This window comes from Lynx canadensis, chromosome B1 (genome assembly GCF_007474595.2).
Source record: "Lynx canadensis isolate LIC74 chromosome B1, mLynCan4.pri.v2, whole genome shotgun sequence".
NCBI classification, from domain to species: domain Eukaryota; kingdom Metazoa; phylum Chordata; class Mammalia; order Carnivora; family Felidae; genus Lynx; species Lynx canadensis.
Genome location: NC_044306.2, coordinates 72,082,213 through 72,226,391, shown reverse-complemented (window position 1 = coordinate 72,226,391; position 144,179 = coordinate 72,082,213). Strand labels below are relative to the sequence as shown.

At 38.3% G+C, this 144,179-nt stretch overlaps 1 protein-coding gene and 1 pseudogene across 8 annotated transcripts; one reads left to right on the top strand and one right to left on the bottom strand.

Annotated features, from left to right (window-relative positions):
• Positions 1 to 62,405: 62,405 nt before the first annotated feature.
• Positions 62,406 to 62,764, bottom strand: LOC115511519 (annotated as a pseudogene).
• A 12,696-nt stretch (positions 62,765 to 75,460) lies between these two features.
• On the top strand, positions 75,461 to 138,875 carry GUCY1A1 (guanylate cyclase 1 soluble subunit alpha 1). Of its 8 annotated transcripts, XM_030312865.1 has the most exons (11): positions 76,865 to 76,952; positions 79,500 to 79,664; positions 104,909 to 105,059; positions 106,258 to 106,626; positions 110,224 to 110,285; positions 113,473 to 113,531; positions 114,837 to 115,546; positions 117,181 to 117,666; positions 121,864 to 122,007; positions 126,253 to 126,407; positions 136,976 to 137,878. In XM_030312865.1, the coding sequence occupies exons 4-11, from the start codon at positions 106,372 to 106,374 to the stop codon at positions 137,175 to 137,177; spliced, it is 2,073 nt and encodes a 690-aa protein (XP_030168725.1). In that variant the 5' UTR covers positions 76,865 to 76,952; positions 79,500 to 79,664; positions 104,909 to 105,059; positions 106,258 to 106,371; the 3' UTR covers positions 137,178 to 137,878. The 8 variants fall into 8 exon arrangements, 7 of the variants coding, with proteins under 7 accessions (XP_030168723.1, XP_030168729.1, XP_030168724.1 ...); XM_030312863.2 differs by lacking the exons at positions 76,865 to 76,952; positions 79,500 to 79,664; positions 104,909 to 105,059 and adding exons at positions 75,461 to 75,643; positions 76,020 to 76,093; XM_030312864.1 differs by lacking the exons at positions 76,865 to 76,952; positions 79,500 to 79,664 and adding an exon at positions 76,027 to 76,093.
• Positions 138,876 to 144,179: the final 5,304 nt, after the last annotated feature.

Here is a 144,179-nt window from a genome sequence, read left to right as displayed (position 1 = left end):
TATATCATTGTGACTTTGGCGTGTATTTTCTAATAACTCTGTGAAGCTTATTACTTTTTTCCCTTTTATACTTTGTGCATTTTGTGTGTTTTTAAGGAAACCATGGCTAAATGTGAGTCCCAAAGTTTTTTCCTCATATTTTATTCTAGGAGTTTTATAGCATTAATTCCATGTTGTCTTGATTACCGTGTGCTTATACATTTTGGAATCACATGGTATACGTCTAAGAACTTTGTTCTTTATTTAAAAATTGTGTCAGGGGCCCCTGGGTGGCTCAGTCGGTTAAGCATCCGACTTCGGCTCAGGTCATCATGTCAATGGTTCTTGAGTTCGAACCCCACGTCGAGCTCTGTGCTGTCAGCTCAGAGCCTGGAGCCTGCTTCAGATTCTGTGTCTCCCTCTCTCTCTGCCCACTCCTGCTTGGGCTCTGTCTCTCTCTGTCTCTCAAAAGTGAATAAATGTTAAAAAAAAAAAAGTTTTTTTTAAAGTTTTGTCAGATATTCTAGATGCTTTCCACATTCACATAAATTCTAGAATCAGTTCATCAATTTCTACAAAATAACCTGCTGGTTATTTTACTTTGAAAGAGAGTTTGGGCTCTTAAAAAATTACTTCTATGTGGCACGGTTATATGCATAACCTTCACCCTGGTGCTTTTGTTAAATTATTTCTTCTAAACACTGTTCCCATTTTCTTTTCACATCAAAGATTAAATTGTTTTTATCTGGAGCTAAAAATTTCCAAATGAGTTGGAAGATATATAAATATAGAATTGACAATATATTATTAATGTCATCTTATCAAACACACCTTTCAGTCTGAACTTTCTGCAGCTGATTTTTTGATGCATAAATTTACTGCTAAAGTGAATGTACAGATCTCTGACAAAATTTCCAAGGTCGATTTTAAAGGATAAATTGAAAAGCAAATTTGCAAAAATAAATCCTCAGTAACGTTTCAGGGAAAGCAATGTGATTTTTTTCAACATAATTTTTAACAATTTTTATATTAAATGTAACGCATCATAATTGTTAAAAGCTTAAAATAGAAATTAAAAAGGAGAGGAAAACTAATATTACCCATAATTTCAGAATCAAAACACTGCTACTAACATTTTGGTGTATTTCCTTCCAGGTTTTATTTTTTCTAGTCATATAGGTCTATATTTATGTGTTTATTTTTATTAGAAAATAATGTAATTAAATCGCCCATATTTTGTAAACTTGCTTCTTTTTCTTTACTGTCAGCTCATAGGCTTATAATAGATTCAGTTTTCCCTTTTTGTGCTTTAATAAACACATTATGGTTGCACAAACATGTCTTCTGTTTAAAAGCCAGATGTTTATCACCGGGGAATATTACTAAACCTGACACTAAAAGGAGCAAGTCAAAAATTTAATAAATAGAAAAGTAATTGTTATTTATAAGGAAAAAAAGAGACATGTTCAACATTCAAAAGTGTCATCTGTATTCCAGATAAAGCATTCAAGATGAGCATTTACCTTTTGTTAATCAACTATTTGTTGAACCAATCCTCCCCTCTTGGGTGGATAATTTTCCTGAAGATTTACTTCAGGAACTTCCCTGTTTGGCGTTTTCAAAAGGGACTGGCAGAAAAATGCTGGGCTTGCCACACCCCTAAGAGATGTTACTCAAGTGATCACAGCCCACTGGTTCATTATTGTCACAGTGGATACTAAGTGGTAGATGTTAACAATGGCAGAGAGGGAATCAAGTGGCAGCAAGAGCCTGTCAGAACCCTTGACCGTGCCGAGCACCTGAGTGGCTCAGTCAGTTGAGCCTCCGACATTGACTCAAGCCGTGATCTTAAGGTTCCTGAGTTCAAGCCCCTCATCGGGCTTGCTGCTGTCAGTGTGGAGCCCACTTTGGATCCTCTGTCCCCTTCTCTCTCTCTGCCCCTACCCTGCTCACTCTGTGTCTCTCAAAAATAAATACAACATTGAAAAAAAAAATTTTTAATGAAAAAGAAAAGAACCTACAAGTATGCAAAGCTTATAAAAACTTTCCAAGAAAAACTCTCATTACTCGATAATGTGTAAAGGGACAGTATTGACACCATGCTCTCCAGCATAGATGGGGAATGAGATATTCTAACAGACATACGCACCTTGGCTTCTGTGTTTCTCAATCACACTGACCTGGGGGTCTTGTTAGAAATCTAGACCACTCTGTCCCAGAACCACTGAATCAAAATTTCCAGGAAAGATTCTACCTTTAACAAATCCCCACCCCCACCCCCTGCCATCCAGGCAATTCTAAAAATATGGCAAGTCTGAGGAAAAAATAAAAAAACACTTTATATGAATATGCTCTTTCTCAAAGTATTAGACCTCAGCGAATAATGTGGTCCTAGAAGTATGTTGAGTACATTAATTTCTGCTGAGTCCGAAAAGACATTTCACCATTTTGCTGGATCCTAAGAGTAGCATTAAGAACACATATTATAGAAAAGTGTTGGGAGAGTGAATTTTATGTTATGTGCTTTGGTTTTGTTATTTGCCACAATAAAAGAAAACAATATACGTTATAATGGAATTGTGTAGGCTCTAAGTAATAAGAATGCCCTGTTTAACGGATGATTTTTAGAAAGGTTTCGTGTATGGTTGATATTCAGGCCATTTCAGGGTGTTCTATAACATTCACACTTGGCCTAATGTTGATTAGCAAAGCACAGTTGTTATCAAACTCTGAGTGATCGTGTATATATTTATTTGCAGCAATGATGTGAATCATGGATTTTGTGTTACCATTTCAGTGATTCAAGCCACTTCTTATAAAATAATTCATCACTTCCCTGCTAACATGAGCCAAAACTCCTGCAGGGAAAAACCAGTTTCTTTATCAAATAAGCAACCTCCTGAATAGAGTACCATAATCAGGTTTAGCAAGGGAGGAGGACAGTGAAGCTAAAAGCAAATCGGATTTATTCAGCAGTAGAAGAGAGGGGTACAGAAGTGCCTGCTGTGATGGGTTATCTGAGCGATATAAATGCCTCACAACAGTGGACACAGAAAATAAGAACTTGGGCTAGAAAGTTCTCTCTTCTGAGAAATGTGTCTTCTTCTAGATTCCCAACTGGTGTCCAGGGAATAGCGTGCACTAGCAACCATAAATCTTAACCAACTCGTTGCTATTTTGTCTGGTAACTAACAATTCAGGCAAGCCCAGGAATTACTGATTGCAATTCACTACTCTTCCTATTTGTTTTTTTTTTTCTTTTTCTTTTTGATAACCCTGTCCAGACTCCATAAGATTGTTTTCCAATCCCCTTAAGAATTATGTAAGGCAATTTGTGACATGGTAATTGATAAGGGATTAGCTAAGTGTTTTTTTAAAAGTTGCTTCTGCTTATCTCATAAAGGGTATTTTTACTTCATAACACTAAAAGCGAAGATCATAGCCAATGCAGCTGGGTTTTCTTCCAGTAAGGAAATAGCCCTGTGGATACTGGTGTTTTTGGCCAACAGGGCAGAGTACAGTCTGTGTAATGCGAAATCAGTTGTGCAATTTGGGGATGTATGTCTTGAGCATCTGTATCTCTGGCTTTCCTTTCGTTAATCAGTAAACTTGACTAAAAGCAACCTGCTTTTTTCCTGGAGATAAGGTACACGCTTTAAACATTGCAAAAGAATAAGGAAGACAAATTCATTATGTGTCATTTCTTTCTGGCTGCCGTGCAGGTGATAAGATTCCCGTTTTCATGAATTATAAGCCATCAGTCCTGCTCTTAGTTCGGGGAGCCTTAAGCAGTCAGAGCCTCTTCTCTATGACCCCCTACCTTAGCTCTATTCTGAATGAGTTATTTTCATGATCTGTTTACTTTATTAATTCTTTAAGCATAAGAGCACCAATGACCTCAGTAGCTACTGGCACACAGTATTGGTACATAGTGTATAGAATGGTGCGTTCTTTCCAATTACTTTGGGGCTACGTATTAAATTGTGTTAAAGTTTTCAAGGAATTCTTACTTCATCAGGTGTAAGTCTTAGACTCTAACGCATTGTTGTGATGGGAAGCTTTTGTCAGGAAAGTACAGTGCAGCCATCTAGTCCGTTATTTCCACAAGATTATTTTGCAACAATATGCATCATCAATCACTACAAGAAGTGGCTTACTACACCCAGATGAAACTAAGCGCATTAGTGAACCGTATCGGTGCCTCGGAGGCCTTCTGCAAGTGGGACTGACTGCCCGGGTGAGAATGTGAGCAGGAAGGGATGGGGACTGTCTCCTACAGGATGAATTGTGCAAACAGTAGTTAGTGTGAATCCCCTTTAGTAGAGGCCTGCCAGACACGATCCCATTTGTTAAGGAAAAGTAATTCTGAGGGATGGATATTATCATTCCCCTCTTATTGATAAAGTTACTGAAGCTGTGATGTCAAAGGTCTTACAGCAGTTCCGATAACTGCTGTGTGAGAGAGCAGGGATTGGAAAGTGAGTCTACTGCCAAGCATTTACTGGTTTTCTTAGATCACACTTACAAAATACCGTTTTCTTATTACGTCACAGTTATTAATCTCCAAAACTGTTCCTCAGTCTGTCTATGAAACAGTGTCACTGCCATCTTGTTCATTAATTTTTTTTAATTATGAAAGTGACTTATTCTATCATCAACTACAAAACTACAAGTGAAAGCTGGGTTTGAAATCTCAGGTAGCAAATGCCTGTCATTTTTAAAATAGAAATTAGGGGCGCCTGGGTGGCGTAGTCGGTTAAGCGTCCGACTTCAGCCAGGTCACGATCTCGCGGTCCGTGAGTTCGAGCCCCGCATTGGGCTCTGGGCTGATGGCTCAGAGCCTGGAGCCTGTTTCCGATTCTGTGTCTCCCTCTCTCTCTGCCCCTCCCCCGTTCATGCTCTGTCTCTCTCTGTCCCCAAGGTAAATGAACGTTGAAAAAAAAATTTAAAAAAAAAAAAAAAAAAAAAAAAAAAAAGAAAATAGAAATTAAAGATGGCGGTGTAGGAGGATGCTGGGCTCACCGCGGGTCCTGCTGATCACTTAGATTCCACCTACACCTGCCTAAATAACCCAGAAAACCGCCAGAGGATTAGCAGAACGGAGTCTCCGGAGCCAAGCGCAGACGAGAGGCCCACGGAAGAGGGTAGGAAGGGCGGAGAGGTGGTGCGAGCTGCATGGACTGGCGGGAGGGAGCTGGGGCGGAGGGGAGGCCCTCCGGCCAAACAGAGCCCCTGAGTCTGGCTTGCAAAAGCGGAGGGGCCGGATGGAGTGTGTTCTGACAGCCAGTGGGACTTAACATCTGGAAGGTTATAAGCTAACAGCTCTGCTCGGAGAACGGGAGGGCTGGAGGACAACAGGAGGGAGAGTTGTTGAGCCCCAGACGACAGAGCTCAGCTTGGCGGGGAACAGAGGCGCTCGCCAGCGCCATCTCCCTCGCCCATCCCCCAGCCAAAATCCCAAAGGGAACCAGTTCCTGCCAGGGAACTTGCTTGCACCGCGCAAACACCCAACGCTGTGCTTCTGCGGAGCCACCCCTCTGGCAGCCGGTCTGACTCCCTCCTGCTGCCACAGGGCCCCTCCCAAAGCGGATCTCCAAAGGAAAAGCGAGCGGAGCCTGCCCCTCCCGCCCCTGTGCACCTTGCCTACCCACCCCAGCTAATACGCCAGATCCCCAGCACCACAAGCCTGGCAGTGTGCAAGTAGCCCAGACGGGCCATGCCACCCCATAGTGAATCCGGACCCTAGGAGAGGGGAAGAGAAGGCACACACCAGTCTGACTGTGGCCCCAGCGGTGGGCTGGGGGCAGACATCAGGTTGGACTGCAGCCCCGCCCACCAACGCAAGTTATTCAAGACAGCACAGGGGAAGTGACCTGCAGTCCCGCACCACTCCAGGGACTATCCAAAATGACCAAACGGAAGAATTCCCCTCAGAAAAACGTCCAGCAAATAACAACAGCTAACGAACTGATCAAAAATGATTTAAACAATATAACAGAAAGTGAATTTAGAATAATAGTCATAAAATTAATCGCTGGGCTTGAAAACAGTATAAAGGACAGCAGAGAATCTCTTGCTACAGAGATCAAGGGATTAAGGAACAGCCAGAAGGAGCTAAAAAATGCTATCAACGAATTGCAAAATAAAATGGAGACAACTACAGCTTGGATTGAAGAGGCAGAGGAGAGAATAGGTGAACTAGAAGATAAAATTATGGAAAAAGAAGAAGCTGAGAAAAAGAGAGATAAAAAAATCCATGAGTATGAGGGGAAAATTAGAGAACTAAGTGATACACTAAAAAGAAATAATCTACACATAATTGGTATTCCAGAGGAGGAAGAGAGAGGGAAAGGTGCTGAAGGTATAGTTGAAGAAATAATAGCTGAGAACTTCCCGGATCTGGGGAAGGAAAAAGGCATTGAAATCCAAGAGGCACAGAGAACTCCCTTCAAACGTAACTTGAATCGATCTTCTGCATGACATATCATAGTGAAACTGGCAAAATACAAGGATAAAGTGAAAATTCTGAAATCAGCTAGAGATAAACGTGCTCTAACATATAAAGGGAGACCGTGACCGGTCTCTCTACTGAAACTTGGCAGGCCAGAAAGGAATGGCAGGAGATCTTCAATGTGATGAACAAAAAAAAATATGCAGCCGAGAATCCTTTATCCAGCAAGTCTGTCATTTAGAATAGAAGGAGAGATAAAGGTCTTCCCAAACAAACAAAAACTGAAGGAATTCATCACTACTAAACCAGCCCTACAAGAGATCCTAAGGGGGATCCTGTGAGACAAAGTTCCAGAGACATCGCTACAAGCATGAAACCTACAGACATCTAAACCCATATCTTTCTTTAATAACACTGAATGTAAATGGACTAAATGCACCAAACAAAAGACATAGGGTATCAGAATGGATAAAAAAACAAGACCCATCTATTTGCTGTCTACAAGAAACTCATTTTAGACCTAAGGACACCTTCAGATTGAGAGTGAGGGGATGGAGAACTATTTATCATGCCACTGGAAGTCAAAAGAAAGCTGGAGTAGCCATACTTAGATAAACTAGACTTTAAATTAAAGGCTGTAACAAGAGATGAAGAAGGGCATTATATAATAATCACAGGGTCTATCCATCAGGAAGAGCTAACAATTATAAATGTCTATGCACCGAATACAGAAGCCCCCAAATATATAAACCAATTACTCACAAACATAAGCAACCTTATTGATAAGAATGTGGTAACTGTGGGGGAGTTTAACACTCCACTTACAGAAAGGGATAGATCATCTAGACACAGGGTCAATAAAGAAACAAGGGTCCTGAATGATACATTGGATCAGATGGACTTGACAGATATATTTAGAACTCTGCATCCAGCAACAGAATATACTTTCTTCTCGAGTGCACATGGAACATTCTCCAAGATAGATCACATACTGGGTCACAAAACAGCCCTTCATAAGTATACAAGAATTGAAATCATACCATGCATACTTGCAGACCACAATGCTATGAAGCTGGAAATCAACCACAGGAAAAAGTCTGGAAAACCTTGAAAAGCATGGAGGTTAAAGAACACCCTACTAAAGAATGAATGGGTAAACCAGGCAATTAGAGAAGAAATTAAAAAATATATGGAAACAAACGAAAATGAAAATACAACAATCGCTTTGGGATGCAGCGAAGGCAGTCCTGAGAGGAAAATACATTGCAATCCAGGCCTATCTCAAGAAACAAGAAAAAGCCCAAATACAAAATCTAACAGCACACCTGAAGGAAATAGAAGCAGAACAGCAAAGGCAGCCTAAACCCAGCAGAAGAAGAGAAATAATAAAGATCAGAGCAGAAATAAACAATATAGAATCTAAAAAAACTGTAGAGCAGATCAATGAAACCAAGAGTTGGTTTTTTGAAAAAATTAACAAAATTGACAAACCTCTAGCCAGGCTTCTCAAAAAGAAAAGGGAGATGACCCAAATAGATAAAATCATGAATGAAAATGGAATTATTACAACCAATCCCTCAGAGATACAAGCAATTTTCAGGGAATACTATGAAAAATTATATGCCAACAAACTGGACAACCTGGAAGAAATGGACAAATTCCTGAACACCCATACTCTTCCAAAACTCAATCAGGAGGAAATAGAAAGCTTGAGCAGACCCATAACCAGCAAAGAATTTGAATCAGTCATCTGATTCATCTCCCAACAAATAAGAGTCCAGGACCAGATGGCTTCCCAGGGGAGTTCTACCAGATGTTTAAATCAGAGATAATACCTATCCTTCTCAAGCTATTCCAAAAAATAGAAAGGGAAGGAAAACTTCCAGACTCATTCTATGAAGCCAGCATTACTTTGATTCCTAAACCAGACAGAGACCCAGTAAAAAAAAAAAGAGAACTACAGGCCAATATCCCTGATGAATATGGATGCAAAAATTCTCAATAAGATACTAGCAAATCGAATTCAACAGCATATAAAAAGAATTATTCATCATGATCAAGTGGGATTCATTCCTGGGGTGCAGGGCTGGTTCAACATTCACAAATCAATCAATGTGATACATCACATTAATAAAAGAAAAAAATAAGAACCATATGATCCTGTCAATCGATGCAGAAAAGGCCTTGGACAAAATTCAGCACCCTTTCTTAATAAAAACCCTTGAGAAAGTCGGGATAGAAGGAACATACTTAAAGATCATAAAAGCCATTTATGAAAAGCCCACAGCTAACATCATCCTCAATGGGGAAAACTGAGAGCTTTTTCCCTGAGATCAGGGACACGTCAGGGATGTCCACTCTCACCGCTGTTGTTTAACATAGTGTTGGAAGTTCTAGCATCAGCAATCAGACAACAAAAGGAAATCAAAGGCATCCAAATTGTCAAAGATGAAGTTAAGCTTTCACTTTTTGCAGATGACATGATATTATACATGGAAAATCCGATAGACTCCACCAGAAGTCTGCTAGAACTGATACATGAATTCAGCAAAGTCGCAGGATACAAAATTAATGTACAGAAATCAGTTGCATTCTTATACATTAATAATGAAGCAACAGAAAGACAAATAAAGAAACTGATCCCATTCACAATTGCACCAAGAAGCATAAAATACCTAGGAATAAATCTAACCAAAGATGTAAAAGATCTGTATGCTGAAAACTATAGAAAACTTATGAAGGAAATTGAAAAAGATATAAAGAAATGGAAAAACATTTCGTGCTCATGGATTGGAAGAATAAATATTGTCAAAATTTCAATACTACCCAAAGCAATCTACACATTCAATGCAATCCCAATCAAAATTGCACCAACATTCTTCTCGAAACTAGAACAAGCAATCCTAAAATTCATATGGAACCACAAAAGGCCCCGAATAGCCAAAGTAATTTTGAAGAAGACCAAAGCAGGAGGCATCACAATCCCAGACTTTAGCCTCTACTACAAAGCTGTAATCATCGAGACAGCATGGTGTTGGCACAAAAACAGACACATAGACCAATGGAATAGAACAGAAACCCCAGAACTAGACCCACAAACGTATGGCCAACTAATCTTTGACAAAGCAGGAAAGAACATCCAATGGAAAAAATATAGTCTCTTTAACAAATGGTGTTGGGAGAACTGGACAGCAACATGCAGAAGATTGAAACTAGACCACTTTCTCACACCGTTCACAAAAATAAACTCAAAATGGATAAAGGACCTGAATGTGAGACAGGAAACCATCAAAACCCTAGAGGAGAAAGCAGGAAAAGACCTCTCTGACCTCAGCCGTAGCAATTTCTTACTTGACACATTCCCAAAGGCAAGGGAATTAAAAGCAAAAATGAACTACTGGGACCTTATGAAGATAAAAAGCTTCTGCACATCAAAGGAAACAACCAAGAAAACTAAAAGGCAACCAACGGAATGGCAAAAGATATTTGCAAATGACATATCGGACAAAGGGCTAGTATCCAAAATCTATAAAGAGCTCACCAAACTCCACACCCGAAAAACAAATAACCCAGTGAAGAAATGGGCAGAAAACATGAATAGACACTTCTCTAAAGAAGACATCCGGATGGCCAACAGGCACATGAAAAGATGTTCAACATCGCTCCTCATCAGGGAAATACAAATCAAAACCACACTCAGATACCACCTCACGCCAGTCAGAGTGGCTAAAATGAACAAATCAGGAGACTATAGATGCTGGAGAGGATGTGGAGAAACGGGAACCCTCTTGTACCGTTGGTGGGAACCAATGCAAATTGGTGCAGCCACTCTGGAAAGCACTATGGAGGTTCCTCAAAAAATTAAAAATAGACCTACCCTATGACCCAGCAATAGCACTGCTAGGAATTTACCCAAGGGATACAGGAGTACTGATGCATAGGGGTACTTGTACCCCAATGTTTATAGCAGCACTCTCAACAATAGCCAAATTATGGAAAGAGCCTAAATGTCCATCAACTGATGAATGGATAAAGAAATTGTGGTATATATACACAATGGAGTACTACGTGGCAATGAGAAAGAATGAAATATGGCCCTTTGTAGCAACATGGATGGAACTGGAGAGTGTGATGCTAAGTGAAATAAGCCATACTGAGAAAGACAGATACCATATGGTTTCACTCTTATGTGGATCCTGAGAAACTTAACAGAAACCCATGGGGGAGGGGAAGGAAAAAAAAAAAGAGGTTAGAGTGGAAGAGAGCCAAAACATAAGAGACTCTTAAAAACTGAGAACAAACTGAGGGTTGGTGGAGTGTGGGAGGGAGGGGAGGGTGGGTGATGGGTATTGAGGAGGGAACCTTTTGGGATGAGCACTGGGTGTTGTATGGAAACCAATTTGAAAATAAACTTCATATATTGGAAAAATAAATAAATAAATAAATAAATAAATAAATAAAATAGAAATTAAACTGTGTCGTTACCTAATGGACGTACGTATTCAATGGCAAGGTAGAATTACATTATATTTTGAACTTTTTAATTTATCTTGAAGTTTGTGATTTCTTTTTTTTTAAGTTTACTTATATATTTTGAGAGAGAGAGAGAGAGAGTAGGAGAGGGGCCAGGAAGAAGGAGAGAGAGAGAGAGTCCTAAGCATGCTCCACACTGTCAGCACAGAGCCCGACACAGGGCTTGAACTCAGCAACCATGAGATCATGACCTGAGCCCAAATTAAGAGTCGGATGCTCAGCCGACTGAGCCACTCAGGTGCCCCTGTAATTTATTTCTTTTGGGAAGTTCTGGGCAGTAAGAAGCATCCAGGTTAAGAAAAAAAAAATCCCGTTTTTTTTAAAGAGTGGCTGAAATATAACTAATTTTTAAGAAATGAATTCCACTTATCTAAAAGTCACTAGGGTGAACTTTGGTTGTGAGTCTTTTGAAAAATCAGCATAGTAGTGTATTGATATTAGCATACCAGGCATCATTTTGGAGGTATTACTGGTGAACTTTCCTCCAGTTTAAAGGAACAACCTCAACCCCTGCCTCAACTCGCACCTTCTTGAACTGCTGGAGAAGACAATCCCAACTACATGTGGCCTAGCCCAACATAGCACAGAACCCTCTGGACCCTCATCTCATGCCATGCCCTCCACTGCTACCATGTATCAGCCAGAGCTTTCTGTTCTTCAATCTGTTAACTTCTTTCTTACCTTAGAGCCTTTTCATAGAGTGTTTTCTCTGCCTCCAGTGTTTCTCCCCAGATTTTCCACCAGAAGATTTCCCAGATATAGCAAAGAGTCATAATAGTGTCATCAGTGGGTTAAACATCCAACTTCAGCTTAGGTCATTATCTCATGGTTTGTGGTTCGAGCCCGGTGTCAGGCTCTGTGCTGATAGCTCGGAGCCTGAAGCCTGCTTTGGATTCTGTGTCCCTTCTCTCTCTGCCCCTCTCCTGCTTAGAGTCAAAGAAACTAAATTTTGCCACCTAAAGGGAGAAGAAGAACCCAGGGAGATCTTGGTCGACAGGCCTGTCCTGGGAGAGTGGTAAAGAGACAGACTTTGATGTAAACTCTGCTTCTCTTATGGTGGTTTGGCCCTGAGAACATCCAAAGTGCATGGGGACTACTTGCCCTTGCTAACTATCATCCAACTCAAGGGCAGCAAGGGGAAAGGGAGAACCTAAAACCCTTAGAAGTATTAAAGGTTATAGATCATGCAAATGAACCGAGAGCCGAGAGAGTATGAGAATTAAAAAACAAAAAAACAAAAAACAAACAAACAAAAACAGCTGCTCCAAATTGAAAGCTCACAGACATTCAAGAGTTACAGAAATCTCCCAATGACTGGCTGATGGAGGAAGAAAAGAATTAGGACCAAGATGGGTGAGAATGTTCTGTCTTTGTCAATAATCAAACAAATGTTATTTTTAATCAGTAGAGTTATGAGATCATGAAGAACATATATATTCAGAAGCATATTATGTTTATAGGCATATGTTATGTATAATAATCACATCTATAACTTCAACCTTTTGTGAAAATAAAAATGAAACTCAGAAAAAGGGGAGACTGGGTGGCTCCATCATTTGAGCATCTGACTCTTAATTTCGAATCTGGTCTTGATCTTGTGGTTCATGGGTTTGAGCCCCACCTAGGGCTCTGTGCTGACAGGGCAGTGTCCAGTTCTGCTTCAGATTCTCTTTCTCCTTCTCTCTCTTACCTCCCCCCCTCACCCTGGCTTTCTCTCTCTCTCTCTCTCTCTCTCTCAAAATAAATAAATAAACTTAAAAAAATAAAACTCAGAAAGAAGGTACATGGTATAAAAACTCATGCTGCATCTTCATTCAATACTTATCTGGCTAATTAAGCTAAATTAGGCCAGATTTCATTTTTCCTTTTCTTCTGTTCTTGCACTTTCTTCATTCGGATGATAGTTAGCCTCAGGGTGAACAGACAGGTGATTTATGGAGCTTTGGGTGATTAAAAGGAAGTTGCTAAGGCAGAGGTACAGCAGAAGTGTCCAGACCCCAGGTCCAAGAAGGGCAGAAGGATGCAGACTACACATGAGAACGAATGCAAAAGCACTCTGCGGTCTCTCTCCCCAGTGTGTGGGGCAGAGGACCAGGAAAGGTCATGAACTTACCATTCTCAAGGGTTTACTACATGTCTGTGGTAATGTTAGGTGTCTTACAAATTTCTCTCTCATTTATTCCCACAATAACTCTAAGAAGTGGGAAACAAGCTCAGAGGGTTTACGTTATATATTTGAAATCCCATAGTTTGAAAGTGATACAACTGCTATGCAAATCTAATTGTGCCTGGCTCTAGCACTTGTCTCTATTCAGTTCTGTCCCTCAAGGACAGAACAATGAATGGATGTTAGATTTTCACATGCCAATTGTAACATGGTCTTGATAAGCAGTTATTGGAGGAAGGAAAGAAGGAGGGAGGGAGGGAGGGAAGGAAGGAAGGAAGGAAGGGAGGGAGGGAGGAAGGAAGGAAGGAAGGAAGGAAGGAAGGAAGGAAGGAGGAAAGGAGGGAGGGAAGGAGGGAAGGAAGAAGGGAAAGAGGGGGAGAGGGAGACACAAAGATATGCAGTAAAGAGAATTCAGAAGAGACTAAAAAACCGATTAGGCCATCCACAACCAAAGGCAGAGCCACACAGAGGTCCAGTTGGGTTATATCTCCTCTGGGCTCTAGCTGGAGAGCATTTAATTGTTGCCTCTGTCATTCATTTCATTAGAAGTTGCAATTTCATAATTTTCTAATTATCTTATTTCTTTCCCATTTATTAGTTGGAATCCTTAAAAGAAAAACACTTTCTATTGTCAACTAACATGACTTGGTTACTCGGAAAAGCTTTTTGAAAGGGAAAAGCAGGAAAAGCTTAGAATTAGCGTGAATTCAAGGTGATGGGACTCAGAAAACTTTGTGCTTTCCAGATTTTTTGACCAAGCAGACCAGAATGACTACCATCAAGTGAACCAGGCACAACCCTGGCACACACCAGCCCTAGTCACTCATGTCTCTGACTTTAAAGCTTTTGTGTTCTTGTAACACAGGCCACGGAAACATGGGTATTTTTCTAAATATGTAAGAAGTTGTAAGGCATTTTCAGATATGCTAAATTATTTTATGTAATTTATGGAGAGTATTTGGCAAAGGCTTATGGAAGAGATAAGAGATAAGAAGAGATACTCTCTTACAGAAGAGATTAAATGTGGTTACCCTCTGATAATAAGCAGCTTCACATTCTAAAGTATATTTATACAAAGGAGTCTCACACTTTGATGACCACTTCGCAGGACAGACACATCTACCTGGCCAAGTATTTTCTCCTTCGTACTCTATTCATGAAAGGCATAAATCAGAGCTAGTAACTAGATATGATTTCTCCTACACTCAATGTTATGAGAGTCTCCTATGTTCCAGGGATAGTAATTGGAATATGGAGGTAATTGACGAGACCCACTAAAAAGTCATTTCTGATCTGTCAGGTAACATGTGTGCTCACGTGACTTGTCAGATTGTTGTTTTTTTAAAAAAAATTTAAATGTTTATTTATTTTTGAGATGGAGACAGACAGACAGAGTGTGAGTGAGGGAAGGGGCAGAAAGAGAGGGAGACACAGAATCTGAAGGAGGCTCCAGGCTCTGATCTGTCAGCAGAGAGCCCATTGTGGGGCTCAAACCCATGAACTGTGAGATCATGACTCGAGCCAAAGTCAGACCCTTAACCCACTGAGCCACTCATGCGCCCCATCAGATTTTTCTTCTTAATCAACATCTCCATTTGTGGCAAAAGCAAATCAGTATCAGCACCTTACCAATGGAGACACGATTTTGAATCGTTTACTCGGAGTTGCTTGATTACAGCAGAATCAACGAGTTCTTTGAAATATCTGCTCTAGAAACTAATTTCCTTGTAGAGATTTTTCCAGTTGAGTTGCTGTTGTCTGTGTGGTTGATAGTTTTTCTACTGAACACAGCTACAATATTTTTCATACCATGTGAATTCTAAGACAAGAGGTTATCAGTCTCAGTATATAAAGATTTAGTGTTGAGTGTAACTAAATTATTGTGGTAATTATTGTATAATATATACACATATCAAATCATTGCCTTATACATCTAATACTTACACAGTGTTTTATGTCAGTTGTATCTTAATAAAACTTGAAAAAAGAAATTAACAAGAAAAGATTCCATTAAATAATGTACTCTTACAGTTATACAAACATACCCACTGTCATTTTTTGTTTCATATTTTTTCTTGAAACTCTGATAATGGAAAAATGCCAATAAATGAATTCTAAGTATATGTGCATTGAAATAATTGTCATGTATTTAAGCTTTATTTAAAAAAAATATGCTTTCAACAGTGACCAAACGAACTTCATTTACAAACTTGTCTGATAATTTGTGACCTGAACCACTATTTTCACATGTCAAAACAAGCTATACCCTGAGAAATGCTGGTGTATTCTATTATGTTTTATAAGTATTAAAACAAAGGTTTTTATGGATGTGAAATATTTTGAGATCATTTATTCAAATTACACTTATAAGATGAGATGGGTTCAGCCATTAGTAGTAATAATAATAGCTAATAAATATAGCCCTTACTCTGGGTCAGGTGTTGTAACACACCCTTTACATATACTAACTTATTTACCTATCATCGTAACCTTCTGAAGTCAGAAAACTGAGATGCAGAAAGGTTAAGGGACTTTCCCAAATCACACAACCAGGTAGTTCAGCTCCAAAGTCGAGGTGGTCAAAAACTACATCATGTGGTTGAACACATTTGAAATCATATTGCAGGTAAATGAGAAATCATAGAAATATATTGATGATCCCTTGTTAAAGGAGCAAAGCAGTTTACAAACCAGTATTATATCAATTATATTAAATTCAAACACATATATTGTTAAATGTCATATATATGCTTCTATATATTTCTATATATTTATGTAAATACATATATTCACTTGTATACATACACCCTCATGCATACTCCTATATAGATATAAAAAGGAGAAAAACAGTTGGGGGATTATGTTATATACAAAAATTTACCAGAAGTTAACTTCTGCTGATGTGATTACCAGTGATCATTTTCTGCCATATAATAGTCTGTATTTTCCAAATCCTTTATCAGAAACATGTTGTTAATTTTGTAATTTTTTAAAATGCTATTAAAAAAAAACCTTTCACAAAGGAACCACAAACACTGTTGTTTTATAGTTTAGATGTTTGATTATGTGTTATTAAAATAATATACACATAATAGCCACCAAACTTATTAATTTCTTCTCCAAACCTATTATAACTTGCTAATTTAAACACGGTGTTTAAACACAGTGTAGAAAGTCAAGTGTAGAGTTCTTTCCTCACTGCTACTCCCTTCTAACGCCCATCAAATGGCTTGGCCTCCTCATTTCTTCTATTCATCTGAGACTTCTGTTATTCCTGTTTCATGGCCCTTTCTCCAATAGTGAGCAAGCCTTCACACCCCTATCATGTCAAAGAAAATTCTCAGTTTCTAGAATTTTCTATCTAACATGCTGACCCTTAACCATTCATGGATATTTAAATCTAAATTAATTCACATTAAATAAAATTAAAAATTCAGTTTTTTGGTCACATTAGCCACATTGCAAACACTCCATAGTCTCATGTCACTGGTAGCTGCCATATTTGACAGTGTTGCTCCAGTGATATGGTGTATTGAGACTATTTTTCTTCCTCTCATTTATGCTGGTGAGTTGCAGAATGCGAATTTCAAATCCTGGAATATGCTTGCCTTTGCTTGGAGCTAAAGATTTCTATTTATTTTGATTTCTACTTTTCTTTAGTCTTGCATGAGCGTCAGGAGATAAAGCTCTTCCACCGCAAACAACATCTTCTCGCCAATAGTCCATACAGGAAGATGACAGTTTCATTCCCCTGCAAGCAAAACTTTCTGGCATTTATTATGCTGAAACACTGTAAATCCTTCTCAGCTTCGAATTACAGTACAGAGCACCAGTGACTTAAACCTTGGAGGAAGTATGCCCAATTAAATTGAAGAGGCATCCCCAAGTTTCTGACTTGGACAGCTGGAAAGAAGGTACCCTTGAATTTGAAGTGCCTTAGCATATTACAGTTAAGAAATCCAAAGATCCACGGTGAAGATAGTGGAGGCACCATTTTAGGACTAATCAGCTTGTAGGTAGTATGGCGGTGGTTCTAATGGATGTGATCATCTGCAATAAGGGGGAGAATTCATGTTTTCGTAGAAAAGAAATGAGATGGTGTATGTAGTTCGTAATTATATGCCTAATACATGGTTGAAAAGTAGTTTAAAAAAGTGAATTCCTGAATCAGTAATGAAATGTGTTCAACCACCAGAGACAGACAGAAATACAAAAGTCTGTACAAATTAGAGACTTATTTTCTCATGTAATAAGAAGACCAGAGGTAGGCATTCTAAAGTTGGTTCAGCAGCTCTATGACGTCCTCAGGGACTAAAGTTTGTCATCCTTATCACTCAACTCTCATCTTCAAGATCACAAGACAGTTGTGAAATTTGTGACCATTACACACATTGTAGGAGACAGAGCTTAATGTGACCCACGTGATCTCTGTGTTCTGGGATCCACACCCTTGTACAATTCTCTCCCTTCAAGAGTGGACATGACCTGTGACTAGCTTCTAACCAATAGAATATGCAAAGGTGAGGGGTTGTCACTCCCACGATACGTTATATTATATGATACTTCATCTGGCTGGCAGACTAACTCTAAGGTTTTCTCTCTCACCTGCACTGAAGAAGCAAATTGTCATAAAGTAAGCAGCCATGTTGGAGAAACCCATGTGGAAAGAAACTGTGGGCAGCTCCTAGGAGCTTAAGGTAATCTCCAGAAAGAAACCGAAGCCCTCAGTCCTGCAGTTCAAAGAAATGAATTCTGCAAACAATCTGAGGGAGCATGAAAGAAAATCATCCTCTTGTGAGCCTCTAGTAAGACAGTGTCCCTAGCCAATACCTGGATTGAAACCTGATGGGACCCTGAAGTTGAGAGTTCAGCCTGCATTTCTGGTCCACAAAAACTGTGAAATAACAAATGTGTATTGTTTTAAGACACTAAGCTTTCTTCCTTCCTTCCTTTCTTTCTTTCTTTCTTTCTTTCTTTCTTTCTTTCTTTCTTTCTTTCTTTCTTTCTCTTTCTCTCTTTCTTTCCTCCCTCCCTCCCTCTCTTCCTTCCTTCCTTCCTTCCTTCCTTCCTTCCTTCCTTCCTTCTTTCTCTCTTTCAACTATCTCTGTCTCTATCTATCTATAGCTGCAAGAAAAGCTGATAAGTGAAATCTTATTGAGACACAATGCTTCAATAAATAAATCCTGGATTCTGTTCTCAGAGAAAAAGAGGGGAAATATATATTGGGGGGAGCTAAGAATGCGATGGCTTCACAGAGTGTTCCTGTATTAGATCTCAATTTATCTTCTTCCTTTTAAACTAGATCCCTTTCTCCAAAATCTCCACATAGCCAGAGATGGGAAATGGTAGTATCCCATCTCTATGGAAATATTTTCCTCATGACTTGGCCCCAGGTATCAGGAAAAGTAAGACTTCTTTATTTTCTAATAGGGCCCATCCTCTCATTCTGACAATGACATTTTAACTAGACTGCTTAGCAGCACAGGGTCTCTCTTATTCATAACCACCTATTAATATGTACCCAGAACACCAATTCGTAACCACCTATTAATATGTACTGGGAACACCAGTGAGTAGGTGATTAATTAAAATTTTCTGATTAGTGCTTCTGGCAGGAAAGAATATAAATCTGGTATCTTACTGAGGATATAAGGATCCTTAAGTCAAGTTCTGTTCCCCACCCCTCCCATTTTCTATCTCTGTGTCCATCAGCAGCCATTTTGAAACAATGAAGTTAATACAGTGGAATTCATTCTCAGAGGTGACCTTTCTGGTAAGAGATGGCTTAGAACATAGCTTCTGCCTCCTCACTAATAAAAAAATAAATAAACAATTTGTAATATTATAATATTGAATTCTAAGCTTTAATTTTAATATGAATTTCAGATGTGGAATCTTATTAATCCTATTAATAACTGAAAGAATGTACAGACATATATTTTTGGTCATCAAAAGACTAAAGGTGGAAAGCATTAACATTATCAGTTGGAAAGGAATGGTACATTTCATCTTACTTTTCTGTGCCTGTATGGGGACAAAAGAATACTCAGAGTAGATTGTATGTCGATGGGGGTGATTGGAAGGCAAATCAAAACTTGTCAGGAAAATTATGTGAAAGGAAATGGTAATTGGAAGATTTATAAGGGTGGATGCATATATAGTTTGAAAGACGCAAACAAGATCCATTCCAATCTGACTTGCTCCTGACCCCTAGATAGCTATACTTAAGTCAGCTAATCTTCACTATCTCCCTGAAACTTAAACATTGGCACAGACTAATTTTAACAGCTACTATAATATTGCCAGCTATTATTTTTCTTTCTTTTTAAATGTATATATTGTTTAATTTTTCAACTAATTATTTACTTAAGATGGATTACTTTTAAAAAGGGCTATATGATAACTGTAATTTATTGTTACTGTTTTCTGTTTTTCCTGATAAGACCTAATTAGTATGAGAAAGATTTTGTTTCTGCTTATCAGTAAATCAGATTGGAAGAAAATGCCTTTTTTTTTTTTTTTTTTTTTTTTTTTTTTTTTTTTTTTTTTTTTGCCAGTGCCAAAGTTCGTGATCATAGATACAGGAAAACTGTTATACTCTGATGCCAGAGTTTGAAAATATTATGTCTATATTTTGGCTAAGACTTATGAAGACCAAGACAGGAATGAAGACAACTTGCTGATGATGGTTTTGGATCTAATTCAAATGTTTTCCTAGATTTGGAAAGACCTTTTAAGAACATTACAAAGTCTATACCATAGAAATACAAAAACTATGTATATTAATAATTGCATCTTTAATTGCTTGCTTTTAAATCCAGTTAAGATGATTATGTGTATTATCCCAAGCCATGGTAAAAATGAGCTTCCTTTGTTGCTATTTGTTTACAGTTGCCTACTTTTCTACCTTTTTTTTTTCTTTGTATAGGACAACCTTATGCGTGTGAAGGGCAAATAAGAGGGGTCATATTTCAGTTCATGCTTCTCCTTTGCAATAGGGAATTTTCTTTCCCCACTGAGCAGGGTTTCTGGAAGTTGAGCTAGTCTGTTTGTAGTGCTGTTTCATTTGGAAATATAGCCATGAAGTAGGTAACCAGACTCAGGACAGAGAACACCAAGAGAAGCCTGTCCAATCACAGACACCCAGAGGGTTAATAAGAATCCAACTTTTCCTCTCCCTATCTTGGGTCAAAGTCACCAAGAGTGGCACCATCCTCAATGGAAAAGGAGTACAATTTCAATTTCTGTGGTCACTTCAGCAGCAAATGTCTTCAGACATGTAACTACTATCTCTTCGACTTCTCTCTCCCCTTTAGTTTCTTCTTTTGTTTTCCCTCTTCTGACTAAACCTTCCCTTTCTTCTGTTCTCTCTTCTCTTCTTCTCACCATACATCTTAACTTTAACTTTCTTCTTCTACTCCTTCTATTCTCCATCTTATCTTTTTCACTTCCAACTTCCTTTTTCCTTTCCTTCTCTTCTTACTTCAACCACTGCTGTAAAACATATGCCATTCAAAAGACTTGCCTGAAATTCCAAACCCACTGTATGTAGAAAGGATGATACCTTCTCTAATTCCATGCATTCAGTGGTGGTTACTAAACATTAAAGGCGTATCAGAAAAGGTAAAGGGCTCGTGGTAAATTGGATTAGTTCTTAATCCAATAAGGTAATTAGATTTTTCTCCATGAAATGCTATGGGAGCTTACAAGCAAACCTGGAAAACATTGGCCATATTGTTTTTTCTGACTGACTTGCATCTTTCCAACAATAGAGAAATCCTAGAGACTTGCCTAGTCAAAGGACGAAGTGACAATATTTGTTAACTTTAAATTATGCACTGTCATTAATATGTTGGCTTAACAATGTGGGCATATTTCCCATAACAATGCACCAGATAAACTATGGTGGTTCTATCTTGATCTGTCATTGGCCACATGAGCACTCATAAATGGGCTCTAAAATAAAATGAATAAACAAACAAAAAGCTGAGTTAGTTCTATAAATACAGAGAACAAACTGATGGTTGCTGGAGAGGAGGCAGTGGGGATTGGGTAAAAATGGGTGAAGGAGAGTGGGAGATACAGGCTTCCAATTACGGAATGAATAAGTCACAGGAATAAAAGGCCCAGCCTAAGAAATACAGTCGATGATATTGTAATAGCTACATAATGGGACAGATGATAACTTTACTAGTAGTAAACATAGCATAATATTGACAAACTTGTCAAATCACTGAGTTTTACACCTGAAACTAATGTAACATTGCATGTCAACTATACTCAAGTAACAAAATAAGTACATATATATGTATATATTTTTTTTTCCAAAAAAAAAAAAAAAAGGAAGATTGGTGTGTAAGGTCACAAATGAGACTCAGAACCGACAAGCTCAAAATTGCTAACTGAATATTTTCCTTTATCTGCTTCTGTGTATTCAAGAAGGGCAAGAAAATAGCTTCACTCTAGTCTAAAATTTTCCATCTAAGAATTTTCTATTTCAGCATTGCCTCCTTGAACCTATACTGTGTTGATCTAAAAATTTCTTTATTAAGCTTAATGTTTATTAACTTTATCTAATGACAAGAATTTTAATGAAGGATAGACATTACTCACATAGCAAAGAGTAGTTGACCTTTCTTTCTAAAGAAACTATATTTTTCATAAGAAGGAAGTAAAAATTAAACCATATAAGCTATTTTTTTATCAAAGTTCATTTTGTCTTCTGAGGTTTAAATTCCTATACTGATTGAAGATTATTTTCTATCATTGCATTATTTCAATGACGCTAACATCTATTTTAAAAGACCAGATCTTTTGCACATTTTCCAGAATAGCAACATGGAAAGCCTAAATAAATTTGTTGAAAGAAGATTTTTTTAGTAAGACAATGTGTATGGTCTGTTCATTCTCATTAAATTGTTGTCTGATCATAACTCCACATTCACTGACATTTCTGTTTACCATCAGAGGATAAATAACAGCAATCCTTACTTAGCAAGGAAAGAAAAAGTACTCAGTCCTTTCCAGAAACATCTTGAACTTCCTAAAGTAGGGTGAATGGACTATGGGGAAAAATTATTAGCTCTTGGTCAAAGGAACAATTAATTCAAAACAGATTTAAATCAGGGCAGCCATAAGACATTGGGTCGGAAAGAGGAAAAGGAAAAGAAAAAATTGCTATGAGTTTCAAGATAGTTTAAGGGATTTCTTTCAAGTCTAAAAACCACAACCAAAGGAACATAAAGCTTAACCAAAAATAACAGCACTATGATTCTTGGAAAAGAATCAAGTTGTTTTTTTCAATATAATAATCAGTACATATGAGGGATCTACTATACCAACAATCCCATAATATTTATATTGATGTTGCAATTGAGCAGTGTATATATTGGACCAAAGTCATGCTAAAATAAAGCAACACAGCAGCATATGGCTGACCACAGAAGACCAATTTTGCAATGTAACCTTCCATTAATAACAACATAGATACATATCATCAAACTGATACCAGATTTAAGATGGAGAAATTCTTCCCAAAGTTTGGTTTCAATAATTTACATGATTAAATGATTTCATTTTAAGTCAATTTCCTAATACATAAGAATGTCAAATTGTTGTAGCTTCATGTTTAAAGAAGTACTAGAAAATTCTATAGGAATTGCTGGTATATTCCATTAAGAATCTTCTGTAAAGATTGAATGAAACCATGATATTATGGATGCATAAAAAAGGTATTAAGAGTTAATTACATAATGAGCATATTATATTTCATATAAAATGTATGTCTATAAAACCATACAAATGTGTAGGCAGAATGTATTATATTATCTTTCTATCTAATTGCAAATATCTACATCATTTGTAAGAAGAATCAACTGATTTCTTGGGTCTTGATTATAATCTATATCAGAATTTCCAAATTAATGGAACAAGATAGAAAAAAGTACTTAAAGCCATAAGTTATATTTAGGTGTTTGTCAAGAAGCCAGATTCCCTGGGTTTTGAATATCTGACCCTTTGGCATGTTCCCACATAATCAACCCTTTAACCCAGACTTGGAGTAAAGGGAATAACAGTTATGTTTTTCCTTCTCTGTTTAACTTGGCTTAACTTACTGTAGAAAATCCTCTTTCCCACAGCCTAATTTCAAACAAATTGCAATTTTAACAATACCCTTACCGCAGCTAATTCAGTCATTCTGCCAGTTAAACTGATGAAAGGCCAACTTTAAATATCATTTCCTTTTTAGGTGAGAAAGTAATTAGGAGTTCCAAACAACGATTGACTTGTATTTTTATTAGTCAATTTTTCCCCCTCCCACCGCTGTTGAGTAAAAACTTCCTAGTCATGGGAAGATCCTAACAACAACAACAACAACAAAAACATGTGGGAGATAATATCAAGTGATCTTGGAAAATACACCTTTTTTTCCTTCATAAGTAACCAAAAAGTAATAAAAGACTAGACAATGGACCACAGGCAAACCTTTGAAATTGTAATTTTTCCAGGGTAAATTTGAAAGGGCCAAATGTCTTGTTGGATTTTTGTAGGTCTTAAAGAGAAAACATAGGAATTTAAGGAATCATTATATTTCCTAAATCAGAAGAGAATGGAGTGAAAAACTTATCTGCAAAGCTTCTGTTAGAAATTAGAGAATAGCTAGGGTTTGAAGAAGCAAGACAGTCTTATCCTGCATAAGAGACTTGAACTCGACACTACCCATGGATCAATTATTTCAGCCTTGCTCCAGGTTTGCTTTCTTCCTTTGATAGAATAGCAGCAACCAGAAAATATGTCAAAAGTCTCCCTTGATGGGGCAAGGGGACTTTGGTATTGCAGGCCTGCTAGACAATATATGGGGTGAGCAGCTGGTTGGTCTCTGTGTCAGCATTTTCCAAGTAGGAGGTCAGTGAAACACTGAAGTTCCCAGAAATATACAGTTGGGTCTACAGTGGTGGCGTTGTTGGGTCGTTGCAGGTAACAGTGTTACATGATGACATATGATTTAGAAATGCTATTAATTTATTAATGGTTGGAAAATTTCCTGTGCTAAACAAATGCTTTAACTTTATTTAATCCACTGTTTACCAAATTTGCTTTGGCAAATAACTTTCCTTTCTGTCCCTCACCATACATGCACATCAACACAGACCAAATCTTTAACAACCAACAGAACATAAGCATCCTGCAAAAAATATATTTTCACAGGGGTGCCTGGTTGGCTCAGTCAATTGAGCATCTGACTGATTTTAGTTTAGGTCATGATCCCAGGATCATGGGATCAAGCCCCACATCACGCTCCTCCCTGAACGTGGAGTCTGCTTAAGATTCTCCCTCACTCTCTTTCTCTCTCTCTCTCTCTCTCTCCTTCTGCCCCTCTTCCCTGCTCACTCTCTTTCTCTCTAAAATAAAATTTTTAAAAATATATTAAAAATATTTTCATAAATGATCTTTAATGGTTTTCATCATCGTCAATTGTCTGAACTATGGATTCAGTGTATTGGTGAAGAAGGAGGAAAATACTAAGGATTTTGGAACTCTCAAGATATATTCAGTGATCTAATACTATTAATGAAGGAGGGAAAAGCTCTAAATCTTAATTGCCATTTTTAGGATCCTAAAATTAATCATGGAGAAACTTAACATTCAGTTATTTAGAGTAGGCCAACTGACAGAAAAGTGGAATCTTTTCCATTTTTCTCTGTATCCAAAGCAGGTATCTGACATTCCTTCATTATTTTTTAATTGTTTTTTAAATTTAAATTCCAGTATAGTTAAAATACAGTGTTATATTAGTTTCAGGTGAACAATATAGTGATTCAACTCTTCCATATGTTACTCCACGTTCATGGTGATAAGTGCATTCTTAATTCCCTTCACCTATTTCATGAATCTCCTACCCACCTCCCCTCTGGTAACCATTTGTTTGTTCTCTAGAGTCTGTTTCTTGGTTTGTCTCTCCCTTTTTTTTTCTTGGCTTGTTTGTTTTGTTTCTTAAATTCCACACATGAGGGGCGCCTGGGTGGCTCAGTCGGTTAAGCCTCCGACTTCAGCTCAGGTCATGATCTCGCGGTCCGTGAGTTCGAGCCCCGCGTCGGGCTCTGTGCTGACCGCTCAGAGCCTGGAGCCTGTTTCGGATTCTGTGTCTCCCTCTCTCTCTGCCCCTCCCCCATTCATGCTCTGTCTCTCTCTGTCTCAAAAATAAATAAACGTTAAAAAAAATAAAAATAAAAAAAAATAAAAATAAATTCCACACATGAGTGAAATCATATGGTATTTGTCTTTCTCTAACATTTCTTTTAGCATTATACTCTGTAGCTCCATCCATGTTGTTGCAAATGGCAAGATTCCATTCTTTTTGATGGCTGAGTAATATTCCATTGCATATATACCACATCTTCTTTATCCATTCATCTATGGATGGACACTGGAGCTGCTTCCATAATTTGGCTATTGTAGATAATGCTGCTATAAACATAAGATTGTGTGCATTCTTTCAAATTAGTGTTCTCTTGTTCTTTAGGTAATTACTCAGTAGTGAGATTACTGAGTACTTCTATTTTTAATATTTTGAGGAACCTCAAAAATTTTTGAGTAACCTCCCTACTTCCACAGTGGCTGCACCAGTTTACAGCCCCACCAACAATGCATGAGGGTTCTTTTTTTCTCCACATCCTCGCCAGCACTTGTTGTTTCTTGGGTTTTTGTTTTTGTTTTTATTTTGGCCATTCTGACAGATGTGCTATCTCACTGTGTTTTTGATTCGAATTTCTATGATGATGAGTGATGTTGAGCAACTTTTCATGTGTCTGTTGACCATCTGTATGTCTTCTTTGGGGAACTGTTTGTTCGTGTTTTCTACCCATTTTTTAAATGAATTATTTGGTTTTGGGGTGTTGAGTTGTATAAGTTCTTTATATATTTTGGATACTAACCCTTTATCAGATATGTCACTTGAAAATATTTTCTCTCATTCAGTAGGTTGTCTTTTAGTTTTGTTCCTTTGCTGTGCACAGTATCTGAAATTCTTATTTGGTGTTGGGTTGTTGTAGGGACTAATATTTAAATATTTTTTTTCTTTATTTGTTTATTTAGCTAATTGACTTTAAGATCTCCTCTAGGGCATGAGATATTTTTTGTAACTATAGTCCCTCTTCTTTCCCATAGAAAACTAATTTTCCTAATTTAGATAAGATCATAAAAGCAAAGCCTGACCCTTATTTCAATCATGAATGTTCTTAAATACAATTGATGTGTCAATTCTATATATAAATATGAAAACCAGGTCTTAGAAAAAAATGTATTTAATAAACCTTGACTCTTCCTATAGGATGGGATAAATGTTTGGTGAATGCAGAATTGGAAGGATATTGAGGATATTGAAGGTATTATGATGTCAGAAAGAATGTAATATGTGAAATCTTTTAAATACTCTGTCTTGCTATTTTGTTGCTCAATCCTATAGGTTCCAAAAGAATTATAAAAGGACATAATTGTAAGCCATAGTTTGTGTTATTTAATTTTCTGTGTTATCCCTATATTCTAAAGATCCATATTGTGGCTGGAAATGAGCAATCTCAATACTAGTCACTAAAAAAAATCCTTTTTTTTTTGTTGCTGTTGAGGAAGAGCAGGAGAACCATACTTAAATTTCTTTCTACACTTAACATCATGACTTGGATACATAGTCATTTAATGATGTTGTTAACATTGTATTCATGTCAAAGTCAGGAGAGTCCTGACTGTCATTACTGAAAGATAGTAGGAAGGTACACAGCATAAAATTAAGATGTTTATAAGAAAATAGGGTGCATATAACATGTATTCATTTAGCAGACAGGAGTCATGTGTATTAGTCACTAATTTGTTTCTTCATTAATGGTATGACTGTGGTACCAAGTTAATTAATATTTCAGAAAACTGTAACATTTTATTTCTAGACCAGAGATGATATCTTTCTCATCTTATGACATATGGCTTTGTCGAAATTTCATCATGACGAACCACATTTTGAAAAAATGCAAGTTGCTATATTTCTTTGAGATAGTATCAAATCATAGCTCTTCAACAAGCTCTTCAACAGCACTTTTTTCTTTTCCTCCTCTTGACTCAATTTGATCAAATAATAGCACAATTTCAAGAATATTCAATTCTCAGAAAAGTAAATGCTTTAAAAAAAAAAAAAAGAATTTGTTCAGTCTTAAAAGTCTTCCAACTTGTTCCTGTATGTGTAGTGTCTTGGGTCATGAAATAATAATTGCCATATACAAAAGAAAAATTCACTATTATAAAAATTAGACTATTCCTAAGTGATCAAAATAAAAGACTATAAGACTTTTCAACAAGGTTTTTTAGCTTCACATATTTTTAAATTTTGCATGACTATATATATTATCGATATATTAAATGTAATATATACTTTATCACTACAGATATGGATATGGATAAACTATAGATAGAGATGTAACTATATGTAGATATAGATTTATCAGTTAAAGCTAATTTCATGCCAAAAGCCTCCCACTGAAAGGTGAGCTTTCCAAGCCATATGCATGGATTTTTAAATGCTTGCTTATTTATTTATTTATTTTTAATTTATTATTATTTTTTTATTTTTTTAGAGAACACATGCGAGCAGGGGGAAAGGCAGAGAGAGAGGAGAGAGAGAATCCCAAGTAGGCTCCCTGCTGTCAGTGCAGAGCCCCATGCAGATCTCCATCCCACGAACTCAGGAGATCATGACCTGAGCAGAAACCAACAGTTGGTTGCTTAACGGACTGAGCTATCCAGGTGCCCCCAGATGCAGGAATTTTTAACATTAGCCTGTTTGGTATGCTTCAACTTTCACAGTTTTGTAGAGATACAGAGATTACTACTTGTTCCCTCCTTGGCTTTTTGGGTACTGAGTGGCTATTATAGAAACCAGTTACGTATAAGTCATTTAATCAAGGTATTTCCCATAAGTATCATTCATCCACCCGTTCATTCACTAATCCACCAGTGTTTATTGCATACTTACCATGTGCTGAGCTCAGTGCCAGGTGCTAAGAGCAGAATGGTGAATAGGCATACTAGTGGCTCCATGGAGTCTATGTATATATCCAACACGTTGATGTTTTCTGTCAAGAAATTAACCAAAAGAATCAATGGTTCTTTTTAGTGTTTGCTTTTTTTTTTTTTTAATGTTTATTTTTACTATTTTTGAGAGAGAAAGAGAGACAGAGCATGAGCCGGGGAGGGGCAGAGAGCAAGAGGGAGACACAAAATCTGAAACAGGCTCCAGGCTCTGAGCTGTCAGCACCCAGCCCGATGTGGGGCTTGAACTCACCAACCATGAGCCAAAGTCAGACACTGAACCGACTGAGCCACCCAGGTGCCCCTAGTGTTTGCTTTTTTTTAAGATTCTACAATTTAATAACATTAAAAAATTATTCTTTGGACTTTAAAATTTCTTTACTTCAAATTAACTCAAAATATATTTGAAACATAAAAGAAACAAAATTTTTTATGAAATTACTAAATGCAATGTTTTATAAATTTGTTGACAACTGTGAAATTTGCTAATCATCCCCACACACACAATATGGCTCATCTATCTGCAGTAACAGTGGAGGGAAAAAAAAATAAAGCTATTCTATATTTAGTCATACTTCCTCTAAAGCTCTGTATGACCAAAACATGATTTCTCATGGAAAAATAAATGTGACTGACTAATGTATGTTAAGAGAACTAATTCGTACATCAACAGTGAATTTTCATACACTAGATGGGTATATTTCCCCAATCCCATGTAAAAGGTTTTAGGTGTCAAAAATGTTTCATAATTTAGGATATATGGAACAATTGGGGCAAAATGCCTTCTTAGCCAATAATCATGAACCTACTTTCATTGGTGCTTGAGTTTATGTCAATAATAGTGATGATCAAGTAGGTTAATGGTAGCAATTTATTGACTGTTTTTTCTTAGTGTAATATAATTTATCTCAATTGTGATATTGGTGTAAATAAAGATTATAATAGTGAGATCCCATCACATTAGCATTTAATATGCAGAAATAATTCCATTCACTTCCATGGCTATAATGCCATGTCACCTCACCCTCACCAACACATCTAGTTACATGTTTGGTTGATCTACCCTAAGTGTGCTATGTTTGATTTTGTCACATTTATCCTCATGACATTTGTACCGCCCCTGCCATACATCCATATCCTATCCACAAATAAATTTGAAGATTCATAATAATTCCAAATTGCCTGAACTTTTCTGTACTTATGGCCTCTTTTAAATCACCAGTTCCTCATTCCCTGCATAATGATTCCCTACATGGCAACATCTAACCTTCCACAGGCTATTAAACTTGACCCCTTTAAGATCACCGATGACTTCTTCAACATTAAATATAGCTCCTTCTTAGTCCTTGCCATTCCCAGTCCTACTTGCAGAAATCAATACTTCTCTAGGCTCCCAGAAATAATATGATGACACCCAGTGTGTCAGAAATGGTGCTTTGCAACAAGAAACAGAAACTGGTGCTGGCCATCTGAAATAAGAAAGAATTTTGAGCAGAATCAGAGACTTCATGATCAATGGGAAGCTGAGGACCTGCTCAGGAAATCTGGCAAGAACAAAGAGGCCACAGGATTTGCTGGCTGCCCAGTTCCCATGGCTAAAGCAGTCTGTTTTTCTCACACACCAAGAACCTTGCTTATTTCAGTCTCCAAGCTTCTTTGTGTAGGAGTCTAAGTTCACTTCTTCAAGGAAGAGTCAATAGTCCTAGAGAAAGCATCTGAGGGACAAGTCAAACACATCATCATGCTTCCTCCTACCTGTAGTCTTAACTGTTTCCACAGAATCTTTCCACTCTTGGTTTCTAGGAAACTATATCACTATTATTTAGAGAACAAGAACACCTCTGGCTGCATTTTCTCTGCTTCCTTTGCCAGAAGTACTCATTGTAGGCATAGCCTCCCCTCTCTTGCCTGTCTCTAAATTTCCTCTTCAGAGGCACACTCAACATTTAAAGAACACCTCTCCTGGTCAACATCTTTCATCAGCCTTGACTTCTCTTGACTTCTCTTCTACTCCCCACTTCTCCTCCCTCTCCTTCTCCTCCTCCTCCCCCTCTGCCTTCTTCGTCTTCTCCTTCTCCTTCTTCTTTCTTCTTCTTCTCCTTCTTCTTCTTCATCCCTACTGCCTGCTGGATATTTCCAGCAGGGTAAATCATTGTCACTTCAAATTCAATACATTTAAACCTAAACTTGTAATCTTCCTTTTCTTTTCTCCTAAAAAAAACCTTAATAGCACGTTATCCCAACCATATACATCGTGTCAGCCTTCTACCTTAAGTTATTCCTAATACTTAGAAAACCACTGCTCTAATTTCCTATGTTCTCTTCCAACTCGTTCATCTGAGATATCAGTTTATTTAGTTTACTATTGATTGGTCACCCCATGTGCAGAATGCCTGGGTTTTGCAACAGGTCCTCTGAAGGGCTTCTTTTGAAATGTCAACAGTAAGCCAAATGAGGTTCAGAAACTACTTGAGAAATAGGCACTGTTTTTAAGATTTGTTTAAATTCTAGTCAGTTAACATACAGTGTAATATTAGTTTCAGGTGTACAATGTAGTTATTCAACACTTCCATAACACCTGGTGGTCATCACAAGTGCCCTCTTTAATCCTCATCATCTATTTCACCCATCCCCCCATCCACCTCCCCTCTGGTAACCATCAGTTTGTTCACTATACTTAAGAGTCTATTTCTTGGTTTGTCTCTCTTTCTCTCTTTTTTCCCCTTTGCTCATTTGTTTTGTTTCTTAAATTCTACATATGAGTGAAATCTTATGATATTTGTCTTTCTCTGACTGACTTATTTTGCTTAACATTATACACTCTAGCTCCCTTCATGTTGCAAATAGCAAGATTTCATTCTTTTTATGGCTGAGTAATAATCCATTGTATATATATTTTCCTTATCCAGTCACCAGTTTACGCACATTTGGGCTCTTTCCATAATTTGGCTATTGTAAATAATGCTGCTATAAATGTAGGGGGCTATATGTATCCTTTTGAATTAGTATTTTTGTATTTTTGGGGTAAATACTGGGTAGTAAATTTGCTGGATCATAAGGTAATTCTATCTTTAGAACTCCTCCATACTGTTTTCCACAGTAGCTGCACCAATTTACAGTCCCATAAACAATGCAAGAGGGTTCCTTATTCTCTACATCCTCACCAACGCTTGTTATTTCTTGTGTTGTTGATTTTAGCTATTTGGACAGTTGTGAGGTGGTATCTCTTCTTCCTTTTTTTTTTTTTTTTTTCCTGATGATCAGTGATATTGGGCATCTTTTCATGTGTCTGTTGGCCATCTGTATGTCTTCTTTGTAGAAATGTCTGTTCATGTCTCCTGCTCATTTTTAACTGGATTACTCATTTTTTGTGTGTTGAGTTGTCTAAGTTCTTTGTAGATTTTGGATACTAATCCTTTATTAGATATGTCATTTGCAAATATCTTCTCCCATTCCATAGGCTGCCTTTTAGCTTTGTTGATGGTTTCCTTTGCTGTGCAGAAGCTTTTTATTTTGATACAGTTCCAATAGTTCATTTTTCCTTTTGTTTCTTTTGCCTCAGGAGACATATCTAGAAGGAAGTTGCTATGACTTATGTTAAGAAGGTTACTGCCTATGTTCTTCTCTAGGACTTTTATGGTTTCATTTCTCACATTTAGGTCTGTAATCCATTTTGAATTTATTTTTGTGGTTGGAGTAAGAAAATTGTTAAAAAAGGAAAGAAGAAGAAGGGAAGAAGAAAAAAGAAAGAAAAAAGAAAGAAAGAAAGAAAGAAAGAAAGAAAGAAAGAAAGAAAAAAGGGAGGGGGAAAGGAAAAAGAAAAAAGATGCTGTAAATAGGGGCTCCTGGGTGGCTCAGTTGGTTAAGCTTCTGACCTCGGCTCAGGTCATGATCTTGTGGTTTGTGAGTTCGAGCCCCATATCAGGCTCTGTGCTGACAGCTCAGAGCCTGGAGTCTGCTTCAGATTCTGTGTCTCCATCTCTCTCTGCCCCTAACCCACTCGCATTCTGTCTCTGTCTCTCTTAAAAATAAAATAAACATTAAAAAAATTAAAAAAGAAAAGACGCTGTAAATAAAAAAGTACTCAATAAAGCTTTAGGAGATCCAGGTTCTACTTCTGTACTTCCCACTAATTAGTGCTAGTAAACCATTAAACATCCCCTGGCTTTCAATGTCTTCATCTATGAGATGAGGCATAGGGTGTGTGGCATAAGGTCTCTTCTAGTTCTAACACTTTATGACTTTTCTTCAGATGTTCCTGTATTCCAGATGGTGTCATTAAAGCTAAATTATCAGAGGCCCCTAGATTTAAGGAGAGTTCTCAACAAGCACCCCCCTTCCCAGGTGGTGCTCAACATTACTGAAGGGGAGTAAAAGAGCCTGTGATTCTCTAATTTCCCCTTCCTAAGTAATCAGGATCTGAAATTCTGAGCAAGAGTTGGGGTACAGTATTTGGGAGTCTGGGTAAATTATAGGATAGGCATCTCTCACCCATGGGCTACAATATGTAGCACAAAATAATAATTTAAGATATCATCTTAGGAAGAATCTGAATCCAAAGCCAATTATACTACCCAAGAAAATCAACAATCTAAAAGAATTAGGCAGAAGGGAGAAAAATACAAATGAGGTGGAGAAATGTTCTAGGAAATTTCTCTTAGAAGAATTTTGTCACAGAATCATCATGATCTAAGCTAAAATCTTTTACCTGGCTGGTGTGTGTGTGTGTGTGTGTGTGTGTGTGTGTGTGTGATGGTAAAAACTAAAAAGCAATGGGCTAAAATGTAAATGAAATGTTAGAAAATGAAGGTGAAAATACATAAATTATTCTTTAAATGCTTTCAAGACATCTAATAGTGAAGGGGAAAAAGTACGTATTAGCAAGAGGTAGGTTGGGAAAAATATTTGTTAAAAACCTATTTCATGGGGGCATACGGGTTGCTCAGTTATTTAAGCATCTGACTGACTCTTGGTTTCAGCTCAGGTCATGATCTCACTGTTTGTGGGATCAAGCCCTGCATCAGGCTCTGCACTGTTAGCGCTGGGGATTCTCTCTCTCCCTCTCTCTTTCTCTCTCTCTCCCTCTCTGCCCCTCTCCTGTTCATTCTTTCTCTCTCTCTCAAAGTAAATAAATAAATAAACAAAAGAAAAAAAAAGAAAAGAAAAACCTATTGCATGTATGACACTATTCTAGAGAGTCAGCAACATATATCATAAACACGGACCTAAAACTATACTGTGATGTTAATGTAAAACTAAAATTATCATATTTCTAGATCAAAATTAGACTGCCAAACATTGTTTATAAAAATATACATCATAAAGAAGAAAGCAGATTAAGGAAGATGGTGATTTACCAAATCTTCATGTAAAACTTCTATAGGTCTGCCTGAAATAGGCTGGCCTTGCTGTCTCACATTTGTGACCCAAAGATAAATTGTCCTTTGTGGCTGCTGAAATCATTAGGGGGCATGACTACCACTATGAAATTGAACACATTCAGGGGACTCATCTGACAAAAATGTAATCTAGGCTGCAGTTTATGACTAAAACTTTTCACAGAGTTCTGTAGTTTGAAAATGTGTGATTAACACAAAGTGGGACTGGTGCGCGTTATAGGTCAGTGGTAACGCTTTTCCTTTTAGAATCCCATCTGTCACCACAGCAGAGAAAATCTCGATGTAGCGTTGTCGCTCACACAATCTCCCCCAACACTTACGGATGTGAGAACTGCTTCGACTACTTTTCCTTCATTTATTTGTTTGTCATTCATTCATACAACATGGCCATGGTACTCAAGGTACTAAGAGACGAAAAAGAAAGAATGCCATGTCCTCCCATAGTTGACCACCTAGTAGGGGATACAAACAACCAAATAATCACAATGCAATACAATAAGCACTATTATTACAGAGTGCTGTAGAAACACAAGAGTTGGTACCAGCCAAGAATTGAGAAATGGATTTTGAAAAGAATAAAATTTCAGCTGAAACAAGAGATAGGAGTTAGATGGGCAAAGAAGGAGAAGACTCTTCCGGGCAGATGTATTAGTAAAAGTAGGTAGGCAAAGTTATGCTGAGATAACAAGATCTCCAAGTATCATGGTTTACAACTACGGAGGCTGATTTTGCTTCCATTCTGTGTGTCCATCAGAGATAGGTTGCAGCTTTTCTCCACATCTTCTTTTTTCCAGGATGCAAGTTGATGAATCATCCTTCAGTTGAGACATTGGCTGTGTGTGGCAGAAGACATATATCCTGTTTAAGCACACAATGGCTCTTTTTTTTTTTTTTTTCAACGTTTATTTTTGGGACAGAGAGACAGAGCATGAACGGGGGAGGGGCAGAGAGAGAGGGAGACACAGAATCGGAAACAGGCTCCAGGCTCTGAGCCATCAGCCCAGAGCCTGACGCGGGGCTCGAACTCCCGGACCGCGAGATCGTGACCTGGCTGAAGTCGGACGCTTAACCGACTGCGCCACCCAGGCGCCCCCACAATGGCTCTTAAAGCTGTCATCCAGAAGTGACAAGTGCCCCTTCTGTTTACATTTCACTGGACAAAGCAAATCATGTGGCCAAATCCACAGGACAAGGATGTATAATCATCCAATGGGCAGGGAGGGGAGCCACATTGAGAACTGGATGTAATAGCAGAACAATGAAATCATCTATCAGCGCTATAAACAAAAGGACAGACCCAACACAGAATTTGGTATAGCCTAAGACTTAAAATGATTTCAATTTGTTAGAGCTTAGATGATGAAGCAGAAAAGTGACCAGGCATAAAGCTGGATTAGTGAGCATGAGCTGGATTAGGTAAGCTCTACAGGGCAATTAAGAAGTGAGAACCTTATCATAAATGCTTTGGGTAGCCTTTGATGACTGACTGGAACATGGGAACTAGATTGGAGACAGGCCAGATCGAAGTAAGAGGGACCAGTTTGAAAGTGTGGGTCTTAAGCCGGTTGAAAAATCATGAGACCCAAATAAAACCAGAAGGAATAGAAAAAGCCACCAAGATTTATGGAATGTTTGGAAAACTGACTCAGCAGTGGTTGGAGAACGCTTGGATATGAGAGGTTAACAGGAAAGGAAGTAAAGAAGCAGCTCAAGGTTTTTTTTTTTTTTTTTTTTTTAAATTTTTTTTTTTTTTTTCCAACGTTTATTTATTTTTGGGACAGAGAGAGACAGAGCATGAACGGGGGAGGGGCAGAGAGAGAGGGAGACACAGAATCGGAAACAGGCTCCAGGCTCTGAGCCATCAGCCCAGAGCCTGACGCGGGGCTCGAACTCACGGACCGCGAGATCGTGACCTGGCTGAAGTCGGACGCTTAACCGACTGCGCCACCCAGGCGCCCCCCAAGGTTTTTGTTTGTTTGTTTGTTTTTTGATTTGGTAGAGTGATATTAATCCCAATGCAGAAAACACAGAGAGGGATCAGGTTTTGGAACAAGATGGGAAATCTGTTTGGGACATTTTGAGTGCGGCTCCCTGGAAGGCATTCCGCTGAAAGTATCCAGTAGACAGGCACTCATTTAGATCTAAAGTTATGGAAGAAGGAAAATCCAAGCCAGAGAGATATAAATACGGGAGTCATCAGGATACAGTTTGTGTAAACTAAGCTATAGAGTGACTGATGTCATCCAGGGTGATGGTATGAAAGGAGAGAGTATTAAAATTTAATGCAGCACAACATATTTTTCTTGTGCAGAGATTTTCTCCGGCCTTTATTGAAAGTGTACTCCCCATACTTTTATTAGTCTGCTGGTAGAGGAAGGGCCATCGTTCTCTGAGAAGGGCCCTAGGTGCTTCCTCAGGATCGGCCCAGCACTCATCTTAGTGTGGTCAGACCAATTCACTAGTGAGTCGTGAGGTTTGCGTCTCAGTTCCTAGTTTTGCTCATAGCAACCATGGGTTCTTGGAAAAACCTTTAATCAGCCCTGTCTTAATTCTCTCATTGGTGACACGTGGGTGCTAACACCCCCCATTCCACACTGAGTGAGGTTGTCAGAATGGACAAAGCTGAATAATATAGACGAAAGCTCTTTGGAAACTGAAAAGTATCTTTTCAATACAAACTGGTATTATGATGTTCACTCGAGGAGGGGAAATTCCTAAATCTATTTCGAGGTCTCATAAAATACGCAGAAAATAGAAAGTTCTTTGCCAAATCTCATAAAAGAAAAATTGACAACATTTCTGACATGACTCATTCTTCCTTTGAAAACCAAGTATCAGATAAGGGTCAGCTCCTTTTAAATAGAAACTGAAGGAAAACAAACGTTTTAGGAAGTCTTTTCCGTGTGAGACTGCTGTTTTTCACGTTGCTCGTTTTGGACGTGTCTATTACTTCTATAAGTGTTGCCCTCTGACCCTAACCCTAACCTTAATCTTTGTCTTTTCCCCCCTCAGGCAGATACGCTTGAATGGTGGATAAAATAGTTCCATTTTCCAATTACGTTACCAAATCTTTAGCAATCTTTCCTGTGGAGCTCTGTATGAACCAAAAACTTTGAACACCATCGAACTTATAAAAAAATTAATTCCAGAAGACTTGTTTAGAGGCCAGAACCAGGAGTTGAGTTTTGCACCCCCAACGGACCAGTGAATGTGTTTCCTATAACTTACATTTTCCAACAGTAATTACAACCTCCTTTTCAACAATTTTCATTTATTTAGATTAGAGCCAACCTTCACTATCATTGTTTATATGTTTTGTTATTGTCAACTCGGATGTAAAAACTCTTTAGTACCCACTATCCAAGCAGTTTATAAGAAAGTTTGGACTCTTGGTCGTATGTCAAGTGTTATTTTTTAAAGTGTTACTTTAAGTATTCTGTCAAGAGTAGGATTTATGCTTTCAGTTTACTGTAATCTCTTTGTTTTATTTTCACAAACCCAAATTGCCCCAAACCTGAAAGCAATCTGAAAGTTATTGTATACCACGGAAAGTATTAAGTGTGATTTAGAGAGAAAAAGGAATAAAACCTTCACTATACATGCAATTAAATTTGAGTTTTGAGGAATAAAATGCTAACTATATATTAAGGGATATATAATTAGAAATTTTGGTCTTTATGGTTCATTTCTAATGTAATTTAGCTCTAGAAATAATATATATTAAGTATATGGGTGATGACCCACCACCCCCACCCCCAAAGTCACTAACTTGTCATCATATATCTTCTCAAAGTGTCCTCAGAATCTCTCTCAACACAACACAACAGGCAGCCACTACCAATCACTTAGAATTGGCAAAGAAGAGAAACTGATTTGCCACTCTGAGACCAACAGTCTAGATAGTGATAAATACTGAAACATAAATGTATTTCATCCTATTGTATAGTAGATACATCTTGTATGTAGATACAATCTTTGAGTGTAAAAACAAATCTTTCTTGTAACTTAAATTATGCTATAAGCGTGAAACTTCTATACAACTACTCTTTACAGGTATTAACACGACTTATGGAGTATTGAATTATTACTTTTGGCCAGTATCCTGTCTGTCACCCTTCACTACCATCCAAAAAGAATGAAGTGTTTGCTAATTGTTAATCATTAAATGCTCATCTAACAATTATCACTGCGCTCACTTCAAGTAAACTGTTATTTTAGAAATGGAAGAACATGTTGTCTTAAAATCTTATGCAATTTATCACTTCCATGACTACAGCTTATTTTTTCATATTTCAGCTTATCTTTTCATTACTGTTTGTAAAGCAATAACAAAATGGACATTTATTATACACTAATGTGGAAAGTTATCATTATTCTTCTGGAATACATCCTTTTGCTTCTTATTGAGAGGCATTTTCCTCTTTCTTACATTATTTTAGGCTCTTTCAAGCGAAACTCCAGTAATTGCATTGTAAAGTCACATCAGGTAGCTTTTAAGATCATGCGGACGTGTGTTGACAAAATAGCTATTCCAAACTATGTACATTGCCTTGAAAAAAGTGTTTTAATGACTGGGAAATGAGATTTGTTAAAGAAAATGAGTTGACTGAAGATAAGCAGCTGTTTCTGTTTTAAATATTCCACCTGTTGAACCACATTTTATATCTGTCCCTTTTTCAAGTCAAATTTTCAACAGATTCATATTTTAGTATTTATCTAACAATACATGTCTGATATTTATAGTTTATGATATGTATATCATAAAATATACGTATAGTTTATATACATATGTATATGTATGTATATGTATACATAAACTACATATATAGTTTATAATATATATATATCAAGCTGTGTGATGAGAGTTATACTGGACCTCTTGGCTGGGGGTGCTTGGAAACTTTATTATAGTGCACAGTTCTTGGTTGACAGCATGAAACAGATTTCCAACTGTCATGGAAAAATGCAATGATATCTCATTGTCCATAGCATCATAATGTGAGATCTTACCTAAATGTGAGGCAGGAAACCATCAAAATCCTAGAGCAAAACACAGGCAGCAACTTCTTTGATCTTGGCCAGAGCAACGTCTTACTAGACACGTATCGGAAGGCAAGGGAAACAAAAGCAAACCTGAACTATGAAGACTTCATCAAGATAAAATCTTCTGCATAACAAAGGAAACAATCAACAAAACTAAAGGGCAGCCTACAGAAAGGGAGAAGATATTTGCAAATGACATAGCTGATAAAAGGTTAGTATCCAAAATCTGTTAAGAACTTGTCAAACTCAACACCCAGAAAACAAATAACACAGTTAAGAAACGGGCAGAAGAGGGGTGCCTGGGTGGTTCAGTCGGTTGAGCATCTGACTTTGGCTCAGGTCATGGTCTTGCAGTCCTGGAGTTCGAGGCCTGTGTCGGGCTCTGGGCTGACAGCTTGGAGCCCGGAGCCTGCTTCAGATTCTGAGTCTCCCTCTCTCTCTGCCCCTCCCCTGCTCATGCTCTGTCTCTCTCTGTCTCAAAAATAAAAATAAACATTAAAAAAAAATTAGAAAAAAGAAATGGGCAGAAGACATGAATAGACATTTTTCTAAAGAAGACAGCCAGATGGCCAACAGACACATGAAGAGATGTTCAACATCGCTCATCATCAGGGAAATACAAATCAAAACCATGATGAGATACCACCTCACACCTGTCGAAATGGCTAAAATTAACAACATAAAAAATAACAGGTGTTGGTGAGGATGTGGAGAAAAAAAGAACACTCTCACACTGTTGATGGGAATGCAAACTGGTGCAGCCACTCTGGGAAACAGTATGGAGGATCCTTAAGAAACTAAAAACAGAACTACCCTATGATCCAGCAATTGTACTTTTAGGCATTTACCCAAAAGATGCAAAAATATAGATTTGAAGGGGTACATGCACCACAATGTTTATAGCAGCATTATCAACAATAGCAATGTTTATAGCAACATTAGCAAACTATGGAGAGAGCCTAAATGTCCATCAACTGACAAATGGATAAAGAAGATGTGGTATATATATGCAATGGAGTATACTCAGCCATCAAAAAGAATGAAATCTTATGATTTGCAATGATGTGAATGGAGCTAGAATATATTATGCTAAGTGAAACAACTCAATCAGAGAAAGACCAATACCATATGATTTCACTCATATTTGGAATTTAAGAAACAAAACAGATAAACATATAGGAAGGGGGCAGAAATAGAAAAGAGAGGGAAACAAATGACAAAAGACTCTTAGTGATAGAGAACAAACTATGGGTTGATGGAGGGAGGTGGGTGGGAGATTGGTTAGATGGGTGATGGGCGCTAAGGAGGGCACTTATTGTGATGAGCACTGGGTGTGATATGTAAGCAATAAATCACTGAATTCTACTCCTAAAGCCAAAATTGCACTGTATGTTAACTAACTAAAATTTAAATTAAAAAAAAAAAAATTAACTAGCATGAGATCTTAGAAATGTAGTTCCTTAAAAACAAATCTTAATATACTGGCTTTGTAACAATACTTAATATATTTCTTTTTAGACAGTCCACATTTAAAACTCACTTTGAATCAACTTAATAAGTCTTTGCTATGAAAACCTTTTATGGCTACTTATCAAAGGATCTTTAGGTAAAAAATAATTGTAATTATCATAAATTGTTATTTGTTTATTTTTTATTATGAATATTGTATGATTGTGGGAGTATAATCATTAAAACACATTCAGATCATGGGGCACTTGGGTGGCTCAGTCGGTTGAGTGATTCTTGGTTTCAGCTCAGGTCATGATCCAAGTTCAAGGCCCATGCTGCGCTCTCTGCTGACATCATGGAGACCGCGTGGAATTCTCTCCCCTTCTCATTGCCCCTCCCCTCCTCTCTTCTCAAAAATAAAATAAAATAAATATATGTAAGTGATTTATACAAATCACTACTTAAACATCTTAAATAAATGGACTGATTCACTCAATATTAAGTGATTTTTCATTAGCAGTATTTCTTTTTTTTTTTTTAATTTTTTTTTCAACGTTTATTTATTTTTGGGACAGAGAGAGACAGAGAATGAACGGGGGGAGGGGCAGAGAGAGAGGGAGACACAGAATCTGAAACAGGCTCCAGGCTCTGAGCCATCAGCCCAGAGCCTGACGCGGGGCTCGAACTCCCGGACTGCGAGATCGTGACCTGGCTGAAGTCGGACGCTCAACCGACTGTGCCACCCAGGCGCCCCATCATTAGCAGTATTTCTTAAAAATACACATGCCTCGTCTCACATATAGCCAACACTTCAGCCACCTAACATACACCTTTTCTTCCGCCAGATTTAGAGACACACAGATAATAAGACGCAGTCCCTGTTTTTAAGGAGTTTATAATTTGGTGGAGCTTGAAGTCAAATAATCAGTCTGTTAAAAGAAACAAAAACAAACAAACAAAACAAAAAAAACAAAAAAACAAAAAAAAACAAAAAAAAAAACCTTGAGCAAGATTTATTCACCTTGTCTGTTTACTTACCTTGTCTGTTGACAAAATCAATTGAACAAATCACCGAAAAGAAATTTTTTTTAAACAAATCATCGGCTGTAGTTTGTCTTTAATAAATTATAGGAAACTAATCTGGTGAATGCACTTGGAACTGTCTGGAATGCATTACTAGTACATCAGTGATCTTTAACTTGGTAATGACATATCACATAATACCCTGGGAAGGTCCACAGAGACTCCACGTGCAGCTACGATTTTTTTAAAAATTTTTTTTTTTTTTTAATGTTTATTTATTTTTGAGACAGAGAGAGACAGAGCATGAACGGGGGAGGGGCAGAGAGAGAGGGAGACACAGAATCGGAAGCAGGCTCCAGGCTCTGAGCCATCAGCCCAGAGCCCAACGCGGGGCTCGAACTCACGGACCGCGAGATCGTGACCTGGCTGAAGTCGGACGCTTAACCGACTGCGCCACCCAGGCGCCCCAACGTGCAGCTACGATTTACATGAGTACAGGTGACTGGTACTCCCGGAGCTGTGCAGTATGCAATGTGTACAATCTTCACCTGTCCTGAGAGCCTGCAAGTGGCTTGGTATTAATGTTTTGATTAACAGGTTTGATGATTAATATGATTCTCACTTTTATGTCACGATTGGCCCTACGTTTGCTAAGAGAAAATTTACTCTGTTCCATTCAGAGTGACTGTGTTAAACGAGACAGAAGTTCTAAATTACGGTGTGTTAAGATTGAATTGTGAACTGCGTTCAAAACCTGACCGATTTTTAGCAAAATCCTCAAGTACGTGCAAGCTTTGCTTGAAAATAAAAGTAGATTCAAGGTTATCCCTACAATAGTGTCACTCTCGTTTGCATCTCAAAGTGCTTTCTGGAGTAGCTGGTGAGGAATGAGCATAAGTGAGCACCTCTAGGACTGTCTAATCAGTGCCCCCTTCTGCCTGTACCACAGTCCCTACTAGAGGTGGACCCATGGGAATGTGGGGCACAATGTGTTGGGAAGACAAAAAAAGAGGAGTCCTGCTCTGAAAATGAGTTAGATTCACAAATACAGTCTAGTCAAGATGAAGTTCTGACCTTTAAGAATAGGAAAGTGAAAACAACAAACAAACAACCTTGAGACCAGAGTCACCGGCAGCAGATTTGCATTGGCAGCTGTTTCTGGCCTGACTCAATGCCCCCTTTGGCCACCTTTCCATGATTATTGCAAATGAAGACTTTCTTCTGACCAGGCCACTCGTCTTAGGTAAAGCCTGAAGGGAATGAATTCAGCGTCAAAGTTCTAACTCTCTAGTAACTACATAAGCTTTATTTTACTCATCTATTCAACAATATATATTAATTTCTAATGTATAGAAATTCTTTCTCAAACAGCTCATAGTCAAGTAATGCAGACTGTTGTAAACAAAATAGTGCAATATAACATCCTAAATCCTAAATCCATGTACGTGCAAAACAAAAAAGAAGTAGGCTCGATCTTTCTTTAGGGTTTGGGCCTAGAGTGGGAGACTTCGCACGTGACAGGAAGTTAGAGGAGCAAGGGGAGTAGGACCCATAAGAATGTCAGTGCCATGCTCGGCTTCTCTAACCTCTGGAATAGAAGAAGAAATCTCCATGGAAGAGTGTACAAGGGGCTGAGGTCAGGGCTTCTTCACAACAGAGCCAAATTCCCCTGCATCCTGCAGGTGATAATGTTTTCTGAGAAGAAATACAAATTTATAAGAGAATAGAGTACAACATGGGTCCAAAGTGGACATGGAGATCAGAGAATGTGATCTCTGACTCCCCCCTGGACCACTGCGCTTTGAAACACAGATCAAAGTCAGAAGTTGCTCTTATACATTGCAAGGCCACCATGTCTTTCTCTCTGCCATTTCTTTTTTTTTTTTTTTAATTTTTTTTCAACGTTTATTTATTTTTCAGACAGAGAGAGACAGAGCATGAATGGGGAGGGGCAGAGAGAGAGGGAGACACAGAATCTGAAACAGGCTCCAGGCTCTGAGCCATCACCCCCAGAGCCCGACGCAGGGCTCGAACTCACGGACCGCGAGATCGTGACCTGGCTGAAGTCGGACGCTTAACCGACTGCGCCACCCAGGTGCCCCTCTCTCTGCCATTTCAATACCAGCTACATTCATCTCCCTTTCAGTTCTTCCACCATGCTTTGTTTCCTATCCTCAGGGCTCTTGCATATACTGTTCCTTCTGCCAAAAAAACACCCTTCCTTCCTCAACACTCCATGAAATTCCCAAGCACAGATCACATCTCAGCTTCAACTTCACTTCCTCTGGGAGGTCCCTGACCACCTATCCACCTCCCATCTGAGAAAATCAGATTGCCCCTTTGTAAGTTCTCATTCTTCCCTGTTCTTTGTTTTTTTCATAGCACTTAGGCTGTTTTTAATTATGTATTTGGCTATTGTTTCCCACCTCACTAAATATGGACAAAATATTAAACTGTTTGGCTCCCCACTGTATTTTGTTAATGTGTATTTAGTCTAGACTTTAGTTAATAAATAAAATATATGCTTAAATATATTTGAAAAAGCTATCTTTGATATACTCCTTTGTTATGACTCCTTCAGTGGTACCCTTCATTTCTGAATCTCAACATAGACTATTCAAATCAGATGTTTTATTTATTTTCCATTGCACCTTCTAGTATATAATCTCTAATTTTCGAAAAGGAAAATTAGCTTTGCTTTTTCAAAAGTAAGGCTTAAGGGAAAAATCTTTACTGTCCACTTTTTCATTTTTGCTGTTCTTTTGATACATCTAACTTGGCAGTTATAAAAATTTTCTTCTGAGAAAGAAAAGACCTCTGAGCCACAGGCCCTTCTAAAGTGAAGCATAGGAAATTTCTGTTATAAACAGAGGAAGTTGGATGTTTCCTTTTCCGTAACTTCTAAGAAAGTTATTATTGCTAACATCTATTCCCACCTAGGAATAAAAATAACTTAATAACAAATCCAAGAAATCCCTTGCACAGAAATTTACTTGCTCCTTCTAAAGAAATAGATATTAAACAACATTTTTATCAGCTTGATGGGAATATTTGCTGTTTGTACCTAATATAGGTAAGTATATTTAGTTATTGGCAAGTCTACACCATTTTCTGTGAATGCAGGATGATTTTATATTTATCAAATATTTGAATATGGTAATGACAACTATATAATGAGTCATTGTAGATGAAACAGAATACATTATAGTCAAACACTTGCACAGGGCTCTGTAACTGTAGGTTCTCAAGTTTCCCCATACCATGTATAGTCCAATTCAAACACTTTTGAGATGGCAAGAGAATAATAACAGTAAAATTATATAAATATAACTTTCAAAATGTTTAACTTTTTCTGATAAGACACTTTTAGTATATTGTGGATTTTTTAAAAAATACATCTGTTTTCAAAAGTATTTTCTTCTTAAAAGTAACATATCTGGGGGCACCTGGGTGGCTCAGTTGGTTAAGCATCTGACTCTTGATTTCAGCTCAGGTCACGATTTCATGATCGTGAGATCGATTGAGCCCCACGTTGAGCTCTGCACTGAGCATGGAGCCTGCTTGAGATTCTCTCTCTCTCTCTCTCCTTTTGCCTCTCTCTCCCACTGGTGCTCTCTCTCTCTAAAATAAAAAAGTAACATATCTATATAAATAAATCAAAGTGATATTTTTAATCTTTTTTTTTTTAAACGTTTATTTATTTTTGAGACAGAGAGAGACAGAGCATGAACAGGGGAGGGGCAGAGAGAGAAGGAGACACAGAATCTGAAACAGGCTCCAGGCTCTGAGCTGTCAGCACAGAGCCCGACGGGGGCTCGAACTCACGGACCGTGAGATCATGACCTGAGCCGAAGTCGGACGCTTAACTGACCAAGCCACCCAGGCGCCCCTTTTTAATCTTTTTTATACTGACTACTTTGAATGTAAGCTGAACTTTTAGCTTCAGCTCTGACGTGTAAAGAGCTAAGAAGCTGTCACTCCCTGTTTTCACAAAAAGAAAAATTCCAATAAACAGAATATCAGCTATTGTTTTAAACCCACCAGAGAACTGAGGTGGCACAGCAAATCACAATCCCCAAATCTAAAGAGATAGGAAAATTGGGGGATGACATAAACTGGTAGAAACATTCACATGATCATTTTGATTAATCACCAGATGTTGAGAATGGTCTGGGATGAGAGTGAGAAACTCCTGAAGGCCACAGTCTAATAACGGTCCCCATACATGTGGATTTTACCTCCAGGCATCTCTTCATGTTCTCATAGTGAGGATCTGGGAAAACTAGTAGAGGGAAAGACAGAAATAATTGTGAAATATGCCCACTGCCTCCTCCATGACAAAACCTATTCTCTAGGGAAAAAAGTTTTGCCAGACCCTTATCTTTTCTGGAGGAAGGCATTCCTCCCACTCCAACCTCCCAGTATTATCTAAGGGAGGGACAAATGCAACCACTGGAAAAACACTATCAATGTCACATCCTAGAGTCACAGGCCCACTGACAGACTGAGATTCAATCGTAACGTTATAGAACACTTTCTCATCTTCCACATCTCACCACCACACCGACAGAGCTCTCGCATAGCAGTAGTGGATCACAGCTGACATCGCCACAATATACAAACTCGGGGAAGCCCAGAGTCAAGAGGAGACATGAAAACAAAAAAAAACTAAAGGAATTTGAAGCCTCAGGCACTAGAGCTAAAGCAAACATCAAGCACCCCAATGTCTTTCATAACATAAATTTTCACACTAAAGTCCTATTTTCTTCAATTTCTATTACACAGTGTAATATGTACAGCTCTCTCCAAAAATTACAAGTCATGCCAAAAAATGAAAGAAAACAACAATGATAAAAACAAGCAAACAAAAACCCCCACAGTCTAAAGAAACAAAGCAAGTTGGGGCACCTGGGTGGCTCAGTCAGTTAAGCATCTGACTTCGGCTCATGTCATGGCCTTGTTGTTTGTGGGTTCAAGCCCCCTGTCGGACTCTGTGTTGACAGCTCAGAGCCTGGAGCCTGCTTCGGATTCTGTGTCTCCCTCTCTCCCTCCCGCTCATGCTCTCTCTCTCTCTCTCAAAAATATATAAACATTAAAAAAAATACATAGCAAGCATCAGAAGCAGAGTCAGGTGTGACACCAATGTTGGAATCATTAGACCAACTAATTTTGAAACAAAATTAGTATATTGAGGGTGCTAATGAAAAAAGTGGACAACTTGCAAGAACAGATGGGTAATATAAGCAGAGAGATGAGAACTCTTAAGAATGAAAAGAAAATGATAGAAATAAAAAATAGGATAATAGAAATGAAGAATGACTTGGACTGATTTATTAGTAAATAGGACTCAGCCAAGGAAAAAAATCAAGAAACTTGAAGACAGTTTAATGGAATCTTTACAAACTGAAATTCAAAAACCAAAAAAAAAATAAATAAATAAAAAATAAAATAAAGAACAAACAGAATATAACGTTCAATGACAATGGGAAAATTTCAAAAGGTATAACATAATTGGATTACTAGAAGAAGATAGAACAAAAGAAACATTTGAAATAATAATGGCTGAGAACTTTCCAAAATGAAGGGCAGCAAACCACAGATGCAGAAATTTTAGGGAACACCAAGCAGGATAAACACCAAAACAAGCAAACAAACAAACAAACAAAAAATTAAAAAAAAAAAAAAAACCACCCAGGCATACAATATTCAAGCTGCAAAACTACAAAGGCAAAAAGAAAATCTTCAAAAAAAATTGGAGAGTGGTTGGGAGGGAGGAAATACTAACTGTAGAAGAATGAAGAGAAGAATCATACTGGACTTCTCATCAGGAACACGCAAGAAGAAAGTAGAGTCAGATATTTAAAGTATTAAGTGAGGGGCACCTGACTGACTCTCAGAGGAGCACGTGACTCTTGATCACCACTGAGATTGTGAGTTTGAGTCTCACGTTGGGGGTTAAAGATTACTTAAATAAACTTAAAAAAAAAATAAAGTATTAAGTGAAAAAAAATCCACCCACCAACTATTACATATCCAGCAAAATTAACCTTTATAAATGAAAGAGAAATAAAGACTTTCTCAGGACAAACAAAAACTGAGGAGATTCATTGCCAACAACCAAGTAAGAAATGTATAAAGTTCTTCAAAGAGAAAGACCATGATATAGGTTAGAAGCTTGGATCCACAAAAATAACATGTTGGAGAAACAATAAAAGTATTTTTTCTTTTTCCTATTTAAGTTTATGTTAAAAAAATGATGTTCCTTTAAAGTAACAATAGTAAGGGGCGCCTGGGTGGCGCAGTCGGTTAAGCGTCCGACTTCAGCCAGGTCACGATCCTCGCGGTCCGTGAGTTCGAGCCCGCATCAGGCTCTGGGCTGATGGCTCAGAGCCTGGAGCCTGTTTCTGATTCTGTGTCTCCCTCTCTCTCTGCCCCTCCCCCGTTCATGCTCTGTCTCTCTCTGTCCCAAAAATAAAAAATAAAAACGTTTGAAAAAAAAAATTAAAAAAAAAAAAATAATAAAAGTAACAATAGTAAAAAGTGTGTTAAGGTGATTATAGCATATGCATGAGTGACATGAATGACATCAATGTCATAGGGATGGGAATAGGAATAGAGAATATTCTAAGTTACCTACACTACATAAGAAGCAGTCTAGCATAGTTTGAAGGATAACTTGTATAGTTAAATATATATATATAGTATTTATATATATGTGTGTGTATTATGTATTTATATTTATATGTGTATATACATATACATATATACATATATGTACACATATGTAATATATGTATATGTCTATGTATACATATGTCTATGTATACATATACATATGTATACGTATACATATACGTATATGTATACATATATATACATATATACATACGTATATATATTTAACTAATACAAGGTTATCCTTCAACTAATCTTAGACTGCTTCATATGTAGTGTAGGTAACTTAGAATATTCTCTATTCCTGTTCCATCCCTATGACACTATGTCATTCATGTCCACTTATCCATATGCTATAATATATATATATAATATATATATTATATTTAGTTGTTCATAATATTATGAACAACTTTATGCCTATATATATATATATATATATATAGGGGGTGCTTGGGTGGCTCAGTTGGTTGAGCACCCAACTTTGGCTCATGTCATGATTTCATAGAGTGTGAGTTCAGGCCCCACATCGTGCTCTGTGCTGCTAGCTCAGAGCCTGGTGCCTGCTTCAGATTCTGTGTCTCCCTCTCTCTCAGCTCTTCTCCCACTCATGCTCTGTCAATCTCTCTTTCAAAATAAGTGATATTCTATTATATATATATTAAAGAATTTAGGGAAAACCCTAATTTTTTTTAAAACAAATATAACTGATATGCTAAGAAACAAGATAAAACAGAATCATGAAAATGCTCTTTAAAAACCAGGAACGGAAAAGCGAGGGAAGGAAAAAGAAACAATGAACAAATGTAATGAATAGAAAAAAGTTGCAGGTGTGGTGGATATTAGCTTACCAATAAATACCTTAAACTGTATACATACACTAATTAAAAATAGATAATTGTATGAGTGGATAGTCCTATAAGGAACCCACTTTAAATATAAATGGAGAGGCTAAAAAGGAAAGCAGTAGAAAAAAACATACAATACTACACTAATCTAAAGCAAACTATAGTAGCTGTGTGACTCTCAGACCAAGTGGACTTCAGCATAAAGAAAATATCAGTATACAGAGTGGCTTTGACAATAATAAGGTCAATTCTCCAAATAAGCATTACAGTCCTAACGGTGAATGTGCAAAACCAACAGAACATGAAATAGGCAAAGCTGAACTGAAAGGATAGGTAAACAATAAATCCACTACTATTGTTGAAGACGTCAACATCTCTCATTTAATAATTAATAGATTAAGCACACAGAAAAATTACTAAGGATATAAAAATGACCTGAATAGCTCCACTATTAATTTGATCTCATTGATATTGTGTTAGAATAATCCACCCAACAAATAACAGATTACACATTCTTTTAAGCCCATATGGACCCATTTGCCAAGATAAACCACATTCTTGGCCACAGAACTCACATTAACAATTTTAAAAGAATACAATACATTACCAATTTAAAAGAATACAAATCATAGGACATATTTTCTCAGATCACATAAAATTAAACTAGAAATCATTAGCAGACAGAGAGCTGGAAATTCCCCAAATATTTGGAAATTAAAACATGTATTTCCGAAGACGATGGGTCAAGAAGTCTCAAGTGAAATTTAAAATATTTGAGCTAAATAAAAGTGAAAAGCAGTGAAAGATACTGAGAGGGAATTTAGAGTACTCAGTCAGTATTAAAAAAGAAGAGATGTAAAAATAAAATCTAAGCTTCTGCCTTAGAAACACTAGTGAACGAAGGTCATTTAAGCCTAGATAGCTGAAGAAAAGAAACAGCAAAAATTAGTGCAGATGGCACATGCACTTGAAAGTAGGAAACAAAAACTTGAAAGTCACCCAAATGTTGATCATTTACAAAGATAAATAAAAATTGATAAATCTCTTAGGTAAATGACAAAAAAAATAGAGAATACACAAATTACTATACCAGAAATGAGGAAGGGTTATCATTACTGATCGTATGGACATTAAAGAATGAAAAAGGAATATTATAACAGCTTATGCCCATCAAATCTGATAACCTTGGATGAAAATGGACCAATTTCTTGAAAGACAGAAATTACCAAAACTCACACAAGGAAAGATGAATAGTCATATACCTACTAAAAAAACTGAGTAAAAAAATTAATAACTCTTCCAGAAAACGAAATCGCCAGACACAGATGGTTTCACTGGTGAATTTTACCAAAACTAAGGCATAAATGATAACAATGTTCCAACAATCTTTTCAGAAATATAAGCAGAACGAAATATCTCCTACAACTCCTTCTATGAAGTGAGTATTACCCTAATATTAAAGCCAGAGAGACATTACAAGAAAGAAAACTACAGACCAGTGTATAGTATAGAAAGAGAGCATGCTCGATGGGATTCTGGAAAAAAAAAAAGTACACTATCTCGTAAAAACTAAGGGAATATTATTAGTTAATAATAATTTATCTTTATTGGTTTATTAGTTATACCAAATGTACCATATTAATGTAAGATGTTAATAATAAGGGGAACTGAATGTAAGGTATATGGGAACTCTGTAATTACTTCTGAAGTTTTCTATAAATATAAAACTGTACCTTTTAAATAAAGTGCCTTTAAGAAATTGTGCTCTACAAAAGACACTATGAAAAGAATGAAAAGTTGCATCATAAACTAGAAGAAAATCTTTGCAAACCATGTATCTGATAAAAAATTATGCCCAACTATACAAGAACTCTTAAGACTCAACAGTACAAAAGTAAATAAGCTAAGTTTAATTTTTTTTTAACGTTTATTTATTTTTGAGACAGAGAGAGACAGAGCATGAACAGGGGAGGGTCAGAGAGAGGGAGACACAGAATCTGAAACAGGCTCCAGGCTCTGAGCTGTCAGCACACAGCCCGATGCGGGGCTCGAACTCACGGACCGCGAGATTATAACCTGAGCCGAAGTCAGCCACTTAACCGACTGAGCCACCCAGGTGCCCCGCAAATAAGCCAATTTTAAAACGGGTAAAATATCTGAATAGGCAAAGAAGATATGCAGATAGCAAATAATCACAAGAGCAAAAATGCTCCCATTATTTGCCATGAGGGCACTGCAAGTTAACACAAAATGATACTCTAACACACATTATAGTGCCTAAAACCCCAAAATCTGACAATACCAGTTGCTGGTGAGAATGAAGAGCAACATGACCTTTTATTAGCTGCTGGTTGGAATTCACAATGGTACGGCCACTTTTTTTTTTTTAAGTTTATTTATTTTGAGAGAGAGAGAGAGAAAGGAGAGCACAAGCAGCGATGGGGCAGAGAGTGGGAGAGAGAATCCCCAGCAGGCTCTGTACTGTCCGTGCAGAGCCTGAGGTGAGATCAGGACCTGAGCCAGAATCAAGAATCAGACGCTTAACCAACTGAACCAACCTGACGCCCCCAAATTTTAGTTCTTCCTGCTTTAAAATTTGTATTCCATTCTCAAAATAGCTGTTGGAAATTGACATGACACATTTTCAGATGTCAAACAAAAGAGTGGTAGTGATGGACCTCTTTAAATGGCTGTCTAATGATTTAAATGGTCTATCAAAGGCACAGCAAAGAGGCGGTGAAAATACCTGGCATGGTACGATAATACATGTCATAATACATGTGTCCAAAGCCAAGAGTGAACCCTAGCAAAACTGTGAACTTTCCAGATGATGGGTAATGTTGGTTGATCAATTATAACAAATGTATCACTGGGCGGGGGGGGGGGGGGATGTTGATAATGGGGAGGCTATGCATATATAGGCACAAAGGGTATGTGGAAAATCTTGGTAGCTTCCTTTCAACTTTGCTGTGAGCCTAAAATTGTCCTAAAAAAGATAAATCTTTAAAAAATTTATATTTAAATTTTAAATTAAAAAAAAAACATTTTTTAATCTCATGGGGAAAATTATATTTTAGTAGTACAGATTTCTTGTACTTGATTACACAATAGCATGTCGGTGAGGAAATATGTACTGCGATTTAGCCAGACAACAAAATGTTAACATTCTCTTTTTGAGAACTGGTCCCCATGGAAGCTGTTTTCTAAAAAATCCCTTATTTGGAGTTCTAAAATTCACAAAATCATCTTTACCAGCATTATTTGATTTTATTCTTGAAGCAATCCCTTTGAAGTACATGTATCATGTTCTCCACTTTATATATGGAGAAACAGAGGCTCAAATGGTGACTAGTTCAAGTGCGGAATTAAGATGTCTGCAGTTTATTGTCCTCTACACCGCATTTACTGAGCTCCAATGGTGTACCCATGTTATGCCCCAGCTCTCGGAATAAACAAGGCATGCTATTGGACCCTTTCACGATCTATGGTCTCTCCATCCTGTAATTAAGGATGTTCTTTACATTGGGCTGAGGCAAAGCTCAGAGACAGCCCATTGGGCAGGTAGAAATAATTCCAGCTTCTTTGGTGATAATCAGGTCAGGCTGCCAGAGCATGCTTGCTCCTTCACTCACCGCCCAGGGAACTGGTGTTTGCAGTGCTGACATCGTGACCTTCTCGCGTCCACGTGGTCATCCTATTCTTGTGCCTTAGTCCTATGCCTGGGTCACATAAGCGCATGACTATCACAGGACAGCCTTTCTCCACCAGTATTCCATGAAAGACTTAAGCCCTAGTCTCCAATGAATGTTATATAACTAGTATCAGTCTAGATGTATATGAGAAAAGATAATTCATTAAATAATATTTATTTATTTTTGAGAGAGAGAGAGAGAGAGAGAGAGAGAGAGAGAATGAGTGGGGAGGGGCAGAGATAGAGGGAGACAAAGAATCCTAAGCAGGCTCCGGACTCTGAGCTGTCAGCACAGAGCCCAATGCAGGGCTGGAACTTAGGAACTGTTAGATCATGACCTGAGCTGAGTGGGACACTTAACCAACTGAGCCACTCAGGCGCCCCAGAAGATTACAAATGTTTAAAAAACTGGACACAGTTTCGAAATGGCAAGGTTCATATGAATGAAATAAATACGTTCAGAGAGTTTTACAAATCTGTTTTATTTCCTTTTTAGTTATCATATGTCATTCATCTTTTTTTATATGAGTTCCAAAAACATAGTGCAGACTATGTTTTATTCCAAGAATATTGAAACTCCCATAGGCTTTGAACTTGTTCCATTTTTTATATCCTCTGATGGCATATGCAGAAATACACTGCAGCAGTTCACACAGCATGGATTCTGAACAACTATTTCTTGCCTTGGTTTTATTTCAAAAATTTTTCTAATTAATTATATGTTTACAATGGCAACACTATTATACCTGATAATTGTGCTTCAGTTTCCCTATGAGGATCGTTGCTAAGGCTAGAAGAAATAGTTCTTTCATAAATGCGTAAGTTGTTTAAAAAACATCTATGGCTTGGGACACCTGGGTCTGTTAAGCGTCCAACTCTTGGTTTCAGCTCAGGTCATGAGCTCACGGTTTGAGAGTTCAAGCCCTGCATTGGGCTCCACGCTGGCGGTACAGAGCCTGCTTGGGATTCTCTCTCATTCCCTCTCTGTCCCTCCTCAGCTCGCACTCTCCCTCTCTCTCTGTCTCTCTCTGTCTCTCTCTCAAAATGAATAAACTTAAAAAAAACAAACAAACATGGCTTAAAGACAATAGTAATCTTTGACGCAGCAGTTAAATTTTGGGGAATTTATCCTTAGTAATTACCTATTAATGTTTAGAAATATTTAGAGTAATTAATAGCAAGGAGAATGTAATGTCATTTTAAGAAAGAAAATATGATTTGATTTCTGACTTGAAGTTTAATGGTAGGCATATGAATGAATAAAATAATAAGAATATATCTGCCAAAATATTACAAAATGGTGAATGTTACATGAAATTTTAATTTTAATTGTTAAGTTTCTCTATAGTGATCATTTCTTTCTTCCGCTAAATTTGTGTTGCATTATTATCAAATAATAAATAAATGAATGCTATATGAAATTCAAGGTTATATTGAAATGATGACGTAGCTAATCTCCATTATCACAGTTACAGAATCTCAGAGATGGAATGGGGTAAAGTAACATGTCACCTTCCCTAAGTATCTTCCCAGCACAACCCAGCAGCCCTGACAGAGGGTGAATCAGCATCTCTCGGTAATACTTCCAGGGAAAAACTGTATGGCTCTGCGCTCTTGGGCTATGATTTTGGATTATAATTCACTATATGAGAGATTTTTCACTTCACTAGGAACCACTTTGTCTAGAGAGGTTCTTGGAAACTAATTATTCCAATATAAATAATTAGTATTTAAGTTAGAACGTTTTTGTATGTAACAAAAGATATTAAAACAAGCAAAAGCAATTCAAGTCACCTGCTTTTTGGCTTCTCTAACAAATTTAATATTTACTGGCATATAAAAGTTGCTGTGTATTTAAAAGAGGTAATGTAACTACTTAAAAGTTGAACAAGAGAAGTTTCAAAAATTCACTTTAACAGAAGTGACCAATTTACCACAACTCTGATTATAAAATCAACTGTTTGATCATGACTGCTATTTAAAGTGCAGAGAAAAATGCTAGCAGCCTAAAAGAAGGCAATATAAAAGAGATAAATCATTAGTCTGGCTCTCTGGTAATACACTGAGAGAATATGCTTTTAAACAAGAACTATTAAGAAAACTATTAGAAACTATTGTAACCAGGAAAAAAGTTAAAAGGATACTTCAAAGATAATTGCAGAAATATACTTTAAGAAATAAGTGACTAAAAACCATTCTGGCAAAGCTATAGTAAAGTTTAACATTTTATTGGAGAAGATGTTAATTAGACACACAAACATATATATATTACATATATATGTACAAATATGATATAGATATGGAGTTTATATATGAATATACAAAGTTATATATTTACTATATTGAATTATATAATTCATTTAATATGTTTTATATAGAGTGTATGTAGAGAGAAGAGAGATAAACAGAGGTGGAAAGAAAGACAGAGAAAGATAGAGACACACACAGAGAGAGTGAGCTGTGAGTCCAAAAAGGGATTTATAACAAGTGGTTTGGAAATGAAATATCAATCAGTCTATGGTGAATACAGTATCACTAGTTGATTTCTTTATACTATTTAAAAACTAGCAAATGTGGCAAAATATTTATTATATATAAATATATATAATAACAAATAATAAATATATAGATCTATCCTGATGCATGAAGAAACATATCAATATAAGTGGAAGCCTAAGAATAAACCAAACTTTGTTGTAGACAAATTCTTGAATATGTATTTTTAATAAGAAATGTATTTTAGGGGCACCTAGATGGCTTAGTTGGTTAAGCGTCTGACCAGCTCAGATCATGATCTCACAGCTCATGGGTTTGAGCCCTGTTGGGCTCTGTGCTGACAGCTCAGAGCCTGGATCATGCTTCGGATTCTGTGTCTCTGTCTTTCTCTGCCCCTCCCCCACTTTCTCTCTCTCTCTCTCTCTCTCTCTCACTCTCTCTCTCTTTCTCTCAAAAATAAACATGTAAAAATTTTTTAAAGAAATATATTTTAATAATTAATATGTTCATTTTAAGCAAAAATTGGTCTTTCACTCATTTTTAATTTTGTAACCCTTGTTGGAGGCTGATTGATTTCTTTAAAATTATGATACTCTGTGAGACTATCTTTTAAAATGACATTGATCTTTCCAGTGGAAAAATAAACTAGATTCATTGAAAAGGAAAAGATAAAGAATAGATTTTATTTCCATTGTTTGGATACAGCACAAAATGAAGTGATAATTTTATAAGACCATCAATATTGCAAATGGCATAATGTAATCATTATCGCAGTATCACAGTTACAGACTCTTAGAGATGGAGGGGGTACAGTTGGAGATCACCTTTCTTAAGTTCCTAATTTCTTGTGTTTATGACAAGATAGTCCTGAAATCCTTCACCGAAACTTCATGCAAACTAGAGTTTACATGAAAACTGTCCAGTTGTTAATAACTCGGTTGTAATGGGTTGAATTGTGGCCCCTGAAAGATAGGTCCATCTGCAACCTCAGAATGTGACCTTAATCGGAATAAGGGTCTTTGCAGATGTGATTAAGATACGGATCTCAAGATGAGATCTTCCTGGAGTAGGATGGGCCCTTAATCCAATGACAAGTGTCTTTATCAGAGACAGAAAAGGAGAAGACATGGAGACACAGAGGGGGAAGTCCTGAAGATAGAGACAGAGATGGAAGTCATGTAGCAACAAGCCAAGGAAGGCCAAGCATTGCTCCTTCTCAGCAAGGAGAAGCTCTGAGAGAGGCATGGAAGGAGTGCTCCCTCAGAGGCTCCCACCTTGGAGCCAACACCTTGACTTCTGACTCTTGGCCTCCCGACCTGTGGGAGAAGATATGTCTATTGTTATAAGCTACCAAGTTGTGATAACGTGTTATGGCGGCCCTAAGAAATGAATTCATGTGGTGATTCTCAGAATATGAATGAAGGGAAAGATGGTCTACAGATTCAGGGTTCTATAGCTCCGTCTTAGGTTACAGGAGTATGAGTATAGCTGAACAATAATAAAAGCATCAAGAACGTTTAGTTTGTTCTCTTTTTTTCAATATCTAAAACAAGAGTATGTTCTTAAGGAGATTTGGAATTATCTTAAGGCTAATGCTCATTAAATTTATTTATTTTTAAATTAAAAAATAATTAATTCCAGAGGCGCTTGGGTGGCTCAGTTAGTTAAGCATCCGACTTCGGCTTGGATCATGATTTTGTTGTTTATGAGTTTGAGCCCGGCATCAGCCTCTGTGCTGACAGCTCAGAGCCTGGAGCCTGCTTCAGATTCTGTGTCTCCCTCTCTCTCTGTTCCTCCCTGCTCATGCTCTGTCTCTCTCTGAAAAATAAACAAACATAATAATAATAATAAAATAAATAATAAAAATTAAATAATTCCAGTATAGTTAATATACAGTGTTATATTTGTTTCAGGTGTACAGTATAATGATTTGACATTGATTAAATTTAGTTGAGTAAGATGAATGTTGGGAATCTGAGTGAATTGGTTGTGTTTTCTGGACAGGCTAAGCTTGTGGATAATTCTGATATCTTCCTTCTTGTGTTGTGATGAATAAACTTTGCCTCTCCATATGGTGAAATTCATATCGTATCACCTAAAAAAAGAGCTAAAACATTCTGATAATTGTTTTATCACCACAACAATATGCTCTTGTGCCAAGCACTCACCCAAACATCCACAATAAAAATAGCCATTTATCCAAATACATTTATGTTTTCACTATGAATTTCTGACAATAAGAGCAGAAAGGGGGGGGGGTGCTGAAATCAAGAAGAAAACACTGGAAAAGCTGAGCTATTGTCTTTCCCAAAAATAACAAAAACCACTTTCTTTTCTTACAGAAGTTAAGACGTAAGTAGAAGACGAACTTTAGTGTTTTGTGTAACTATTCAATTTACCAGGAAATTTAAATAATTCTTGAGAAATCCAGCTTACAAGACGTTACATTCCCTGAGAAAGTTTCATTCCACGTAGTTATGGAATAAAATCAAGGCTCAATTAAGCAAGTTCTGAAAATAAAGTTTATGCTGAAAGAAAATAAAATTCAGACTAAATTAAGAGTCCAATGTTAATGTTTTACTAATTACAGGTAATAGTTCCTGCAGTTTTGCAATGTTACAGAAAGTTTAAAACACACTTCTTGAATTATTTAATGTCCATAGTAATCACTGTTACCTGAAGTGAGCTTTTCTCTCTGCAATAGAAGCATTAGAGAAAGTGTACAAAGTGTTATCCTGCACTGTTCAAAGAAAATCTGGTGGAAGAAGCATTACCTACACCTAAAAAAAATCGAATTGTACAGCAAATTTTACTCCATCAACCTTAAGTGTGCCCCAAACCATGCTTCCAAACTGTCACAGGAACTTGAAATCCCGTACTCTATTATAATATTCATCTAAGAGAGTCGCATTTATTTTTTTATGAAACTCCCTATTAGCAAGGAGAATTACGAAATATTTCCCATTTTTAAAGGACACCGCAATGTCTTTCTAGGTTGGTTGAGTTAATTAAAAGGAGATCGACGGGTTAATAATCAGTATATATTTTTTTTTTAATTTTTTTTTTCAACGTTTATTTATTTTTGGGACAGAGAGACAGAGCATGAACGGGCGAGGGGCAGAGAGAGAGGGAGACACAGAATCAGAAACAGGCTCCAGGCTCCGAGCCATCAGCCCAGAGCCCGACGCGGGGCTCGAACTCACAGACCGCGAGATCGTGACCTGGCTGAAGTCGGACGCTTAACCGACTGCGCCACCCAGGCGCCCCAATAATCACTATATTAATTGTCATAGAGACAGTGAGTAAAATTTCCTCCTGATGACAAACATGGTTTTATAACTAAGCGAGCAAGTAAAGTTTTCTACAAAAAGTTTAATGTTCTCAAAATTGTATCTCAGTTGTGTATATTGAAACATATCCTTCATATAATAAGACCATTCTTTGCTTCTTTTAGGGAATACAATGAAAATGAAACAGCTTTTGGACATAAGATACACAAGAGGTAGAAATTATACTTGTTATATGAACACAGGTGCACACATATTTTCTAGCTTAAAAAAGAAAAAAAAAAGCATTGTTTACCCAACCCTTTGCTTCATGTGTTAAAGGACTAGCATCGCTAACTGTTTAACTTCTGTTAAAGGTGTTTGTTTTTGAAGCTTTATCTTTTCTTCTCAACCTAATTTTAACAAAGGTTAAATTACAGGTATTTAAACTTACAATGTTTATTTTCTACTGAATAGAAGATTTCTTCTTTAAATTTCTGCATGCCTATTTCCAACACATATAAAAGAAATGAAAAAGAATATACTTTTTCTGATTTTTATCCCAACCCTTTAATTGGCCTCACAAGACTCATGTGATAAAAAGCTGTAACCCAGGAGGGGCTAGGAGATGATTCAGCCTACTCTCACCCACCTCCAAAGGAAAGTGAAAAACACTGGGTGCTGGAAAGCTTATACTTTGCTAATAGTCTCGTTGCCAAATTGGTGTGCGTGCCCTAGGTCGAGTTACTCACCATGAAATAGTTATACATAAATGCTCACAAGAATAATTTAAAATTTTTGAGAAGTAACTGAGAAGCTCAGTGTAAAACACAGATAATTTACTGGAAATTAATGCGTATCTGAGAAGGGTTAATAGCCAGCAGCTGCCCAAATTACAGTAGTCTTTTTATTGAAGCAACAGAAGATAAAAATTACAATCAAATAAAATAAGTAAAATACTAACATTAATAATATGTTAACAATTAATCTACTGCACTGTGATTTACCAAGACCAGAAGGAAGTCCAGATATCAGATTATATCATGTTTCATTTGCATAACCACAAAGCCGTATCTGTTCTTCACTCTCTTTTTTATTGTTTTTCTGGTATCTTTAAAAATAACCTATATGGATACCTTTCCTTCCTTAATATTACACAAAAATCCAATCTCCTCTCAATTTCTCTCTCTCTTTTCCTGACCCACAACTGTGACTTCAAACATAGAAAATCCTGTTCTCCAGAGACCATTGTTTTCTGTTCCTCCATCTACCATTTCCTCAGATCCCTTTACCACAAAGCCCCATATCTCTGTGAGCCACATTTATGTAGTACATGTAGCTGCTGCTAACTTGCTTACCGCATCTGACAGGAGAAACCATAGGCAAGAATAATATGGCCAACCGGTCCATCATGACTTGGACATTGTAGGGTTAGGGGAAGACGTTCTGTAAGATGGGAGATGAAAGAACCCTTCCTGATAAGACTGGAGAGATGGCAAACTAAGAAAGGATTCCAAATTTGCAACATCTGACAGTCTAGAAGAGAATATGGGTGGTGGGTACAGAGGATTTGTGTTCAGTAAAATGTATTACCTTACAATCCTACCACACTGTAGGGGGTAGGAGGCGAGGCGCCTAAGAGTGTTGATGGGGAAAGAGATAGAGACAATTTGCCCCGGGGGAAATTCTTGTTTTATGTCCATTATCCCAACATAATAATTGCTCTTATCTTTTCCATTCTATAAATGGCTCAGTTTAGATAAGTCATCCTTCCAACCTTCAGACCCATCACCAGTTCTGACTTTTAAATAATTTAATATAACCAGGTCTTTTATTTGCTCATTATAACTGCCTTGTTTTGCTCATTTTCCATACCAAAATGCCAGATAAAAGTTGATTACTAAATATGTTAATTATTTTGCATTATAAATTTTTCTATATTTCAGCTGATGGTCTTAAAGTCCTTAAAATAGTTCTATTACATGTACCAAATTAACTTTGTACAAAGAAAGAAAATTAAGCCATGGCAATTTTGCTACTCTTACTGTTTTTTTCTATCTAGCCACAATTGTTCTTTAACATATCAAATTTCTAGGTACTTTAATTTACCCATTTTAATACCCAAAAGAAAAAGTTATTATTTGTAGAAGAAAAGCATATAGGTAATAGGATAAAAATGCTCTTGCTGCTCCATTATAGTTAAAATAATTAATTTACTTGATAACTCGTCAAAAGTGCCTGGAAACTTGCTATTTACTTTCCATGGTCTCTAGGCTAAAATAATTGTTCTGTAAAAGCAATAGTCTGAGTTGGTTCTTATATTTTTGATCTCTAACTTAGATTACAAATTTACAGGAAAAACAGAAAGTATTTGGGAATTCTTAATAGCATTTGTTGAATTACATAAAGCCATAATTAAAATGTATGAATGTAGTTGTTAATTTTCTTGAAGGTTTCACTCGCCTTCTTGGTTCGCCTTGTTATGATCATCTAACGTAATTATGTAATAGGCCCTTTAAGCAGGTTAGATTTCTTTATTCTTTTTTTTTTATTACTGGTATTGTTCGGTAGGTTATTATCACAATAAGAATGTTGTCTTATTTCATTTTTTTAAGTTTATTTATTTATTTTTGAGAGAGACAGAGACAGAGACGGAGCAAGTCCAGGAGGGATAGAGAGAGAAAATCCCGCATAGGCTCTGCACTGTCAGTGCTGAGCCTGAGGCAGGGCTCAAACTCACAAAACATGAGATCCTGACCTGAGCCTCAGTCAGAGGCCACACAGGTGCCCTGAATTTTGTCTTTTTTTAAAAAAAAGTACATCACGATTCTTTCAAAAAGAATCTAAAGCAAGCACTAAGCATTTTCTAAAATTTGAAAATATAAACCTTAGAAAACTTCAGTAAAGTCAGTAATACCCTCATCCCCATCGCTCTGGACACTAAATCACTCTTCACCCTTCCATCCATTCAATAAATATTCACATTAGGAGTCCCTGTTCTGTGACAGACACTATGCCCACTGTATGGCTTCACAAAGTTAGCCTTTCAATCTTCAAGTCTTGGTCTGTAAAATTGGAATAATAATTTATACTTCCACTTAGAAAATTACTAGCCAGCCCTGACATCTCAATTCAAACATCATCCGTTCTTCAAATTGTTCATGACCCTTCATGGAGTCCTAGAGCACTCTCTGAGTATTTCTATCAGAGCATTTGCATTTCTGCATTGCAATTATTTTTCAATTTTCCTTTCCATTTTTAAACTGTGAACTTCTGGAGGGCCATAATTAGATCACTTTTGTAAAAAAAAAAAATCTCAACAGTTAGGTTAATAGGCAACTAATGACATATTATTGAATCAAGTGAAAGAATTAATTAATTAATTGAAGCATTATTATTAGTGGCATTAGTTTATCTCCTGAAATGGTAGACTGTTTCAATGTGTGAAGTCAATGAATAAATCTGAAATATAGCTGATTGAATTAAATTTCATATTGCACTTCATGATTTAGATTTTCTTGATTTACCAAACAGCTCATAAAGGGCATGGATGGCAATAGAGCTGTCCTTTGCTGTCAGCCTTAACCCCATCTCCCCACAATGTTCTCTTCTGGCTTGCTCTTTTTTCCTTTATTCTTCTTTCTTTTCTTTTCTGTTTTCCTTTTTTCCTTCTTTATTTCCTTCTTTCTTTCTTTCTTTCTTTCTTTTTCTTTTCTTTCTTTCTTTCTTTTCTTTCTTTCTTTTTTTTTTTCTTTTTTTTTTTTTTTCTTCTTTCTTTCTTTCTAGTGGTTGTACCAATTTTATTACTTTTACTAAGCCATTTTATCTTCCTCACATTCAATGCAAAGAAATAAAACAATATAAAGAAAAATGCGTCCTCGTTATTATTCACAATAAAAAGGGTCTGCTTCCATTCTGCAGTCCTGGGCATATTCTATAATAAGCAGCACTTAATGGCCCGTGTGGATCAAAGCACCATTTTGATTCTGACCCACTGAATAGAATCTCGTGCATATTTGGTGACTGGACTAACTTCATGGGAGTTGTGGTATTGAACTATTTCTGTGGTATCCCCAGATCTCACTAAATAAGAAAAGACCCTACACACAAACACACACACACACACGCACGCACACACAATTAATCTGTCTATAAATTACATCTTTTGGCTCTTTTCTTTAGTGTAAGGTAGAAAAAGGGGCCCTTTCTTGAGTACATGAAATTCAGGTATTATTGTCGTCTAAAGATTGTTGGATTGCTATTGCGTCTCTTATGATGAAAACAGGGTGTACATCAAAACCACTGCCAGATTAAGAAACTTCCACAACTTGTCCCAATTCTTCAAATAACGGAGCAAGTTCCTTTTCTAAGCTGACAATTAGTTCTGTACTGGCACTGCTGCTGGCTATGAAAGTCACAACCAACTGTAAATGATCGAATTGAACCACCTGGTGGCTGATACTTTTATTTTTTTGAAAGAAGTTTGCTCCTTTGGTCTGTTGCAAAGGCAAAGGTAGATAAGAAACCAAGGTCTCAAGGCATGCTCGGGAGCTTTATTTTTGGCCACTTAAATAACAGGAATTCCATCTCTATCTGACATAACAATTGCATGGAGTCCTTCAACACCTGGTAATTTTCTATACAGGAATCGCTTTAGGCCATCCGCCATGATGAACCCCTTTCTCTACAGGATCAATCTCCACACCTGGCTTTCTGGGCTGCCGTGTTCTCTCCACTGTGAATTCAGGAAGAGCTTCAAAGAGAGTATCCCCTGAAAGCCGTGCTCACAGGATTTGTACCTCCTCTGTGCTCCAGGAAGCACTTCCTCTGCCTTTGATGCCTGGTGACAGAGGCAACTGGGTCTTCTTCTAACACCATCTCCGTGCCCTGAACTTCTGGCTAATTAACTCAAAACTTGTGGGTTTATTTATACCTTGGATGAGCAAATTCAATGCCCCATAACAAAAATATTGCATAAGCTAATAGGACAAAAACACACCTATGCAGTTTTTGCAATAATAAATTTATTTCAAACTTTGCTGTTATGCCAGTCTTGTAAACTGAACATCAGCCCTGCCCCTTCCTGTATTCTTGCAATGCAAGGATGCAAGCTGGAGCGTGGAAACTACAGTTCCCAGAATCCCTCACCCACAGGATTTAGTTTGAATCGTGAGCTTCAGATGGCAGAGAAAAGGAGAAGTGCCATTTGCCTCTGGCAGCAGCAGGCACCTGCATTGACAAAGAGACTCTTGAGATTTGTATCAGCCACATGCATGCCACACGCAGCTAACATCCTCAGTGGTATCTTCCTCTAATCTGTACTTTCCTCCTCAGGGTCTTCCGGGAGTTCTCCTAACACCTCTTTCTGCTTGAAATGCATGATGATTTCTGCTTTCCTGAAGAAAAAGATTCTGATATAGTGGTTATGCCAAAACTTAAATATTTGATAGCTGAGATATTTTTTTTTTTTAACCTTCTTGGTTGAACAGTTGAACCTCTTCTTAGCACCTCACCTCCATCTTCCTTCTCTGCTTGATTTTTCTCCATAGCACAAAATCACTGTCTGACACCCTGTATCTTTTACTTTTTAATCTTTTTAATTGCCCGTCATAGTAAAAGTGCCATGACGACAAGGACCCTTGTTTATCATACTGTTGAGTCCCCAGTTTCTAGAACAGTGCCTGTTATGTGATTGTTACTCAGTACAAGTAGTTAAATAAATGCATGAATCTGAGGGAGTGCTTTTTCATTCTTCCTGAGTGTCAGTAAACAGAAAAAAAAAAAAAAAAAGGAGCGGAGGCCCAACAGAGTAGTGTTTTTCTCATGGTTTATCATTAAATTCCATTGTGATCTATAGTTGCTTATAATTTTAATCAAGAAGAATTCAATTTGGGGGTTGATAATATTGATATTTCAGAAGAATATTCTAAGTATATAAGCAGGTCCTTCACACGAATTAGGAAGAAAGCACTAATACCTCAACCAAGGGCAAAGGGCATACACTGACATTTCAAAAAACAAGAGATAATGATCATAATAATGACCACATAAGTATATAAATAAAGTATTTAAAATCGTTTATGAAACTAATACAATTTGAGATTCACTTTTCATGAAAATGTTTAACCTAAAATAAATGTCTAATTAAAATAATACCAAGCATGTGGAACATCCTTTGTACAAAATTCGTATTATAAATTGATTAAAGCTTATGAAATCATTTGGCAAGTGGCATTAGTAACCATAAAATAACTCATTTTCTAGAACCTAAATCCCTGGGAATGAATAAAGGAAAATACAAGGCATGTGAACAAACGTACTTACTTACAAAATTGTTCATCCATTGTTAATTATGTGTTGTCAATAACTTCAATTTGTTTATATCTTGTCTCTTTAGTCTCTTTATAATGTCTTTGATGAAACTAGTCAGAGTTTAGCAATCAGTTCCTTTGTCTAAATTTATCTTAAACATATTAAATATTTCCTTTTTTTTTTTTTTTAACTGACTCTTCTGCCTTGCTTTCCGATGGTCTGACTGGAGATACTGTTTTTTCTAAAAATGTTTCTAATAAAAATGGAGTATATCTTTAGACATTGTGTTATTAAGAATTTGATGGCTGTAAAATCACCCTCCTCTCACCCTACCTGCCAAATCTTGCAAGTCAATTTTGTTGGGTAAACAGTTTAAAATTGACAGCTCTTTTTCTCTCAGCACTTTCTAGCACCTATAAGGTAATAGTGTATTTTCTTCTACCTTCAATCGTTTTTGTCTGGAAGTTAGGAAAATTGGCAGTCAACCTGTCATTCCATTGTAGATGATCTTAATTTGTTTTCTTTTTTGTCACGTTTAAAATCTATGTATCTTTGGTTGGGTCATTTCATCAAATGCTTTATAAGTGGATTTTTAAAAACTGCATCTATCCTTTTTGAAAATTGTTGGACTAACAAGAGGATAGGACGATGGGAATTAAATTCTGGAAAACTTTATCAACTGTCCCTTTTAATATCCTTTTAAATACCTTTAAATACCTTTAAATATCCTTTTAAAATTTTTTTTTTCAACGTTTATTTTTATTTTTGGGACAGAGAGAGACAGAGCATGAACGGGGGAGGCAGAGAGAGAGGGAGACACAGAATTGGAAACAGGCTCCAGGCTCTGAGCCATCAGCCCAGATCCTGACGCGGGGCTCGAACTCCCGGACCGCGAGATCGTGACCTGGCTGAAGTCGGACGCTTAACCGACTGCGCCACCCAGGCGCCCCTTAAATATCCTTTTAAATACCTTTCTACTAGATGTCTATCCCTTCTCAGTAGTATCTTCACCTGTCCTTTATATTTTTACCCAACTGATTATCTAAGTTGTGTATCTAATTGTGTATCTAATTATCTAAAATTATCTAGATCTATCTAGATCTATTTTCCAGTTTATTAGTATTCTCTTCACTTTAATCTGCTATTTAACTCTCCCAGCAGAAGTTATTTTCAATCATTATATGTATATATATATATATTTTTATGTGTTTTTGTTTTTGTTTTTGTTTTGAGAGAGACAGAGTGGGAGCAGGGGAGGAGCAGAGAGAGAGGGAGACACAGAATCCAAAGCAGGCTCCAGGCTCTGAGCTGTCAGCACAGAGCCCGATGTGGGGCTCGAACCCACAAACTGTGAGATCATGACCTGAGCCACAGTCAGATGCTTAACTGACTAGGCCACCCAGGTCCCCCTCAATCATTATATTTTTATTCCTGAGAGTTTCTTTTGGTTATAGTTTCAGACTGGTCAAGTTTATATTCTGGTCTCTTTCTTATACAATATATTATTTTATAAAATATATTAAACATACTTATTTTATATTTTTTTGAATAATTTCTCTTTGTAGGTCTGACTTCTAATTTATTGAGTTTTTCTGTAATATGGTTGTCTTTTTCCTCATGTATTTGGTGACTTCCTTATTACAGGCTCAGTTTTCTTAGGACTATATCTGTAGAAATTATTTGAAGACTTTCTTTAAAATGGATCCCCCCAGGGGGGAGATTTGTGTCTGCTTCTGCCAGGTTCCTTGTAGCATTCCCAATGCACGACCACTTTAAAATACAGGTTCTGCCTGCAGATTTTCAAGCCACTGAATTTGTATTAATTTCCAGTCCCAAACTGGCTTGGGATCAGGAATACTTAGGAGAGACTTGTTTTCCACCCACCCCCACCCCCCTCCATTCTGAGTCAATACCTTACGAGAGAGAGTTACCTTGTGAAAACATGGCCTCCAAGATTCCTAGTAAGTGTGCTGTCACTTCCTCTTTGCATTTGGTTTTGTCTTCTAGGTCACATGTTGTCCAACAACCCAAGCTCTGGCCCACGGTGGATAAGCACATGACCATTAAACAATTGCCAGCTACCCAGCTACGGTGCTTGCCTCCCAGGGAAGTCTTTCTTTCTCACTGTATCTAGCTTGGGCTTGTTACACTTTCCGGACATCCAGCCTGGTGAGACCTTAAAGTCATGTTTAATTTTTTATCCAGCATCGTCTAGTGTTGTGTCCCAGGCAGGGTTTCTCTGCACATCTGCCATAGTGTTGGAAAGGGAAGACCTGTTTTATTACTTGCATTACTTTCATAATCAGACCCAAATAGACTATTTTAACAAGTAAGAAGAGATTTGGTAAGGCACTATTTCCCTTAGGTACTATTGCCAACTATTTAAACACATTATTTTATAAATATAAAAGCAGCAGCTATAACTGTCATTTTCACAAAATGAGATTTCAACAAGTCTGCCTGTGCATAATTTGCCTATTTTTTTTTCAGTGTCAAAACAGAGTTAAAACAGAGTTACTCTGAAACTTGAATTCGTCCCTTTTTTTAATCTGTGGCACAGGAGATGCCTTTTGGCCCCGTCTGGTGGGACTATCATTCAAGAGCATCTCAGTCTCCTTGGCTGCTTTTTCCAGTTTCGAGATCCATGTGCTCAGAAGGAGAAGCGTACATAAAACACTCTTATAAGCAAAGCTCAAAGAATACATCTTGGCTTTGGAAGTAAATTGCAAACCGAAAGCAAAATTGATCCCATTCAGCAGATGTTTCTGACACATTAGTAGAGCTCTCTATCTAGCTCATTAGTAGAACACATCACCAGTTGGTGAGTGTCCTGTGTTAGAATAATGAAAACTACTGGGGACATGGTCACACTGGGCTGCTTAGTGAGAGGCATATTATGCTTCTTATACCATATTTTGTGGCTTTGCATTATAATAGAGTAATGCAGGAAGCAGCAAAGTTTTTATGTCACAACACTTAAAAGGAGAGAGGATACCTTTACTGGCTAAAGCATACTTTTCATTTCATTTACCATTATTTAAAAAATTAAAAATATGTCTTTGCACACAGGTGGCTCTCTTTTCTATGGGTCAGTAGGTCATGTTGCCTTGGAATGTTTCTTTTAACATTGAAGGATTGATAGATGTTCACATATTTATATTCACATATAAAAATTCTCATTTTGATTAAATCTTCTCCTTTATAAGTAATATTCTACTAAGACTGTGATATTTTTAAACTGTATTTTAACCCAGCTATACGGGAACCCCTTGAGATAGTATTGTCATCCTGTGGAGGAAGATTTCTTGGGAGTTTCACTTACAGGAGCTCTGGGGTTGTTTATACATATAGTGCCTAGAGATAAAAAGTGTTAGAGAATTTTCAACTCTCTGTATGGTGCATTCATTTAATCGATGATTATTTTTTAAATGTTTATTTATTTTTCAGAGAGAGAGAGAGAGAGCCAGTGGGGGAGTGACAGAGAGAGAGAGAGAGAGAGAGAGAGACCCCCAAGCAGACTATGCACTGTTACCACAGAGCCCAGTGGGGGGTTTGAACTCGTGAACAGTGAGATCATTACCTGAGCTGAAGTCAGACGCTTAACCAACTGAGCCACCTAGGTACCCCAATGATTACTTTTTAACATACCTTGCTTCAAGAGAAAACAAGAAGAAATCAACCTTTATGACATTTGAAGGATTGGGAGAAAATTACCCAAGTGTGTTTTCCTTAATAGTTTCTTCTGTGAGATGCTTTGTTTACCAATATACTCCCAATGCTTTGCCTACCTCTTCAACAATCTTCCTAGCTCTGTTCTTCCCTTCCTTCATTCCTTCTCTCTCTGTTTCCCTTTTCTTTCTATAAATACATAATTCATAGAGAACATACTACCCTTATTTAATTAACCAGTCTATTAAAAAATAGAGCTATTGACTTTTGTTCCCCACTGCTTACTTGGTAGCTTAAAACTAATGTCAAGCAAAGAATTTAAGAGAATATATACACAGTTTGAAGTGCAAGTGTTGAAAATCCAAACCTATTGCATAATTGTGTCAGGAATATGTCCCTGTTCAAAGAATTCTCAACACTACCTTGAAATATTTGTTTCTGGGCATCATACTCAACCATCAAAATGATCCACAGGTGTTTGTTAAAAAGCAGGTTTCTGGGACCTACCAGTACCCAAAGAAACTGATCTTTTTTTAAATTTTTTAATGTTTACTTATTTTTGAGAGACAGAGTGCGAGCGGGGAAGGAGTATAGAGAGAGAGGAGACGCAGAATCTGAAGCAGGACCCAGGCTCTGAGCCGTCAGCACAGAGACCGACTTGGGGCTTGAACTCAGAACAGTGAAATCAAGACCTTGTGCCAAAGCCAGACTTGACCAATTGAGCCATTCAGGCGCCCCATCAAAGAATCTGATTTAATACATCTGAACTGGGGCTCTTTATTTTGCATAATTAAGAAGCTCTTTGCAACATAACTAGAGTAATTCACACCTCAGGATTATGAACCAGATGGCCTGAGTCTGAGTCCTGTTTCTGTCACTTGCTAGCTGTGTGCTTTTGGGAAAGTTACTTAATCTTCCTATACCTCAATTTGTCATGTGTGAAGCAAATATAATCATAGTGCTTACCTCAAAGGATTACTGGAAGAAAAGAATGACCTAATGCGTGCAGTGCTTTGAACTGTGTCTGGCACATATTTAATATCTTACCATGCCAACTATTACGATTCTTCTTGACAACTAAAATGTTCGAATCCCAGAAGTCATCCATTCTTTTGCTAACTTTGGTTGTTGTTGATGTTTTCAAATCAACTTTATTAGATAAATGTACATATGATAAAATACACTCATTTTAAGTGTGTAGTCCGATAAGTTTGAATACATGTATATACCCTCAGAACCACAATCATGACATAAAACATTTTCATCACCCAAAGAGTCACCTGTGCCCCTTTGCTGCCATCTTCCCACCCTGGCCCCAGGCAACTACTAATCATCCCTCTGTCATTACAGATTAACTTTGCCCTTTCTAGAATCCCGTACAAAGGCAATCATGTAGGACATGTATTCTTTTATGTCTTCCCCACTTCCCCCAGTGCAATGTTTTTGAGATCTATCCTTGTTATTCTTTGTATTAGTCGTTTCTTTTTTTTTTTTTTCTATTGCTGAGTGGTATTCCATTATATGAATATATCATAATTTGCTCATCCACTTATCTGTTGCTGGACATTTGAGTTGTTTCCAGTTTGGGGCTATTATAAATAGTCCAGATAACCTTTGCTAGCAGCTGGCACTAGTTTTTCTATTTAAAAAAATAGTAAAATAAAAAGCTCAGAAAACAGAATCTGTCTTTATATGGTCAATTATTTTGGAAAGTCTCGAAATCTTATAAAGGCATGGTAGGGAATGGGGACTTAGCTAGAGAAGAAATAGCAATATTGAAAAATAAGTGTGTTTTGAATTAAGTTAGAATGATAGCTTAACCGTAGCTATGGACTTTTTGTTTTGTTTCCACAGACATCATATCTGTGTATGGCTGAAATGTTCCTTTTACATGTGTCAGTTTTTACTTAAATGAAATATGTTTTACGAGGTGAAGAGTTACACTCAATAAGTATCTTTGAGCAAGTGTCTCAAGTGTTTCCTTTGCAGTATTCATCAACCCATTCATCTTAAGGACTTCTACATCACTGTCTCCACTCTAAATTTTCTTGTCAATTTTCTGAAGTCAACAGCAGTAAATATATGGAGGTCTGTAGGCTACGACATTGGCCACCTTTTGAAGCGCAATTCATGGAATACTACTGGTGCTACGTAAAGATATTGGGGCTAGAAGAGTCAATGTGACTAGTACTTTAGGACACGAGCCTAGAATCTGGGGATCTGTTGTATCAGTATGTTCAGCAGATTTTTCAAATATGAGAATCGAGAAAGCCTCTCCATGGCACCAAAGTACAGGGACATTACACAGACCTAGAAAAGGGTGGAATGGCATCTGTTGCAGTCTCGATGAACTGAGGATGTCCGAAATCACCAATCCGGGTTCCGTTTTGCTTCATAGCTCCTCCTTTCAATTTCTCTTTCCTCTCACATTTGATAATAAGCAGCCAGAAAAGCCCAAGCCACGCCTTCAACGCTTTGCTTAGAAATCTCCGCTAAACATTCAAATTCATTCTTTCTGCAAACCTGCAGACTCCAGTTCAGCTAAGTGTCCTGCCAGTGCATAAGGATAAGCCTTTCCTCCAGTTTCCAGGAACGGATTCGTCATCTCCATCTATGTCCTCACTGGCAGCGCTTTTAACATCATAATTCGACCAGTCAGATCACGACACGGTAAGTGCTCTGTAGAATGCTATAGGCTTTCCCAACCATGCTTCTACTTCTCCACCACGTGGGGTCCTCACTAGCAGAGTTAACAGCCATGTTTTCACTGACAGCTCATTCAAAGCAGCTCAGGCTTTTAAAAAATCATACTCAATAAAATTCTTGCAGGCTTTGCCGATGCCCCATTTCAAAGCCACTTCCCCATTTCTAGGTGTTACCACCGCGGTTCACTCTCCAGTACCAAAATCTGTATTAGTCGCCCACTGCTGCTGCAACAAATAACTGCAAACCTAGTTGCTTGAAACAAACAAACTGAGACTCTGAAATGAGTCTCATCAGATTAAAAATCAAAATATTGGCAGGGCTGCTTCTTTTCTGGAGGACTTCAGGGAGAATAGAATTTCTTACCTTAATCCCGTTTCTAGAGGCTGCACACATCTCTTGGTAATAACCCCTTTGCATCTTCCAACCCAGCAATTGCTGGTAAGGTCTTTCTACACTGCATCCCTCTGACTCTAACCCTGACTGTCTTGTCTCCATTTTTCATTAAAAAAATTTTTTTTAAATGTTTATTTATTTTTGAGAAAGAGAGAGACAGAGTGTGAGCAGGGGAGGGGCAGAGAGAGAAGAGAGGGAAACACAGACCGAAGCAGGCTCCAGGGTCCAAGCTGTCAACACAGAGCCCAACGCCGGGTTCAAACTCATGAGCCATGAGATCAGGACCTGAGCCAAAGTCGGATGCTTTACTGACTGAACCACCCAGGCTCCCCTCCAGTTTTCATTTATAAGGACCCTTGCGATTACAGTGTGTCATATGGATTATCTAAGATAATCTCCCCATCTCAAGGTCAGTTGATTAGCAACCTTTTTAAAAATTTTTTTTTCTTTTTCCTTTTAAAGTTTATTTATTTATTTTGAGAGAGAGAGAGAGATACAGCAGGAAGAGGGGCAGAGGGAGAGAGACAGAATCCCAAGCAGGCTGCACGCTGTCAGCACAGGAGCCCCATGCATGGCTGGAACTCATGAACCATGAGATCATGACTTAAGCCGAAATCGAGAGTCAGACGCTCAACCAACTGAGCCACCCAGGCACCCCAAGCAATCTTAATTCTATGTGCAACCTAATTTCCCCTTGCCATATTGTAACATAGTCATAGTTTTCAGGGATGGCATGGGCATCTTTGGGCAAGGAGGGCACATTATTCTGCCTACCACCCTATTTGCTGATAACAAACACCATCTGTTTGAGACAACATGGTGAACATTTCTGTCACCATTAGAATCTCTTGGAGTCCAAACTGCTTCATGAATGTCTATACCAGAGCTGGAAATTTAGGGACTCCAACTCTCCATGGCCTTTTCCTAATTAATACTTCACATTCTAAAAGGGACATTTTGGAGTACTAACATGGCCCCCATAATTACAAGTTACTAATGTAAAGTCTGTCTAACTAGTTGTATTTCAAACGAATTGAAAGTAAATAATCGTAAACAAACATTTAAAAATTTAGAAAGTAAATAATCTTAAGAAGGAAGAAAAAAAGAGTAATAAAGGGGAAAAAGATAATGAAGTTATCTTTCTTGTGTCTGACAAGTTATCTTGATTTGATAAACAGTACAATCAAATAGTTTGTTTGCTAAAAAATAAAGTGAAGCTCTGCCTGTGACATATATTTAAAAAGGATATAATATACAAAAGTATACAATGTTTCTCATATCTTCCCTCCTGCCACATTGCCCTCCCCCCTCATTTCTCTCTCAATTCCCTTTGGTTTATGAAGTTGTGTTTGGTTCTAAAGTGGACCAAGAAGCCAACAGAGATGACTTAATTAGTCCCATTACTTTATTTAAACTGACTTGGTAATAATATTCCAGAAAAAAAAAAAGATGCTGGTTCTCATAATTCCTAGATTTCAACAGATTCATGCAACCTGTTTCTAGGTCTAGCATACTTAATGCATTGATATCAGATCAGGGCTTCTCAAACTTTAATATGCACAAGACTCACCTGAAGATTTTGTGAAATGAATATTCTGATTCAGTAGGTTTGGAGTGAGGTCCAAAGGCTCTGTATTTCTGACAAGAAGACAGGTCGTGCTGATATTGCTGATATCTTGAGTAGCAAGGCGTTAGATCACGTGTCTGGTTGCCATTGTCATTTGTAAGTGTGCAAAAAATACACATTTAAATGCTTTTGTGCTATCATCAATTGTGGATACAGGAAAAACAAAGCATTTTGAGAAGAAAAACTTGAGCTTTTCTGCCAAAGCTGACAAGAATACCAAGGATTGCTTTCAACCAAATATTTGTCGTTGTTAACATTTTTATTAAGTTGTCATGACAACTTTCTGATTCTCAATAAAGTGGAGACAAGTAGGCTTTAACCTACACATTATCTATAAGACAGAAGAACAGACCTGGAAGATGATGAAACACTCATATATGCATTTAGCCACTCAATAATTATTTTACTGAATCCCTCTTAGGAACCGTATACATTGCTAGGCACTTAGCTACAAAGATTCCTTCCATAACAGCAGGGAACTCTTAACCTTTTGTCAGGGCGTATCAAACATTCAAATTAGAACATGTTTTTCACAATCACCCGGCACCCTAGATTGGTTGCTTTTCCCACACACCCCATTGCCTGGAAGTCGTAAAAGATGGGAGAAGGAGAATACAAGCTGAGAGTCTACCCTTGGTAAAGCTGGTAGGCCCCTGCAGAGAGGACTGAAGTTAAATGTACTATGGATTCTGGTGTGCTATGGGATACTAGGACGGTAAAGGCAGAGATGAATGGGTTAAGCAAGTCATGTTCCAGGATGAAAGGAATATTGACAAGAGTAATGCCAGTAAAGGAACACAAAAACACAAACACTGCTTTTATACAAGTCTTCTGTGCAGCAACTAGAAGACAGGCCAATGAGATCATTTGGCCCCAACTGATGTTTCCACTTTATCTTCCTATACTTTTTTTTTTTTTTCCCATTTGCTTGGCATTTCTACCTAATGGCATCACTCTCTGTTTCTTGAATGTTGGTCTTGATGCCTTCCCACCTCCATGCCCTTCTTCACAAGTTTCCCTTGGCCCAAAAACAAAACAAAATGAACAAAAATTTCCTGTATTTCATCTTTTCTTAAAGATGACCAAACTTTTAAGGCCTAACTCTAATGCTGCTCTGTTAAGAAGTATTTCTCCTGTCAGAAGATAGCTGTTTCTCCTCTGAGCTTCCACATCATCAAATTTATTTTTTAACAATTATAGTAAGGGCCCTCTTCTAATGATGGTGTCCACTGAAAGAAAGCCAACCCCACAGTAGGTTGTCTTACTGAGGACTATAGCCTGGGACATAGTATTTCAGATTGCTCTGAAGAATTACTTCAAAGCTTATTAGCTACAGAGAATTATATATACAAAAGGGAAAGGGGTACATGTGCTCACAAGTAGTTCTCCAGATACCTGTACATCATAAGGTATAATTCAGTTGTAAAAATATGTATATACAGTTGTAAAATATAATGTAGTTATAACTGTAATATAGTTGTAAAAATTACGGTTTTGTGCTTTCTACATAGACACAATGAAGATCCTTAGTCATCTCAATACATTATGTATCTATCATATCTGGTTGTTTAAAAATGTTGTTTGCCTGCCTCTACCTAACTGGTTTTCCTGTTCTTCCTGTTCTTGATTTCTCCTTGACATCACTTGAGACAATCACACAATGCTAACATAGTCACCTACTGCAGTTTTAGTGAACAATGCATTACTAGGTATTTATTTTTATTTTTTATTCTAGGTCTTAAATTCTAAGAGCACTGAAGACAAAAGCCCTACATTTTCATGGGTTGGTTATAGAGGAAGAGAAGGTTTCAGATATGGTAGAACCAAAAAAATTCAAATTTATAGCTCTGAACTTTTTGCCTGATACTAAGGCAAAGTTTATTTAAATGCCTTTTTAAAAAAAAAAATTAAATGTCTTTTTTTCCCCTTCTTTGCTTATTCTGACTAATGTCTGCCATGAGGAGAGCATAGTCGACAAGGCTGGGAGAAAATTTTGCAAATGTGGTGAATCTAACATGAGACCAGATTATGTGGTGGGGTTTGGGAGAGATTTAAGAATTGTAGATAACCAAGAACAATGTTCCAGAGTTACTGAATTTGAAGAAGGATCACACGGTAATCATGATTAATTATGAATTCACAAGGAAATAGCATAATGACATTTTTAAGTCAGAAAATTGACTCAAAATCAGTATCAGAATTTATTTTTCTGTGCTGGGATACACACACACCCAGCAGGACTAAATGCACTGAATCAAGCTGTATCAGAACTCTATTGGGAAGATGGTATATACTGTGCAACCATAAGGTTGCATTTGCAAAGGCGTAGATTGTTTTTAAACCTGTAAACCAGGACAGGAAAACCATCTGTGCGGATATTAACTTCCCAGCAGAAATGTTGGAGGTTTTAACTACTGAAAACGACAGATTTTCCGGAGCAATGCATGGTGGAGAAGATTTGGGGGACGGAGGGGGGAGCAGATTTTCCTTGAGTTCCCTCCTTTTGTTTTTGTTTTGTTTCTCTTTGTCCCTGTCCCTTCGTCTCAGTCTCCACACAGTAAGTGCTGGGATGGCGTTGTGACGGCTGGAGAGGCCAGGACTCAGGTCCCCAGCCCTAGTCTGGGCATAGTGGGTGGGACTCCAACACTGAGCTGATTTTCCAAAGCAGGTTTTTTCGAAGCTTTCCGACAGTTTCGCTGCTCTCGATCCCAGGCAAAAAGCCGAGAGCAGCTGGGGAGCCGCCCTAGGCGACCCATACCTGCGGCAGGCTGGGTCGGGGGAGAGGGGGCGGGGAGCGTCACGAGCCTCGGCAGGACCCAGACCCTGAGTGACCTCACCATGGTGCGTTTTAGTCTCTACTTTCTTTTTCAGTCTTTCGGTGCAGAGAAGGGGAGGGATTCTGAAAAGAACTTGAATGCAGTAGGGAAAGGGATTATAAGGGATCCTTCGGGGTCAGCAGAGAGATACGGAGACAGGGAGGGACCACGGCCACAACCGATTGAGTGTTTGGGAGCAGCGCGGGGAATACGGTTTGCAAGGCACGTCGCGTCCCGCCCAGCCTGTTGAGCAGGTAGACGGGAGTGAGCCCGAGCGTGAGTACCGCGGTCGCCTGTGCGGTAGGTGCACTCGAGCACGGACTGACAGGTGCCGCTGTAGGGTCCCCTCTCCCGCTCACCCTCTCTGGTTCCTGACGCCCACTCTCTTTCTGCGTTGGCAGTGGGGATTTGCGAGGCGCGCCCTGGAGCTGCCGGAGATCCCGAAACGCAGCCGCGAGGTCTGGGAAGCCAGCGAGTAAGTGGTCGTTGCGTGCCCACGCGGGTCGGGGCTCCCCAGAGGGGCAGGCCATCTACCGGGGCTGCAGGGCTGGGTTCGTGCCCCTTCTCCTCCCTGGGGAGACTTCCATGCGCTCCCAGCTGCTCAGCCCCCGGGGGCCGGGGCGCGGTTCCCACGCTGGGGAGGAGCGAGGGAGCAGAGGAGACGGCGCCCGGGGGCCCGGCTCAGGGCCCGGGGGAGCTGCGGGGCCAGGGAAGAGGACTGAGGGGGTAGGCGCCGGGCCGCGCAGCGCCAGCGGCCGGGCTCGCACGGCCGGGGCGTGAGAACGCGCGGGGCGCGCTGGGGCCGCTGCTCTCCCACGGCCAGGGCGCCCGGGCCTCCCGCGCACGCGAGGTTCAGCTGCGGCAGAGCAAAGGGTGGCGGGGACCTCAGAGCCGGCCGGGGCTCGAGGCCGCGCCCCGGCTTTACCGCAACTTCACCCCGCCGGCTGCTGCGTGGGCGAGCCAATCGCCCTTCTGGAGAGCAAACCGCGAACGATTGCTGAATTGCTTAGACAAAGCATCCAGCAAACTTCCAGCCGGGCTGCTCGGGGCTCGACCGAAGAGTAAGTGTGTGCGTGTGCGTGTGCGTGTGTGTGTGCCCGCGTGTGTGTGTGCCCGCGCGCGCGCGCGCTCGCGGTCTAATTTGGCAGTCTAATTTCTGTTTTCATTGTGACCGCCGCGCTTCGGGGTAATGGTAAGCAGGGGATCACAGCAGCCTCTGCGCGTCGGGTCTGTGGCTGCAGCCTGTAGTGGTGAGCTGAGCAGCTTCGCTGTGGCGGTCGGTCGTGCGAGGGGCTGCGGTGCATCGTGATCATGTGATTCAGGCTATGGATTTCGTGCGTCTTTCTTTTGCTCGCTTATTTTCATATGGTTCTTCCTTCATTTTGCACTTGATAAAACAGTTTGTGTCTTCTGAAATAAACCACAGTGAACCTTTCACTTAATGGTAACTGGTCAAAGGCACCTTGGTTTACAATATATTGAAAATCCGTCTGAGTTTTAAATAGAAGAGGAGCTCTCTCTCTCTCTAGATATCTATATACATGTGGGTTTTTTTGAGCTTTTGTTTTGTATCAGTAGTGATTTTCTTCAGGCTCAGCCCTCCATTGGTGATATCATTAAAGGTCTACCTACTTACTTGAACTAGTCTTGGTGGGAACGTCATTAACCCTCTGGTGACAGATACATAAACGTTGAAGCACTTAATGGTGGAGATTTTCATGTCTTGGTTCATAGTGCAGAAGTAATCTGTTGCTTTTCCGAAAATGGCTATGTTTTCTTTTCAAGAGGGGTCATTTCAGGTGCTATGTTATGAAGAGTGGTAAAAATCAACAGCAACAAAAATATCACAACAGTATGAAAATCTAAAATTTCCAAGCAAACTTTAATTTGTCAAAAAGCCATATAAACTCTATTACTTTTTTTGTGAGATGGTCTGTGTTCTGTTTAGTTATTAACCAACTCAAGTCTGTGTATCTGCTTCAAAGGGTCATGCAGCCCCTGATACTGTATTTAAACATTTGAGTCGCTCTATTTTTAGGTGGTAGTCCAGAGGGATCTCTGACTCAACAGAAAAATAAGAACTACAAGGTTAAAATATATAAGCTTTACTTCTTGTCACAACAATAGGCTTTCTGCATAAAGACTGCAGACATAAACTAGGAAAATTCTAGAATAATTAGCGTTGTAATATTTAAACATTTCATATAATACTTGCATGTTTTTAAATGTATCAGGCAACTTAGGTTGGTGAAGTTTGTTTAGTAGAAATTTGTGATGAATAGATAGGTACATTCTGTTTCTTCTTGTACTGGGAGATCTCTTTCTAGTGTATGACATAGAAAATAAAAATTATATTTTTCTCTATTTGGAACCCAACAAAAAGATAAAGTACTTCTACATGGTGTGGTGTTTCAAAGTATATGAATATAAATAATCTCTTAAAGGCCCTTCCAGGTATAATATATCTAAGATAGTTTTCTGTCATTTAGAGAATGTGAAAGAAACTGTAAAGGTATTTGACTTCTATCTGGCAACACCAAAGGAGAAAGAAATGTGGTAAACTTCAAAGCCTTAGTCCTTATATCTCTTATAACTATGGTTTATGAAACAATTTTGTTCTAAGGTGTCATTTTGAAAAACTGCTTTAATTAATATTGCACTGAAAGCTAAAGAAGTGATAAAATTAAACCATTATCATGTGATTATGAATATGTCAATAAGATAGTTTTGTGCCTAAATGTTAGCTGTTTTGTTGCAGACATTTTTCAAACAAAAAAGCCTAAAATCTTTAGTTAATATCATTTTTTTTTATAAATTAAGATTAGATAACCTTGAATTTTGTCAGAAACCATGTCAGGGAAATTAAATCTTATATTTACACTTATACATTACATTTGCTAACAATTCATAATGACTATAGAGGGGATAATACTGATTTTTTTTACAAGTTAGTTTAAAACAATATAGATACCCAAAATGTCTGTAGTTAGTATTTTTTCAAAACTAGAAAAAATTCAAATTAGCCTTAATGAAGTTTTCCAGGTAAAGAGAAGTGGAAAGCTAAAGCAGTATTAGAATAAACCAAAAAGCATGTTATTGATGGGAAAGTATTTTGGAGGAAATTAGTTATTCAGAATATTTTCTATATGTCAGATTTGCCAGGAAGTTGCTTAGCTTTTCTCTTTCATTTGCTAGGATATATAACTTTTATGGCACTAATTTTTACACCATTTGATTATAAATATTCATCCAAGCAACTGTTCTTAAACATCACTACTTATTATTTTTCTGCATATTTGCAGAAAAATATTTTCTTTGTAAAATATTAATAATTGCAATAGTTTTTAGTCTCTAGAACATCTAGATTTATTCAATAAGTATTTATTAGGTGTTTATCCAATAAGTTTGTTTTGAGTATCTCTATCTTGACCTGATACAATAAGAACTTTGGGCAACTTTTAGGGCTTTCTATGAACAAATTTAGTTGTTCATAGACTAGTTGACTTATTTGGGGTTGGGATAAGTTTTTGGCTATCCTGAATCATATTTGCTTATTTTATTTCTTTCAATCAGTTTGGAAGCGTCTGACCTATTTCATATTTTTTTTCTCTTTCCTGGGTTCAGGCCAACAGATTTTATCTTCCTATAGCCATGAGGGTTATTGAGTATGAATAGTTATTTGCAAGGAGTGAAGATAGGCCAGCTCCTTCCTCAGCCTACAGTAGAAGAGAATGATTATCTTATAAAATCTGAGGGTCTCTGGTCATGATTCCCCCTTGCTACAAAAATGTGATTTTAACTGCTTGTAGTTACTCATGTCAATGACCTGAAATGCTTTCTGCCAATTCATACTTTTTTATAAAATGTACTCTCCCTTTCAGAAAATCAAAGGCAGCTCAAATTAATTAACTCACAGACCACCTCCTCCTACTCACTGTAGTAGGAATTAGCAAGAAACCAACAGAAGACGATGGCTTTGAGAGGGAGCACCCTGGGGAAAGGAAGTTGGGCGAAGAAAAACTTCTTAATCCTGAAATTTTTTCCAGGTCTGACCTGTCTACATATATATCTCCTTTGTCTGCACCACACTGCATTAAAAATTCCTGTTAAGATGTCTGTATTGCCTACCAAACTCCCATCTCTTTCAGGATATTCAACCGTTGGATCCACAGTGCCTGGTACATAGTAGGTGTCTAATAAGATTAATTATGTTGTCTTTGTAATGATTGAATTAAGGTTTTTTTATGTCTTGATGCTAGAAGTTATTTTGTTTAATAATATAATTTTTTAAAAAAAATATATTTGTTTTCCACTGACCTTCTGTGGAATATTATCGTCTTCATCATCCAGAGACACTGCTGTGCTTTTCTCTCATGGCATGCAGTCTGTTCAGAACTGCTTGTAAACTGTTATTTCTTTTATCATCATCCAGTTACCCTTTATCTTTTTTTTTTTTAAGTTTATTTATTTTTGAGAGAGAGAGACAGAAAGCAGGGGAGGGGCAGAGACAGAGGGAGATAGAGAATCAATCCCAAGCAGGCTCTGTGCTGTCAGCCCAGAGCCCGACACGGGGCTCAAACCCACAGACTGTGAGATCATGACCTGAGCCGAAACCAAGTGTCAGACACTTAACCGTGTGAGCCACCCAGGTGCCTCTACCCTCTATCTTTTAAATTTACATCCTTCACCTCATGTTACCCTCACCCGTTAGCGGTGCTTTTTGATATCCTGAACATTCTCCTTTCCTCAGGAATCTAAAATAATGAAGGGTTTTCATCAGCTGCATTGTTCAGACACTCATTCAACATCTACGCATCTGGCTTTCACCGCACCTTGGCCTGTTCTACTTCTGCTGCTCTCCTGGAGTCTGCTGGTATTTACCCATCTGGGTCTTCTCATCGCTCAGGATTGCCCCAGCTGAACAGAAAGCTAAGAATTTCATGTCCTTTCTTCCACAGCCTCTTATCCTTCCGATCCTTACACTCATGCACAACTACCCAACATCCTTCTCTCCCGTTATTGTTCATTGGCCACGCCCAATTTGCTCATGTTTTCCTCTCTTTCCTCACCACACTCATCTTGGACAATGTCAACTCTGCTGCAGACTTCAGATCTCTAGCCACTGTACCTACCAGAATCTAGTTCATTCTGACTTCTGCTTAAGGGATGATTAACAGTGCTAGGAAGTTCTTTATCCTCTCTTGGATAATTCCGTATCAATTCTCCATCGTGCTTGTTCTCGATGTTTCCAGGTTTTCCCAGCCCACCCACATTATCTGATTTTGTTCATTCTTAGTGGATGACCTTATGTCCAGATTCACGGAGAATATTAAGATCAGTCTAGGCAAACTATTTGTCAGGAATTATCTGGAACTTAGGAGGCATTTCTTTATTTGACCCATCCCAAGCATAAGAACTATTTTATTTTGTTTTATTTTAATTTTTTAATGTTTCTATTTATTTTTGAGAGAGAGAGAGAGAGGAAGAGAGAGAGACAGAGCATGAGCAGGGGAGGGGCAGAGAGAGAGGGAGACACAGACTCTGAAGCAGGCTCCAGGCTCTGAGCTGTCAGCACAGAGCCCAGTGCGGGGCTCAAACTCATGAACCTTAAGATCATGACCTGAGCCGAAGTCAGACACTTAACTGACTGAGCCACCCAGGTGCCCCAAGAATCCTTTTCTTGTATTGAATGAAACTATTTAACACTGCAATATTTGTATCCTGATTTTTACCTCTTAGAGCACTTACACAAAATGCTTTTATATATGACAACTCCTGTGTCTCTATGGTAATATCTGGTTCATTCAACTCATCCTTAATTGACACGGTTTGTAAGTCTTATCATCAGGGAATTTCTCTTTTGAATGCATTCGTGTTTTTCTTAAAATGTGGTGCCCCGAGCTGAACATGGATGAGTGGACGGATATCATTGGATATATCTGATTATCTCCTCTGGATACCATATAGTAAATCATCCTAAAAAGCGAATCTGTTTTTCCCCCACTTTTTTTTACATCCACACTGTACTGTTTAATTATACATCCTTTTATCCATACTCTTCTGAAGATACACTTCTACTCAGTTATAGATTTGGCCACTTAAGTTGGGACTTTTAAAGATGCTGCAATTAATTTAATTTTACCTTTAGTTAGCCTGTTGTTCCAGAAGGTCAAGGTATTTTGGATTCTGATTCCTTGATGAAGATTAGCCATTCTTCCCAATTCAGAGGCCGTAACAGATTTGATTATGATACAGTTAATGTCTTCATCCAAGCAACTGTTAAAAATGCTAACTGGAAGGACATCTGTCACCATCCTAGATACCTTCCTCTTCTTTACATTAGTCCGTGAGTTAGTAGTCCTCTTTACATGGATGTCCAACCAGTTACATCGTCAAGTAACTCTCTTTCTTTGGACTTTGCATTCCTTCGTGTGGCCCAGGAGTGACAGGTGATAGACTTGGTCAAACTTCTTTCTAAAATGCATTTCCACTTTCTGCAGAATAGATCCCAAGTACCCTTATTAAGAACAAAAGGAAGGGGCGCCTGGGTGGCTCAGTCGGTTAAGCGTCTGACTTCGGCTCAGGTCACGATCTCACGGTCTGTGAGTTCGAGCCCCGCGTCAGGCTCTGGGCTGATGGCTCAGAGCCTGGAGCCTGCTTCCGATTCTGTGTCTCCTCTCTCTCTGCCCCTCCCCCGTTCATGCTCTGTTTCTCTCTGTCTCAAAAATAAATAAACATTAAAAAAAAAAGAACAAAAGGAAATAACACTAGATCAATTTAGAATGATATGCTCCTTGCGACACTTCACTAGTTTGTAGGTAACAACACCTCACATTTTGAGTTGCCATACCATACCATAGATTTAAGAATCTCTTGGGAATCGTGCCTGGAATGAAATGTCAAGCTCTCTAGGCTGCAGTTGGTGGAATTCACCTTCTCTATTTTGAAAATTGAGACAATGAACTGGATTCTTTGTTCTCTATCAACACTTTCTTCATTGTAATATTTTAAAGGTGATTTTAAACTCTCCCCTTCTTTCATCCGCAAATGCTTTGGTACGTTGTAATGCAGTTTCTTCAAATGAATGGATTTAAACTCATTTAGAATATTTACCATCATTCCATATCTTGAAACCTTAAATTTGTTATTTTGATTTTATCTTACTTTTGCCCAGTATGAAAATTATTTTCTTGAGGAATGGGGATGAAATGAAAGTAGAGTAATTCTGCTGGACCAGTCATGTGCCATCATTGGAATTTTCTCACATCCCCCCCCAGTCTTGAGACTCCTCATACACCTAATGCAAATGCCATCATCTCCACTTGATCTGGTAATAATAAAGAATTGAAAGAACTTTTTTTTTTGAATTTGTAATTTTTGGAAGCTTCGGCTTATTTTATGTATTACGATACCTCTTCTCAGAGGCTCAGTCCCTTTTTTGTACTTCTCACAATAAAGTTTATTATGGATTATGGTTGTCACTGTGGGACATACAAGCACAGTTATGACACAGCCCCCGACTTGAGGGAATTTGAAGTCTGCGCGTAGAGATAACAGAACCCAGAAATAGTCTCAGAATTACACACGTCAGCACTTAACAATGAGCTTAATATTTTGTGGTGCCTTTTTAATAAGTTCTGAAGAACTTGAAAGAGAAAGCGCTTTGCAGGATGGAAACATTGAAGGCTTCTAGAGAGGATCTGGCTCTTAGCTGAGATTTTAAAAGAGGACCCGTGTAGGACTTTGCAGGACCCGTAGGCTTAAATATAGAGAAGCGTGGGAAGAGTGTTCTGGGCAGAGGAAAAGAGAGGCGCGGTGCCGGAAGCAGGTGAGTGGGATGAGTGTGGGGTGCAGGTGTGTGCGTGCGCCTCCACGTGGAACCGGGGTGTGAAGGGGGGAAAGGGCACACCGAGACTTCTCAAGCACAACTTGCCAGTATTCCTTTGTGGAAAACCCTTCTACTCCTCCCTCCGCTTCTAGATCCCTTTTCCCTCTGCTCAGTTATCAAGAGGCCCATACCTACTCATCCTTCAAACCTCAAACTAGGCTCTACTTTCCAGAAACTTTCCCTGACCTTCTGAGTCTCCGTGGAGTGTTTGTTATGTTTCCCTTCAAGGCCCTGCACTTGCCCGTCATATGATTGTATTGTCCTGTAATTGCTTGCCGAATTGTCTGTTTTCACCATTACACTCCTTCCTATTCGGTGGCCAGAGGCGCCATTGCTGTTCAGTTCTCATTCTGTTCACAGACACCTAATAGAAGTGTCCCATGGATCATAAGCACTCAGTAAAAATGTGTGATGTGAGAGGGGCCTGCTTGGAGTGATGAGGCTATGCGGGGACTTATTTATAAAAAGATTTAAAGTAAAGAGAGGTTAGATTACAAAAGGCCAGGATGTCAGGCAGAGTTTTCGCTTTATTAGGTAATGTAGAACCATTTTGTTTTTTGAGTCTGGGGACAGGATACGGCATATTCCTGACTTTTAATTAGACCTTCATAAATCAATTCAAACTATTCAAAGCTTGATATGCATTTCTAGCTTTAACGAGGGATTATTTGGCTCCTTACCTTGCATCAGGTGTTTCCATCTGTGAGGTCGGGAAACCCTGTGACTTTAATGCCGTGTGTTTTATTAGAGAAGTTTTGTTATTTTACTAGTCTAATTTTGTTTGTAGGAACTGAAATTATTAGCTGCTAATTGTGCTCAATTTTCCATCATTTTGCAGCTTCAGATACTTACTATTATAAGTAGTCAAATGTTCTTTGGTTTATATTGTTAACACACAGGACAAGGGATTTCAGTGTTCCACTGACATAATATAAACATTTAAGTTGTGTATTTGTGAACCTAGAGTTTAATTGATATAGCACAATGGGCTTACAACTGTAGCATGGAAGAGATTTGGGTAAACACATTAACATGTCAATACTTGATATGTAGTATTTAAAACAAGATATGCTTACACCAGATTAGCATTCATTTGTAAATGTGATTAGCAAAGGCACTTTTCTCAGTGAAGATTCTTTGGGTAAAATTCCATTTTTTAAATGTTTTAAAATATTCACAGTCACTAATTGTAAGTAACATTCCTCTTTCTCCACTTCTACCCCAAATAATAATTTAATATGCCATGCATCTATTTCTGGTTCTTTTTTTTTTTTGTAGTGACTGATTTACAAGTAATTCTTAAGCTCATGTTGTGTTGTCTTATGCTTAAAAACATGTATATCAGCAATAGTATATAGAAAAGTTGTGATATTTCTTGCTAGAATCTGTTCCTTGGTTAGATACTAAATTATACCTAGTAGAATTTGCTATCTTTCCCCCTCTCTTCTTCCCCCATCCTTGGAAGCTATAAGAATTTATCTTGACTTAGACTGGGTTACCACGTGCAACTCACCTGATGGCTTGGCCAAGGGCAAGAAGGTTGTATAAGAGGTATGTATATAAGGGGTATCATAAGACCATCTACCACAAAAGTTTTTCTTCCACTTGTCCGATACTAGGGACAACTCCTTTGGATCGAGGTAGTCCTTTGGATTTATTTCTAGGAACCCTAGAATAACTTTGTTACTCAGAAGAGGAGTATAAACTGTTTGCCCAATACCAAAAGTCACATTTATTATGTTGCCTTCTACCGTCCAATCAAGAGCATGGTTTCGTTGATGTAGACTTTTAATATAAGAGAAAAAGAAAATTGAAGACGTAGCATGCATGACATAAATAAGAAGGCAGATACAAGTAGGGGACATTGGGTGGCAATATGGTGCTCAAACAGGGAAGAGTAAGGTTAAAAAAAGTAAAGAAGGTCCTGAAAGAGTTGTTTTTTTCACACTTTTGTTTCCTGTCCGAACTGGGGGCAGTTAGAACATCTCCCTCACCAGCATGTTGTGGCCTTGGTTATCTACACAAATCAAACCAGAGTAATATTGGTTGAGTTATTTTTATCTTAACATTGGATCTGTTTCAGTACATAGTGGAAATGGGTAGTTGTATGTTGTCTTAGTCTATTTTACACACAGGGAAATGGTACTTGGCTATGTTTCTTTACATTAACTGTCCTCGATAAATAATCATTGGTCATTGTATGAGTATTAAGAATTTGCTGCATGCCATGTGTTAAAAGACATTGTAAGTGATGTAAAAACATGCAGTGTTCATTATTTCAAGCAGGTATTCTGACAGCCTTACTTTTCTGTCTAACTCTGCTATTCAGTGTTTGATTATTCTCTTACTTGAATTCTGTGTTATAGCCATATTGCCTTTGCTGTAACTGGACACCAAACTCTTTTTTGTTTCTGTCTTTGTCTTTTGAACGTATTTTCTACTCCTTGGAATACCTTTCTTGTTTTCTGTGCCTTATTATTTCTTACTTTTTCTAGAAGACTCAACTCTTTTTTTTTTTTTTTTTTTTTTTGACGAAGCATTTACCAATGTACCATGTCAGATTTAGATGCAGATTTTCTGGGTCCCCATCACTTGTCACATGAGATCACCTTTTAATTGAATTTGTGTGTTTTTATCCTGTCCACACCCCAATCCCTACATGACACATTCCTTAAGGATCTAGTGGTGTTTTGTTTTTGTTTCTTTTTGTTTTGAATTCTTGAAACCTCATGTCTTAGAATGCAATGATAGAGGTGCTTAATAAATATTTCTAGGATATATGAACACATAAATGAATGGTTGGATGGATGAATGGATACATTGAGGGATTCTAGTAGAAGAAAGAGTAAAGATTTTAAGGGAAGATGAGGTAATTATAAAGAATTACCCTGGAGAAAGCATGTTGCTTTAGAGTCTAGAGCCATGCATAGGCTTTGAAGAGGAAAGACATTGTCTTGTCCAGTATCACAGGGAAGGATCCACTGGATATAGAATTAGTGTCACATTAAGGTACAGCCTGTGGAAGAGTAAAGTGGTGTCACCCAACTGATTTGTGAGATATAAACCGAAAGTATATTATTTGTAAGCACTAACTGTGCATTTGGTATAAGAACCCACAATAATTATATAATTGAAATAAAAAGTAATATTTTCTTAATATTAAAACAAAATATATAATTTATTATATTAAAACATATCAAAATATATTAAAACAAAATATAAAACAAAATCAGGTTTTTTGAAGTATATGAAAAAATTCCAGCCTTACTCTGGTACACAGTTGAAAAGGGAGGAGTGATTTAATAGTGTTTTCAGATAATTGTGGGGGAGCCTGAGTGGCTCAGTCAGTTAAGCATCCGACTTTGGCTCAGGTCATGATGTCGCAGTGTGTGAGTTCAAGTCCCACATCTGCACTGACAGCTCAGAGCCTGGAGCCTGCTTCAGATGCTGTGTCTCCCTCTGTCTCTGCTCCTTCCCTGTTCATGCTCTGTCTCTCTCCCTTTCTCAAAAAATAAATCAACATTAAAAAAAATTTTTTTAAAGATAATTGTAGATTTTTCTGGTATAAAACATTTCAAAATTTGAAATGATCATAACTTAAAGGTTACTTGCAATATGGGACATGAAACCACTAAAATCTGTGTTCTGTGAACGGATCCTTTATTAATATATGATTTTGTAACATCATGGTCATTGGAAAATACAGGTTCACTGAGCTTTTCAGATCTTCCAAATGTTGACACACTTTGCATTTTATCAAAAAACCACATTTGTTAATATCACCGTGGCTATCATCTGGAAAGAGTTTTAAGTATAGGGAGGATGTCAAGTCCGCCGTGGCAGGCGTAGATGGTACAGTTGTGGCCTGAGAAAGTCTTCCAGTGTCATCTTTTCAAGCCAAGAGTGCATCCTTAAATATATGAAAAATACAAATACATTTCCCTTTAAATTGAAATAAATATTATCAACTTCTAAACTAACAGCTGAGTGAAAATTTAAAATTTAGAAAACTTTAACATAATTTAATATTACTACAAAACAAAACAGCAGAGTATAGTTGCTTTTTGTGTATACATGTAGGTGTAAGGAAGACTCGGGAATTTTAAAATAATAACAATGCACAATGATGAGGTTGCAGAGATAATAGAGAGTCTAACCAGTGATTGCTGAGAAGAGCACAGTGCAAATTCTAAGAACAAACTGAGTTAATCCCTGAACACACATATATTTGTACACTAAATCTGCTACCTTAGAGAGTTCTTCACAAGCACACATTCCATTAGCTGGGAGAATGAGGACATTGTTAGATGTTGCATAGTTTGTGGAAAGCTGCACTGTGTGCCTTTGAGAGAATGAGAATGAAAAGCACACATAATACCTCAGTACTGTAATGAAAACAGCTCCGATCTTGCACACCCTTTAAAGGGTCTCGGGGGCATCCCCAAGAAGTTACAGACAACACTTTGAGAACTAGTGTGCTGCTGCCTTAGATCAACCAAGCCTTGAACAATGTAGCAGAGAGGTGGCAGACTAATTTTGTACCTAATTTCAGAAAATAGGAGTCAACATTTTATTAAGCACATACTATATTCTAAGCACGGTTAAAACTGAATTAAAATGAAAACTTTACCGAGCCCCTTGAGAAATGTCCTACCTTATTACTTAATGTCCAGATGACGAAATGGAGTCAAGAGCGGAAAAGTAATTTGCCTTAATGTCATACCTTCAGTTAGTGGTGGAACCAGTGTTTGCAGCTAAGCAGCGTCCATCCTCTTAAATACTATGCTTCACCATCTTTCCTGGATATATATGTTTTTCTGGTGGTTTGTAAATGATTTTGCATATGGTCAATAGCATATTTGCTTTTACAGGGTCAAATGAGACTCTAGAGTTAGGTTTCAAAGACCTGTGAACTTTCAAATTAATGCATGAAACAGAAAATTAATGCATTTGAAAGAATTTTGATAGAAATTCAGTCAAATTAAAATAAAGTATCTTTAAGTTTTCCATCAGTCTAAAGTTATGATTGCAATAGTCAGGCAACTCTTTTCTTCACGTATATTAACTCTTGAAGAATATTTTGTTGGATGTATAATTTAAGGGAAACAGGTTTGTTTTTTATTTGTTTCCTTTCCTCAGTCCTTAACTTTTTGTTTCATTATTTGCTAGTTTCCATGATTCTTTCGCTGTTTTTTTTTTTCTTTTTATCTTTGAATTACGGAAGTTTGGTAACAATATGCTTAGGTGTGATTTTCTTTGTATTTATTGTGCATGAGGATTTGCTGAACTTCTTGGATCTGTGAGTTACTGCTTTATCAAACATGGACTATTTCTAGCTGTTTCAAATATTTCTTCTTGTATCCCCACGCTCTCCACCCCCCCCCCCACGGGAGTCTAAATACATGTATGGCAGACATTTTGACATTGTTCTATAGATGTCAGGTGCTCTTCTGTATTTTTGCTGTTTGTTATTCTGTTCTTTTGTGATTCTGTTGGAGTTGTTTCTATCAACCTGACTTCAAGTCCACTGATCCTCTCTTCTGATGTTAAGCCAATTAAATGGAATTCTTTGTTGCAGATTGTGTATTTTTCATTTTTAGCACATTTCCAATTATTTCATTTTCTTTGCTTTCTGTTTCTCAGTGGATACTCTATTTACTTATGCACACGTGTACATTAAGCTGCAAGTGCAGAAGACTGAGTCATTATAAATTGTGGGACTTCTCCGGATTCTAATCTGTCATACGGCAGTTAAAAGTTTGATAAACAATTAACCAACTTTTCTTGACCCCTGCCTAGGGGAGATTCTGTAACCTTCCACTACTTCATCTGGGTTGAAAATAGCCCCTTATCTCTCCTAGACCTTTTATTTACTTACTTATTTACTTACTTATTTATTTAGGAATATAGTTCATTGAGGTGTATCTGAGTCCTTGACTTAAAAAAAAAAAAACTTAACCAATGTATAACTTATATACAATAAATCCCACATATATAAAATACCCAACTGGACTCTATTTGATAGATGTATACACCTGTGAAACTACCACCAAACTCAACATAAAAAAAGATTCCCATCACCCCTTAAAAGTTTTCTTGTGTCTTTTTCCAATCAATTCCTCCCTCTTCCTCTGTCCCCAGACAATCACTGATCTGCTTTCTATACTTACAGGTTTGTTTGCAGTATCTAGATTTTATGTGAAAATGAGATATTCCTGTATGTGTGGTCCCATTCACACAACATAATGATTTGGAGATTTAGCTACGTTGTTGCATGTATCTGCTGAGTAATTAATAGCTCTTTACATGTATGGCTATACGACATCTTTCTTTATTTGTTCACATGAACAAAGACATTTAAATTGTTTCCAGGTGTTGGCTATTACAAATAAAACTGCTGTAAATGTTTGCATACAAGTCTTTGTTTGAATATATCTTTTTTTAAACATTTTTTTTTTCAACGTTTATTTATTTTTCGGACAGAGAGAGACAGAGCATGAATGGGGGAGGGGCAGAGAGAGAGGGAGACACAGAATCGGAAACAGGCTCCAGGCTCTGAGCCATCAGCCCAGAGCCCGACGCGGGGCTCGAACACACGGACCGCGAGATCGTGACCTGGCTGAAGTCGGACGCCTAACCGACTGCGCCACCCAGGCGCCCTTGTTTGAATATATCTTTACCTTTCTTTTGGGTAAATGCTTAGCGATGGAATAGCTGGGTGGTATGAGAAGGCATGTTTAACGTCTTAAGAAACCACGGAACTGTTTTCCACAGTGGTTGTTCCTTTTTACATTCCCACCAGCAACATATAAAAACAATGCCAGGTATCTCACATCATCACTAAGTCTTGACATTGGCAAACTTTCAAATTTTAGACATTCCAGTGGGGTTTTGCCTCATAATTAATATTATTGAACATAGAAACAGATATTTATGGGCTATTCTTATATCATTTTTAGTGAAATATCTGTTCAGATCTCTTGCCCATTTTTAATTGAATTGTTTGCTCTCTTATTTCGTGGTAAAACTTTATATAATCTGGATTTAATTACTTTGCTGATATATATGTGGCGAATGTTTTCTCCCAGTGTGTGACTTGTCTGTTTATTTAATGGTATCTTTTGAAGAGTAAAATATTTAAAATTTTGATGAACTCTAATTTATCATTTTCTTTGATGTTTCATGATTTGTTTTTTCTATTTAACCATCTTTTCTTTGGGGCACCGGGGGTGGCTCAGTCAGTTAAGAGTTCAACTCCGGCTCAGGTCATGATCTCATGGTTCATGAATTTGAGCCCCAAGTCGGGCTCAGTGCTGACAGCTCAGAGCCTGGAAACTGCTTCAGATTCTGTGTTTCCCTCTCTCTCTGCCCCTCCCCCACTTGTTCCCTCTCTCTCTCTCTCAAAAATAAATAAACTTTAAAAAATAAATAAAAAATAAACATCTTTGCTTCATACAAAGTAAAGATTTTCTCCTATTTTTTTCTACAAGTATTACCATTTTAACATCGACACTTATGGCTGTGATCCATACAGAATTAATTTTTGTATGTGGTGTGAAATATGGGTCAATGTTCATTTTTTTTCCATATGCATATCCAACATCATATGTTGCTCCAACATCATTTATTGAAAAAAAATTTTCCTCGTTGAATTGCCTTGATATGTTGGTTGTATAATTGAACATCCAAATCTGGATCTGTTTTTGGACTCTCTAAGAGTCCATTGATCTCTGTGTTACTCTTTCAAACCAATATCCAACTCTCTTGATTATGTTAGCTTTATAATAATTTTAAAAATAAAGTGTATAAATCTTCCCGTGTTGCTTTTCTTCTCTAGTATTGATGTAGCTATTCTGTGTCTTTCATTACCTCTTAGTATCATTTTGTCAACATCTACCAAAATGATTCCTGGGATTTTCGCTGGGATTGCATTGAATCTGTAGACTGTTTATGAAAAATGGATACATTAACAGTATTAAGCATGATATACCTCTCCATTTCTTTGCCTTCCTTATTTTATTTTACCAGTGTTTGTGGTTTTCAGTATAGAGGTCTTGCAAACCTTTGGTTTAGATTTTTTTCTTTCTTTTTTTTATTAAATATAGTTTGTCAAATTGGTTTCCATACGACACCCAGTGCTCATCCGAACAGGTGCTCTCCTCAACGCCCATCACCCACTTTCCCATTAACCCCCCATTAACCCTCAGTTCATTCTCAGTATTTAAGAGTCTCTTATGGTTTGCCTTCCTCCCTGTCTGTAACTTTTTCCCCCCTTCCCTTCCCCCATGGTCTTCTGTTAAGTTTCTTAGGACCCACATATGAATGAAAACATATGGTAACATAGGTCTTTCTCTGCCTGACATATTTCACTTAGCATAATACCCTCCAGTTCCATCCACGTTGCTACAAATGGCCAGATTTCATTCTTTCTCATTGCCAAGTAGTATTCCATTGTATATATAAACCACATCTTCTTTATCCATTCATCAGTTGATGGACATTTAGGCTCTTTCCATAATTTGGCTATTGTTGAGAGTGCTGCTATGAACATTGGGGTACAAGTGCCCCTATGCATCAGTACTCCTGTATCCCTTGGGTCAATTCCTAGTAGTGCTATTGCTGGGTCATAGAGTAGTTCTATTTTTAATTTTTTGATGAACCTCTACACTGTTTTCCAGAGCGGCTGCACCAGTTTGCATTCCCAACAGTGCAAGAGGATTCCTACTTCTTCACATCCTCTCCAGCATCTATAGTCTCCTGATGTGCTCATTGTAGCCACTCTGACCAGTGTGAGGTGGTATCTCAGTGTGGTTTTGATTTGTATTTCCCTGATGAAATGTGACATTGAGCATCTTTTCATGTGTCTGTTGGCCATCTGGATGTCTTCTTTGGAAAAGTGTCTATTCATGTCTTCTGCCCATTTCTTCACTGGATTATTTGGTTTTTGGGTGTGGAGTTTGGTGAGTTCTTTATAGATTTTGGGTACTAGGATGGTTGGATTTATTTCTAAGTACTTTATTTATATTATCACATATAGGTTTTTAAAAATGTTATTTCCCAGTTATTTACTATGAGTACAGAAATTACAATGGAGTTTTGTAGATTAGCATACATAAGTACATAGGTATAACTGCAACCTTGCTACACTCACTTTTTAATCATAGTTGTTACAGACATACCTCATTTTGTGTTTCACTTTATTGTGCTTCACAGATCCTGTGTTTTTACAAATTAAAAGTTTGTAGCAACCCTGAATCTAGCAAGTCTACTGATGCCATGTTTCCAACGTTTGCTCACTTTGTATCTCTGTGTCACATTTTGGTATTTATCATGATATTTCAAGCTTTTTCATTATTGTATTTGTTATGGTTATCTGTGGTCAGTGATTACAACTCACTGAAAGCTCAGATGATGGTTAGCATTTCTAAGCAATAAAGTACTTTTCAATTAAGGTATGTACAGAGACATAATACACATTTAATGTACACTTAATGGACTACAGTATAGTGTAAATACAACTTTTACTTTTATTTGTACTGGGAAACCAGAAAAATAATTCGACTCACTTTATTGCAATTTTACTTTATTGCCATTGTCTGGAAATAAACTTCCAATGTCTCTGAGACATGCCTATATTTGGTAGATCCCTTGGGAATTCCTATGTGAACAGTTATATATACATATAGCAAACGGGGACAGTTTCACTTCTTTTTTTTTTTCTTTTATTATTAATTTTGAGAGGGAGAGAGACAGAGTGTGAAGGAGGGAGGGGCAGCGCAGAGCCCGACATAGGGCTCGAACTCACGAATCATGAGATCGTGACCCAAGTGGAAGTTGGGCCACCCAACTGAGCCACCCAGGTGCCCCTTCACTTCTCTCTTTCTAATCTTTGTGTCTTTTATTTCCTTTCCTTAACTTATTGCAATGGCTAGGATCTAATTTCAATGCAATTGATTAAGGGTGGTGAGAGGAGGTATCCCTGCATAAGTGTTAAATCTTTAACTTGGGGTATGACTTTAACTGTAGTTTTTTTTTAGATACCCTCTGATAGGTTTTTTAAAACTATGATTAGGTAGTGTATCGAGTTAGTTCTCATCATTGGGGCTTGAGTGGGAGTCTCTTGTGATTTTCTACAACCTAATCAGAAGTGAAGTCTCTGTACTGTGACTTTGAACTAACTTGATACAGTATGTAGTTAGTTAAGTATTTCTGTTTACAGAAAACTACCAATAAACATAAACAAAGAAGAAAAGATTTTGTATTCTCAAAATCCTTCTTTCAAACTTGCTGTTTTTCAGTGTAATCTGCAATCAGTTACACTGTAGTATTTCCTCATCATAACCCATTGTTTTCTTTACTTTTACCCTACTATTCTTATTGAAATTTGTCTCATAAAAATTATAAATTTTTTTTAATCTAAAAGTCAGATGATATTTTCTCAGTCCTCCTGGTGTGGACTGAATTGTGTCCCCACCAAAGTTCATATGTTGAAGCTCTTAAAAATCCCCAATGTATTTGGAAGTGGGGCCTTTGGGAGATAATGAGGCGTAGATGAAGTCATGAAGGTGAGACCCTCATGATGGGATTAATGCCCTTATAAGACGAGGCAGCTTGCTCTTCGACCATGCTGGCACCTGACCTTGGACTTCCAGCTTCTAGAACTATGAGAAATAAATGCCTATTGTTTAAGCCACCCAGTCTGTGGTATTTTGTTGTGTGTGTGTCAGACTGAGCTGACTAATACACCCCCTTACCCTCTTCAGACTTGCAAAATGCACACTTGTTTTTGAACATGTGTTCTCTTTTGTTTCCATTCTCATCATAGTTTTCGTAATTTTTTTTAATGTTTATTTATTTTTGAGAGAGAGAACGAGTGGAGGAGGGGCAGAAAGAGAAAGACATACAGAATCTGAAGCAGGCTCCAGGTTCTGAGCTGTCAGCACAGAGCCCAACATGGGGCTCAAACCCACGAACCACAAGATCATGACCTGAGCTGAAGTCATGCTTAACCCACTGAGCCACCCAGGTGCCCCTTTTGTCATAGTTTTCTGGTTGCTCCTTCTCCATCTTAGTCATAACGTCCTTCTCCAAATCTTAAATAATGAATGTTCCCCCAGAGTAATGAGTTTGGCTATTTTCCCTCTCCACTTGCATCCTTTTGACAATGAACAGTTTGAATTAAAGTCGACTTTAATAGCTTCCTCAGTGTGGCAGACCACACACTCCTATCTCTAATCCTTAATTAAATATTCCAGTTTTCAAATGCATCTCTGCATAGATGCCCTGCCAGCAGTTCAAGATGTGTACAAAACAAAATTCAACATCCCTTCTGTCAAGCCTACTTCTGTTACATCTTTCTATTAATGGCACCATTATCTTTCCAGATAAAACCTCAGTCATCTTGTTCTTCAGACCTAGTCATTGGCCATGTGACGCCAACTTTAATTTTATAATATCTCTATCACCCATGCTTTCCTGCCCTTTCCCACAACTTCCTTCACTCACATTCACTTATACTGTTCTCCCTCTCTGGCATGAGTTTTTACTAATGACTTTGTGCCCAAACCCTAGTCATTTTCAAAACTAAGCTCAAATTCCCTGCATTCCAAGAAGTTTTCCCTGATCACCGTTTTGCTGCTGTTGCCTGAAAGCAATGTTTTTTATAAACATCATTAATTTTCTATCTCTACCTATTCTCCACCTTTTATTTTAGCCATTTAAGAAAATGTATATCACCCATACTAGACTTTGAAAGAAATAGTTTTATCTTTTTCAGAAACTTAGTGAATATTGATTGAATAAGGTTGATTTATTAATAGCTCATAAAACTTGTTTTCAAGGGGCAACACATTTTATATGTTCCAATCTAGCCTCATTTTACTTCTATTTTATACTTTCTTGTCTGTGTTTTGTCCTTTATATTGGTTATAATTAATAGCCTGATAATAGCGTATTTTATTGATGAAAGAGTTCATATTTATTGAATACCAGATAATACATGATACTGTGCTCAGTGCTTCTGATAAAGCAGTGAGGTATTGGACACATGTATGGTTTTTCACTTAGCTAACTTAACAGAGAAGTGGAGAAAGAGCATAGACTCTTGACCAACCCCCCCGCCCCATCGTGTCCCCAGGAGCTTCCAGAGAAACATCTTTCTTGGGGTCTTCAGGGTGGAAGTTTTGAGGGAATTGTAGAAGATGGAGGTCTTTTTCAAAATACAGCCATTACATGCCCTCCCCAGGGATGCTATCCACCTAGCACCTCCATGCATTCAGCATCTAAGAAGCTCTCCAAAAGTCTGTTGGTTAGGAATTTTCATGGAGACTTCATTAGGTAGGAATGATTAACGAAATCATTGACTGTTAATGATTAATTCAATCTTCGGACTCTGTCTTCTCTCCAGATACCACTGTGGGATGGAGAGTTCCAACCCTCTAATCACTTGGTTGGTTCCCCTGGCAACCAGGCCCCATCCTGAAGCTATCCAAGGAGACTTATCACTTTGGAGATTCCTTGAGTTTTAGTAGTTGTGTGCCAGGAAACAACAGGCAGAAACCAAATATATATCCCTTATTCTGTCACAGCACGGCTGTGTTCCAATGAAACTTTATTTATGGACACTGAAATTTGAATCTCATATAGTGTTCGAGTATCGTGAAATATTCTTCTTTTGATTTTTTCAAACGTTTAGTGACGTAAAGACCATTCTTAGCTCTAGGGCTGGACAAGAAAGGCAGCAGGTTAGATTTGGATCACAGGCCATTTTATGCCAGAGTCTGCTTTAAAGGGTCTGAAAGGTCCAGTGTGTTCCTGAGTGGTGGTTTGGCTTTATCTGCCCTTGCCAGCCCTGGCCCAGTATGGGCATCTCCTTCACTGCCTGAGCCTTTACTGTTGGTATATCTGTTCCTGTTCTTGTGTTTTCTCTCTTTGTTGAGAGAAAAGTGCTATATTTCTATGGCTTTATTAGTTTGTGGCCCTTTTTCTCAAGGATTTTGAGAAAAGTTTCAAGGGCTGGAGTAGAAGAATCATGAGGGTCACTATTGTGTCTTCTTCCAGAATTTTCTCTCCAAATACGACAAATTAAAGCCCAGATAAGTGCACTTTTGTCTACCATAGGGTGAATTCTGTGCTGCACGGATTACCCCTTTATTCCCTTCAAGGATGAGGCCACTTTGATATCTCCTCATTGTTGAAATGTTAATTCAATTGCTCTGCAGGTATGACTGTGAAAACCAGAATCCACTTTATTTACTCTTGCTAGAAAGCCTGTCATCTCCTATTTTAATCAGACTTTGGGTGACTTACCTAGATTTCACAAATATCCTAAAATTAACATTGCTGGTTAGTGTTTCATATCTTCCGGCCCATCTCTTAAGCCTTTATACAAAATAAGTAAATATTGAGGAGATAAGTACATAAAAGAGTTAACACTGAATCAATATGGAGAACAGTTGGCTTATAAAAGCCACAACTGGAGGCAAGAGTGTTTGTGTAACAATACTAATCATTTGTCAATCTAACATTCTAGGAAAAGAAAATCAGATACCACTGTTTAAGCTCGGTTGTTATGGGTTTATTTTGTTTAAAAATGTTTCCACATTAGAAATAGTGTGGATTGGGGCGCCTGGGTGGCGCAGTCGGTTAAGTGTCTGACTTCAGCCAGGTCACGATCTTGCGGTCCATGAGTTCGAGCCCCGCATCAGGCTCTGGGCTGATGGCTCAGAGCCTGGAGCCTGTTTCCCATTTTGTGTCTCCCTCTCTCTCTGCCCCTCCCCCGTTCATGCTCTGTCTCTCTCTGTCCCAAAAATAAATAAACGTTGAAAAAAAAAATTAAAAAAAAAAAAAGAAATAGTGTGGATTTATGGAAAATACTATATACTCCACTGATGTCAGGCTTGCCTGATTTATTTAACAGGTTTGGTTTCATGAGTGGAAAAAGAGATTTAAAATCTAGCATCGTCCTTCAATTTTTATTCTAATATCATATTAAAGAAATTTGACATGCAACTTATTAGCTAATGGAATTATATAAGATAAAACCAAATTAGAATCTTACTAATCTGGGCTGTGCTGTAAACTCTATTATTTTGTAATTCAATAAAATAAACCCTAAGTATTGACATAGATGTTATTTTTCCCCGGTATGTATTAATGTATTTCAAGGGGAGAATGTTTTCCAAATTTGTAGAGTACCAAGCACCTGCTATATATTAGTTTCCTCAAACTGGTTTTGACAAGTTATAGGAAAGGTGTCATAGATAAAAAACATTACTGGATCTTTCTGAGAAAATAGAATAAATTTGTCATTCTTCTATTTAGTGACTTCCTTTAGCATGCTTTACATCTTGCATCTTGTACAGTGCCTTTGTGTAGATTCTTTTCTAATCCTTCCTACATCTCTATTTAATCTTTTTTTTTTTTTTTTTTTTTTTTTTTTTTTTTTTTTTTTTTACCATTTTACAATCGTGGTAACAGAAGCTCAGTGAAGCTAAGAAACCTGCCCACGGGGCGCCTGGGTGGCTCAGTCGGTTAAGCGGCCGACTTCGGCTCAGGTCATGATCTCGCGGTCTGTGAGTTCGAGCCCCGCGTCGGGCTCTGTGCTGACCGCTCAGAGCCTGGAGCCTGTTTCAGATTCTGGGTCTCCCTCTCTCTCTGACTCTCCCCATTTCATGCTCTGTCTCGCTCTGTCTCAAAAATAAATAAACGTTAAAAAGAAAAAAGAGAGAAACCTGCCCACTGCCGCCCTCCTGCTAAATAGCAATTGCGATAGTCAACATTAATCATTACATGTTGGGTACAGGTGCTTATTCTAAGTCCTTTACTCTTATCCTTTTGCTTACTTTCACAACACATTTATGAGATAGTGGCTGTTCACATCCTTATTCTCCAGATGGAGAAAGTTGAGGTGCAGTTACGAATTTAACTAAGGTCACAGAGCTAGTAGATGGTAGAGGCAGGGAGCAGACACAGACCATCTGGTCCTTGGTCCTGGAGCCTGAGCTCATCACTGCTGCACTAACTCCACTACCTCAGGGCACACCTGTGCGTGGCACCAACATTCATGTGAACTGATCTTTCCAACCACCAAGTCTCTATCACACCAAGTATCTTCACAGTGATACAGATAATGAGTAAACATAGAGTCTCAGACACTAAAAACAACCCACCGTTGCACGAGAGGGAAAATAGGTGTTTCTGTGCGTGTATGCAGGTTTATCAAGTCGAACATGTGCTTCCAGGTCTTCCTGACTGACCAACGTTAAAAAGAAAAGAAAAGCGAGAAGTAATGATGTTAAGATAGTCAGGAGTTTTATTATGCTACTTAAACGAAATGTACCAATCAGCCCAGTTGTTTCATCATCATGGACTTGTTTTCATTTTAAAAGTTTCATCCAGTTGTAGTACCTAGATCATAATGGAATCTATAGCGTCCTCAAGAATGTGGCCTCACTGGGTGTATTTTCCAAGTAGTTATGTCCGCTTTTCACCTTGCAAACTGAAATCAAACATTGTCGAGAGCACAGGCATTTCTGAAACAACACATTACATATGTTCCTGAAAAACCTCGCATGCTGCAGAACCACACTAAAAATAAAAGGACTTGTGGGAAGAAAATGTGTTAGGGTAAAAACCAGTCGACACCCTGAGCAACAACAAAAGCAGTAACAATCATAAAAACTGTATAAGCTTGTTAAGGAGACCAGTTGAATTCTGAGGAATCCTGCACGAAAGCAATTATAAGCCTGACATTAGGGGAAAGGGTGAAAGTAGTTTGATGGGAAGGGGCTATAAGAAAGTGCTGAGCCTGCTGAGTGTCGGAGACGGGGAAAGAAATAGAGGACAACCGTAGTAAGTACTTCCAAGATAGGACACATGGTCAGACCGGAGCTAGGAGGAAGACCATGGGATAGATGGAGACCCACCATGACTACTCCTCTAGACCGACTTTGTTCACCTCTTTATGACTGTGTCTGAGCCAGTTCACATCACAGAAATACACAGTATTTATCTGAAAACAGATAAAAAACCAAAATGGCTTTTTATGGGGTAAGAAGGAATTCCATTTCTCATTTCACTCCTTTCACAATAATTGTTATATTTTCAGTAAATATATTTTTAAAGGACCAAGTCTCTAAGGAACTATTTTGGTAAAAAACAAAACAAAACAAAAAACCCCCAAAAAACTATGATGGCAATTACAGAAATAGCTGCAGGAAATTGTTTTATATATCACAGGAACAAAAGATTGAAATGGTTATCTGGTTTCCTCATGACTGACATGACCTGCCATCGGTGGTAATGATATTGAAGACATACTAACTGTGTGTATTCAAGTTTCGGTGATAATCACACTAGAGAGTTTTAAACATAGAGATTTAGGATTTATAGTCCCAAAACTTTTGCTGTGTAAAGTATGCTGTAAGCATTTTGCTATAAAAACTGAGAATCCCATAATGCAATTCTCAGAGATAAAATCTCCCTACTAAAGTATACTAAACTCTGCTATCACTTCAAAGATGTCAGAGAATTGCTCCCTATTCCAATGAAAAAAGATTGTGAATCACACCCCTATTATTCTTAACAAAGAATTAATACAGTTTGTTAAACTGTAATTATCAGTATTAAATACAATTGTGGCAATTATTATTAAACATAATTTGAATCGGTACCGTGGCTCTGACGAGGTAGTTGCTATCAGGTGAAGGGGGATTTCTGGCATTTTGGGCCCTAGCATTGACATGGCCATTGCCTTTAGAGTTGATTTCTTTGTGTTTGTGCTGCTGAAGCGAGCACTGGAGTTGACTTCTTTGTTGTGGGAAGATTAACAGTATGGGCTCTCTAGTTACAAAAATTCAAGGTAAGTATCCCCTACTCTTCATCCAGATAGAAGATGCACCTTACACTTGCATGTAAATGCAGTCATGGAAGGTGAACATTCTCTGCTGTGACATAAACTGGAGTCAGCTTTCCCACGTCTGGGCTTCTGAAGCAGGAGAAATTACTTTCCAAAAGGAGATTTTTAGCAAGAGAGTTGGAGCATTCTGACTCCCACAAGGTGTTATGTAATAGTGAGAACCCAAAATCTGGGCTCGGTTATGATTGAATAACCAATGTTGTGGGAAATGGATTATGGACTCTTGATTGCTCCCCATGGGGCCTAGAGTCTTTCCTGGGCTGTGGTATTGAGAAGTGAGATCAGAGGAGTATGTCCTCACTGTCCTTCAGACCCCATATGCAGTCAGTAGCCAAGGGCTGTAGATTTTTCTATCTGAAATACTTCTGGAATTGATCCACTTTTTCATCTTCAGGGTCACTATTTTAGTCCAACCCAGATCAGCCACCTGTCCAACTCTGCCACATTTCTCATTCTCCGTTCCAAATAATCTTTAAAAAATACAACCTAATACGTTCACATCCTTACCTCTTAGATTTCAGTTAGTTGCCCTTGGAATAGAGTTTTCCTTTGTTTAGCAAGGTTTGGAGAGCCCTCCACAATTGTGACCTCTCACTGTCTCAGCTCCCTCCACTGTCACCCTGCTCTCCCTGACCCCATGCTCTAGCCATTCTGGAATTATTTCAGTTCCTAGAACATGGCTAGGTCTGTCTCGACCTCCAAGAATGCTGTTCTTTCGGGAACTCTCTTCACCTGCTTCAGGGTCATAGCTCAGCTCAGATGTCTCTTCCTCCTGGGACTGGGTTTGGATCCCTGATTTGCACTCCTAGAGCACTGTGCACTTCCCCTTTCATTAGCACGCATCACACATGGAACTGATGTGTCAGAAATGGTTCTCCTGCTGGATTGTAGACTCCACGAGGACAGGCGATGTCCTTCATTCACTGCTCTGTCCCTGCGTCTGTAAGAATTCCTGACACACAGTAGGTCATCCATAAATACTTGTTGAATAGAATGAAAAGTGAATGCAGTAGAAGGTAATCCGGTGTATCAAAGAATCTGTGGGAGTGGAGATTATAAAAAAAGAAAATGAAAATAGCATTGGAGAACTCAAGTATGTTACAAGCCAAAAGTTTCATGAGCTTTAACTTTTCAGAGGTCGTCGTTGACTTGAGCAAGGTGCATGTCAGTAACCCAGTGGAAGCAAAGGCCAGGGAGTTGTACACTTAGGAATTACTATTTTGTAAGGAAGTGAACCCAGCACATAAGGCCTGATCTTTCAAGAAGTGTGACCATAATGAGCAGAGACAATGGCGAGGCGAAGGAGTCATGGTGAGATGAGAGTCTGACATTTGCTTGCTTTTTTTTGTTTTTTTTCAAACTTAGTCCTGGAGTAACTTGGACATTCTCAACCAGTTTTTCTAGTACTTTGTCCTGCTTTCCTGATATATCACAGAGGAATGTCCTATAAATATTTCCTACTGCAAAATGAAAAGAAACACATTTTGGAAGTTTGACTTACGGAGTTTTAATTTTTTTCAATTTTTGAAGAACAAAAACTGCAGATTGTCAGCCTACCTGCAAAATAAGCTCTTTCCTTGACATCGGTTTATGAACGTCGTGATTAGTTTGTGCTGCTGTGTGCAGACTCTCCCCTTACCAGGGCACTTTGTGTTTCGAGCCTCTCTTCTCCCTTCAGCTAAACTTAAAATTTTGGACTTTGGAATTTGATCTTAAAACACTTATACCTCTTTAACCCCGGATTTTGGCACGGCTAGGTCCTCGGCCTGATATTGGACACTCGATGTTAACTACTGACTTCTTCTAAGGAGACTTCAATTCTTCGGCGCCCCCTTCCGAAATTTCTAATTTGAAACCTGCTCTTTACGACCTGCTGTTCTATTTAAGTTGCTGCAAAAGGGGCTTTCTGTGTCAGAGCCCTTATTGTGAGTGTTTTCCCTCAGGTCTTTGATAGGGAGAAAACAAGATTCTTGTGTATAACTCTGGAGTTTAAATGATGGACAGGCCCCTTACCCAAACAATAATGCATCCAGGTTATTAATATGAGGCCAGTAGCTGAGTCCTTTTTCTCACTATAGAAGAGTTAATCACTTACTAGCTAGAGGGAGAGAGCATTCAATATGTTCAGAGGCTGTTTAATCATTAACCTTGGGGATAGCAAATAACATCTCTGGGTTTCTGAGAACATATATCCCACTGCTTGCCAAGGCCTTGTCACCAAGCTTATTATTTTAATTAATTTGTTTTTCCCTTACTGTGTTACCCTCATTTCTATAACCAGCTGTGGACTGAGTTCAGCCATTGACCAAACCACTTCCGAAGTCACTGCTAATGTTACACATCAATATCACCAGTCATTTAGTCGAAGAACATATTCTGTATTCCTAGCAGGCAAACACAAGACAAACATAGGTTTCCAAGGTATCGGCACTGAGAGCATCTGTTTCATAATGTAATTTCATCGGTTGAACAGATGAAGAATGCTAATTAGTTTGTTTATACATATGTGATTTAATGAGACTAAACACTTAACTGAACTTAAAGTAAGCACAACTTGTTTCCTGTTGCTGTTTTTTCTTAATAAAAAAAAACAGCGTTAGACACATTTTCTGGAAATTATAGTGATGTGCAATAGAGGAGAAGAAAGAATTTCAAGGTTGACTGGTCCGTTTTATCCTTCTGCAATGAGATTTAACAGGAAACTGAGAGTCAAAATGTTGGGTTTAGGGACAAGTGTTGAAATCCAACATTAACGAGAAGGTTAAACTTAATGGGAGACTTCAGGGCACCCGGGTGGCTCAGTCAGTTAAGTGTATGACATCAGCTCAGGTCATGATCTCAGGATTCCTGAGTTCGAGCCCCACATCAGGCTCTCTGCTGTCAGCACAGAGCCCACTTTTGATCCTCTGTCCCCCTCTCTCTCTTAACCCCCCTCAAGAATAAAAAAAAATAAACATTAAAAAGAAACTTAACGGGAGACTTTATCATAAACTCTTTTATGTCAAACTCCTAAATCCCAAACTAAAATTCTAATATGTACCAGAATTACTTATTTTAGAGAGAAGTTCTATACCTTCATCAGATCCAACCTAAAATCTTCAAATTTTTTTTGGCTTTTTTTCTTTTTTTGTGTGTACTCTCTTCTTCTAGTTATATTTTGATATGACTGAAATCATGGCATTCAGTTAATATAGCTCTTCTCCCTGAAAATTAACATAAAGTAATGTATTATAATTTTTATTGTTATTTAATATTATCTTCTACACTGTCTTTTTTACTTACAAGTTATACTAAACTGGATTCACATGGGCTACTATATTTTGGGAGTGGAGTGGGTAGAGGAGATGAGGAAGTGACTCTGGTCCCGTAGTCCAAATTATACCTGGATTAAAATGCTTCAGTTAACCTGCTCAGCTTTTTACAACCAGGGGTCAGCAAGCCATGGCCTGATCCAAATCAATAAGGCCATTCTGAGGGCCAAATCCACAGCCTGTTTTTGCAAATAAAGTTTTATTGGAACACATGCATACCATTCCTTTGTGTATCAGCTGTGGTTGCATTCATGATGTAATGGCAGGAGTTAAGTCACTGATAGAAACTTGCAAAGTTGAAGTTATCTACTCTCTGGCCCTTCACAGAAAAGTTTGCTGTCTGTCCACTGATCTAAAGCATGTATGAGGAAGCGAGTGAGTGAAGAGTAATAGTTATGTTCGGACGCATTAAAGACTGAGAAACATATATTTGTGGAATTGAATCAAGATAAGTGTGCTTGAGAGCCTTGGAGTTTTAGGTCTTTCAAAATCAAAGTAACCATTCACTCTCTTACCAAATTACCTTTGGGTCATTCTAGCCTGCTGAGATAGCTGCTTCTTTTTTTCTGGCAGGAAATGGCCTTTGCTTGTGAATATATAGGATCTTCCTTGTGTCTTCTTGACGATTCATAAATTACATGTGATCACAGATTTGGGGGATTTTAAGTAACAGAGAGTAGCACCCGCTTCTTCTGACCTGTCAGCATCCATAATCTTCGCCCATACCTAATACCTCATGACGCTCCCGAGGGCTATCACGTGGTGAATTTAGCTTCCTTATTTGCCCCAGTTCAGAAAATGAATTGCCCATTGTTCTAAACTTACTAGAGAACATATCTGTGTCAAATTACAATCTGTTGCTGGTATACATGAAGAACATATTAAGAGCATTAAGGCACACAGAAAAGAAAAAAATAAGTAATTGAACTCCAGTTCTAAAGACTGAAATACAAGGTTTTATCCTGGAAGATTCAACTACCACCAACCAACGAGCAGGAGAATTATGTTTTTGTTTGCTTTTTAATATAAACTTGCAAACCATATCTTTACTCCTAGTTTATGAACTAAGCCTGATTATTTAGAAACTGGCCTAGGAGTTTGGGTTGATAGAAAACACATTGGTTCTGGTGTCAGAGGGACCTACCTGTGAACCCTAGCTCTGTCACTTTCCAGCACATCAAATGAAAGAAAATAGCCTAAACTTTTGAGCCTCTGGATCATTGGGGATTGTGTCGTTTGGCTGTTGGGAGGATCGATGGAACAGTTCCCATGAGGCTTGACTGTAAATACAGAGTCCCCAGCAGTGCCAGGCACGTCGTAGGAAGTAAGTAAGCTTGGGCTCTTTTGCACTCTTTTTGTGTTTTTGCTTTTCAAAGAATGAAGATGGTTGGTGGACCCAGTTACTAAAGACTGTTAGTATTGCTGACAGTTCATGAGACCATTTGAGCGACAAATAACTAATTATAATTGGGTTGTAAACTGTGGGTGGGAGGATTTACAGTCATGCATCAGCAAAAACAAAAGTACGAAGGGAACATGCTGAAATAGCCACGTATATGATTCCCGTGGGCCCCTGAGAGGTTTACTCCAGTGTCCTCTAGATTTGGATCCAGAGACCCCTGCAAATCCAGTGGCATGTGCTTAGGGATCAAGAGTTCTTGGAAAAAAATATTACTTTCTTACATTTTGATAATATTTTTAAATTATTTTGCTATTTTTAGAAACAAGTGTCTTCTTTTGCAGTAATCATTTTTTTAAAATTTTTTTAACGTTTATTTATTTCTGAGACAGAGAGAGAGACAGAGCATGAGCAGGGGAGGGGCAGAGAGAGAGGGAGACACAGAATCTGAAACAGGCTCCAGGCTCTGAGCTGTCTGCACAGAGCCTGACGCGGGGCTCGAACTCACGGACCGCGAGATCGTGACCTTAGCCGAAGTCGGACGCTTAACCGACTGAGCCACCCAGGCGCCCCTGCAGTAATCATTTCAATTAATTTTGTTTTCCTCTAAAACTCAGTATTTCAGCCAAAAACATATATTTGAGCATCATCACATACTTTTTTTTTTTTTTTTTAAGTATTGGAGACACTAGTTTCTGCTATTCTGATTTTTCAGGAAGGGAAACATAATGAGAATGTAGTAGGACTTAGCACTAAGACACAGATTTATACTTGGCTTCTGTCATGAAACCATAAAGTTCCACTCTTGTGAAATCAAACTTAACGAAGTGGGCTATCTATAAAAATGGAAATCAGTAGTTTGCGGTAAGGACATTTTGGAGAAGATTATATTCCATTTGAAGAATACAAAACCCGAGTATTTAGTACACTAAAATGCACACCTATTAAGGTCTTTACCAAATGTTTCATCCATATAGTAGCTGACATGTCCACCAGAATTTTCTTTTTACTTGAAAATGGCACATGGACATGTGGTCTTTGCCTTTTTTACACCTGTCTTTTCCAGTTTACACAAGTACACGTCCTCACTTCCCTTTCTCTTCTGACTCTCCACTACCCCTAGACACCGCAGTCACCAGGACCTTTGATCTGATAGTGGCTTCTGTTTGTCAGTCCCGCATAAAAAGAACAGCTCATCGGGAGGCTATCCACAGCAGGGCGAGAGGCTACCAACACCATGTTCTGCACGAAGCTGAAGGATCTCAAGATCACAGGAGAGTGCCCTTTGTCCTTACTGGCACCGGGGCAGGCTCCCAAAGAGCCCGCAGAAGAGGTAGCAGGAAGCTCAGAGAGTGGCAAAACAACTCTGCCCATCTGTCAGGATGTTCCTGAGAAGAATGTACCAAGAAGTCTTCCTCAAAGAAAGACCAGTAGGAGCCGCGTCTACCTTCACACGTTAGCAGAGAGCATTTGCAAACTGATTTTCCCAGAGGTGAGTGCTTGCTCTTTTGAGATTTTCCTGATATTTTGAATACTGTAGAAGAACATTTTTTAAGGGGAATGTAAACATTTGCTTTCTCACTTTCAAGGATATATGTATATAATAGATGTAGAGTATTTCCTAGAAACATCTAAAAACACTTCTTAAAAGCAAACATGTTCTTTTTTAAAAAATATTTTTTCTTAATGTTTGTTTATTTTTGAGAGAGTGAGAGTGAGCAGGGAAGGGGCAAGAGAGAGAGACAGAGAATCCAAAGCAGGCTCTGTGCCAACAGCAGAGAGCCCAATGCAGGGCTCGAACTTGTGGACTGTGAAAGTTGACCTGATTTCGGTCAGACACTTAACTGACCGAGCCACGCAGGCGCCCCCAAGCAGTCATGTTCTTCAATTGTGTTTATTCTTAAATGTTTAAGATTTTGAATTCTTTTCTAAAGGATCCTGCCTCAATGGCCTTTATGACTTCGAGCAAGTGCTTAAGCCCTCTTATCCTCAACTTCCTTATCTATAGTACCTACTGCCTAGAGTTTCAATGAGCATGAAGTGAAATAATCCATAGCTCTTGCCATACCTTAAGTGCCTGGTAGTTGTTAGCTATTATTTTTAAATTAAATTTCTTGAAGAATAACTTATTTTCTGCCAGTTTTCTTCTAATTCCAAAGAGCATCGTAGGTTCCCTGCCAACTTGTTGAGGTGGGAAAATCTCCCCTTTCCTCCTCTGGCTCTGAGTGTGACCCAGAAGTCTCTGTTCAAGCCAGAGTCCTTGAGCCAGAGTCATGGCCCTGTGCTTGCAAATTACCTCTGACACTTCTCAGTATAGCTCTGTGAGCTGTGTAGCCTAATGCCTCTTCAAGATCTGAAGCACCTTCTGTTAATCCACCTATAGGAGAACCTTGGGGCCAGGGCAAATATCTAATGAAGTCACATATTAGGAATCACAGAGTATATGGAGAGCTCCTCTCCCCCTGTGGGGCTAAAGAGAAGAGCAGCTGAAAAAGTCTTCATGATGTCTTTCTCCTTCTGGCAGTGTTTACAGTTCTATGTAAACTCACTTCATCTGGGAGATTGGACATTGATATAATCTGACTCCAGCTATAATAATCCGTTGAAAATGTTTAATTGACCCAGCACCAACCCTCTGCTTTGTGTAGAGCACTGAAGAACCACAGATTGCTGACTTTTAGAACTTACTGGAACTTTAGAAGTGATTTTGTCTTACTCCCAGGAAGGATTAGAGAGGTTAAGTGACTTGACTAAAGTCACCCAACTTTTGCAGGGGTAGAGCAATTACTGCTGTCAACAGTATGCCTAGAGTGACTGTGAAAGAAGAGACTAGCACTGTAGCTTGAAGATGGAGAAAGCAGAATCAGCAGAAAGTTGAGGGAACTTACTTCAAATATAGTATTAGCACAATCGCGCCTTGGTTAATGGCCTTTGAAATGGGAATATTTCATTATTCTCTCCCCACCCAAGTCACTAGACAGCCAGTTTTGGCTGGGATGAGCGATGTCGGCTTTCTCAGGGTGCTGGTTGGCATCATAGTCCGGGAAGTGATTGAGACTCTTATTTCCAAGAACTGAGTGAGATACACAGAGATGAACAGATGGTGATGATGGGGATGCTGGAGAGCTTCCATGCTCTCCTTGGGTCCTGTCATTACCATCCTGGCTTCATTATTTTGTTTGATAAATTTTGAATTCCTGCCATAGAAGTCAGACACATTTTGGAATCTCTTTTAAAAACATTCTGAATACCAAATATAAATGATATTTTACTTTTTTTTTCTTTTTTCTTTTTCTAGAATAATCTGTGTTGTTTGTGAACTCACAGGAACAGACATCAAAATTTGACTGTTGCATCATGTAGCAGGGAAGGCAAAGCTGTAGGAACTCTAGAGGGTAAAAGAGGTACATTTGGCATTAGCAACTAGAACTCTGACAACTGAGGCCATTTTGCCTTATAACAATAAATGTCCCAGTGCTGGATGCATTTGGACTGTCTGGTGATCGGTGTAGATTACTCCATCAGCCATCCAAATGTCAGCATGTCTTTGATCAAATACAGCATTTTTTTTTGTTTTTGTTTTTACTGATTCTTTTTTGAGTGGACAGATTTAATGCTTAGCCTACTGTTTAGTTTCAGTTCTATCAGGAACCCAAAAGAGAGACTCAAAACAGCATTTGACAACATTACAGCTCTTGCTTTTTAGATAATCCGATTTAACTCCACAATCATGGTGTTTGTTTGTTTGTTTGTTTGTTTGTTTGTTTTGGTAGGGGGTGGGACACAGATCCATAGCAAATTTAGAGTGGGGAGGTGTCATTCCAGAATAGTAGAATAGAAGGGCCTGGAAAGGTGCTATTGCTCATCCAATGCAGACTTTTCATTTCTGGTTTGTTTGTTTTTTCCAATAAATTCTAGATTTGTTTCTAAGCTCTATTTGCATTTTAAAACTGAAAGTCCTTTTCATAACTCATTTTATTGAAACATAAGCTTGCTCTATTTTGCTTAACAGTGCTGCCTCACTTGACCAGTGGAAACTCTAAGCATGATATAAATAGTTCTTAAGGAAAAAGGAATTTCCTAACTTGGAACATAACCAGAAAATCTTTCACTTTCCTCTGGGCAAACTACAGAAAGAGTCAACAATGATATATACACATATAGATACATATGGTTTTTATATGAAATGCAAAACAAAAAAAAATTGGCAGTGCTGCTATCCAATGTTGTACTTGCCACTTACGACCTAGTTAAAGAAAACAAGCTGTTAAGAGAGATTAATTGATAGGCAGGTATTTACAAAGTATGGAGACTTACAGAAAAATAACTTGCCATGTAGGGAAACTCATGAAATACTCAGAAATCTAAGAGAGTAAAAGTGTAAGTATTTGATGAAAATTAGTAGTTCTAAGAAGGGAACTTAGTACACGTTAAGGTAAATCCGAGATTTGTTTCAAATCAGTGACCAACTGACCTTGGTGAAAGCTTGGATTTAAGGGATTAGAGAATTAGAGAAGGGGTGGGGGGGCGGTGCAGGGATAGCTTCAGAGTTTTCTAGGCCAGGACATGTAAATGAAATAGGCAACATAAATTCCCATTTGTAGTTGAGGGCGGGGCAAAACAGTGGGGTGGCTGGGTGTAGGGTTTGCGAAGAGAACAGAAATTTGCTTGGCGAGAGCCATACTGAGATTGAAGTGTTGGCAGCACATCCAAGAGGATTTCCTGACCCAGAGGAAGTGATCTACAATTTCTACTTGGAAGACCCGGCATTACCAAACTGGAGTCTGCTGTTTGGATTTCGGTTCAACTTGACCTTGTGTTGTGGCTGTCAGGGAGACCACCCACAGAGGGCAGAGCCCGTGAGCCACAGCCCACATCCAAACTCAAATTAGTCTGGGCTCATCGGTTCTTCTAGGCTTGAGAAACTTCTAGAAAATCAGTCTCTGTTTCCAAAGCGTAAATTCGCCACACTTACCAGTAATCGTGTTTTTGCTTGAGAAGAAGCTTACAGTACAAATTTGTAAAATCCGCGTCTTCAATTAAACTATTATTTAAGAGAATGTTTAAAAGCTTTCTTTTCAATTTTTAGTTGGAGCGGCTGAACCTTGCACTTCAGAGAACATTGGCAAAACACAAAATAAAAGAAAGCAGGTAAATCGAACCGCTTACTTGAGTTGTGTGAACTCCCCATTACAATCACTGATACCATTGCCAATGGCCATCACTTAGCAAATGCATCACCGTGTTTCGAATCACTGCCAGAAACTGGATTAGGTGTTTTAGCTGCTACTAATGTGAAAGGAAGTGTCTTAATTTTTCACAGTTGATACATCTAAGCTCAGATTTATGTGAAATGTTTAGGATTTTACAGCCGTTTAGGAAAAGGCAGATCTGAGTTGCAAGCCTGGGTTTTTCAGAGCCTGTGGCTTTAACCATGTTGCCATATACCGCTGCTTTTGACAAGTCATTAAACCTGTTCTTTCCTACTAAGAGGTAATCATCCCCACAGTACTTAACATGGAAGGCATGGATCCCGGATGCTCAATACAGACTCTGTGCCTGAAGGATACTGCCAAAAGGTGGAGCAGGGTCCCAGTGGCCCTTGCCTCCCACGGGTTCAACTTTCAGCCGCTGCATCAGGAGGAGATTCAAGAAGAATCAAAGTTGGGAGGCTGTTTAAAGGGAGGGGTTGCCTCAGGGGGTTAACAGCAGCGACAATTTATCAATCCTTAGGGAGGTGTTTCCATATTTTCATAACCAGTTGGGTTATATTTGTGTGCACTGGCTGAGTGTCCGTTCCTTTTATACTTTTTTCTTGTAGTCTGAAAATTTTTTAAAGAATGCTTTCTGTAAAGGCTTAATATATAACGTGATTTTTTTTTTTTTTTAGACACCTGCTTTATATAGTTGATTTTTCAAATATATCTTGGCACATCCACTACTGGTGGATAATTTGATTGGCTTTTTTATTTTTTGATTCCATGCAATCTCAAGGATTATTCCTTTTGCAAACAATGGAATAAGTACTCGTATTCCAATTTGCAGAATTGAACATTGCAGCTTTGCAAACCAGCACGATTGTTGGGAATGTTTTATAAATTCATTCATCCGTCTATTTCTCATGAGTGGATTATCTGCCCATAATTTTCCTTGTTGACTAACTGGTCCCAAACTGCAGGCAGCAGGCAAGCCAAGAAGGGGTCATGAGGGGTCCAGAAGGAGAGAGTGTGAATCTGTGTGTCTGACAGAAGCTTTGTTTACACGAGTGATAGCAAAAGCATTCCAGAATGCCTCTGACCTTAATTCTCAGTCAAGCTGATAAGATAGCCACAAGTCATTGTAGCTATGCTACTGTGTCTGTCTCCTTAAGACTTTGGCAGCCAGTTTGCTCAGAATTTATTCTCAGGGCTTTGTGTTCTGAAATGTTCCTAAACTAGATGCAGGGGTTCAGTTAGGATGTACTCCCAGCGTTCTATCTCTTTAAAAATTAAAGAACTTAAAACAAAGTCATTTTCTTTGGAAATCTTGAAAAATTTTTTATCCCTGCCGTTATTTCTTCAAGAGCTGATCATACTTTTAAACTGCCCTAATGATAATTACTCAGTTGTTGAAATAAAATAACAAGCCTTTTTTCTCATGACTGCCTGCTGATATGCTAAATGGCTTCTCTCTGCTTTGCTTTTTTGGTTTTTGGATTTGTTTTTTGTTCCTGTTTCTCCCCCATCTTCATTTTGGAAAGTCAGCTGCCATTTCTACTGTTCTCAGCTTGCCTGACCATAAGTTAACTCTTTTTTTTGTGGAACGTTCAGTATCTTGTGTGATTTGAAAAGCAAAGAATAAATATATTAAAGAATAAACTTTCTCTAAATGAAAGACTGGAGCTCCCTGTACCCCACCTTTTAAGTAAATGAATTTTAGTACAGTCATTGTGATATCTCTCTTGGTTGGTTTCACAGAGAGCTTTTGCTTTGTTTCTTTCCCTGGGATCTTTTGACCACATCATCATATCTGTGCATGGCTGGTGTGTGTGTGTGTGTGTGTGTGTGTGTGTGTGTGTGTACAAGCACACACACATTTGCTGGTACATATGCAAGCTTACTCCTTTTTTTTTGTTAAGTTAAAGATAGTGAACTTATTTTTAATTGCATTATGTGCTATTTGAACTAAGTTTTGCTCACATCGCATATCATGGATGCTGGGAATTGGCAGAATTAGAGTCCCCTGAGCAGAAATGCTCTCATTCTTTAGGAAAAAAAAAAAGAAAAAACAGAAATTGCTTAAATGATAAAAATAAGCAAATCTGAAGAGTGATTAATATAAAATAATATATAACAAGAGGTTATAAAATTATGTGAACTAAATAGAAAATTACATAGTGACCCTCAACCAGTTTAGATAAGAAAGTGTTTCTCCATAACATTTTAAACAGTTAAAAGCAATGTACCTTTGTGTGATAAAGTAGTGGACTGAGCAGTTTTCCTTCTTGAAAATATATCCTTTGGAAACTTTTCTGCATGTTTTGTGTTTTATTGGAATCTGTCTACTATTTAGATTTTTGCCTGTCTGTAAACTTGGCTTATCTAATGGCAAATTGAAGTACAAATAGAACTTTGGGTGTCTTTTAAAATTTGTTAGTAGTTTGGCCAACTTGGTCAGAAATCAGTCACTATCAAAAATCACAAAAAAACAATTAGGCAAACATAAATCAATAAGTTATCCAGTTGAAATTGCCAAAACTTTTTGTCATTCAAAATGTATGCTATGATATTATCAACCTCTATGTGGTAAAACTGAATGCAGTAATTGAATGAAGAATAGATTTCTTTAGTTACTAATTTTTATATGTGGATAGTTAAGTGTAATAATGCCTGAGAGTTAAATGTATAGAACCTTAAACTCAGAAGCAAGACATGCTACGTATTTGCTTTGGAAAAAAGATGGTGATACTTAAAAAGTGAAATCCATCAGTAAGTAATTTTTTCTTTTTGGTTGTGTTATCAGACGACCCCTTGGCTGATTTATTACCATCCCCTACTTGGCCACTTCATACTTCTGGTTGGTTCCCTGCCAGTGTAAACACCCACAGTATTAGCCTAGGTAAAGTTAAGTTAAAAGGTAAATATGCTTCAGAAGATGATGAAACACTTCAAATCAGGTATAGTTTGGGGTTTTCCAACATTGTTTGGGTTGGCTCCTTTCCTGTAAATTCAACAGTCACAATTCACCTCTGCAGAAAAGGTAGTTTAAATTATTTCCCATCGTCATGTTTGTATGTTATAATCTGAAGTTGTAACATCCAATTTTCAGTTTATAATTTAAGATGTTGACATATTTTCAGGAAATCTTTGGAAAGAGAAGACTTTGAAAAAATAATTACAGACCAAGCAATTGCAGCAGGTAATAGAATTGTTTAAGTATATGTAATGAAGGAGTAATTATATGTACAGAACTAATATTTTACCTATAAACTAATATTTTCTATTAGTAGAAAATATTTACCTGTAGAACTAATATTTTCACCTGAAAGGTGATTTCCAGTATGAAGTGTTCAATATTATGTATTGTGTTAACTTAAAGAATAATTGTGTATTTTTGTTTGACCTAAAACGTTTCCTCTTCTTTATGTGTGTCTGCTGAGAAGGAGATAAGGCTGCATGGGAAGCTGACTCATAGACATTTACATGCTTTGGCCTTGAACTTAAACTAAGTATTCCTCATTTATACATGAGAAATTTTACTCAACAAACTAAAATAAAGAATTTTGTTTAAAGGTTGGAAACAATCGTGGGAAAAAGGATTAACAGAGTTCTCGTATTAATGAGTTTGAGGAAAACAAGTAGACGAGTAACTGTGTCATACTGGCCTTTTCACAATTGGAGTGCATGGAGTAACGGGTTAAATCTTTCTGAAGGTACAAGGTATTAAGAATTTAAGGATGATGATGGTGATGGCAAACATCCTGAGCCCTTCCTGGGAGCCAGGCAGTATTCTAAACACAGTCCCAACACATCACAACGGTGCTGTGAAAGGGCATTATTGTCTTTGCAGCTACAGAGGAGAAAAAAAAAAATGACACACAGAATTTAAAAAATAAGAGATTGCGGAAGGAGAAGTTACAGGAAGTAAATATATTCCAAACACATATTCTTCCAGGTAACACTAAACAACAAGAATGCTGTTTTGCTAAAAAAGAAAACAAAACAAAACAAAAACAATTACTTTCTGTCACATCTAGAGAAAAATGACAAATTGAGTTTCATGAGCAGTGATTTTAAATTCCTCTCTGATGTTCCTACTTCTGGGGGCCCTCCAGGTGGGACAGTACCCCCTTCATCAAGACATACTGTTTTTGCCATTAACAGAAAGGTGGGAGAGCTTTTTCTGAAATGAACTTGATTCTGTAAATTCTAGGTGTTCTTTTGTAAGAACCGTCTCTTAAGGGAGATTTAAAATTATGTGTTAGACTTAACTGATCATTCTTGTATAATTAACTGAGTGGGAAGTTTTTATTTGGAGCTACCAGGATTTTAGAAACTAATCCATGTAGATAATTTGAATATAGGTGGTTAATTTTGGTTGGAACTCTTGTTACCAGACTTAAAGGGAACTAAATCATCAAACAATGTTAAAAACAGTAGTAATGGTACAGCTCTTCCAAGAGGATCTGTTTGATATGGCAAAAAATGTATTATTTACTTTCAGGAGTTCCAGCAGAAATCATCAAAGAATCTCTCGGCGAAGAGCTTTTTAAAATATGTTATGAGGAAGATGAACACATCTTAGGTGTGGTTGGAGGAACCCTCAAAGATTTTTTAAATAGCTTCAGCACCCTTCTGAAACAGAGCAGCCACTGCCAAGAGGCAGAAAAGAGAGGCAGGTTCGAGGACGCTTCCATTCTATGCCTGGATAAAGATCACAATTTCTTAAATGTTTACTATTTTTTCCCTAAAAGAATCACGTCTCTGATTCTTCCTGGCATCATTAAGGCAGCTGCTCACATTTTGTACGAAACCGAAGTGGATGTGTCACTGATGCCTCCCTGCTTCCGTACTGAAGGCAGCGAGTTCGTTAATCAGCCCTATTTGTTATACTCGCTTCACGTCAAAAGCACCAAGCCATCCCTGTCCCCGGGCAAGCCCCAGTCCTCGCTGGTGATTCCTGCTTCCCTCTTCTGCAAGACCTTTCCTTTTCATTTCATGTTCGACAAAGACATGACAATTCTGCAGTTTGGCAATGGCATTAGAAGGCTGATGAACAGGAGAGACTTTCAAGGAAAGCCTAATTTTGAAGAGTACTTTGAAATTCTGACTCCAAAAATCAAGCAAACATTTAGTGGAATCCTGACCATGTTGAACATGCAGTTTGTGGTCCGAGTGAGGAGGTGGGACAACTCTGTGAAGAAATCTTCCAGGGTAAGGAGAACGGAATAGTGTTTTGAATATGAAATAAGTCACTTCTTGTTTAAGGACTAGAATCAAAAAGGTAAAAACATATGCATCACTTCAAATGTGTTGATAAAACATTTATGTTTAAGGCAAGTCTGACATAATTTTAAGGCTGAGATCAATTTAAAGCAAAATCCTTTTTGCAATCATTGGCTTGCTTACTTGATTTATTACTTCACAAACATTTATAATGCAGTGTACCTTTTAAAATCCTTTCAGAGTATTTTATAAACCAAACTAGATAAATATGTATTTAAACATATGTTTTCAGTTAGAACCAAATAGCTGACAGTTTGGGGTAATAGGAAGCATTATTCTACAACAAACACACAAAAACTACTTGTTTCTAATTGGAGGTGACTAAACGGGTTTTTAATCAATATTTAATAGACATGGAGAGGGGCGCCTGGGTGGCTCAGTCGGTTAAGCCTCCGACTTCGGCTCAGGTCACGATCTCGCGGTGTGTGAGTTCGAGCCCCGCGTCGGGCTCTGTGCTGACTGCTCAGAGCCTGGAGCCTGTTTCAGATTCTGTGTGTCCCTCTCTCTCTGACCCTCCCCCGTTAGTGCTCTGTCTCTCTCTGTCTCAAAAATAAATAAACGTTAAAAAAAAAAATTTAAAAAAAAATAGACATGGAGGATCACTAACTTTTTTAATTGTTAGAGGAATGTTGGGAGGGTTGTTCTGATGGTAGAGAACTTTGGTAAGCATTTAGTCTAAGGAAAGAGTTTGCAAAATCATAGTTGAGGGTACGTAAGTAAAGCCAACAGTCAGGCTTATGATGGATATCACTTTGAAACATGCACAATTCCAGGAGTTGTGCATTTTTTTTCCCAAAGTGAAAACAGTTTTACTACTTTTTATCATAAAAAATAATGCCGGTAGATGTTCAAAATAGGTAATACTTAAAGACGTTCATTGCAGCAAAAAAATCAAAGACGTTAATTATATACATTTTCGGGATAGATCAAAACAAAATCCTACTTGCCACTTCCTTTTTCTCGCTAAACAATATTTGGGGCATTCTTCCATGTCAGGAGGTATTGGTCTATTTCACTTTCACAACGGCCACATAGAATCCCATTGTATGGTTATCCTCTACTTTATTTAGCCAGTCCTATCGGAGGACATTTGTGTTGATTTGGACTCTTTGCTGCAGTGAACACACATATACATATTTGTTCACCCTCATAAAGTAAATCTGGTGTCCCAGGATGATCACCTAAAGCCTCAGCTCTCTAAAGGCTTCCTTGGTACAATCCTTCACGCAATCTGCTACTATCAAAGGAATATAATAGCAAAAGCATCAGCATTCCCCCTAGTGAGAACGCCTTGAGGCAAGAATTTTTTGCACTGCTTATTGGAAATCATGATCTCTGTGTAGAGTTTCTCCAGTCTATCTGTTCTTCAAATGTCTGCATGCATTTTAGGACGCACAGTAAATGAGAAGTATAGAAAGCATATTGTTCCTTCTCTGCAAGTGGTAGCAATCAAGTTTGAATGCAAAGGGAGTGTCGCTGTATCTAATGCCTTTCCTTTTGTCTCAGAAAGGTGTTGAAAACTTGGATAAACTATGAGAGTTGGCTTTGCCTTTGCTTCACAGGTGATGGACCTCAAAGGCCAGATGATCTACATTGTTGAATCCAGTGCAGTCTTGTTCTTGGGCTCACCCTGTGTGGACCGATTAGAAGATTTTACGGGACGAGGGCTCTACCTCTCAGACATCCCGATTCACAATGCACTGAGGGACGTGGTGCTGATAGGGGAGCAGGCCAGGGCACAGGACGGCCTGAAGAAGAGGCTGGGCAAGCTGAAGGCCACCCTTGAGCAGGCCCACCAAGCTCTGGAGGAGGAGAAGAAGAAGACCGTGGATCTCCTGTGCTCCATATTTCCCTGCGAGGTTGCACAGCAGCTGTGGCAAGGGCAAGTCGTGCAAGCCAAGAAGTTCAGTGATGTCACCATGCTCTTCTCAGACATCGTTGGGTTCACCGCCATCTGCTCCCAGTGCTCTCCACTGCAGGTTATCACCATGCTCAATGCACTCTACACTCGCTTTGACCGGCAGTGCGGAGAGCTGGATGTCTACAAGGTAGGGGTGGAGGAGCGCTAGGCCCGTTTTACAGGCAAAAGTCACTGAAAAAAAAGCTCTGCAACCAGGTCTCTAGTTACAAGGCAGACAAAGGGCTTTCTCTGCAGGGCTACACAAGCCGCACCCTGGGAGCCGGCATTGTGCATTAATCATGTGGGTGTTCTCCAGCCAGAAATAGCTCTGAATCTGCTCAGAAACAGAGATCATTATTCCACGAAAGGACTGACACATTGTCTTCTCAGATAAGAGGCACAGAATGTAGGGGTGATTGACTGAGTGGAGGATGGGGTATAGGACCCCTGAGCAGGTACAGTTTAAGAATCAGTGAACCTGGGGCGCCTGGGTGGCTCGGTCGGTTAAGCGTCCGACTTCGGCTCAGGTCATGATCTCGCGGTCCGTGAGTTCGAGCCCCGCGTCGGCCTCTGTGCTGACCGCTCAGAGCCTGGAGCCTGTTTCAGATTCTGTGTCTCCCTCTCTCTGACCCTCCCCCATTCATGCTTTGTCTCTGTCTCAAAAATAAATAAACGTTAAAAAAAAAAAAAAGAATCAGTGAACCTGGTACTAGACTGTGGCAACTGAGTTATTAGGCGAGAGATGATTCTTAAATATGACTTGTATGGGGAAGATTTATCGTTTGTAAAAATAAAAGTATAGAAGAAACATGAATATTATATGATCTTTAAATAGATTAACTCACCCCGCTTCGGACTCTATCCTAACGGCACGGAGCCTGCTTGGGATTCTCTCTCTCCCTCTCTCCCTACCCTTCCCCCACTGTGCGTGCTTCCCCCCCCCAACCTTTTTCTTTCTCAAAATAAATACACAAACTTAAAGAAATAAATAGATTAACTAAATACAGAGTTAACATGATAGTTTGCATGGCTGATTAGGAGGGGGAAAAAAACCCTACTTAAGGCATTATTGAAGAGACCAAGGGCAGAGATGTCTCTGAAGTAGAGAGTCTGTCTTCAAATCTTGTTCTCTACTTGCTTTGTAAGCTGAGAAAGTCAAGTAGCCTTTCCCATTTCTAACACAGAGAAAGTGATATCCGCCTACAGAGTTTATACGCATGAATAACATACATTATGTCCCATTATCTTCATGAAGAAGACTGTTCTAAAGATTATGGAAAATAACATCGGTTATCCACGATGCAGGAGGATTTCTTGAGTGCTTACCACGCATCACTCTAGGCACAGGGAGGCACAGTAATTATCCCTAATGTGTAATAAACTTTAAAAAAATTTTTTTTAACGTTTATTTGTTTTTGAGACAGAGACAGAGCATGAACAGGGGAGGGGCAGAGAGAGAGGGAGACACAGAATCTGAAACAGGCTCCAGGCTCTGAGCTGTCAGCACAGAGCCCGACGCGGGGCTCGAACTCACGGACCGTGAGATCATGACCTGAGCCGAAGTCAGACGCTTAACCGACCAAGCCACCCAGGCGCCCCAAAACTTTTTAAAATGTAACTTTATTAGCAATAAGAGAACTAATAAAGTGATTTGGGGTTCCGTGTTTTTAGAATTAAAACATATTTTTACTAATTTAAAGTATTTTGCATTATTTTAGCTATTGGCATTAAGAATCTTCCTTCCCGTTTGTGTGGCTTGACTCACCTTTTAGTTTCCCGCGTAACAACCTGGCATTTCAGAGCTTTGCCCTACAAGAAATAAATACAGTTATTGAGGAGAAAACAAATACCATTTGTAGGAATACATAAGCTTCTGCTTTGTTCCAATCTAGATGGCGAGAAGTAAAGCCTTCCTTTTTAAAATATCTAGCAGGAAATTCCAGACTGAACCATGATTCCCTTGGGAAAAAAAAAGAGATCCATGTATAATTACAGATAAAATAATTGGCTTCAGTTAGGTTAAGCTTGACGGCCTCTTGTGGAATTGACTGTATTTGTTTGTAGACAGTTTCTATCTTGATATTGTCTCCTCTCGAAACTGTGAGAAGAAATTCTTGGTCTCCTTTGCAACTGCTGTGATTGCTTGCAGGAGTAGCAGCCCTTTTCTACAGATTTCGAATTGTTGAAACTGAAACACTGTGGTTATTCCACCTTTTCTACAAATTTCGAACTGGTGAAACTGAAACACTGTGGTTATTCCAATCAAGTTTTCAGGATCTGTGCTCCTTGCTCCAAGGATAGTAGCCACAGAGTTCCCTGGTTAATCCAACCACAACCCAAGCTAGATAGGGAACCATCTGCTCTGCCCTTATTTCCACCTTCTCTTCACTTCTCATTTTGCATGAAAATATCTGAAGGCAGCGGTGAAGACATCAGGAAGGGTCTTAACCATGAGATAAATGTAAGATATACAGAATGTATCATCACACGCTCACCTGTGCGTGTGATGGCTTCCAAGGAATAGTTGAACTTTTCTTTTCCAGGACCTGTTTGTTTCAGGACTTTATTTAATTTCATTTGCTTATTGTCCTTCAGCCTTTTGTCCATTTTTCAGTTGATTCAGTATTCATTTATTGGTTGTTTTAGCAAATATTTCCTGCCATCCAGCATTGGCCAGCATGAGTAAGAATATCTCATATGTGGAAGGAAAGGAGGGTGGGGCTGACCGATGCCCGATCTCTATGACCTGGTGAATGCCCGAACCCAAACACACGTGGACAAGGTGCTATAATAGCATAGAGAGTAGGCATCGAACACCAAGGAGTGAGGGCACCGCTTCATCTGGTTAGTGACACGTACTGAGCACCGGAGATATGTTAGACATTATTTTAGGCACTTCTCATGTATTCACTGAGGAAAATCTTATAAGAGGCACTACCGCCTGGTTCATTCATTAGCAGATATCTGGGTGCTGGTAATTCAGGAGTTAATAAAACGGACAAACTCAGAGAGCTAATATTCTACGGGGGAAAGACAGACAATAAACAAATGAGTATATTTTATAGTATTCCAATTGGTGTAATATTCTGGATAAAGTTAAAGGAGGAGAAGTGCAGAAGCTAAGGGGTGATTGCTACTTTATAGAAGGCAGTTGGGACAGGCATTTCTCAGATGGTGATGGTTTAGCAGGCACTGAAGGAAATGAGGGACATGCCAAGTGAGTATCTGCAGGCAAAGGAATAGCAAGCAGGAACATGTTTGGTATGTTTGAGGGCTAACATGAGGCCAATGGCACTGAGACAAAGTGAGCAAGGGAGAGGATTAGGAAATAAAGTCAGAGCTTCGCAGAAAAGTTAGTTATACATAGAGCCATTTTACATGGTGAGGGGGAAAAAAGTGAGTTGATGGATGTATTGACTCAGCAGCAAGTCTGGAAGTAGAACTTTGGAGGTGTTATAACAGTTTCAACATTTATTCTGAGGAGATGGAGAATCACTGAAGATTAGTCTCCCTTTTTTTTTTTTTCTCTCATCTCCATCCCTCCATATTGGAGGGTTTGGAGAAGAGGAATGATATGATCTGATAAGCTATCATAAATATTTAGAGGAGAAAATGCAATGATTAAAATTGGGTGGATTGTTTGTAGATTTAAATTAACCGGTAGCTTTGTCATCAGCATCACAGACATAAAAAATCACTTCTTACAACAACAGCGATGACAATGCTAATACTCGGAATTTATCAAACGGCTTAATTTTCAGTAGCCTTCCAAGCACCGTTATTTGACATCTTTCTCGGTTTCTGTACTTTGTGATTAATATTCATGTAGACACTTAGAGTTGCTATGAGAACCTCCAAATCCTTTAGAAGAGCTAAAATGTCTCAGTTTTATGTGGCACATTCTTACTAAATTCATATGACACTGATTGAGTGGTGACTGTTCAAAATACTTCAGGCTAAAAGGATATAAAGTCAGCAAGTGATTCCAATGATCTTTATCTCTGTTATAACCCAAAATAGCATTTACATAGCATCACTTGCCTCTAAAGAGCCATTTTACATGGTGAGGGGGAAAAAAGTGAGTTGATGGATGTATTGACTCAGCAGCAAGTCTGGAAGTAGAAGCCACCTCCTAACGTTGGGCTCGCAGGACCCCGCTGCCCTTCGAAGCAGTGCCTGATATAAGGCATCTAAACTTTATGAATTTCCCGAAAGGGAAAGCCATTGCTGAGTGTATCCAATTTACTCTGATTTCCTATAGGACCCAAACGCTGAGATTTTCTGCTCTCTGATGTGCACTCTAACTCTTTCTGAACTCGTAATATGGAATATCTGTCCTCTGTAGGTGGAGACCATTGGCGATGCATATTGTGTGGCTGGGGGATTACACAAAGAAAGTGATACCCATGCTGTTCAGATAGCACTGATGGCCCTGAAGATGATGGAGCTGTCTGATGAAGTTATGTCTCCCCATGGAGAACCTATCAAGGTAAGGCAGATAGATATTGTCCGGGAAGTGTCAACAGAGAGTGAATGCTTTTTAGTTACCCAAAGAATAGTGCATCCCTCAGGGTTGACGGAGAGCAAAATCTCTAACTTGTGGAAGCGAGAAGGAATGTACTCAGGGGTATCGAGTGGCTTACAGAACTATCGAGAGAGCTAAAGAAGCCATCTATACATTCAACCTTCACAAAATGGCTCCCAAAGCGGCACTTCAGAAACCATTGTTTTTCCCAGGATCAAGAACCTGGCTCCAGCACCATACCTCCACAGCCACAGTCAGGAAACTGCTGTGTTCAGAAAGCTGCTGCCTCCATTATTGGCTGCAGAACAAAACTGCACTTACTATAATTTGAATCAGTAACGTGGAAATTCTGCATCACGACCCTCACAGAATGAATGACGTCCACAGAATAAAGACGTCCACAGTTGTGCTTGCACTTGGAGGCCGTCGCAGCAGAAATTCTGGCTTCCAGACCTCTTGTGAGTGTATCAGATTCACCAAACCTCAGTGCGCCTAGAAAATGCAAGGGCGTTGGGAAAGTGTAATTTTTGGTTTTCCAGTCCCTGCAGGGGAGGCCGTTACACTACAACGAAAATCGACCGCTAATCCACCAATATTTTCCAAAGCCCGTGACACTCTGAAATGTCTAAATTATCTCAGAATAATGTCTTACTGCAGATAAGAACCTAAAATTACCATGCTAGGCATTGGTTTAATAGAACACAAGAAGATTACCTTTATTTGTCCTACTTACATTGAATCTGCCACTTAATTTTTATTGGACGGTCCTTAACTGATGACCTTCAGAAATGGGCCTTTGAAATCGTACAGAATCCTATCTGGCATGCTATAAGATATAGAGAAAAGAAAAAATGCAAAATACAAAAACATAGTCTTGGTGCTCTTCGTAATAGAAGCCATATGTCTGAGCCTAGCCCTTTTCTCCTCCTTGCCCTGCCACCCCATGGATTAGAATCAGAGTGAAAGAATAGGAAATATTTCCTTTTTTCCCCTCAAGCTCTGTGTGTTTCTCCAACATGCCATGTGTATAAATCCTCTATCGCTGTTGATTTCCTTACTGACACCCCTCAACTCTGGCTTAGAAAACTGCAGGTGGAGTGTTGATAGAAGCCAGAGCGCTGAATGTGGCAGGGAAAGTCAGTGAGTGCAAAGTGAACATGGAAACAGACTCCTGTTAACCCCCTTCCTGTTCCCAGATGTCCATGACGGGACGTGGGCTGCATCAAAAGTGGTCCCCAAATGGAAGATGCCCCCAACAGGTTTCCAGTCAGGGCTTGATATGCATCTTAAATTTGGGATCATTTACTTGTGAATTTGAAATGAATTTGTGAATTTGCTTGTGAATTTGAAAAGTTCCCTGATAAGAAAGCTGTGGAGTTAAGAGGGAAATTCAGAACTGGCGAAGGGGAGGGAGGGAGGGAGAGCAGCATGGGAGGAACGGGGTATTTATCCAAAGGATACAAAAATGCTGATTCGAAGGGGCACATGAACCCCAATGTTTATAGCAGCACTTTTAACAATAGCCAAATTATGGAAGGAGCCCAAGTGTCCATTGACTGACGAATGGATAAAGAAGATGTGGTTTATATACACAACGGAATATTACTCAGCCATCAAAAGAATGAAACCTTGCCATTTGCAACAGTGTGGATGGAACTAGAGGGTATTATGCTAAGCGAAACAAGTCAGTCAGAGAAAGATAAATAGCATATGATTTCACTCATATGTGGAATTTAAGAAACAAAGCAGATGAGCATAGGGGAAGGGAAGGAAAAATAAGATAAAAACAGAAGGAGGCAAACCATAAGAGACTCTCGAATACAGAGAACAAACTGAGGGTTCCTAGAGGGGTGTTGGTTGGGGGTATGGGCTAAATGGGTGATGGGCATTAAGAAGGGCACTTATTGGAATGAGCAGTGGGTGTTATAAGTAAGTGATGAATCACTACATTCTGCTCTTAAAATCATTACTACACTATATGTAATTGGCTTGGATTTAAATAAAATCTGTGAAAAAAATTTTTAAAGAAGAAACTAGAATAATTAAGTACACAGAGAGAAACTGGTTTAACCAGAAGAGTGCCCAAAAAGAGCAGAAACTTCTTGATTGAAGTATGCTAAAATTGTTCATATTGATCAGTTGGTAGATGTGTAAAACCATATTGTCCATAAAGAAGAAAATGCTAGAGGTAACATGTCTAAGTTTTGCTGATTAAAATGAGACTGACAAAGAAGGGACTGTAAAACTAATTCAATCCTCTATTTTATGGATAAGGAAATAATAAGAGGGAGATAAAGAGACTTACAGAAAGTCAGACCATCAGTTATTAGCAAAGTTTGGTTGAGAATGCAGATCTCCTGATTTATAATTTGGTGCTTTGTTTGAAAATTTTGCAGAATTCATATTTGGCACCTTCTGAACAAATGATTCTAGAAAGTTGTTAGCAAATACCAAAAATTTGTTGCAAAACTAGGCAAAACTGGAGTCTCCTTGAATAACATCTAAATTGTTGAGTACTTGGCCTTTGTTTAAAATTCATATATAATGTAACTTTTTTTTAAATGGTCAACTAAACATAGGACTTGAAAATAATGAACACGGTGTCTGATTGTGATATAAAACATCCCCACTTGAACTTGCTGAGTTGTAGCAGCAATTTAAGAATTTGCGCATCCTCTAAGATCATCAAGAATTCAGATCTTCTGGAAGATGCAAGTTTAAGATACTGTTTTAATTGTTCTCCAAATCACTGGTAACCTTCCGAATTCCTAAACTTTTACGCCAACATTTCCCAGACTGCACCTCATATCTAGATATGGCACAACTCTGGTTTTCTGTGCGTCCGGGTGTGTTTAACAACAGTGTTGATATAGTCACTGTGATGCGGGCCTAAGCGGCCCCTGTTCTGCTTCCTCTGTCATTTTCTATGAAAACATCACAGTGCCTTTCTTCTTTCCTGTTAGTCATTTGAACAGTAGGGTAGTGTTTGTCTTAAAGTTCTTTTTATTCTTTCTTTTCTAAGAGCTGGCTTCTCTTGCCCTTCTCTGACAGCGCATTGGGAAACAACACCTGGGGTCCAGGAATTATGTCTGTCTCACCTGATGGACAGAACAGGTTCACGTAAACTGCCCATAGACCCTTTGTCTTGTCACTCTGGTGACTGTGATGGGTATGTGTGGAAATGTGTTTCAGACATCGAAGGCAGGTGCAAGATGCCTTGTTTAGACGTAGGTGCTTAATGGAGAAGAGTTGAGAAGTGTGATTGATTTTGCACTAGTAATGTTTTTTTTTTATTTTTTTAAACGTTATTTTTGAGAGAGAGAAAGAGACACGGGGAGAGAGAGAGAGAGAGAGAGAGAGAAAGGGAGGGAAAAGGAGAGTGGGGGAGGGGCAGAGAGAGGCTCCGAAGCAGGCTCCACACTGTGAGCGCAGAGCCTGATGTGGGGCTCAAACTCAAGAACCTTGAGATCATGACCTGAACCGAAATCAAGAGTTGGCCGCTTAACTGGCTGAGCCACCGAGGCGCCCCCCCCCCCCCCCCCCCGTACTAGTAATTGGATGCGAAAAGAAGGAAGTTGGCAGGAGGTGTTGCCGAGGGAGGAATGGTGTAGCGACAGCAAAAGGCAAAATCATTCAAACAGCGTTTGGGGCACCTGGGTGGCTCAGTCAATGGAGTTGAGTGTCTGACTCTTGATTTTGGCTCAGGTCGTGATCTCATGGGTTTATGAGATCGAGCCCCATGTCAGCCTCTGTACTGACAGCAAGGAGCCTGCTTGGGATTCTTTCTCTCCCTCTCTCTCTCTCTCTGCCCCTACCCTGAGTGCTCATGTGTTTTCTCTCAAGATAAATAAACATTAAAAAATAAATAAATAGGGGTGCCTGGGTGGCGCAGTCGGTTAAGCGTCCGACTTCAGCCAGGTCACGATCTCGCGGTCCGTGAGTTCGAGCCCCGCGTCAGGCTCTGGGCTGATGGCTCAGAGCCTGGAGCCTCTTTCGATTCTGTGTCTCCCTCTCTCTCTGCACCTCCCCCGTTCATGCTCTGTCTCTCTCTGTCCCAAAAAAAATAAATAAACGTTGGAAAAAAAAATTAAAAATAAATAAATAAATAAATAAATAAATAAATAAATAAATAAACAGCAGTTGTACAATACCGACTAGCAGGAAACGTTTTGCCGACGGTGAGGACCCCGTGTTACTTTTTGCCTTCAGATGCGGATTGGACTACATTCTGGGTCAGTTTTTGCTGGAGTCGTCGGCGTTAAAATGCCTCGTTACTGTCTTTTTGGAAACAACGTCACCTTGGCAAACAAATTTGAGTCCTGCAGCATACCACGGAAAATCAACGTCAGCCCGACAACGTACAGGTACTGTTTGCACTGAATGCCTGAAATCTATTATTTTTATTGATTCAGAGTTGTTGTATCTTTCCCATTGGTTTCCTTCATCCTCCATGACATTTTCTTGCTTAGATAATCTTGCGAGGAAAAGGAAAGCAATGACTTTATCATCCTCACTTTTTCTAAAATTACCCATTAGCATCATGAGAACAACCCTCCTGAGATATTTGTAGCCCAGCTGTAATCCTTGATGCACATCCTGTTTTCCCTCGCTATTCTTTCCGAAGCATGTGTTAATGCTCTCCGTGCTTTGACGGCTAATCTGACCAGTACAGTAGCTAACTGCCAGAGTTAGCATGGTCCCCATAAGTTATAGGGCACGGTCCTCAACATATCCTTAAATTCAGGTGTCAGACAGGGATACGTTTCATCTCATTTTAAGAATCCAATCATAGGGGCGCCTGAGTGACTCAGTCAGTTAAGCGTCCAACTTTGGCTCAGGTCACGATCTCACAGTTCATGAGTTCGAGCCCTGCATCCGGCTCTTTGCTGACAGTTCAGGGCCTGGAGCCTGCTTCAGATTCTGTGTCTCCCTCTCTCTCTGCCCCTCACCTGCTCATACTCTTTCTCTCTCAAAACAAATAAATGTTAAAAAAAATTTAAAAAAAAAAGAATCCGATCATAATGAAAATGCTTGAATAACAAAACGCTTTCCAGATATGTGTGGTAGCTGATTTATCAAACTACACCAAGCGAGTTGTCTTTTCTATTCTCAGAGACGAATATTTTATAGCATCTTCTTTATCCTTAAAACTCCACAACCTTTCCTTTCCGGCCCTAATTCTAAGTTGATAACTTCACTTCATATTTCACAGGAAAAGAAAAAAAATGCAGTCAGGTAAGCACTGCACCACCTTCCCGGGCAGATCCCATCAGCCTGGCTATCCCGGTACCCTGCTCTTAGGACTTCATTCCGGTGGCCAGTGACTGTGTACCAGCTGCCCAGCTCCTTTCCAGATGATCCCTCCAGGTTTGCTCTGAGTGCCGCTGCCTCTCATCTTCTCCAAAACTTGCCTTCTGAAAATACCTGCTCTCCCTCTATGATTAAATTCTCGGGTGAAACGATTATTCCCATCAGAATATAGACATATCTTACTATTAAAACTCTTAAAATAGTTGCTTCCTTGTTTCCCAGTGTATCTCAGCTACTCCGCTATATTTCTGCCCCCTTTTCTAACAAAACTCCTTGCGAGAGCTGTCTATGTTCACGTCTCTACTTTTTTACCTCCCGTTCGCCCTTCTACTCACTCCGATCAGTGTTTGTCCCTTGCACCCCACTGAAATGGTTCTTATCAAGGCCGTCAGTGTTGCTTGCTAAAATCATGGTCGATTCTCTCCCCTTATGTCCCTCAACATCTGGCAACTGAAGAGCTTGAGAACTCCCTCCTTTAAACATTTTCTTCCTTAGGCTGTGACACCACACTTAACCTGGTTTTCTTAGTACCCCGTGGCTGCACCTTCTCAGTGTTGTGTCGGTACTCTTTCCCTACTGAACCTTCGAATGTTGTAGTGCCCAAAAGCTCTGTCCCTATTCTCTTCTTTGTCTGAACTTTATTGACTCACCTTTTCTCTTCTCTCTAGCCCTTCCCACAATTCTCCACCGAGCTACAGATTCATGTATCATATTTTATATTTCTACTTGGATGACTAGTCGACACACTAAAATTAACATGATAGTCTTAGAACAAGTGATTTCCCACACACTCCAATCTGATGAAATGAATCCACTTCCCACCCCGCTTTATCAATGTCCTTAAAATGGCACCACCGTCGATTGTGTTACCTAGACTATAAACCTCAGAGTGATCGTTGCTTTCTCCCCCTTACAGCTCACCACCTCCGCCTACAATTAAATACCCGAATACATCTTTTTTTGACTTCCTTCAGTACTACACCCCAAGGCAAGCCTCCTTCATCTGTTCCACCTCAGCCAACCAAGGATCATCCTCACTCTTCGGCTCACTTTCTTGCTCACCTCCTCCCCGCAGTTCATCCTGCACACAGTAGCCAGACTATCTTCCTGAAGTACAAGTCAGATATCATCATTCCTGTGTTAAAAACCCTCTAATGGCTTCCCATGGCAGCCGGAATGAAATTTAAATTTGTTACCACAGACTAAAATGTCCTCTTTGATCAACATCCTGCCAGCCTGTGTCACTTGATTTTCTTCCATTTTTCCCGTCACTCTCTGATACCCGGCCACCCTGGCCTTACTTTTATTCATCAGACTTCCTAAACCCTTTCCTGAATCGAAGATACTGGCTATTCCTCTGCTTCCCACTCCTTTCCTAGATCATCGTATGTATTCTTCTTTCTCATAATTAGACCTAAGTCAAATATCCCCTCTTCAAAGAGACACTCCTGGGGTGCCTCAGTGGCTCAGTCGATTGAGCGTCGGACTCTTGATTTAGGCTCAGGTCGTGATGCCAGGGTCATGAGCCCACGTTGGGCTCCATGCTGAGTGTGGAGTGCTTATGATTCTCTTTCTCTCTGCCCCTCCCCTGCTCACATGCACCCCCCCCCCAAAAAACAAAAGACACTCCTTCACTGTTATACTTAGAGGAACAACTTTCACCTCACACACCTCACGTTATCTTATTTTTTTCATCTTCTCAGCTCATATCTGTGTCTGAAATGTTGTTTTCTTTATGTGTTTATTGCCTGCCTCCCCTTGTAGAGTGTCAGCCTCCTGTGGTAGACGTTTTCTCTCCCTAGTTCCCAGATCAATGCCTGGCACACAGTAGTAGGAAAGTAGTGAGTATTTATTGATTGACTGTCCACGCTTTGATACGAAAATGAGTCACTATCCATGAGAATTGGAAAACTTCCTAGGGATTATTGTAATGGTAATAGACCTGTAAGCTTCCCGGGTAAACCAGGAAGGGATGAGAACTCCTGTCTCAGGATTTGACTTTGCTTTCTTTGGAGGATTGGAGAGTAAGAATCCTGTGATCACATGACTAGTTGCTAGTCCAGTCACTGCTGGTGAGTGTTCAGTAACGTCATACATGTGCACGTGCACGTTGAGGAGTCCGTGTGTGTGTGTCTATCCTTAAAACCAAACCTTTGCATATAGAAAAAGCGATTTTCTGTTTCTTCTGATTGTTTTTAAGCAGCATAAAAGAAAATCTTCCTTCGTTTCATATCTCAAAGTCTGGTTGTCTTGAATCTTGATAGGAAACATTGATATCAGCAACTCATTTTACTCCCAAAACGTAATATAGGATCTCTTGTCTTCCAACAGAGGATCATGACATTTTGATATACATATTCGGCACCAGGTTAAGGTCCATAGCTTCAATCCTTAAATTCACCACGTTGGCCATGTTACTAGACTTACTAGATGTGCAAAAACAGGATTTTACACTACAGCGTTACCTTTTATTAATAAAATATCTTGTATTATAATAGTAACCTATGCTTATTTTAGAAAATTTTTTTCTAAAAAATTTATATTATATATATTTGCATATATATGCATATCGGAAAGTTACATTTGCATATCAGAAGTTATATTTGCATATCAGAAAGTTACATATTTGCATATCAGAAAGTTATACGTAAATAAAAATAACTCATAATTTCAGTATCCAGAGACAGTATTCACTTTTTTGTTTTTTTTTTAATTATTTCTTAGTATGTGTTTATATGCACATATATAAATGATAATGAAAACTTAATCGATACTGAGCATCAATGCATTTGCTATTTTTATTTCTATCTGTTATAAACAAATATGGTATGTTTTTTTTTCCTTTTTTTTGTTTCAAGTTTTTATTTAAATTCTAGTTAGTGTATAGTGTAATATTAGTTTCAGGAGTAGAATTTAATGACTTATCACTTACCTGTAACACTGTTCATCACAAGTGCCCTCTCCCTTTTTGTTTTTAAGTTTATTTATTTGAGAGAGATAGAGACAGCATGAGTAGGGGAGGGGCAAAGAGAGAGGGAAAGAGAGAGAGAGAATCCCAAGAAGACTCCGCATTGCCAGCATAGAGCCCAATGCCAGGATCAGACTCATGAAACCGCGACATCATGACCTGAGCTGAAAACGAGAGTCAGATGCTTAACCGACAGCCACCAAGGCACTCCAGAAGTGCCCCCCACCTTAATACCCATCACCCATTTAACCCGTCCCCTGCCCACCTGTCTTCCAGCAGCCCTCAGTTTGTTCTCTATAGTTAAGAGCCGCTTGTGGTTTGTCTCCCTCTCTGTTTTATCTTATTTTTATTTTTCCTTCCCTTCCCCTATGTGTATCTGGTTTTTTTTCTTAAATTCCACATATGAGTGAAGTCATGTACTATTTGTCTTCCTCTAACTGACTTATTTCATTTAGCATAATACACTCTCGTTCCATATACTTTGTTGCAAATGGCAAGATTTCATTCTTTTTGATGGCTGAGCAATATTCATATATATACACATATATATATGTGTGTATATATTTGTGTATATGTATGCATATGTGTGTGTATATATATATATATATATATATATATATATATATATTTATCCATTCATCAGTCGATGGACATTTGGGCTCTTTCTATAATTTGGCTATTGTTGATAGTGCTGCTACAAACATTGGGGTGCATGTGCCACTATTTTTCCTTTTTCAATTTACTTACCTCTCACTCTCATATAGGAAATATTTATGTCTTACGTAAAGGGCAAGTGGCAGTTAAAATGCTTTATGTAGGAAACAAAGAAATATTTAACATGAAATACCTCTAATAGCATTTTAAAATGCTTTCTTTTAAAAATAGTTTATTTTTTTCCAAATGATAGAAAAACTTAAAAAGAGAGTAATTTAAATTTCGATAAAAAGTCCATGCTTTGTGAAATTTAATAAATGGATTATAAAACAGAGACATAATTTCAGTTTCATCAAAGTTGGGGACAAATAGTAGAAGCTATTAGAAGTTGTACAGGGGTGCCTGGGGGGCTCAGTTGGTTGAGTGTCTGACTTTGGCTCACTTGGATTCAAGCCCCATGTTGGGCTCTGTGGTGACAGCTCAGAGCCTGGAGCCTGCTTCATATTCTGTGTTTCCCTCTCTCTCTGCCCTTCCCCTGCTTGTGCTCTGTCTCTCTCTCTTTCAAAAATAAATTAACATTAAAAAAATTAAAAAGAAGTTGTACAAATATAGGGGTGCCTGGGTTGCTCAGTCGGTTAAGCCTCCAACTTCAGGTCAGGTCATGATCTCACGGTTTGTGAGTTCGAACCCTGCATTGGGGTTCTGTGCTGACAGCTCTTGGAGCCTGGAGCCTGCTTCGGATTCTGTGTCTCCCTCTCTCTCTGCCCCTTCCCCACTCGTGCACCGTATCTCTCTCTCTCTCTCTCTCTCTCTCTCTCAAAAATAAATAAACATTAAAAAATTTTTAAAAAAGTTATACAAGTATAAAACCTATTTAGTTCCTTGGGATTATTGGTAATACATTGAATTTTGGGGTGACATTTGTCAAAAAATAAAATAATATCAGATGTAGCTTCCTTGATATATTTATGAAACACTTATACATTTAAGACACAGAGTACACACCCACATGCACAAAAAACCCTAACCTCAAATCCTTATCTGTCATTTCCAGTTCTAATCAGTAATTTAGAATGTTGCTGTGTAATGACCGTTATACATTCCTTTATTCTAAATGTCATGAGGAGTTTATTATTGGGGACAGTTTTCTGCTTTCCTGTTAGCTGTTACTGAAGTGCAGAAAACGGAAGTATTGTCCAAGTTTCAGGTCAGTGGATTAATGAGATAGGTTTATGTGGTGGTGAGGGATCATTAAAGACAAACATGGCAGGTGGGGAATATAAATGGATACTGCCCAGTATAGGCAGGTAGTAGACCTCGGAACTCTTATTTGCAAGAGAGCTGGGAACTGATAGCAGGGAAACAGGACTTGAATTCTATAAGGGGAAAGAACAAAGAGAAGAAAGAGAATGTGGGAGAGATGACAGAAAATAGGATAGTTGATGCAGCATTTTGAGGTAACTGTTATCTGGTCAAGAAGGAGTAAGGAAAACTCCCATGACCTGCCTGAGCCTGTTGCTGCTTTTCATATGCCTTAATTCCATCAAGCTTTCATTTAAATGGTTTTATTTTTTCCACCTGTTTTCCTTAAAAATTCTGATCTTTTCTTAAAGATGATTTAATGAACATTCTAACTCCATAACATTCTAATTGTGTTTATCTGTAAGTTTCTTTAAAAAACATAAAACTTGGGGGCGCCTGGGTGGCTCAGTCAGTTGAGCGTCCGACTTCAGCTCAGGTCATGATCTCGCAGTCTGTGAGTTTGAGCCCTGCGTCGGGCTCTATGCTGACAGCTCGGAGCCTGGAGCCTGCTTCAGATTCTGTGTCTCCCTCTCTCTGTGCCCCTCCCCTGCTCATTCTCTGTCCCTCCCTGTCTCAAAAATAAATAAAAACATTAAAAAAAAATTTTAAAATACGTAAAACTTGTATCCAGAAGACACGCCATACAGCCCCAAACACAGAGCTTTCCAGATATCTCATCTTGAGCAAGGCACTTAATAAATTCTAACGATATACTTTAAAGCCACTTCTAAATGCTGAATATTTTATATAAATTCAAATACAAAGTTATGATTATAATTACCATATTTAAGGGGTGCCTGGGTGGCTCAGTCGGTTGAGCATCTGACTTCGGCTCAGGTCATGATCTCACTGTTCATGGGTTCAAGCCCCGCATCAGGCTCCGTGCTGACAGCTCAGAGCCTGGTGCCTGCTTTGGATTCTGGGTCTCCCTCTCTCTCTGCCCCTTCCCCACTCCTGCTCTGTCTCTCTCTGTCTCTCAAAGGTGAATAAAGGTGAAAAGAAAAAAAAATTAATTACCACATTTAACAGGAAGTGTTGGGATAATGTGGACAGAAAAAAGAAAGCCCTTAATCACTTACAATTTTATGTTTTTATTTATCAAACCTTTATAGTTTCGGGCATTTTTATAATTATTTTTTAAATATTTCAAGCATACAAAAAAAATCAAAGAAAATATGATACCCATGTGGCCAATGCTAATATTTAATAAATGTCAGCATTTTGCCATATTTCTTTTGAATTTCTTTTGCCATATTTCTGTTTTATTAAAAAATTAAAATATTCTAGGCCCCAGCCCCTGCTGTCTGATGTGCTGGACTCTGTGCCCCTTAGGGTTTGCGGGAGTTGCTGAGAACATGTATTTCCTACAGACGGACAGGCTCCCAGAGAGAGAGGCAGGAAGGCACTGAGAAGAGCATGTTCAGCAACTTCTCCCAAACTCACCAATAAGACACGTTGCTTCTAATTACCAGGAAAGAAAGTGGACAGAGAGAGGCCAGGAGGCTAAACTCTCATTTAGGTACCTGCAGGTAGAAAAGCAAAACCAGAGAAAAATTGATTCCCACTCAACCTGCCCCTATCCTTTCACGACTTGCCTTAAATCTGTTATATACTATGTTTTTGAGATTTTTTTTTTTGATGAAATGTAAATCTAGTTCATTTATTTAAACTATTCCTAATGCAGTGGTGTGCTGGTAAACCAGCGCTGGGGCCGGTGGGGTGGGAGGGTGGGGTGGGGCGGGGTAAAGTGGAGAATCTCTCTACCTTTTTAGTATTTACCAATTTCTGTGGTGTACCTACTGCTACCATAGCAAGTTTCAGGCTACAGATAGTTTCATTGGCTCATAAAATTCCTGAATGTTTAACAGTTGGTCCTCATAAGCCAGCATGAGCTAGATCTAGCATGGCACTATCTGTGCATGTGATATAATATGTATTCTAGAGTATGAATAAGCCATGTACAGCTATAACATACCTATAAATGGTATTCCCAGATCATAGGGCATATCCAGTTCAGCTTTGCTGAGCATCCATTAGCTGTCCAAATTGGTCTTGCTGATTTATATTCCACCAGCGGTATATGAAGGTTTCTATTCCCCAAATGTTACCAGTATGAATGTTGAGTGATAGCTAATTGATGCTTAACCAATCCTGTTTAATCTGTTTATTTGATCTTCACAACTGTCCTAAGAGACCTGTACTATTATTCCTTTCCACAGGCTAGAAAATAGACACCTTTGCTGCTATTCAAACTTAGGTCTACCAGACTTTGAAGCCTATATGTTTAATACTATGGAATTCTGTAACTTTTCATTATATATTACCAAATATTATGCTTTATAAATAACACACACTTAAATATTTCTGGATCATGACTAAAGCATCATTTTATTAATTATTTTTCAGATTGCATATTTATTGATGACTTTCCAAAAATGAGCTAACTGAATACTCACATGTTCTTTTCTGCTGGAAGACTGTCATTTGTGAGACCTAGGTTTCTATTCAGTTTTTTTTCCTTCATTGCATAGAACGGTGTCACAGTACCAAATCTAATGCAGCACCATCCTCCAGTTGCATTAGGACATGACATCACAAACTAATGAGTAGGAGGCCATGGTCTGGTTTAGGGCCCAGAACTGACAACATTTTTTCATCCATTGCCTGAATAATAGATTAGAAAGACGCTTATTAAGTTTGCATTTGACAGAAAGCTAGGGAAGCAAGTAGAAAGAGGAGCCAGTAACTTCATCAGTAGGATTGGAATTTAAAATGAATTGAACTCATATGTAGAAGAAACCAAACAAATGAGCACAGGGAAAACAGAGAGAGGGGCTGGGAACCAAGAAACAGACACTTGGGGCACCTGAGTAGCTCAGTCAGTTAAGCATTCAACTCTTGATTTGGGCTCAGGACCTGATTTCATAGTTCACGAGATCAAGTCTCTCATCGTGCTCCATGCTGTCAGCAGATTCATGATCTCTCTGTGTCTCTGTCTCTCTCTCTCAAAATAAATAAATAAACTTAAAAAAAAAAAAAAGATACAGACGCTTCACCATAGAGAACAAACTGATGGTTACCAGAGGGGAGGTGGGCAGGGGGATGGGTGAAATAGATGATGGGGATTAGGGAGGGCACTTGTGATGAGCACCGGGTGCTGTATGGAAGTGTTGAGTCACTATGATGTATACCTGAAACTAATATAACATTGTTTGTAATATAAACTGTATGTTAACTAACTGGAATATAAATGAAAACGTTAAAACAAATTAAAAATAAATAACTAAAATGACTTTACTGTACTGGACAGATAGTAGTAAATAATAAAATTTGGTAGATAGATAGAAAAAGAAATATTTCAAATACCAGATAGTTAAGAAGAGTGTCAATTTGTACAATTAAATCTCCTTTTAGTCCTACTAACCTAGAATTCATATAAATTCTATTGAGATTCAAATGTTATTCTCACATTATTGGCATGTACCTTATATAGAATTTTTCTTCTATAATTTATTGCCCTTGATTGCTTCTCAATAGTATTTACAAAAGGAATGAATTGCTAAAGGGACAATGTTATTTCTCTTTCAACTTAGGAAGCCTTATTCTATAACATTATGTTTCTGCATGGGCTTGGGGTTTTCTTGCTATTATTAGACTTTTGGGTTATTTTTTTTTTTAATTTTTTTTTTTTTTCCAACGTTTATTTATTTTTTTTGGGACAGAGAGAGACAGAGCATGAACGGGGGAGGGGCAGAGAGAGAGGGAGACACAGAATCGGAAACAGGCTCCAGGCTCTGAGCCGTCAGCCCAGAGCCTGACGCGGGGCTCGAACTCACGGACCGCGAGATCGTGACCTGGCTGAAGTCGGACGCTTAACCGACTGCGCCACCCAGGCGCCCCGACTTTTGGGTTATTTTGCATTTTCTCCCAGTACTGTGAATTCATGGTTAAATGAGTTATTGATTATATCTTTACAAAAATATTTTATAATTACTTTTCCTAATAAGAGTGAATATATTATTTGGTAGAATTGTTTTAGTTCTTGTGAACTAATTCTTCATTGTTCTTCTGTGAAGATGTTTGTTAACATCATTAAGATCTGTCAATCATACTGAAAATGGCTGCTTTATTAATACAGACAGTCCTCAGCTTTCAATGATGCAACTTAACGAAATTTCAACTTTACCATGGTACAAAACCTACATGCATTTAGCACAAACCATAGTTTGAATTTTGAATTTTGATTTTTTCTCTGGTTTACCAGTATGCCACATGACCCACGTTCGCAAACAGGGGTATAAACAACCCATACACTTACAACCATTCTGCACTCGCACAATCATTGTTTGTCACTTTCAATAAAATATTTGATAAATTACATGAGATAATAAACGCTTATTCTAAAACAGGCTGTGTGTTAGAGAATTTTGCCAAACTGCAGGCTAATGTAAGTGTTCTGAGGACATTAAGGCAGGCGAGGCTAAGCTATGATGTTCTGTATATTATGTGTACTAAATGCATTTTCAACTCACAATATTTTCAGTTCATGATATTTTCAATTTATTAAGATGTAACCCATCATAAGTCAAGGAAGATCTGTATTTTCAGGAATATTCATTTTTAGGTTGTCTTTTCTTGCGTAGACAGTTATATCGGTAATAGATTTTAATATTGATATTTTTATCTTAATCTTTTCAGATTACTCAAAGACTGTCCTGGTTTTGTGTTTACCCCTCGATCAAGGGAGGAACTCCCACCAAACTTCCCCAGTGAAATTCCTGGAATCTGTCATTTTCTGGAAGCTTATCAACAAGGAACAAATTCAAAACCATGGTTCCAAACGAAAGATGTTGAAGATGGCAATGCCAATTTTTTAGGCAAAGCCTCAGGAATAGATTAGCAAAATGTAAACCCGGGTATTAGGCTTGGGTTTTGACTCCTACGAGCATGTGTGGAATCTCTGAAAGCACTTTAAGATTGCAGATGACTAAGAACAATATTCAAATTTCAGGAGCTAAGTCACCATCTACTTTTTCTTCCATTTAACATGACAAAAATGTATTCACTTCAATACTTCAAGTCTTCAGAGAAAAAAAAAAAAGGAAAGAAGCCTCAAAAATGACATTTGGGGGATATTTCTGTTACTATAACAAACACTTATTACCTGTACTCAAAACTCAGCACCTTGTACATATATCCGGTAATTGTAGTGACCTGACTTGCACAAACTGATGGGGTTACCTGCAGTCTGTGCCCTAGTGGAATGGTTGTTAAAGTGTATTTGTGATAGTGTTGCCTTAAAAAAGCTTTCTGAATAGAAATGATAGTCTTTGATACCATAAGCTCTTTGAACCTTTCAAGTCTGCCTTTTCTTACATTTCTTCATTTAACTGTTGGCATAGATAACAAAATAGGTTGAGTGTTTTTTCTGTTGCACTGTTTCTTCTCCATTTTTTAAGAAGATAAGCAATTATGGGTTAGATGCAATATGAATATAAAATAGTTCATCTATAAATATCAAAGACTGTTTTATAAAAATATCTGCCATAACATAATATGTCATATCAATAAATATCGACTTTTGTTTGACATTATTCTGCACTTTGGTAAAGGCTATTTTCATTCATATTAGCAATTTAATTCCTATTAATTCGTTTTATGTCATAATATCCAGGATACAAGAGGCTTATAGCCAATATAAAAATGCAGTAATATCATTCTAATTTAATTAGAAGTAACATGGGAGTAATGTAAGGATCAGGGAATATACCATGAAGTACAGACGTAAAACATTTAAACACACACACACACACACACACACACACACATGTAGAGTGATTTGGATCTATTTCAGCAGCCATTCTGCATTGCCATGTTGAGCTCTATAAAGTTCCAGTGAGAAATTTAAGTTCAGAAGTGGGAAATGAGACTTGTTCTTTTTGCTAATAGCTTATTTTTTAAGTATGTGTGTTGGACACTTTGGTGTGTATGTATATCCTAAGAATCATCAAGTTTTTTTGTCTAATCAAGTACACATCCGTGAATTTTTCTATTCTGAGATATCACAATGTTATTTTTTAAAGAGAATGTTAGTATTGATGAAAATGATGCTGCGACTTCATTATGGAAATTCCTAAACATTTTTCTGGAGCCGGAACTTTTATTTTTAATGACATTAGCCTAAGCTCTCTGAAGAAGAGAGTAATCTACAGAGTTTGGTTTTGGATAAGGATTTGATTTTTAAAAGATCTCAGTTTCAAAGCAGGAGAAAGATGAACATTGCAATATTTAAATCAGTATTAGCAGTCATTGATACACTAGCCTGGTGACCTCAGGAATAAAAAAGTCACCATTCATTGACCTCTAGCATCCCCAGTTTTCTACTACAGATATGGCAATGATTATCATTTATTAAATGATATCCCAACATCTTGAAGCACTGATTATATCTCACTAAATACCAATCCTATTATTGGAAAGTATCACAGGTCTTGGGAAAACAGAATTTTGGAATGAACCCTCATTATAGCGAAATAATAAGAATTAAGGGATTAAAGGAAATTAAAAAGCATAGAATAAAATGTTTTCTTTATCAAATTTTTAAACACACCCCAATCTTTTAATAATTCATGTTCTAAGTTTGTAAGTTAATTAAAATTCAAAAGTATTTTCTTGGTATACACACACACAGAACCAATGGAAGACAATGTAAACAATGTGAGTAAAAGCTATATGGGAATTCCTTGGACTATTCCTGTAACTACTCCATAAGTTTGACATTTTACCCAAATAAAAAGTTATCAGAAATGTATTTTCATGGAGAAATGAAATCATCTGTGATAGATACCCAGCCCAGCCTACAAAAGCACATTAATTACAAAAGATTACCTTGTGGATTATAAGTAAGATGAACATACATTTCCATGATAGAGTGTGTTCAAAATTCACAGCGTGGATGGCAAGCACATTAAGGAGTCCCTTTTGTCTCTCTTTCTTATCCATTTTGGAGGGTAGTGGTTATGGAGACATTTTCAGATCCAGACCACTGATGGAAACCAGAGACCCAAGAGAGTAAGTTTTCAAGGAAAGTAAGGGATCAAACTAGCACCTCTGAGGTTAGGAGTGGAACTAAGGATAAAGGAAAAAATGGACAGAGAGGGCCTATGACGGGGTTGGGGGCTAACGCTTCTGAATATTGTTGCCAGTTCAACTATTCTAAAAAGTAATGTGGGTCCCAAGAGGGCTTCCCAGTCAGCCTGCTTCTCCTAACTCCAGGAATGCCAGGAACTGTTCCTTCAGTTCTGGTTTTACTGTCTCCATATGTGGCTTCTTATTCCTTCTGTATCTCAAAAGATACCTTTTCCTGGGTGTGTACACGTAGTTATGAACTGGTGCGTCAGGCATTGGAATTTCATATTACTCTAAAGGCCATTAGTCCTTCAGAACCTTTGGTGGAAAGGAAGGAAAAGTTACTTCAATATTTTTTAACCTTTTCTCCACTTATCCCTCATATTGCCTGTCATGCCAAGGCCAACCTCTCCAGTCTTGTCCTATGGTTAAGTTAAAAGCAGTCCTAGGATGGAACAGGATGTTCTCTGGTGGGCCCAGCAAGCTGAAGAGGTGAACGAAGGGGAGTGTTTACTCCACATAGTGTCTGGGGTATAGACATGGCTCCCTGAGACTCCCCAGCTGGGAAAGTGCCAAACTGGAGTTTTACATGCAAAGCCCCAATGAAGTCTAGGGCTATACAATGCTTTAAAGCAATTTTCAAATCCCTGTTAAAGCAAGAGTTAGTAGTCCCAAAAGGAATAAGTTAATGAATTATTGTAGTAGTTTTAAGCATGTGGATTTTACCTGGATAAATCACTATTAAAAAGTGAAAAGAAGAGGTGCCTGGGTGCTCAGTCAGCTAAACATATGACTCTTGATTTCAGCTCAGGTCATCATCTCAAGGTTGTGAGATCCAGCCCCACACTGGGCTCCGTGCTGGGCAAGGAGCCTGCTTAAGGCTCTCTCTCTCTCCCTCTCCATCTTCCCCTCTCTTGCTCATGCATTCTTTTTCTCTCTCAAAAAAAAAAAAAAAAGTGAAAAGGAATCTCTCATACACATTCATTGGGGTGGCTTGAGAGGTCATTATCTTTCACTGAACAATACAACATAAAACGTGTTTTGCCTGATTGCGCACTTTGGTGGTATTTCACTCATTAGATGGCTGTACATGGAAAGTTACACAAAGGCAGATTTGAAAGGTGGAAGGATTGGGGGATAAGGCCCGGCCCTGTGGGTGGGAGGGCAGTACTGGAAGGAGCTAGGCAAAAGGTGTTGCAATTCCTTTGTTGAAGGACTTATCTTCTGCAGTGCAAGAACTGAGTGCTACAGAGACCCTAGATAAGTTCAATCCTCTTGTCTAAATACAGGCTAAAAGCAGGGACAGCTTGCTTTATTGAGCAGAGAACACCAAAATGTAATTTTTAATCAAAGTTTACAGTGTTAAAAATGTACATTTGCGGTTAGGATTCTTCCGAAAGCCTGGGAAATCTTTGCATCCTCTAGTGAGAAGGGGAAGCATCACTCCTGTCCCGAAAAGCATAAGCTTATGGAAGTAATTAGTCCTTGGGAGTCTTGGTTGCACTCAGCCTTCTGCTCTTAGCCACCACTGCTTCCAGGTTTGACATAAAGTGCAAACTTTCTTTTAAGTGCTTCTTTTATTGTGTTGTTGATATGCACTCATTTGGTATTGTTACTTTAAAGCACCTCAAACATTTTACATTTTGTTGCCATCTATACATTTCCTGTGAAGCAGCTTTGCTCTGAACCTGTCACACCTACATCTGTTTTGACTAACTCACACAATCTACACAGTTTTTCATTCAAAGCTCTTCCCCTACCTACCCCCATTTTTTCTATTCAATGCCTGAAAAAACAAAACAAAACAAAAACAAAAAGCAAACAAAAAAGCATAGGTTTTATAAATGCATAGATTCTGATTTAAAAAGAATAAAAACAAACTAAGCAAAAGGAGAAAAAAGGTGATATTCTAAAAGCCAGGCTTCTTTTATCATCAGTACAGATTCTTTTTCATCATAGTGAATTTACATTTCAGGAAAGTGTTAATAATTTAGATTTAAATACCAGGGTAGAAATCAGGACAAAATTTAAATGGCAGATCTAGGACTTTTCAGATATTCTGGTAGAAGATTTTGGATAAAGTTGTGCTACTTTTCCTTTTTTTTTTTTAGTATTTAATGTCAAAATATTACATTGCAAATAAACCTTACAGATTGTGAAGAAATTTGCTTGGCAGAAAAATGACTTTGCATAATGTCTAAACCTTAAAGTAGCTGCTAAGATGTTTGTTACATCTGAAATGTTGCCAAATCCATTTGTATTGAAGAAGGAACTCTGAGGTAGTCTCAGAGAAAATTAAAGCACAGTGAAACAAACATACAGTTACAGGAGTTGGACAAGCCCACATAATACATTGCAGAATGGAAGGGGCAAAACTGAACTGGTCGAGAAAGTTATAGTGATAATGGTCACGGAATTCTGTGCCTTCAGAGAGAGTGATGGCCAGTGAAGCAGGGATATGCAGCATCTAGGCACAGTTCGGTTACAATAAGCCGACTTTTTCCCCAAACAACTCGTGTCTTGGAAATTTGAAGTGAATAAAAATATATTAGTATTTGAGAATATTCTGTTCCTTCACCTCCTCCCACATGTTAATTAAAGATGCCTTGCAAAATCTTATGACAACTTAACATTCACTAATCTAGAGCAGTGTTCTTCAATCTTTGGAGTCCTGTACAATATTAGTAAGATATTTTGGTACATGGACAGTATATTATCAATACATAAGCATAAATGTAAATATTACAAAGATTAATGATTTATAAACATAATATGCTACCCTCACTCTGATATACTATGGTATAGTGGTAAAGCTTATTTTATTTTCTGAATGAGCATGAATATAAATAAAAATTCTAATATTTTCTTCACTTAACCCAAGTGAATCAATCATCTTTATATTTTACTTTGGAAACTGCTGCAATAGGCTAGTGGGTCTTCATTTTCTGTATCACTGTGAGAACTAGATAAAAGATGATAGATACAGACCATCATCTTTCCAAAAATGTGCCTATGACCTTATACCCTAGACTTACCTGTATTTCCAGAGGGCTCCCTGGATTCTGTTCCTAGGCCACTCTTGTTAGGTAGCATAATCCTCAAACTGAGAACTTATTAGAAGAGAGGAAAAAATAGTAAATAATGTTTGAAATGAGAAGTGTACAACCAGGAGAAATCAGTGACTTTTGGTTTAGATGAAACCACTTTTGATTTTTGAGGAATAAAGGGAATTAGTTTATTTGGTACTATTCTGTAGAATAATTCATGGGGCTTCACATATAGGCAACTAAAGTTTCTTTTCAGCCAATATTTAACATATCTCTCGACCTATTTTTCTCTAGTTTTTGGTAAATGTGTATGCTAGAGGTATCCCAATTTTTTTTTTTTCTAATTTAAGTACTTCTTTTCACTTCTCCTCTATGTGAAATAGAATCACTGTTGGACCTTGCATTGAAAACCTTGATACTAACAACACTCCTTTTATTATTACTTTCACAGGTGATATTTTAAATAACACATTTATTTTGAGTTCTGCCTCTGGCAGAGTTGCAAAGTCTATCAAAAAGTTATCCTGTGTCTCAGAAGCTTGTTGGTGCTGCCACATAAATATTGTAACAAGTGTTAAATAAAAACCTTTTTAAAATTTAAAACTAGTGCTGTCTAAAAAGAAAAATGAACTGTTGAATCAAGTGAAAGCAATGCTGTTTCAAGTAGCACAAACACATTTGTTCTCATGTAGGTCTTGCTGCTACAGATAGAGGGAACCTCCAACACAAGAGTGTGGAAAAACAGGACTGACAGCTATTATCCCTTTTCAAAAAGTTACAGTTAATGATGGTACTAATGTAACCAAGATACATTTCATTAGGTATGTAATGCTTTTATTTTCAACAGAACTCACATCCAAGTTTTTCAAGTCACCCATAATATCAAATTATTTTTTAAACCTAAACTTAAGAATAAAACTGTGCTCTGACTACCCAAGTGTAATGGTTAGTAGCATAAGCTCTAGGGACAATTTATTTTAGCTATAATCTGCTAAAAAACAAAAAAACAAAAAAAAATGCTTTCCATCACTGCCTTTATATTTTGTAGAGAAACAGGAGTACAGATTGACTTTGTTCTACACTATATTTTCAGGATGCTTGTATAAGAAATCATCTTAGAAAATAGAGATGATGTTTCCCTTGAGCAAAAAGACAGGCATATTTAGTGGCCATTATAAAAATTTCTGTTCCTAAGCTCAGGGCTTCTTTTTTATAATGCAACTCGCTGTGTGTACAGGGGTTCTCTCCACTTTGTCCTGTGGAAGTTGGGACCCAGGGAACCAGTGCAAGATAAAGCTGATGTTCTCTGTCTGCTATCATAGTTGTGAGAAATGAAGTCTTTAATCTCTGACCCAGGAATCTTGTGTCTTCTGGCTGCATCCACATAACTGTGGCATTTTAACTTGTTAATTTGCAAATGGTGTAAAATCTCACTCCTCATAGTTATCAACAGTTTTGGCAAAGAGGATGAATGTTGACAGAGACATGGCTTCCTGGAAGAGAGGGTATGAGGGTCTTGTGGGCTGATTTAACAAGGTTTGAGGGACGAGTCTGTAGGAATCAGGGGCAAGGATGGTGACCAAATTGTATGTTCGGCAGGGTGATAAATGGTCCTCCATTTTGTTGTCTGCTAGTGAGGAAGAATTAGAGAGGAATTTGCATGTCAAGTATCAGAAAGAAGGTTCAAAGCCAGTTGCCTGAGCAGCAGCTTGATTGTTGCTTACACT

Excerpts from the sequence above, each read along its gene's own strand:
- GUCY1A1 (XM_030312867.1), top strand. The coding sequence starts at position 106,372 with ATGTTCTGCACGAAGCTGAAGGATCTCAAGATCACAGGAGAGTGCCCT. Across the intron at positions 113,532-114,836 it reads AGACCAAGCAATTGCAGCAG|GAGTTCCAGCAGAAATCATC; the intron begins GTAATAGAATTG and ends ATTTACTTTCAG. Across the intron at positions 126,408-136,975 it reads GTCAGCCCGACAACGTACAG|ATTACTCAAAGACTGTCCTG; the intron begins GTACTGTTTGCA and ends TAATCTTTTCAG.